Consider the following 144,179-nt stretch of genomic DNA (forward strand, 5'->3'; position numbering starts at 1 on the left):
TTCGAGCCCGGTTAAGGGAAGCCTGTGAAAAACTTTGTGCTAAAAGGATCTGAGCGCGGCAGAGGGGGATCCAGGGTGAATAGTGAATCACCTGATGTGAATACTGGTGAAAATCTAAAGAGGAAAATAACTTGTTGCTTATTTGGTTGCATCAGACCCTTTGAGTGAAGAGACTTTGAGAAGCAAGGAGACTTACACTCCAAAGGCCCTGATATTAATGATTGAATTGTGCCTCGTTCTAAAGAAGCCAGACACTGTGCTACGCTCAAGTGAACTGCCCTGTCCCGTTCTGAAAATATGGGGGAGGCCAATGGCCTGAACACCTGACATATCATTTTGAACACTTCTTTCTTTTTTCATAACATTGTTCCCTACACTATTTGTACTTAGAGGTAAGGATTGGCAATAGGTATTTTAGTATGGACCCTTTTATTTTGACAAGACAGCACTAGGACTGCGTTGTTATTATTTGATGGCTGTAGCTTGCTCCCATCTGTGGATTTAGCATTAGATAGGCGTTTATCATACCCTTTTTTGAAGTTCAAAAAACACCTTTGATCTGTTGTCATTTGTGTCTATCTTATTGTTGATGCCATGCCTTCCTTACAGGCGATACTGACTTATTAAGCTTTTGCCTTAGTGTTACTGAACATTATTAAATAATTATTTTACCTACCTTCTCCAATTTATTATTTGTTGTACTGCTATTCGCAGAAGTAAAAAATCAAGAAGACAGGGAAGAACAGGTGGCCAACCTTAAAAAAACATGTCTGATTTGAAGAGCAGGATAAAAACCAGGAGCTCTGACAGTGGTTACACAGCAGGATGCTTCAGCTGCAATGACGCTTGCCATGGAACTGCCATTACCTGTGTCTCCGACTGTGGTCTCATCCGGCTCGCCCTATGACTCTCCTTTGCCGCCCACCCTACTGCAGGCTAAGAAAGGGGGGTTAGATGGAGCTGTCCCGGAGGGGAAAAACATAGTCTCAGAATCAATTTCTTCCTATTTTATTGCAATGCAAAAGAATAAAGGGACAGATTTTCAACAGTGGTCCACGTCAGGTCTGAGGGTGGAGTCGAACCCCATGACCCCCGTTCAGTCCCATCAATCCCAGCCTTTGACTGATCACGATCTTATGGTTATAGAGGGGGTCGAGGAAGAGGAGTCAGGAATGCAAGACTTTTTCTTGCATACCCCTTCTATCTTTTCAGAAGCACCCGGTACGGACTCGGATTCCTACACAACTACTTATGGTTCAACTCTTGCTCCAGTACTATATAAAAGACACTCCTCAATGATTAAGAATATTGACCAAACAGTGATTGGGGCCACGGATCCTATTTTGTTAGAACTGAATCAGGCTCCGAGTGCACTATTGGCACTGTTTGAGAGCCTTCAGTATGAGTCCCAATCGCATGCTGCTCGGTTGGACTTAATTTGGGGGAAAAAGTGAAACATATGGGCAGAACGTTACAGAGTACTAGAGCTGATTCAGTAAAAAAAAAGATTGTATTGTGGGGTCGGAGTCAGTAATACAGAAAGTGTTAATTAACTTCTGATCAGGGAAGATACCCAAGGTGTAAGATTAGATGATGTTTTTATAGTGGAGGAGATGGAGGAGGTTGAGAGGGTTGAGCCCCCATGCCCTCTTCTAAATAGTCAGAAAAAACAAAGAGCAAACAGCAAAAATATCTAAACATGCCAAACAACCTAAGATACCCAATTGGAGCGCAAAGTCTTTCTTCAAATCTGTATCCATATGCACAGGAAATGTATAGGCTCCGAAGCGTATGGTGAAACAAGACATTGTGACGTCTCGAGTGAGGGAGGAGCAAGGTAAAGAGAGACTATTCTTGCCTGCGAAGGATGGTCATGTTGAGAATAGAGCTGGAATTAATGTAAATGTTACTAGGAAGGACTCAGCGGTCCAAGTCATTTTTACCTCTGAGAAACAAACACAGTGTGATATAGTCCCCCCAGCTTTTGTCAGGGGGGATGTGGGCAAAATAAATGTCTTGTGGGGAGATTGGGAGGGCCCTGTGGGGGTCACAAGAACTGTAAATTGGTGATTACATCTCAATAAGCTCCCCTTGGGTGAAGGTTAGCAAGGTGTGGGAAAGGGCAAAGAGAGGCAGTATAGTTTGCGGGCTGTGGCTTGGCAAAATATATAAACGAAGGAGTGTACCCTTACTGATTCTGTTTAGAACCAGAGACATTTTGGGTGGACAGATATTTATGTCTCTAGAGCTGTCCACTAACTTTGACTTTATAACAGGATTAGGTTTCCTTATTCTAGAAATCCTATGACTGAATCATCCGCTGTTTGCAGATTGCCACTCACTTAGTGAAATTGCTATGTGTTTCTAAGACATGTTTTTATATAATTATTACTAAGGGTGACAGGTAAGTGTCTGAACAAGAAAACAAAAGATCAAATTGTAGTTCTGAAAAAGTATAAATCATGTATTTTCAGCAAAGAGTATAACAGAAAGTCAGCATGGTTATAGTCTCAGCCAAAAACATAAAAAGGAATAAATAAATCAACATAGTACATGTAGTTAGGTAAAGAGCAATGCTGGTTAGTTAAATCACTAACAAAACATATATTAAAATGGAAGGGAGAAAAATCAGATGCATGGTGATGATTCAATAAGTTCATTGCATCATAGATCCCATGGAGGAAACTTTTAGTTGTCCCTAAAATTGTTTACACGGAGTAATACAATCATGCAGGGTCATTAAATACAAGATATCTTATCCTTGCCAACGTGACGGTTGTTGGATGGACCAAAAAATCAGAGGACAGGGCTATAGATGTTCAATTGTTCCCTGTGTTCTTCACGTTTCGGTGGTGGTGTGCTATAATAAGTCCGCCTTCATCAGGGCTCCTAATCGGGGACCCTGTAAGGAATACATGGATATCTAGTGAGTGGAATGGTGCTGCGGGTGCCTGTGATACTGGGGCACTAATTATATGGATTTATTCTCTCAGCACCAGTCGGGAGGCTTACCTGCCGGTGCTTCAAATCTCAAGTGCTCGGGTTCAAACCACACAGGTGGTGGTGCCAGGCAACAGGACCAATCATTTAAATAACCATGAGATGTGAAGATTGTCAGTTCAATTCACATATGGGTGTCTCTGTACAGATCTAAAGGGAATGGACCTGTATAAGATCAGTACCAGTATCTCATGTAGTGATATTTGTAGATTGGTGTAATACAGTATATAGCTGTGCAGCCATTGGTACATGAATTGAAAGAACATTAACAGAACATTAAACAGAGTATCGTATACCTGGTCTGGATGCAGTATCGTTATTTTTGTATGCTCCAGTCCTGTGGGCATCAGGTACAAGCTGTTGACCGGTATTGACTTGCGGTTGGCTCCTACAGAGAGAGAGCAAGGGCAAGGTACCGGGACCTTATGTAGGTCAATTTGGTAATGATGTACCGCAGCTAAATAGCTGTGAATGCTGCATCAATTTGTGATTGGTATTTAATTAATGTGTATATTTTGGAAAGAATGCTGGGTGTTGGAAAGGTTAAATACATGCATGAAGTATACACTGAGTAGACAGAATCTGGTGCAGTGCCTGGTTTCAGCACGGGGAACGAGAAAATGCCATGGCGTTATAGTACTCATTCAAATATATGCCAGGCACTTGTCTCCTACTGCTCTGCAAAGTGAAAATCGGCCGCACGAGGCAGCTGGAGACATGCCGGGAGAGACGGAGCAGGCTTTCAGGCCAGTGCGGTATAGATAGAGTGAAGGAGAGAGTGTGTGTGCGCGCTCAGCCTCAGCCAGAGGTAAGCCCATCCTCACCAGGATGGGCTTACCTCTTTCTCAGCGTGTTCACAGCCGCACGAGGCAGCTGGAGACATGCCGGGAGAGACGGAGCAGGCTTTCAGGCCAGTGCGGTATAGATAGAGTGAAGGAGAGAGTGTGTGTGCGCGCTCAGCGGAATTCACCAGGATGGGCTTACCTCTTTCTCAGCGTGTTCACAGCCGCACGAGGCAGCTGGAGACATGCCGGGAGAGACGGAGCAGGCTTTCAGGCCAGTGCGGTATAGATAGAGTGAAGGAGAGAGTGTGTGTGCGCGCTCAGCCTCAGCCAGAGGTAAGCCCATCCTCACCAGGATGGGCTTACCTCTTACTCAGCGTGTTCACAGCCGCACGAGGCAGCTGGAGACATGCCGGGAGAGACGGAGCAGGCTTTCAGGCCAGTGCGGTATAGCTAGAGTGAAGGAGAGAGTGTGTGTGCGCGCTCAGCGGAATTCACCAGGATGGGCTTACCTCTTTCTCAGCGTGTTCACAGCCGCACGAGGCAGCTGGAGACATGCCGGGAGAGACGGAGCAGGCTTTCAGGCCAGTGCGGTATAGATAGAGTGAAGGAGAGAGTGTGTGTGCGCGCTCAGCCTCAGCCAGAGGTAAGCCCATCCTCACCAGGATGGGCTTACCTCTTTCTCAGCGTGTTCACAGCCGCACGAGGCAGCTGGAGACATGCCGGGAGAGACGGAGCAGGCTTTCAGGCCAGTGCGGTATAGCTAGAGTGAAGGAGAGAGTGTGTGTGCGCGCTCAGCGGAATTCACCAGGATGGGCTTACCTCTTTCTCAGCGTGTTCACAGCCGCACGAGGCAGCTGGAGACATGCCGGGAGAGACGGAGCAGGCTTTCAGGCCAGTGCGGTATAGATAGAGTGAAGGAGAGAGTGTGTGTGCGCGCTCAGCCTCAGCCAGAGGTAAGCCCATCCTCACCAGGATGGGCTTACCTCTTTCTCAGCGTGTTCACAGCCGCACGAGGCAGCTGGAGACATGCCGGGAGAGACGGAGCAGGCTTTCAGGCCAGTGCGGTATAGATAGAGTGAAGGAGAGAGTGTGTGTGCGCGCTCAGCGGAATTCACCAGGATGGGCTTACCTCTTTCTCAGCGTGTTCACAGCCGCACGAGGCAGCTGGAGACATGCCGGGAGAGACGGAGCAGGCTTTCAGGCCAGTGCGGTATAGATAGAGTGAAGGAGAGAGTGTGTGTGCGCGCTCAGCCTCAGCCAGAGGTAAGCCCATCCTCACCAGGATGGGCTTACCTCTTTCTCAGCGTGTTCACAGCCGCACGAGGCAGCTGGAGACATGCCGGGAGAGACGGAGCAGGCTTTCAGGCCAGTGCGGTATAGCTAGAGTGAAGGAGAGAGTGTATGTGCGCGCTCAGCCTCAGCCAGAGGTAAGCCCATCCTCACCAGGATGGGCTTACCTCTTTCTCAGCGTGTTCACAGCCGCACGAGGCAGCTGGAGACATGCCGGGAGAGACGGAGCAGGCTTTCAGGCCAGTGCGGTATAGATAGAGTGAAGGAGAGAGTGTGTGTGCGCGCTCAGCCTCAGCCAGAGGTAAGCCCATCCTCACCAGGATGGGCTTACCTCTTTCTCAGCGTGTTCACAGCCGCACGAGGCAGCTGGAGACATGCCGGGAGAGACGGAGCAGGCTTTCAGGCCAGTGCGGTATAGATAGAGTGAAGGAGAGAGTGTGTGTGCGCGCTCAGCGGAATTCACCAGGATGGGCTTACCTCTTTCTCAGCGTGTTCACAGCCGCACGAGGCAGCTGGAGACATGCCGGGAGAGACGGAGCAGGCTTTCAGGCCAGTGCGGTATAGATAGAGTGAAGGAGAGAGTGTGTGTGCACGCTCAGCCTCAGCCAGAGGTAAGCCCATCCTCACCAGGATGGGCTTACCTCTTTCTCAGCGTGTTCACAGCCGCACGAGGCAGCTGGAGACATGCCGGGAGAGACGGAGCAGGCTTTCAGGCCAGTGCGGTATAGATAGAGTGAAGGAGAGAGTGTGTGTGCGCGCTCAGCCTCAGCCAGAGGTAAGCCCATCCTCACCAGGATGGGCTTACCTCTTTCTCAGCGTGTTCACAGCCGCACGAGGCAGCTGGAGACATGCCGGGAGAGACGGAGCAGGCTTTCAGGCCAGTGCGGTATAGATAGAGTGAAGGAGAGAGTGTGTGTGCGCGCTCAGCGGAATTCACCAGGATGGGCTTACCTCTTTCTCAGCGTGTTCACAGCCGCACGAGGCAGCTGGAGACATGCCGGGAGAGACGGAGCAGGCTTTCAGGCCAGTGCGGTATAGATAGAGTGAAGGAGAGAGTGTGTGTGCGCGCTCAGCCTCAGCCAGAGGTAAGCCCATCCTCACCAGGATGGGCTTACCTCTTTCTCAGCGTGTTCACAGCCGCACGAGGCAGCTGGAGACATGCCGGGAGAGACGGAGCAGGCTTTCAGGCCAGTGCGGTATAGATAGAGTGAAGGAGAGAGTGTGTGTGCGCGCTCAGCCTCAGCCAGAGGTAAGCCCATCCTCACCAGGATGGGCTTACCTCTTTCTCAGCGTGCTCACAGCCGCATGAGTCAGCTGGAACTGGTGCAGAGGAAAGCGGGTGGCGCGCCATCTCGTCCGTGCAGCCTAGACTGAAGGGTGTACGCGCGCAGCATCTACATTGTAATATGCCCGTAACCATGGATGTCGCGCATCCGCCATAGTCGGGTTGTCTTGTTTACTATTGTTGTCATGGGGATCGCGCACGCTTGCAGCTGAAGGCTTCAGATGGAGAGTCGAGCTGGAAAAATCAACGGCCACAGTGGTGTCAGTGCTCCCCATTGTCCACCCTTTTCAGAGGGGTCCATTCAGCGGCTGAATGCAAGGGTGGGCTTGATTAACTAAAGGCAGTAGTTATTTATTAGTAGAAGTGCATTTCCCTTGGTGTCAAAGGGACAAATTCAGTATGTGGGGATGCCACTCAAACTACGGTGCAGGGATGGCCGGAGGGGGAAGATTGGTGCCCAAAAATGGACAGTGAGTGCCACGGTCCGGGCACTCATGAAATAAGAGATAAAATTAAAAAATTAAAAAATAAAATGCACAGAACAGATAGTCATCATGAAGTATTGGGAAACAAGGCGTGTGGGGGCAAGCACGGCCTATCGCATGGTCTGCTTTCAAAGTGGGTAGATTTCAAACATGTGACTGTTAAATGTGTCCTGATAGTGTTTTAGTCAGAGGAATGTAGCTAAGTGTGGCTCAGGCTTGAGAGCAGCGCTTAGTGGAAAGGAAGCAGGGTTTGGTTTAGTTGGGTGGTATTGTATTGGTTTTGGTGAGGGGCTTAGCCTTAAATCAGAACACTCTGTTGACATAATCAAATGGAATCTTCAGGTTTTCGAGATTGTCATGTAGAGGTCTCTTCTTCTTGTTTTCCTGTGTCCTCTAGGGACTCGCCGTTTTGGGCTGGCAGAGGAAAGGGTATCCCCTGGTCCTGTATACTGATGAGTGCTAAAGGTTCAGAAGGAAGAGGGCAAGAGGACAGAGTAGCTCATTAATCTGCCCCTTCTTATAAATGGCAAGAACTAAAGAAAAAAAGTTTAAGTAGACGTACAAATAATCATTTGAAGGGCTAGAAGCTTAAAGTAGAATGTATACTATCAGCATTCCCAGAAGGGACTACTTTTCTGCTGCCAGGAAACAGGCCCACTGCCTACCCATCAAAGAATGCGTCCTCTTCAAAACACTGGCCATAACCCATAAATGCATCAATCACACAGCCCCTCAATACCTAACACAAAGAATAAACAGATCAGCATCTTCAAGACCTAGGAGTACGCCATATACCAACCTACTCACAGTGTCCGAAGTCAAACGGGCCAGAGCGGGTGGCGCTAGCTTCCCATTCATCGCTGCCATGCAATGGAACTCCCTTCCACCCCACCTTAGAGCTGAAACCTCTCACATAGCCTTCCACAAAGCTATTAAAACACTTCTATTTGCCTGAACTCAACATCTGTTTAGCCAACATACTCTAGGCCATGCAAAGTTCCACACGGTAATACCTAACTATATGTAATATGTATAATGTTTTTCACATGTAACACTTTTATGTATGCTCCATGTAAGTCATCTTCTTGTAACAGCGCCTCGATACCCCCGGGCTGTTTGTGCGCTCTATACATTTAAAAATACATTTTAAAAAATCATACGAAAATAGACGTATGGTGCTTAATCGATCTGGAATCCTGAGGTTGCTTTCATAGATTCCTTATTTAAGGGCAATATCCATGAAAGAAATCAAATGCTCCGACTTCCCTCATAGTGATAGAACAGAGATGTGGCAATGGTGGCTATTCCGTCTAAAATAGTTTTTGATCTTATGCTGAGGGAAACAACTTCTCTACGCCATTTGGGTTTTGTTTTTTCTCAAGTCGATTCCCAAGTGGGGCAGAATATTATTGGACGAGCGGCCGGTTGTCATGAAGTAGATGGTATGGAATTGAGAGCTCCATTTAGGATTGAGAATAAAGGTTCTCGCCCTGTTCAAGATCAGGGAGCGACTGGCACAATTAGAGTTAGTGAGATGAATGATTGGCCCTGGGTATCGTGTGTTATTAACGAATATCCACAAGTGAGGCATTGAGAAATAAGCTCGCAAACTAACCGTTTTAGCTTGGAATAGGTGTGGCCACACTCACCTATTCACAAATCCGACGCTACGAAAATCTTTACAACAATATGTCTTAATCTTTATTCACGAAATATGGCTAACGGAGGCATCTGCTGTGGTTGGGTATGTGACTATGTTTTCAGCGGCAGAAGAGGGTGCCAAGGGTAGACCCTGGGGGGGTTTGTTTGACATTCACCTGGGTAAGGGGACAGGTCGGACTCTTCCTGCAACCATAGTCAATCAAGGGGGTAAAGAATAACATGGAATCATCATAAAGCATCTCTTAAGAGGGCGGCTGGGCTACTGGCCTCCACTTCCTTGGATTGGAAGATTGATACATTTCATTTAAACCATTTTGACGCCTTTCTTGGGGACTTACTAATAATGGTGAAATCTAAATTTAAATCCGGCCTCATTAAACATTGTCAGCAGTTCGACATTATGGTGTGGGGGGAAAAAGGGGCTGGAGGAAAAAAGTAAGGTTATTTATTAAGTGCAATCATCATGATGATCTTCCGATCCAAGTGAAGGAGGTTAAGCTGACAAAACAAGTCTTCCGTAACTGGACTAGACTGTATAAGGGGCAGCTCCTCCAAAATTATGCCAAGTTAATGCTGGATTCTTTGTGCAAATCTGTTGCAACACATTTCTGGCGTCGTATTAATAATTTGGGGAGAAGCCAGGCAGATTTGCAATTGAACCCATGAAGGGAACAACTGTGGGTAACCTATTATGAGGCAAAATGAGGGCAGAAGCCGGCTTTGGATGACTCCTCTCCTATACTGTTGGACAAGATAGGAGATCTATGGTACTTGGCAATTGAATTTGAGGAAGTGCTGGGCATCATAAATTGAATTAGTAACTCCAGAGCCAAATGGGCTTGCAAATTAGGTATTTAAAGATGCCCCTGCAACCTGGACAATAATACTAACTACATACATCAGTTACATTTTAAAATAATTGTGTTTCCTGGATAGCTGGCAAACTGCTCATTTGATCCCAATTTTTAAGAGGGGGGATCGGAATGACCCTAGAAACTATACGCCGATTTCAGTCCTAGGTGCCATTTGGAGGCCTCGTCGACTCGAGTAGGTAGCAGTCAAAAATGGCAGACCGGATTCCGGAAGAGTTATAGCACAGTCTTAATGGGCCCCTTCTCAGGTGTGTCCAAAATCTAGCTCTCATTTGGAAAGTTAATGCTATCTATGTAGCAAGTATAGATCTGATGGCAGCTTTCAGCGTGGTCAATAGAAACCTTCTGTGGTGGAAGCTGGCCAGTTGGAACATTCCGGGTGGGCTGTTAAGACTAATAGTTGCCCTACACGATAAATCAAATGTAAGGGTAAAATTGAACATGTAGGGGGAAACAACAAAATCCCAACTTTCTCTGGAGTTAGACAGGGATGCGTATTGGCTCCCTGTCTTTTCAACTTCTGTATGTCAGATGTGGGTGAGGCATTGGAGAAATGTGAATTTGCATCACCTAGGCTAAATAATCAACGCCTAACGTGGATCTCCTATGCCAACAATTTCTTACTGTTCGAACTGAGCCACCAGCCTAATGAATAAAATTAAAAAGGTGGACAGGAAGTATGGTACATTTTCAACACTCCCGTCCCTGAAATTTTACGAATGTAAAATAATTCCCAAACTACTCTATGTTATAGAAATCTACGAATACTCAATTCTGAGCCTTCTCCCAAGTCTGGAGGCATTAATTTGGAAGAAGTTATTTAGGATCTCAAATTCTCTTCCGCGGTTGTTATCAGATACAAAATAGGAATCCAATCTGTTAGATTGACGGGGATGTGGAAGTAACTGAACCTAAACCGCAAAATGTTAATTGCAGAAGATGCTACTCTCTATGGGGATATATTGATGGCTATGAATGCCTTTACAGTGGAGGGCATGGCAAATGCCCCTTTTATATTTGGGAAAGAATATGAGAGCATTTTGCAAGATATATGTTCTAATCGGGAGGAGCTGCAATTAGGACCACAGCAAACGAAGAGACGCTCAAGAATATGGGATTGGATCAACACTATTGAAATCATGCATGGTTACCCTTCTTGGATTATAAGAAACAGGGAGTTTTAGCACCTTTTTATCCATTTATCGAAGTCAGTCAGCTAGAAATGAATTCCGGAGGTTCCGTTGGAATCTCAACCTGACAAAAGAAATTCTTTTTAGATACAAGATAATTGATTGAACAGAGATGAACTGTAGATATTACGTGGATGACAATAAGGTGGAAACAATTAGACATATTATGATTGAATGTCCTCCTCTGCAACTCTCTTGACGGAAATATTTTGGTCACTTTTCTCCTTGGGGGGACATAGTTGACGGGGAGTACTTTTGGAAGAGGTGCCTTGGAGGACATGTATCCTCCGACTTGATAGCAGTTCTGGGCTTCCTTAGGTCTGTTGATTTGTGTTAAGATGAACTAATATTGAAAGTTAGATAAGGGGAAGGAATATTATTTTAGATTTGTATACTTTTGAATCACTTTTAGAAGAATGATGTGAGGATCAAATTGACATGATTTTGAATGATTTTTAGGAATTATTAAATTAACTCAGCTGTTTAATCTGGTTTTAGTTTTATGAATTATGTATTTGAACTTTTAGGAAATAAGAAATGAATTGCGTTGGTTTAATCTGTTTATAGCTACTTGAAGTGAGTCTTTCTAAAATGTATTGCTCTTTTTATGTATGGTGTATTAATGTATTGTTAAAAGTTGCTTGGCAGCCAAATAACAAATAAATAAATAATAATAATAATTCTAAAATACTTTGAGAGCCGTGTGAGCTATACAAATCTCTATAACCCAGATAAGCAATCTGCTCCCAATTTAGGTAAAAGACATTTAGTAAAAGGATTTGTGTAGAAGGGTTCTAGTTTGCCAAAAGATTATACACCAAGAAATAACAAAAACCATATATAACCAAAATTGTTCTCTTCTGCAGATTTGCTGGGTCAGCGTCTTTACATCATCAGGCTCATTGCATGTTCCCCTTTAAGAACATGACAGCTTGCCACACGGATGTATGAGTGCTTCCCGATTTCTTTTGCTGAATGCAACTTTGTCAATTTTTTCTTCTGATTTTACCACTTTTCCCCCAAAAAAACAGGGGAGACCCCACGTATTCTCCCTTTACACTCCACCCCCTCTATATATTTATTTCTTTTATTTTATTTATTTTTGCATTTGTTAAGCACTCTAAGCCCGGAGGCATCAAGGCGATGGTTACATAGAATGGTAAAATATGTAATAGAAATGTAAATAGTAAGGTAATTGGTTCAGACAAGGAGCTTGCCTTCAGAAATAAATAGAGTCTTGAGGGGTTTCCCGGAAAGCCCGGTAGGATTGTTCAGATCTGAGTGGGAGCGGTAAGGAGTTCCAGTTTTTGGAGGCTATGACCGGGAAGCTGGTCCCCCTGATCTCTTTCACCTGAAACGCGGAATGGTGAGTTGGCAAGAATAAGAGGCTGAGATGCTTCAGATTTTGTGAGTTTTTGTGAACAATATTTCGGCGCCATATCAAACCCATACATATATATCAGACCCACAATTACCATTTACAGTTTTGAGGTAAAAAATAGAGGTACAAAATCAGCAAAAAATTTAATTCAGCAAAATTGCATTCGGCAAAAGTGTGGAATACCGGCTGCCTATAGGTACAGTAGCATCTATTTCCAAATGATGACGCTCTGACGCTTCCATTTCTTGGCCATCAGTTTCACACCACTCCATAATATAAATCCTTGTCGCTACGAATCAATTATGGGACCTTGCGTTGATCAATTTAGACCAGTGGCGATGCTCTAGAAAACTAGAAATGTTTTGTTTTGTATAAAGAATTGCATTAAAAATAGTTCATAATATGACTACATGTGTACTTTGTCAGAGCCATAATTTGCTTTGCCAACTTGATCTTGACGGCCAGGCCTAAGTGGTTATTGCCCAAATGGGATTACATAATATCCCTTTTGAGCTCTTCATGATCACCTTATTAGTTGCAGCTGTTTTCATGCCCTAGCGTATTTTACAGTTTACGAAAGCAAGCATAATTATTGAAATATGCACAAAAGCACATTTTGCATAATGACATGTGTTTTGTAAGTATGTGCTCAGGACACAGTTTGCTCAAGGGTAAGATCCTACATTTCCATATGCATAGCAATGAAGAATTGGCTTCTATACAAAGGTCAATTAATCCACGTTAATTGAATGGTTGAAGCTTACGCTACGTGCTAGGCTAGCTAATCGTATGCACACAAATGCATGCTATGGGGCTAACCTATCTGTCTAGTAGCAATATGCTATACTAGAAGTGGAAAGGGTTGGATGAAGGTGCAGTAGGAAGGAAGGGGCGGGTACAGAATGGGCCAGTCAATGTCCAACGAAGGTGAAGAGCGTGGTCTTCAGTTCCTTCCCGAAGTGCAGGAACGTGGGCTACCCCGATGTATTGAGATGGTATGCTCCAAGATTTGCTTTCTTGTGCTCTCTTTCTTGCATTTCTTGTAGCCCAGCCTGCCAATGTTGATGCTTGCTGGGGTGCATTGGCCTCCCGAGATTGTGAGTTTTTCAGCCAGGGATGAAGGTGCCAAGTGATGCAGACTGATTTAAAGATGTTGCTGGAGGGAAGGGTTAGCCAGGCCAGTTCCATGATGTTATGGGTGTTGCAGTGGATCTTTCCATGACCTTTGCTGTATCCTGTTTCACAGGTTTGATAGTGCAAAGGGAAGGGTGATGCAACTGACTGGAGGTCATCGCCGGCATCAAGGTGCAAGAGCACCACAGCTTGGAAGACAGTTCTGAAGTCAGAGGCTAGTATGACTGTATTTATTCCTTAGAGGAGTGATAGCTGCTGCCAGGAGGAACCTTGAAGGAAAGGTTGCAGTCAATGGTGAATCCCAGTGGCTTTGTGTCATTTAGAGTTTGGCAAGTTCCATTTCTGAACTAGACCTTGATCAGTGGAATTTCACAGCGGGATCATTAGGTGCATACGGTACTAGATGAGGGAAAGGCAGAGTCTCGGCTGAAGCAATGCTATTGACATAGTTGACCTTCCCATAGAGCTGTGTGTAATCTGTCTATTGGTGGCTTTTGAGTTGAGGTCAAAGCAGAGTTACCACAGTGATCTATATAGAAAATGACTGGGAAGAGGATGGATGCTTGTGGCATGCAATGGCACAGGGAAATTGTGTTGTTTATTTTTATTTACGCATTTGTATAAGTGCACCCAGCTCGCAGGCATCTGGTAGCTGGTTACCTTCAGGCAGAGGGGGTGGGGGTAGAGGGAGAAGGCACAAGAGACAAAGATGCAGACAGTCAGTTAAATAGGTACGTTTTCAGCTTTCTCCTGAAGATGTAAAATGGTTTGTCTCGCAGGTGAGAGGGAAGTTTGTTCCGGATAATGGGGGCACTGACTGGAAAGCTACAACCTCCCTCTCTCTTACGGTTGAACCTTGGGGTGGAGAGACAATGTCTGTAGACTGATCTCAGGTGCCTGGATGGAGAATGTCTTTGTATTTTGTTAGCCAGGTAGGACGGAGCATTGTTGGAGAGGCATTGATGCATGATGGACAGGATCTTAAAGTTAATCCTGTCCTTGACTGGGAACCAGTGAGCGGATCTTCTCGCCTCCGTGATGTGGTCGTGCTTTCCAATGTCAAGTGCGGCTCACAGCACATTGTTCTGTACTGCCTGGAGTTTGGTCAGATTTTTAGTGGTGGTACCACTAAACAGTGAGTTGCAGTAGTCCAGTTTTGAGCAGATGGGGCCACGTGCAACTTCGAGTCGGTTGTTGCTAGACAGGAAGGGCCTGCTGGCAGTGATGAGCTTTGTGGTGTAAACGAATGTTGATGCTATGTGATTGACCTGCCATGTCATGTTGAGCAAAGCGTCCAGGGAACTGCCTAGAGTCTCTACAGCGGTGGCAACAGGAGTAGAATGTCTATCAATGGTGAAGGTTTTGTGAGACTGATGAAGCTTGACTACGCTCAGTGAGGAGCCAACAAGGAGGAGCTCTGTTTTTTTATTGGTCAAGCACAGGCTATGCCTTGAAATCCAGTTCTGGATGGTTTCGTAAGTCGAGTTCATCTTGAGCGTGTCCTGAGTATAGATATCCGTGATAGGGTTCAGGATCTGTGTGTCATCAGCATAATTGGTGTACGATATGCCTAACAAGTCGAAGAGATCCAAGAGGGGTATGGTATATATTATGGAGGGTGGGGGAGAAACAGGATCCTTGTGGTACTCTGCAGGAGTTGGGTATGGGAATGGTGGCAGCCTCGCCGGTGAACACTCGTGAAGTTCTGTTGGCTAGGAAGGAAGCAATCCAGTGGGCTGCAGTAGTGAGGTGCCGGCAGAGCGTCAGGTGATCAACCAAGTCAAAGGCTTAAGAGAGGTCTAGGAGCATGAGAAACGTGAGGTTGCCCTGGTCGAGGAATGTGCCTAGCTGATTTTTTAGGTTCAGTAAGGCGGTCTCCATTCTGTGCATAGGGTAGGAATCGCGATTGCTGGTTGCCTAGAATTTGATGGAATTCTAGGTATCCCTGGATTTGCAGGTGAACGACTCTGTCGATGATTTTTAACAGGAATGGGATGGTGGTAATGGGACGGTAGTTGGTGGGGATGGCCGGGTCGAGGGAGGGTTATTTTAATAATGGGGAGATCCAAGATTCCTCGAGTGCTTGGGGAACAACACAAGAGGCGAAGGAGGAGTTGATGGTGGCGATGAGCGGGAGTAGTGGCTCAGCAAAATCTTTTATGATAGGGGTTGGGCAGTTGTCACCTTTACATCAGGAAGGTTTAAGGCTTTTGATGATGTTGCTGAGAGCGGTGATGCTGATGGATTGAAACTCAAATGGTGGGAAAGAATTGGCAAGGTTTTTTTTTTTAGACCTTACAGCTGTGGGATGGGTGACGTTGCAGAAGAGATGGTGGATCCTTTGGTGATGATCTTCTCTTTTAGACATGTGATCTTGTTAGTAGAGGTATCTTGGACGAGTTTGCACCAGGAGTTGTCTTTGAGGATGGTGGAGGGGGTTGGGGGAGATGGGGGCGATGGGAGTCTTGAGTTCCCTGAGGATGGCAAACAGCTTGCAGGAGCTGGAGTGTGCTTTGGAGATACTATCTTTGTAGGTGGCTGATTTGGAGGCGTGAATGGTATGTCTGTAGTCTCAGGAAGCATTAGCAAATCGATCTATGATTGTCATGGTTGGGGTTTTGTGGTAAGCGGCCTTCGACGGTCTTTTCGTAGCTCGGGAGGGTCTAAGCTCGGGAGTGAACCAGGTGTTCAGGTGTTTGTGATTCTTGAGCTTTCATGCTTTATGAGGGGCGAGGTAGTCTAAAGTCTTACTGAGCAGACTTGTATTGGTTGACCAGCGAGGAGAAGTCCTTGGTGAGTTGTATATGAAGCACAAGGATTGGAATGATGCAGGCGCTGGTAAGGTTCTGAGTGTTGCGCGCCATGAAAATGGTAGTCGTAGAGGGAGAGGTGGGTTGCGAGCAAGCTAGTCTGTGTAGGATGGGGGAGGGATGATGAAAGTGATAGAATTGTGGTCCGACCAGAGACTTTGGAGGTTGGAGAGGATGGCTGTGTTGCAGTTGTGGTCTAAGATCCAGTCTAATGTGCGGACAAGAGTGTGGGTAGGGTTGGTGACACATTGTGAGAAATCTAAAGTCGCTACACTGCTGGCCAGTGAGATGGACTCTGTATCCGAAGGGTCATTATATCCAAAGTTGAAATCACCTGGGTGCTGGGCTTGAGGTTGGCTGAGGCGAGATGGAGGATGTCATCTTCAAAAGGAAGCAGAATGACCGGGTGGCCCGTAGATGAGGTGGATGGTAAGTGAATTGTTAGGCGCAAGTTTGATTTTGGCACAAATTGATTCACAGTTGGTAATTTGGGAGGAGTTTATGGTGTAGACGGGGAAAGTCTCCTTGTAGATAATGACCACCCCACCCCCTTTTGACTACCATTTGAAATTGAGTTTCATTTTGGACCCACCCTTCTGCACATCCCAAATACATATTTGCTAATCATATTTCTGGTATGGTGTCCTTTGTGGGGATCACTTGATCTCATGACAGAGAACATCACTCAGATTAGGAAAGCATTTTAAGAGAGATTTAAAGCCAACTGGCATTTGGAACCAAGATATTTATTAGAATTTTGCCAATGAAACAGGGAAACTGACAAAAGCAGTTTGAGATCAAACGCCAGCCAGCATTCACTAAGCTACACATATGTCCTTTGCAACCGAATTACCCTAAGAAGGTCTCCAACAGAAGTGCATACATCCAGCAGTCTGTATAGCAATCACCAACATGAAATGGAATTCCTTCCTGTGATAGGTCAGAAATGTGAGACGGACACAGAGATATCATTTTCACACAAGTCGCCATTTTATTAAATAAAAAGGGGTGAGACAAATGTCTACCTTTCCCTAACAAGGATATCCCTACCTAACACACTAAGGCTAAAGGAAGATGACCTAATGTCCAAAAAGTATCTGGCCCTGACACAAATATATGCAACAAAATTATATAGGAATTGGCTGACAGATTTAAATCCCACAAAATAACATACAAATTCAAACTCAAGAATTATAACCATCAACCCATGTGACCAGGGTGAGATCACACCCCCTGGATCAATTCAGGATTCTCTGGATCACAGTTCAAGTAAGTTTGCTTTAATGATAAAGTTCCACTCAACGTAGGATGCAAAGGTCAATTTCCCTTCAATATATCCTTTTCTTGATAAAGCAACTTCCTCACTTCCAGAAAAGTTTCTTCACAGTTCAAAGCCAGTCAGTGAGCCAGTCAATACACTTTTATTCAAGTCAACACATACATGTATATTAGGAAACAAAAAGGATTAAAAACTTTATTTATACAATGATTAAAATTGGTAACATGAGAATTTCAATACTGCACGATTAAAAGTTAATATCATGACAATTCTTGAATCTTAATCATTAAGCACCTCACAACTCTTAAAACTTGCCCATTTATCAATGTAATATTCATCTCTAATGGGCAACTCCCTTTCATATCATAGCTCATAGGAGAGCACAGCTCGCAGCCTCTGATCTTAAAGTTGGCTACCTGCTTCCATTGCAATGTGATTTAACAACTTCTTTCTTAATAGGATCTGTGGGTGAATCTTGCAACCACAAACAATGTTGAGGAGCATTGTCTCAGGAATAACATTGCTGATGAGTTATGTCCCAACTCCCTGTTTCCCTTAGTATCGGTTTTAGGTAAAGGTGCCTCAGATTTTTAGTTTTTTCGCATAACAACATAAAGTGAGTCATCAATTCAGCAGCCTCCCCACATAATTGGCATTTATTAGTATTCACCTCTTATCTGTTACAAGAGAAAGCAACCAATTGCAGGGTCCCTAATCTCACTCTCATGTATAAGGGTTTTTCATAATGTGGCAAGATAAAGTCTTGGTATGGTTTTCTACCTTGGGTCATCACTTTAAGGTAGGCAGGACCTAATTTAAGTTTAAGTGCATCCATAACCAAGTGATCCCTTGCCCTTTGGGCCACCAAGACCCTTTGCGTTTTCCTTATTGCCAATGGCTGATCTTGGGGGTTTCCTATAAGTTACTACCCCCTAATTATGAAAGCGCCTTTATTACATGATGGACCCATTCTACAGATTTCCCACCATTTAAAGACATTGAGCCTCATTACAAGTTAGCCGGTTCCGGATTTAATGGTGCCGGTAAAACCGTACCGGCACTGTGTTCCGGACCGGCGAACTACGAGTTCTGTGGCCATGTGTTGTTACACCCGCCAGGTCTGACCTGTCGGGCGTAACACCACTGGCCACAGACGGACACAGAAACACTGGCACCATTACCGCATGGTGCCAGTGTTTCCGCAGCCCCCATTCCCATGGAGTCCTATGGGACTCCACAGAGATGGGGAGTAACGGAATGCAGGCGCCGGAATTACTGGATCACTGGGGTTGTAATGCCCCAGTGATTCCGGCATGTCTGGAGCCGGTAAATCCCCATGGGTCTGGTGGCAGCCTGCCAGTTTTACCGGCACGGCTGCGGCTGGACTCGTAATGAGGGCCATTATGTGGTTTAATGCGTCTCTGTTTCTCTAACCCTTCTTAGTCCCACAATTTCAACCAGAACAGTGCAGGGCTTATCCACGCTTTAGTGGCCACTGGAGTTACTTCTAATTCCAGGAGTAACAGGGCAGATGGAGTACTCTTAGGCAACGAAACCCATTTCATTAAACATTTGAGTTCAGTGGAGGTACATTTTCCCAAGTTGGCATAACCCCACAATTCTGCCCCATATAGTGCAGCCGTAACTGCCTGTTTTGCGTATAGGTCTGGTGCTGGTGAGATTGCACCTCAGCCACGGCTCGCATGCAACACCTGGATAGAACCCCATATTTCTCCAGGGTACAAACAGACCGTCTCACTTGGGCTACCCACACATCTGATTTTTGATATCGAACCCTAAGGTAGTCAAAGTTTGTAACTTGCTCAAGATGTTTTCCATTCACTTTTAACACAATGGGAATAGATTTTGAGAATCGTGGCTTGGACACCATCACCTTACATTTTCCAATATTTAGCTTCAGGTCCAACTCTTTACATTTAGTCGTGAAGGTTTCCAAGGATTTTTTCAATCCTTGCTGAGTTGTTGCTAATAAAACCATGTCATCTGCATAGAATAACGCGGCATACTTATCCATACGCAATTATGGACAATCCTAAAAATCTTTTAATAATTTATCAATTATTTATTGAATGTAAAGATTGAAAAGTTTCATTTCATTCAGTACTGTTATGTTATGTTATTTTGCATTTGTATAGCGCCTTATGTATCATTGTTATGATTTCAAGGTGCTAGTAGGTTGAACGCCCTCGGGAACCGCAGTTCAAGCCAGTTAAGAGAGAGCGAGAGTCGTAAAGTGTGCGTGGGCACACTAGGTATGTGTGCAGCTGGTGTGGTTGTTGCATGTTAGCTGCTTCTTAGCGGTAGGTGTGGTGTAAGGAGATCAGTTGAATGTATTCAGTCTGGAGGGTGGACATCCAGATTGAGTTCTGGCTGCGGTAGGCCTGAGGAGACGTGTAGGCTAGCCGGTATGTGCTAGCTAGCTGTGTTTTATTAGGATGATGGGTAGTTTGATGAGTCATGTTAGTATGAGAACAGCTTTACCGAATGTGTCATAGTACTGCTGTGTTCTAGTTGAATGGTAGTTTATAGGAGAGAGTAAGCGTAGTAGTGTGATATTGTGGTAATCAGTAAAGTGTATGCAACCAGGCACACTCAATGATGTTGGGTATACCTACTAAATTCAACTTTTAAGACAGTGATGCCCTCAAGGCACATTTAATGACGTTGGGAATACCATCTTAATTCAACTCTAATACAGTGACGCTATTGGGGCACACTTTTTAAGTTCAATTTTAACACAGTGGACCTCATTACGAGGTTGGCGGTAACGGGTTACCAGCACCGGTAAGGATGCTGGTGTCGGTAACCCCTTACCTCCATATTCCGAGGTCCTTTAGCGGGAGCGGCTAAGGGACCAGGCAGGTAATAACGGGCCTGCTATTAGCAGGCCCGTTATTAGCTCCATCCCCATTCCCATTAAGCCCTATGGGGGCTTGAATGGGAATGGGGAATGGTTCTCAGAATGGGGACTTACCGGGTCCTTCAAGGTTGGAATGACCCGGTAAATCCCTATTTCGAGAACCTGGACCCGGAATGCGGTAAGGGGGTAGCCATAGTGCTAATAGCACCATGGCTACCTTCTACCTCGTAATGAGGCCCAGTGACGCTATTAGGCACACTTTCTAAGTTCAACTTTAACACAGTGATGCTATTAGGGCACACTCAATGATGTTGGAATACCTTCTACAATTACGCTATTAGGGCACGCTTTTTAAGTTCAACTTTGACACATTGACGCTATTAGGACACACTTTTTAAGTTCAACTTTAACACAGTGACGCTATTAGGACACACTTTCTAAGCTCAACTTTAACACAGTGACGCTATTAGGGTACACTTTCTAAGTTCAACTTTGACACAGTGACGCTATTAGGACACACTTTCTAAGCTCAATTTTAACACAGTGACGCTATTAGGGTACACTCAATGATGTTGGAATACGTTCTACAATTACGCTATTAGGGCACAGTTTCTTAGCTCAACTTTAACACAGTGACGCTATTGGGGTGCGGATAATCGTTGGACCTTAATATGTGACTGTGTGATGTAACACAGTAGGATTTTGGGTAAGAGTGGTAGGGCTTTCAAGCATGTATAATACTGTATATTTCTGGAGCAGATTCCTTCTAAAACCTCCTTGTAGCTCGCTTATGATATTATTATTATGCACCTATTCTTGTAGGTAACATAAGATGGTCTTTCTGAAGTGTTTACCCATACTATCCAACAGGGATATTGGACAGTAGTTAGTTGGTTTCTCTCTTCCTCCTTTTTTGTACAATGGTAATATCGTCGCTTTGTGCCAGGATGCAGGGATTTCGCCAACTCTAGTTACTTCATTGAATATCCTGCAAAAAAATCGGGGACCAGATGGCCACCTCATCCTTGAACAAATCCCCTGGGATGAGGTCAGGGCCTTCTGCCTTACCACCCTTTTGAGAGGCAATTGCTTTTGCCACATCACCTACGGTTATACTCAGCCCAGCTCTGGTCTCCAGTAAGGTCTCATCTCGGGATGGGACTATAGACACACCTTCTTGCGTTTTTGCATACAATCTTTCAAAGGGAAGCCACCACTCTTCTGGGACTATTCAACAATCTAATATCTGGTACCCTTTTAATTCCTTTTCGGTTCCTAATTGCCAGAATAGTACATTATTCTTATTTAGTAGGGCCTCCGCCATACTTTGCCATTTTGGCTTAACAAAATCATTTTTCTTAAAGGCTACTATTTTTTTATAATGTGAGCGAGTTCGTTTTTATCTATATTCCCCTTAGACTTAATAAATGCTGTTTTCCTTTTTTGCCACCCCACATTCTTCATCATACCATTCATTCTTGCATAGAGTTTTCTTTTTAATTAAGCCCTTTGGGACTTGAATATGGGGAAGCAAATTTTTATTAAATTCTCAAAGGCTTCCAATACACACATGTCGCTCGACTCTGTGTTACAGATAAGTTGTAGGTTTGGGATGATTGAGTCATACAGCAATGGTTAACCCTGCTGATCTATCACTTTCCCCCCCATTTAACTTTTTTTTTGCATGTCTGCCAATAGATATCATTCGGTCTAACAGTTCTCCTTTAGGTCTAGCACTCTTTGACCCATGGCCTCTCAATTGTGCACTTGGGGGTAGTGGTCGCTCTCGGGTCTTATCTGGACTTTAAAAACAAACACCTGCGGCCAATCTACACCTGAAACACTTATATAATCGATAAGCGATGATCCATTATGGCCCTTCCAGGTTACTGAGGCGGGCTGATCTTTTGGGAATCGCCCATTACACATTCTGAAATTCGAATTGTAGAGCAGGCTGGCTGACTCAGCTAGCAATCGATGTAACCTCGCTGGGGGTGAAACTATTACATGCAGGATATCCCATGCTGTATCGAGGGCCTCCCATAACCCCTCCAATGATGCCACTGGTTCCAATTAAAGCTTAAAGTCACCCACTACCAATACCATGCTAGTCGCCCGTTTACCCTCCTGGATAGAACTTAATGTGTCTCTCAGTCAGTATAGGGTCTCCATTCCCATTTTAGACGATGGCCAATTGAATACATTAAATCAGTCAAACTGGTCCTTGTACCCTATAGAGATGTAGAGCCACTGTAGGTCCAAAAAGTTCAATTTTTGATTCTCCACCTTCCACCCAGGTTGAAATCCACCCAGATTATCAGACCCCCATAGGTCTACCCCTTGGGCCTTTTATGGCAGGTACACAGAATGTATGATAACCTTGAAAAAACACTGGTTCAGAGGAACAGGTCTCCTGTAACACTATTACATTAAAGGTTCTCATGAACGAGCACCAATTTGTATCTCCCAAAAGCCTATTTAATCCTGCTACATTCCAGAACACCAAGAAAAATTCACAAGTAATTTTATCCTGGAAACCTCCCCCTGCCCGTCAATCCACATCCTCCAGGTCACCTGGTTGCCTCATTTGCGATATTGGATGTGCCTTTTCCAAGGACACTTGTTTAGAAAATTCTTGGTGGTTTGTCAATTTTTCCAGGTGTTCTTGTTCGCCATTCCTAGAGGGTTCCCCTGTCTCTCTGGGCTGAAGATACTCCAGTGATCTTAAAACCACCACTGTTTTCCCTACTGTCAAGGTCCTGCGATACATACTTAACAGGCCCTCAGCATGTGCCCAGGATTTAAGAAACACCTGAATAAAATCAGAGTGAGCATCTTGTGTTCTACCCCTCACACAAAAAACTATGTCATCTCTGATTATAGACAAACACCCTTTTATGTGTCAAATCCAATATATGCACTTGTTTTTATTCCCTCCTGGTACTCAAACTTTCCCTCACCCTTACAGGGAATATTAGTCATTATGACCAAGGGGCGTGGATCTCTCCCTGGTGGCTTTGGGTTATTCCTTATTAGATCTCTCGCAGGTGTATTTGGACCATACCTCATTTGGCCCAGCAAATCTAGACTATTCCTCAGTGGGTCCCTTTCAGGGAAAATCGGACCATTCCTCGTTTGGCATGGCATAATTGGGCCATTCCTCACGGGGGCCCCGTTAGGTAGGTTTGGGACATTCCTCCTTGGTGTCCCATCTGGGTATCTACCCAAAGCTAATTTATTTGGGACTGTCAGGGGGAAGCCCTGTCAGCTTGATCTCTATTCTGGGTGCAGTCCCTAATATTGGAACCACCTAAGATGTTATAATTCCTCCCATTCCAGGGGTTGATCAGGCCCCCAGGGGACATCCTACGCAAGTCTTTCCCTTCAGGTTCTTTGTTTAGGGTTTGGGTTCTTCCCTTGGTACTGGAAACTACAATTTGACATGCCTTTGCCCATAACTTTCAGATCATCTAACACGTGTTTGATCTCTTCCCACTGACACCTCTTTCCTCCATTCTCCAATTTTAGTGGTAATGTTCTCTTCCACTATCTTTATTATGTCTTTCACCAATTGGCCCCGATTATTATAATTTGAGTTGTCCTTTACCCTCTCCGACGTACTTATATCCTCTGTCTGTGTGCCTACTCTATGGGGCTTGGGGTGCCCTGGGCTCCTCTGCTTCTTGTGTACCACTGGTTTCCCCCCTTGGTTGCTGGTATCATTTTACATCCTCCTCCCCTTTTACAACCCCTTTGACTTCTCGCTCCATTCACAGTTTTGGGGGAATTAGCTGGGGGGGATTTGTGCAGCGACCTAGGCACTGGTGCTACCAAAGACCCATATCAATCAGACAGCACTACCTGGTACACAACCGACTCCTCATTGTCCCCAAGATCTCCTCTGCCATAATGACTTTTGGGGTCACTCAGAGACTACGATTATGTAATTTACATCTTTTATCTGTTGCAATATTTTCAACATTTTGTTCTCAGAGGCCCCACGAGGGTCAATCTCGTCTGCCTTCCTTTTACCCATTTCCCCTGAACAATTGGGATTTGTCACCTATCCCTTACTTTCAATATTAATAACCCAGGACAAGGCAGAATCAAAAGTGCAATGTGCTAAGGTGCTCAGGATAATGAATACTACAGTGCTTAGCTTACAAAACTGTTATTAAGATTAAATTAAAAATGCAATACAGAACCACAATAATAATTTAAAGATTGAAAATCTGTTGGCCAGCAATTGTACACCAATCAAATCTGTTTATTCCAGTGATTTAAGTTCTCTAAAATGGTCTTCCCAAAGTGTTCGGGTGCTTTTAAAGAGAGCTAAAACCGGAAAAGCCAACATAAATTCAAATCTAGTGGAACCAAAGCAAGAACGAAATGAGGACCCTGCAATTACGGGACAAATAGGGCAATTAAAATATTTCCGTCTTCCACCACTGACCCCGCTGTGCAAAACCTTGGTTAGGGCTCGTTAGTACTGGCCAACTGCAAATAAAGTGTCCATTTGACGAGGTTACGGAAGCGGGGCACGCCTGATTGGCTAAGGGGACAACCATAGTCTAACTCCCCCTCCTCGCTCCCCTCAACCTTTCGCCTCTGGTTAACCTGGTTCAGGTTATAATTGACAGTCTGCGTGGCAACCTCAAGCTCAGCCTTAATCCTTTCCCAGTTGTTTGGTTACAAATAGACTCAACAAAGCATGGATCAGCAGTTGTTAAGTCATTGAACAAAAGGCAAGAAAATCAGCAGCTTTACTTCTTTTATGTTACAGTCAAGGGTCTGTAGTTAGTAGACTCAAGTCACTTGGGCAACCTGTGTTTCTTCAACAGCCTCTCCAGAATGTAGTAAGGCCACACCAACACGCCCACACTCGCTCAACTCCCCACGAGAGCTCATCTACCGCACCATTGCTTCTCACAGGCTTTCGGCCCTGCAGGGGAAATGCTCAGGTTTTGAACCAGTGGGGACGTGGTCTAGGACTCTGCTGTACTGTGGCCCTCCTGGGCTGAATGCATCTTCTCTGTTGTGCGCGACTCCCACGCCCTTGCTCCCGCAGGCTTTTGGCCCTTTGGGGGGAAACGATCAGGATTTGAAGAAGTGGGGGTGTGGCCTAGGACTCCGCTGTTTGGTGGCCCTCCTGGGCTGAATGTAGCTTTTCTGTTGTGCGCAATTCCTGTGCCCTTGCTCCCCGCAGGCTTTCCAGTTCAAAGCAACTATTAATGTTTCCACAATCTCCAACTTGGCGAAAAGTCTTGTTATCCAAACATAAAACAAATGCAAAGGTTATTTTCTCCACAGGCCAATAACTATTAGCACATTATTGTACGTCTTCTTCTTATTAGCACACTATACTTATGCTTTATTAGAAAAGACTTTAGTCAGGATGGCTCCTTCAAAAGAAACTCTTTCAATTATACAATAGTTCATCAAAGCAGGGTGGTGGAATTGACACTTCTTTCCACCATAACCATTTACCACAACCACAGTTATGAATCGTCTTTTTCTTCCTGATGCACTCGCCTGCCAGGACTAACTACCATTTGTCCCTTTACTGGTTTACTCACCTGCCAGGATAAAAGCTCCTACTACTACAATTTATATTCTGTGTTAACGCTTGTCCCAGCCTCCCCACACTTGCATCATCAATGGAGAGTTTTGAACCAACAACTGCTCCTCTGTTCAGTCTCTAAACCTTTAACGCAATTGGCTCACAACTGCTCTCAAATGAATATTTCATAAAATGGTTCTCTAGTTGATACGTTTTCGCTAGGCAATGCAAGTTACAGTTATCCCCCCCTTAATCCCTTATAAAAGGAGGGGTTTGGTCCTGCAGTCTTTGATTTCTATCTGTGCAACCTTTTGGCTGCTGCCAATGTGGGTTACAGTTCACTCCCCCTGAACCTCTTTTCCTAGAAGAGTTACTCTCAGTTTGTCTGCATTTCACTTTTCCTTGGTTTTGGCAATGCAGGTTACAATGTTCCCGTATTCGTAATCCCTCAGCAGGAGACTTGTGCCAAATTTGCCTTATTGCCTCTTTTCTTTGGCTTTGGCAATGCAGATTACTATAGTCAGCAGGAGAGTTGTGGCCAGTTTGCCTTAAATCAATAGTTCGGTATTCAAAAACACTTTAATTACCTAGCGGTCTCCATTGGAGCACCCGGGGTCACCTGTCCCATGCCAACTCACCGGTATGCCCTGGCCCTTTCGACCTACAGAAAATAATCTCATTAGTGCTTTGATATTGTAGTATTCTTTCTGATGTTCTTGGGTTCGGGCCATATTAGTTTGAACTATATTTCAAACTGCTGCCATATGTTTTTTCAATCGCTGAGCTGTTTCAGACAATGGTAGGGTAGCTCTCTCTCTCTCACTCTCACTCTCACTCTCATCACTGGCTCAAAAGGAGGCCATATATCTTCTTCCCATGTCTCGCACAGCATATTTAACACACCGCTTGGCTCTTTTCTGTATAAGAGTTCAATTGGGGAAACTCCAGTAGAAGACTGAGGTGTCTTCCTGATGGCAAATAGGGCCCAAGGTGTCATAATGCTCCAGTTCTTCCCATCTGCTTCTACTTATTTCTTTAGGATGTGTTTGGTTAAAACCTCCGATCATTTTGGGGATGATAAAAGGAGGTACATAAGATTTTAATCTGAAGAACCTCCTTAACTTCTGCCATAGGTTTACTCATAAACGTGGACCCTTGATCAGTCAAAATTTCTTTCGGGAATCCAAATCTAGAGAAGAAATGGAGTAAATGTCTCAAAATATGTTTTGAAGTATTATTTACTAAAGGAAAAGCCTTAGGGTAACGAGTCGCATAATCTAAGATTACCAGTAGATATCGGTTCCCTAGCTTTGAGGTTTCTAAAGAACCCACTATAGACATTCCTATCTGTGAAAAAGGGGTATCAATAATGGGCAAAGGTTGTAAGAGAGCTGGAGGAGGGATCTGATTACTGGTTTTCTGACACAATGCACAAGTATTAATAACATTCTTTATGTCATCTTAAATTCCATCCAAATAAAATCTGTTCACAATTTGTGCCCGAGTTTTCATGGTCCCTAAATGACCTCCTGTTAAATGTGAATACGATATTTCCAAGACAATATTTTTATTGCTTTTATGTACTACAATTTGTGACCAGAATATACCTGCTGGTCCCACATCTCTATCTAGGAATCCAGACTTTAGGAAAATAAATGGTCCAGTCTTTTCCTTGACTTAATCTTCTGATATTACGTGAATAAAGGGTTCTGCTAACAAGGGGTCATGTCTTTGATCAAAAGCTACATTCAGAATAACATCTTCCTCTTCTTCCTTATGGGGAATGGGTTACATCACTGGCTCCGAAAGAGACTCTATTTCTTCTTCCACAAAACCCTGATTTCCCCTTTCAGTTTTGTCACTGTGATTAATTTCTTTGGGCTATGGAAACAGAGTTTTTTCCAATATTCTTTGAGCTATGCTCCCCTCCGTTTTTCCTTGATAGGGATGTTTCCCATTATTTTGCAACAGTATTTTACATCTCCCCTATATCTGGTCATTGACTCCCGCCAGTACGTCTAAGCCGTAGCACCAGGTTATGCCTGACGTAGAGGTGAGTCTGTGTTACGCTCACCTGGTTCTCCTTTCTTTTCCTTTTGTCTAGGAGCTCCGGATTCGAGGCGGGCGTGGCAGAAGACTGGATGCTGACTTGCAGACACGGTGAGCGTTACGCTGCTGGATGCAGAATAACACGAAGCATGGGCTGCTGTTCGGGCGTGGTTTAAATAGCCTGCAAAGTAGTCCCAGGTAAGAAGTTCCCCAGAACCACACCTGAGTGAAAAATAGTACCTGTAATAAAATAGTCCCATCCAGGCCTCATGTTGGCTTGGACTCATTTGCAGCATGGTCTGCATGAGGTAAGTAAAGTCTATGAGCCTGGCGCCTATGGCGCCAGGACTGATTTCTATGATGAGCCTGGCGCCTAAGGCGCCAGGAGTGAATCCAAACAGCCCCCAGCCGGATCTGTTAGGGTTTTAATAAGTAACTGGATGCCTGCTCCCGGGGCTGATGGACTCGATCCGGATGCCCGGGGGTAGGCATCATGACAGCACTCCCCCCAAGGCCCCTCCTAAAGTTGTTCTTCCCCTTAGCCCTGGCTTGTCTGGGAAGTCCCGATGGAATTTTTTCACCAATCGAGGAGCATGAACACTAGGTTCCCATGACCTTTCTTGTGGTCCATAACCCTTCCAGTCGATTAAATAAAAAAGTCTTGATTTAACCATTTTAGAGTCCAGGATATTTTTTAACCTCGAATTCAGGTTCTCCATCTGTTAGTTATTGTTATTGTTATTGTTATTTTGCATTTATATAGCGCCTTATATACCATTGGTATGGTCAGAAGGAGCTGGTAGGTTGCACGCCCTTGGGAACCAAAGTTCGGATCAGTAGAGAGAGTCGAGAGAGTCCAAAGGTGCGAGTGCGCACCAGGTATATGTGCAGCTGATGCGGAATCCGAGTGGTAGCTGCTTCTTAGCGATAGGTGTGGTGGTTGAGAGATCAGGAGTATGTGTTCGCTCTGACCTGGTTCATCCAGACCGAGTGTGGCTGCGTTAGGCCTCAGGAGAACGCCTGGCTGGGGGGTGTGAAACCAGCAGTGTTTACTTAGAGTGATGGGGAGTAAGCGGGAGATGTTGATATGAGAACAGTTATACCGAATGGTGTCATAGTATCTCTGTGTTCTAGTTGAGTGGTGGTGTAAATGGAGAGAGTAAGCGTGGGTTGTGGTATGATGTATGCTCTTTCAAATGTTCCCTGTATTCCAAAGCATATTATGTACGTCACACAATTCTGTGCGGTCATGTCCGTTCTATGCATTTTTGTTCATTTCAGGTGTTAAAGATTGCCCTTCACACTCCTGTCTGCTCGACACACTCAAGCACTCTAGTTCACCTCGCGTGCTCTAGTCTATCCTTCATTCTCCAGTGTGCCCCACGCATGCTCTCATGTATTCCATACACATGCACTCCTGTCCTCCCCGCACATTCACTCCAGTCTACCCCGCGCATGTACTCCTGTCTGCCTACGCACTCATCCGCTCTGTATACTCGTACGCGCTGTATACACATCCGTTCTGTACGCTCATCCGCTCAGTACGCTCACCTGATCTACACACTCATCTGGTCCACACACTCATCAGGTCCACACACTCATCCGCTCAACATACTCATCCATTCAACGTACTACTCGTCCCCTCTATGTTCTATTCATCTGCTCTACGCACTCATCCGTTCAGCATCCTCATTCGTTCAGCACACTCATCCACTCTACATACCCATCCGCTCCATACACTCATTCGTTCCATGCTTTCATCTGCTCCACACACTCGTCCGCTCCGCACACTCATAGGTACCACATACACTCATCCGCTCCACATACACTCATTCGCTCCACATACACTCATTCTTTCCACACACTCGTCCGCTCCACATATACTCATCTGCTCCACACACTCGTCCGCTCCACACTCTCGTCCGCTCCACACACTCGTCCGCTCCACACACTCGTCCAATCTACACACTCGTCCAGTCTACACACTCATCCAATCTACATGCTCATCCGGTCCACAACACTCATCCGGTCCACCCACTCATCAGCACAACATACTACTCGTCCGCTTGACATACTACTTGTCTGCTCTACGTATTCATCCGTTCCACACACTCATCCGCTCTGTGTATTTATCCGCTCCACACACTCATCTGTTCCACACACTCATCCGCACCACACATTCATCCGCTTCACACACTCATCCGCTCCACACATTCATCCGCACCACAGACTCATCCTTTCCGCACAATCATCCGCTCCACCTACTCATCCGCTCCACACATTCGCCTGCTCCACATACTCGTCCGTTCTACGTACTTGTTCGCTCTACGTACTCGTCCGTTCCACACACTCATCCGCTCCACACACTCATCTGCTCTCCACACTCAGCTGCTCCCCACACTCACCCATTCTCCACGCTCATCCGCTCTCTACGCTTCTCCGCTCTCCACGCTACTCCACTCTGCACACTCCTCCACTCCCCACGCTCATCCGCTCCCCACACTCATCCGTTCCCCACCCTCAGTCATTCTCCACCCTCAGTCGCTCTCCACCCTCAGTTGCTCTCTACACTCAGCTGCTCCCCACACTCACCCACTCTCCATACTCAGTCGCTCCACACACTCATCCGCTCTCCACAGTCATCCGCTCTACACATTCATCCGTTCTCCACACTCGTCCACTCTCCACACTCGTCCGCTCTCCACACTCGTCCGCTCTCCACACTCATCCGCTCTCCACACTCATCTGCTCTCCACACTCATCCATTCTCCACACTCATCCGCTCTCCACACTCATTCGCTCACCACACTCTTCCGCTCACCACACTCTTCCACTCTCCACTCTCCTCTGCTCTCCACACTCCTCCGCTCTCCACGCTCATCCGCTCTACACGCTCATCCTCTCTACATGCTCATTCGCTCTTACACGTTCGTCTGGTCAAAAGTTCATCCAGTCGGTTAGTTCAGTATAGTCATCAGTTCTACGCCCTCCTGCGTTCTATTCGCTTCTCTGTATTTGCGTACTCGTCAACTCTACACGTACTCATCAAGTCTACACGCTCGTCCGCTCTACACACCCAACCACTCTACACACTCATTGGCTTTAGTATGTTCATCTATTTCATCCGATCTCCATACTCATTTGATCTTTCTAGTCGTCTGTTCTTCCACATATGCACTCTTCCACTTAGTGTATTCATCTGTTCTATGCGCTTCATCCATTCTAACTATTTCATCTGTCATTCACTACGTTCCCTCCTCATTCATAATGTCCATTTCATCAGTTTAGATCTCCTTACTTTCCCAATGATTTATTCCTATTACCCACTTCACTGTTTTGACCTACATTACTCGTTTAGTTCTGTTTGTCTTTCTCGTTTACATTCGAGTTTATTAGCTGTCCATTTCTTGCTTCAGGTAGTTTGTTGGGTCGGTGTTATTGTGATGATTCTAGTTTGGAAAATTGGTTGGTTTTAGGGGAAGAATCAGGTTTTCAGTAGTTTGCGGAAGGACGTTAAGTCCTCAGTTAGGTGGATGGATATGGGGTGGGAGCGAGTTCCACAGGGTTGGGGACAGGGCTGAGAATGATGATCCGCCTATCCTGACTGAGTTTGTCTTAGGAATTACTAGGAGGCCGGCTGAGCTTGATCTTAGGGTGCGAGTGGGATGATAAGGTATTAGCTTGTCTTGAAGATATTGAGGTCCAGTTTTATGCAGTGCTCGATGGGAGAGGCATAAGGTTTTGAAAGCCACCCTACGGGCTACTGGAAGCCAGTGCAGTGTCTTAAGCGCTGGGGATCCGTGGTCTCTTGGACCGAGTGCAAGTAGCATTTTGGCCGCCGCGTTTTGTGCTCTTTGGAGTTTATTCAGTTGGTAGGCATGAATTCCGAGGTATAGGAGGTTTCCGTAGTCCAGTCTTGATATAACGATTGATTGGACCACGGAGAGTCTGTTGGGGAATGAGAGGTATGGAAAGATGCGCCTAAGGGTTTTAAGATGGTAGTGGCAGGACTTTGAGACATTGTTGACTTGGCGCGAGAGTGTTAGGTCAGAGTCCAGGGTGCATCCAAGATTTTTCACTGTGTTGGAGGGTGTCGGTGAGTTGCCCAAGGCGGGTGGCCAGGGTAGTGGGTGCGGAAGATCATTGAGTTGCCGCAAACCATGATTTCTGTTTTGGAGGGGTTTAACACGAGGTGGCTTTGGGTCATCCAGAGTTCTATGTCAAGGAGGCAGGATGCCAGGTCAGGTCGGGAGTTGGGTTTCGAGTTCAGGAATTTTAGAATTAGTTGAGTGTTGTTGGCGTAGTTGTAACACAGGATGTTGTGTGAACGAATTATTGGTGGGAGGGTGATCAGGTAGAGATTGAACAGGAGGGTGGATAGACATGCTCCTTGAGGGACCCCCGTGTCGACTGGTCGGGCTTGGGAGGTAAAGCTGGAGAGTGTCGTTATTTGGTGCCTGTCTTTGAGGAATGAAGCTATCCATTTAAGTGCGGTTCCACGAATTCCTAGTGAGTGGAGGCGGTCTAGGAGGATTGAGTGATTGATCGTGTCAAAGGCAGCCGATAGGTTGAGAAGGATTAGTGCGGCGCATCCCGCAGAGTCTGCTGTCATTTTAAGGTCATCCCAGATCGAGGTTAGGGTGGTTTCAATTCCGTGACGTGTTCTGAAGCCTGATTGGGCGGGGTCTAGGAGATTGTTGGCTTCGACAAAGGCATTTAGTTGAGAGTAGACGGTTCGGTCAATGAGTTTTGCAAAGAACCTGGTGTTTGAGATTGGGCAGTAGTTTTTCGGCTCGAGAGGGTCGAGCGAAGGTTTTTTAATTAGAGGTTTGACGTGCACCATTTTGAATGCTTCGGGAAAGATACCGGAAGAAAGGGAGGCATTTATGATAGATCTTGCGTGTTCTCCTGCGCAGGTGGAAGCAAACATTTCTTTAAGGGTTGTGGCTGGGCAAGGGTCCAGTGGTAATCCAGATGGTTTGCGGGCAGATAGAAGTTTGAGAAATTGTTCTGGTGATATTGGACTAAAGGATTCGAACGTTGGTTGCGTAGAGGTCGCAGCTGATGGACTGGCCGGTACGGGCAGAGGATTGCCTGGTGGCTGTAAGAGAGCCAGTTTGGTGTTTAGAGTTTTTGTCCTTTCGATAGCCGTGGTGTAAAAGTGGAGGGAGAGTGAGTCGCACAGTGATTGTGAGGGGGTCGGGACGGTTGTATTAAAAGCCGGATTGGTGAATTCGGAAATGATTTTGTGAAGTTCTTTGCTTGGGTTTTTGCAGTTTAGGATTCGGGTGTTGTAGTGGGCTTTTTTTGCTTTCTGGATTTCGGCCTTGTACCGATACAAGTGTCGGGCCAAGGTGGTCCTGCTCTCGTGGGTTTTTTCTTTCTGCCATTTGCGTTCTAGGTATTTGTAATGTCGTTTAGTGGTCTTCAGCTCTGGAGTGAACCATCTGGGGAAAAGGCCAGGGCGGGTTGATGGTTTGCACGGGGGGGGGGTGAGTCACATCAGAGATGTGTTGAGCCATGAGTCAAAGGCCTCAGGATGGGGTCAGGTGGTTTGGTTAATCTTGTCCCGGGTTGAACTGGTTTTAGAAGTGAAACATGAAAGACAGGCTGAATCCGCATATTAGAGGGTAATTGAAGCAGAAGGTAATCCTTTTAAAGGGCCATCTTGGAAAAAAGATCCACAATAACTAGAATGGTGTTGAATCCATTACATGGCGGTAGATCTGTAATAAAGTCTAAAGACAAAGTGTGCCATGGTGTGGGTGGAATATCTAAAGGTTGTAAAAGACCAGCTGGTTTCTTCTTTTGACTTTTGTTCTGGGGGCAGATGCCACAAGACAGTACAAATGACTTTACATCTTTTCGCCAGGTGGGCCACCAGAATTGTCTTTTAATTTTAGCTTCAGTTTTTGCAATACCTGGGTGCCCTTCCATCAGAGCTTCATGGTAATTGGACATGACTTGTTCTTGTAGTTCCTTGTGTGGTAGAAATAGACGCCCTTGATAGTAAGGTAGGTCATTGACAACTGAATAATCTTGGCCCTTTTTAACCCAGTCCTGCAGGGCTGCTGAATCGAAAAGTTGTTGGATCTTTAAATGAATATCTTCTAAGGTCTGTAGAGTAATTATCCCAAGAATTCTTTGTTTAGGAATTATAGGCACCGTTTCCCGGTTCGAATATGCTTCTCCCATCCCAATTCGGGATAAAGTGTCTGCTTTACCATTCTTACAACCTGGTCGATAAGTGATCACGAAATCGAATTCGGCAAGGAATAAGGCCCATCAAAGTTGACGCGATGATTGGACCTTGGCTGTTTTTAAATACTGCAAGTTTCTGTGATCGGTGATTACAGTAATGGTATGCCTGGCACCGAGAAGATAATGCTGCCAAGCCTTGAAGGTGGATTTGATGGCTAACAACTCTTTATCGGTAACCTCATAGTTTAATTCTGGGGCCGAGAATTTTCTGGACCAAAATGCTACTGGGTGAAGTTGACCGGTTTCCGGATCCTTCTGGGACAGGACAGCCCCCATGGCTAAACTGGATGCATCAGTTTCAACTATGTATGGGAGCTAGGGGCGTGGATGCTTTAAGACAGGTGCCGACGTGAATTTCAATTTCAGTTCTTGGAAGGCTTTTTCAGCCTCTTCGGTCCACAAGAAGCGTTTGTTTTTTTGCAAAAGTGCTGTGATGGGGTGTACAACATATGAGAAGTCAGGAATAAATCTGTGGTAGAAATTAGCAAATCCCAGCATGCTTTGCACCCCTTTAACTAAACTGGGTGATGGCCACTTGAGGCTTGTGTCCACCTTTCGAGAGTCCATTCGGACTCCTTTTGGAGTCAGGATAAATCCAAGGAATTCAACTTCTGTAGCATGAAAAACACATTTTTCCAATTTTGCATATAACTTGTGCTGGCGTAGTTTCTCAAGGACTGCAGGAACGTGCTTAACATGGTCTGATTCTGAGGAGGAGTACACTAGAATATCGTCTATGTATACGACAACACAGACGTCAATGAGTTCACGAAGGACATCGTTCATAAAATACTGGAAGGCTGCTGGTGCATTGCACAACCCGAAGGGCATCACCTAATATTCGAATAATCCGTACTTGGTGCGAAAGCGGTTTTCCATTCGTCGCCCTTCTTTACATGTACCAGATGATATGCCCCTCAGAGATCTAATTTAGTGTAGATGCAACCATCCTTTACTTGGTCTAGTAGTTCGGGGATCAGAGGCAATGGATATCGGTTCTTCACCGTGATCTGGTTTAGTGCGCGGTAGTCTATGCACGTTCTGAGGGCACCTTCCTTTTTGGGCACGAAGAATAAATCTGAAGATGCGGGGGACTTAGATGGACGAATGAAGCCATTAGCACGGTATTGGTCCAAGTATTGTCGTAGGTGACGGTTTTCGGGTTCCGTAAGGGCATAGATCCTACTGCATGGAGGTTGTGCACCGGGTATGAGGTCGATTTGACAATCGTATGATCTATGAGGTGGTAAGGTGTTTGCCTGTTCTTTTTGGAAAACATCCTGGAATTCTTGATATTCCTGAGGTAACTGCATGACTAGATTAGCGACTGTGGCCAGGCTTTTGTTCAAGGTTTTTTCTGGGTAACAGGTGTGGGCACACTCCGGGAAGGTTACTCTCTTCTCTCGCCAATCAATACAAGGATTATGTGTTTCCAACCAAGGTATCCCCAGTATTATTTGGAACTGCAGGGCTTTGATTAAGTCAAACACAATAGTCTCTCGATGCCCATCTTGACCAACAGTGTCTTCTCTGTGGTGGAATGAGTTACAGGCCCAGAGGCAATTTCAGTTCCATCGACTGTGGTGATAACATCCGAAGTGGTCTTTTTGCAGAGAGGTAGATTTATCCTAGAAGCCAATTCGTGGTCCACATAGTTTCCTACAGCCCCGCTATCAATGTATGCCGCAACTGCGTGCATACGTGATGGCTGCCTTGGATCAATAAGGACCATTGGTATGATTAGGTGCAAGGTCTGAGTGTCCTTCTTTAAGCTCGGCAAGCAGACCTCTACGCTTGTCGGGCGTGGTCGTTTCCCGAATCATGCCCTGTTTGATTTCTATCAGCAACTCTGACTACTTTCTTGGATGGTTTTATAGGGCAATCCCGTAGAAAAATGTCCTGAGGCCCCACAGTACAGACACAACTGCAGCTGTCGTCTCCTATCTCTTTCTTTTTGAGTTAAGGGTCCCTTAATCCCCCCAATCTGCATTGGTTCTGATGCATCTGTTCCTTTGGGAGTAACATTGGGTTTAACCAATACCCGATTCTCGAACTTAGCTCGATCGGCTTTTCTATTCTGAAGTCGGTGGTCTAGCTGGACCACTAAGTCTATATATTCTGCGCAATCCTGAGGTGGGTTCACAACTTGGGCCAAAACATCTTTGAGTTCACCCCGAAGTCCACAATGAAATAATGTAATTCGCTTTACCTCTGGCCATCCGGTTTCCACCAGCAACCTATTGAAGGTTGCGATATAAGTTAGCAGGTCCTGGTTTCCTTGTCGTAGGGATAGAAGTTCGTTATCCAGGGCCTGTCCCTGTGAATGTCTGGCGAATAGTCTTTCCATGCTCAATTGAAAACCCTGAAAATCCCGAAGAAGAGGATCATCCTGGTTGATTAATGGAATTGACCAATCTGCTGCGCTGCCACTAAGGTATGACAGTACAACGGCTACTTTGGCTTGGTCGTTTGGAAAAGCTCCTGGCCTGCATAAAAAGTGCAAGCGGCATTGGTTCATGAACACGGCAAACCTTTTCGGGTCCCCAGCAAAGCGTTCGGGTGGAGCTAAAGGAATGCTCCCTGGTAGAACCACTTGCACAGAGCTGCTCGATGAAACGGGGGTTGAATTCCCCCCAAGTCCAGGTAGTGGTGTTTGCCCGGCTTGGTTTTGCAGCAGTTGTCTGGAAAGATCATCAGTGCGCTCCTTTGACACAATCAATTCTCTCCTGAGGGCGTTAGTTTCTTGGCGCGCGTAGTGCACGTCTGCCCTAAGTTCCCCTAACAATTGGGCTAGTTGGTCGGTTTCTGAGTTCTCTATTACGCCCGTGTGGGGATTTGTAGATAGGCTTTGTGTTCTGTTACGCTCACCTGGTTCTCACAGGGGCGTTGATCGGACCTGGACAGATGCGGTCTCCACCAACGTGATGCGTAGTGCAGAGATGACTGTTTGGACTGGCCCGCCCAATCTTGTCTGCTGGACTCGTAGAAGTCTTCTCCTGCAAGTGAAGAAAGGGATTTAGCCACCCGTGGACTTTAGTGATGGCCCCCCCAACTGTTCTCATTCTCCCCACTAATCACCTCTGATATCCCCTCTTGGTAACCTCACCTTATGTTTTTAAACGATGAGCTCTCCATCCTGCATGGCATGCAGGGGCGCGTAGATACCAGTTACTTCACTGGTTTGAAGGTACTGGAGGAGTTCCGGAGGAATATTGACTCCAGTGTCTATAAAGTTCAAAGAGTTAAATATGTCCGATGTTCACTCTTGTTCTATTCACTCGTTAGGTTGCAGCTGGCTCCAAAAGAATATTGCCTGGAGGCAGCTGATGGCGTTCAGGTAAGAGTCTGTATTACCAAACATTGTCCGGTAAAAGTTGCATGAATTTAACTTGCTGTTTTCTCTCCCTTTATAGGTGCGGCATAGGAAGATGCTGCGAATTAAAGGATAATACCACGGTGGTAAAGCAGGTAAGCCTATGGTGGCAAGAGATTGTCTTTGTCTGTTTTCTCGGCTCTCCTTGTTATTCTTTTTGTTTTCCCCCCAGGTGCTGGGTTTCGATGAAGAAAATGATGGAGGCAGCGCCGAGTCGAAAGATGCTGTGGACTGGTGAGTATAACGTGGCGTTGCTGCTGGCGAAGCGACGCGTGCTGAAATAATGTCCTTTCCAGACTCAAAGCTGTGTTGGGTCCGGAATCAGGTAAGGAATCAAATAATGTCCGTGATCTAACCTCTTCTCCTTTCTTTTCCTTTTGTCTAGGAGCTCCGGATTCGAGGCGGGCGTGGCAGAAGACTGGATGCTGACTTGCAGACACGGTGAGCGTTACGCTGCTGGATGCAGAATAACACGAAGCATGGGCTGCTGTTGGGGCGTGGTTTAAATAGCCTGCAAAGTAGTCCCAGGTAAGAAGTTCCCCAGAACCATACCCGAGTGAAACATAGTCCCTGTAATAAAATAGTCCCATCCAGGCCTCATGTTGGCTTGGACTCATTTGCAGCATGGTCTGCATAAGGTAAGTAAACTCTATGAGCCTGGTGCCTATGGCGCCAGGACTGAATCCAAACAGCCCCCAGACAGGGCTGTTGGGGTTTTAATAAGTATCTGGATGCCTGCTCCCGGGGCTGATGGACTCGGTCCGGATGCCCGGGGGTAGGCATCCTGACAGTCTGATGTACGTGCCAGGGGAAGGAAGTCGGTGGATATCAATGCTCTGCCTCCAGGTTGTATTAATTTTCCTCTTCGACTATAGATATCAAATCGTATGGTTTGTTCAGTAGCAATGGTGGTATTGGAGACTCTTTTAGTAAGTTTCTCAATTTTAAGGGTTCCCCAGCTTGTGTCAATTGATTCCGATCCCACTGCTGACAACATATGTGAGGAGTCAGAAATGCGAGACGGATACACAAGTATAGTTTTCTCACAAGTGGCCATTTTATTAAATCAGAAGAGATGAGAAAAATGACTATCTTTCCCTAATCGAACTACATAACAAACTAAGGCTAAAGGAAAATGGCGTAAAGTCCAAAAAGTATACAGCACTCACACTAATATATTCAACAAAATTATATAGGAATCGGCTGACAGTTTTAAACCCCATCAAGTAACATACAAATTCAAACTCAAGAATTATAACCATCAATCCTTGTGAGCAGGGTTCGAAGCCCGTCCCCTATGTCAATTGAGGATTCTCTAGATCACAGTTCAAGTTCAAGAAAGTTTGTTTCAGTGATAAAGTTACACTCAACTGTATGACAAGTCCCTTTTTGCATCAATAAAAATCGTCCAAAGAGCCAAAAAATGAGATGCACAAGACATGAGAAAAACAAAAATGAATTATACTGCTGGGGCAGGGAAACATCTTACATACATTTGAATTTCAGGAGAAAAAAAATGGCAGTTCTTATAGTGATTACAGACAAGATAAGACAATTGTTTCAAAAATTCTTCATTGTTCATTGGCTGGTGTGATCTACAATATAGGTTCTTCTATACATTTTATAACTTTATTGGATTATTCTGATCATGCGGTCAAGTGACATTTTTGCAAGTTAGCTCATGTACGGTGAAATCATTTCCATTCTCACGCATTTTCATTGAACAGTTCCTTTTGAAACATGTATCAGTCAGAAATGCTTAACTACTAGTTGGTCCAGGGGGAGTAGATGTGGAGTGAACAGTTACAGAAATCTCGACCAGTCAATATGTGAGATGTGACAGTGTGACACATAAGACTATAACATTTACGTTCCTTCCTAAATGACCTCAGCAGTTGGCACCATCTTACTGTTCCCATCTATGTGAACTGCTTACCATCAGCTCATGTTGCAACTAATTTGTTGGAAAGCATACTTGCATTCCCTTCTTGTTCTCATGATTATATCTGTCCGGTCTCTGACCTTACGAACTGTGATCTGGCTCCTTGCAAACTTTATTCTTTCACAATGGGGCATGTTCATACAATTGTACGTTATCATAAAACTGTCTTTATGTACTATAAGATTCACGCAGTGTGAATTAGGTGTGAGCTACTGAGCAGATCATTGGTTCCTAATTGATTCTATTGTGGGGAATGGTGTTTGTGTAAGGTGTGGTTTCTGGAGTTATCCCTATTATTATTGCATTCATGCAGTGTGAGTTGTGTGCAAACCTCTTTCTTTTTCACTAACTCCTAATTAGGGCTACATTGTGGATAATGGTGTTTTGCATAACAGTTTCTTTGACAGGGAGAGCTCTGCAAGTGCAGTTTACCCTACGGGGGCAGTGTTGTACTGTGATTAGTCTATCTCTACAACCATGCTTCCTCATGTCTTACTGCTCAACACCTGCCAATGTGTGACCTTCATTAAGTTACATTTGGTTGTTCTGCCTATGGACACACATTGGGACTCATTATAGGGTTGGCGGTAGCCGTGCCCTTATTAAGGGCACGGCTACCGCCAAAGCTGCTACCAGCCCCCTCACCCGCAAATGTGCCATTACCGGCCCATTACGAGATGAATGGGCCGGTAATTCCCCATTCGTGGGTGCCGGTATGGCCGGCCTCCCGATCCCCATTCTGCCCCATAGGGCAGAATGGGGGTCGGGAGCATGGTTGCACCGGCTCTGTTAATAACGGTGCCGGTGCAATCACGAGTTCTGCTCACGGGTGCCGGTCTACACGCGTGGTCAGACCACACGTGCTGTCCGGCACCGGCGAGTAGAACTCGTAATGTGGCGGAGAGGTCACAATGGCGCCGGTAGCACTACCGGCACCGTTGTTGCCTTTCCACCACATTCATAATGTGACCCATTGTTATAACTCTTTGGGACATGGCTATGGGAACTCGGCAGACCTGACCAATCAGGGTACAGCATCTTGTCCTTAAACTCTGGGGTCTGGTATCCTTTCTGTTACTCTTTTGTGACCTCACTACCACAAGCTAAATCCTCGGAAAGCATTTGCCCACTTGCTTTGACCAATCACTGCACAGCATTCAGTCAATAGCGGCGTGAATTGTCGCAACTTGGAATGTGTGTATGCCTTTCTGCAAGGGTCTGGCTAAGGTCCCCTTCTGTGTGTTGATGGGGAGTTTTCACGCTTTAGGCCAAGCAAACTCAATCCTGAGGCCTACTTGTATTGCGTTCAGCTAAAGTAAGACAACAACCATCATTTTATTCATCAAAAAACCTTCTATATTTCTCTAATTGATGTTAGATGCTACTGGGGTACATGGTTATGTTCTTCTACAAAAGGTGTGTTATGGCCTACCTAAAGCAGGGCTACTAATGCCTCATTGGGCCTATGCAGGAATCTTTTCAAAATGGGGCTGTTCACTTCTTCACAGCGTGCCTTTACATAATGGCTTTCACAGCTTAAATTTTATGCACGTTTGGGTCGTTGAATATATTTGCCCATATTTTCATACTCCCCTACACAATGTAGGATACAAATTTCAATATCCCTTCAATATATTATTTTCTTGAAAAGGCAACTTCCTCACTCCCAGAAAGGTTTCTTCCCAGTTCAAGGCAACTAATAATGTTTCCACAATTTCTGACTTGGTAAATCAAGAGTCTTTTTCTCCAGACATAAATCAAATGCAAAAGTAATTTTCTTCACAAGCCAATTACTTATTAGCAGATTATACTTCTGCTCTATAGGAAAATGCGTTAGTCCGGATGGCTCATTCAAAAGAAACAATTTCAGTTTTACAATAGTTCATCAAACCTGGATGGTGGAATTGACACTTCTTTTCCACCATTACCTTTTAGCACAACCACAGTTTTTAACTTTGTTCTTCTTTCTGGTACACTTGTCTGCCAGTTCCAACTACCATTTGTACCTTTCCCGGTTTACTTGCCTGCCAGGATAAAGGTTCCTACTACTACAACTTACCTTCTGTGGTAAAGCTTGTTCCAGACTCTCTGCACTCGCATCATCATGGGAGAATTTTGACCCACCAACTGCTTCTCTACTCAGTCTCTTAACTTTTAATAGAATTGGCTCAAATCTGCTTTCAAATGAATATTTCATAAAATTAATTTCTTGTTGATCTATTTGCCTTAGGCAATGCAGGTTACCATTCTCTCCCCATGATCCCTTTTACAAGGAGGGCTTTGCTCCTGCAGTCCTTGATTTCCATCTGTTTAACCTTTTTGGCTGCTGCTAATGTGGGTTACAATTATCTCCCCCTGAACATATTTTCCTAGGAGAGATACACCCAGTTTGTCTGCATTTCACTCTCCTTGGCTATGGCAATGCAGGTTACAATATTCCCCTAGTCGGAATCCCTCAGAGGGAGAGTTGCACTCAATTTGCCGTATTGTCTCTTTTCTTTGGCTTTGGAAATGTGTGTTACTATATTCTCTATTCAGAATCCCTCAGCAGGAGAGTTGTGCCCAGTTCCCTTAAATCAATAGTTCAGAATTCAAAAACACTTTGATTACCTAGCGGCCTCCTTCAGAGCGCCCCAGGGTCACATGTCCCAGGCCTACTCACAGGTATGCCCCGACATCTCCTTCTGACTCATTGGCATCATGGCTTTGTTCGCGTGGGCCTCCTCTGTGTCTAACAGCTCCTGTCAGTCTGTCGCCTCTCATGTTGAACTTCCAGGGAGCTTTCGCACCTCTGGGCACTCTCTGGAGAAAACCCGCTACCGAAGCAGTTCACCGAGTGTTGAGAGCTTTTCTCACTAATTGGGTAGCTGGCTTCAATACCGCTTCCCGCTGCGCGACCTCCGCTTCACTCAGGAGTACCCACTTCTGCCACATTTTCTGCACAGCGTCCTGCTGCCGCGACAGCAGCAGGTTCAACTTCTGCTACTCCCTGCTGCTCTTCCTTGCTCCGCAACTGAAAGGCCTTTAAATGTTTAACGGTCCCCGCTCAGGCATGGGTCATTACAACAACTAGACTGCTCATCACAGTTTAGCAGCTCTGGGCCCCTCTTCTTCGGCTCAGTACTAAGAGCATTATGGGACTTGAAGTCCATAATGTTCCGATTTATTTTTGATCAAAATCAGCAATCTTACAGTAGTCCATTAAGACGGTATGATCATTAGGAAAGTTGTCTAGAGGAGTCTTCCATTGCCTCGACCTGAATCCCCCCCATGGGATCCTCCCATATATTACCAACTGCAGATCAGGATCAAGTAGCAGTTGCCTTTCCATGGCCACATGAGAAGAGGCCCAGGTCAGGGTTTCTGGGATGATCAGCTCACATTAACCACATTCCCCAATCACTTTCAGCATCATCTCGTAGCTTTGACTGGTGCAACATAAGTAACACATAACTGGGATACATAGTAAATGGGTCAAGATGGGTTAACTGCAAATTCTACAAGAGCCTGCCTAAGGACCAACGTTTTGTTCAATGAGTCTAGTAGACTGTTCCCTGAATGTATCACCCTGCTCACTGCTTGGCTCAAGCTTCCAATCCTAGGAATATAGAGCCCAGCTTACTTCTTGGCTCAAGCCAGCAGAGCCAGGAATTTAGCACCAAGCTCACTCCTTGGCTCAAGCTTATAGTCCCAAGAATGTAATGTCCAGCTTGCTTCTTGGCTCCACAATGTCTTGGTTTCAGTCTCTGAGATATTGAAATCGGACAGCTTCTTGGATTTCTACATCCCTATTCATGGGTCACCCTCTAGGTTGGATGGTAATTCCTTTCACACACTAACCTGCAAGCATTTCTACTCCGGTGCCTAGGGATTTACCCAGGCTGTGTTTTTGTCATCCACCAGCTATGGGTCACGCCCATGGAGCAAGCTCTTCTCTGGTTTCTCCCTGCGGATGATTTCTTCACAGTGCCGTGGCCGAGGCCTCAGTGGGCTGTCTGGTTTCTCCTTGTTTGGGTCTAACTACTGCCTTTGTCTGAGATGAAGCCCTCAGACACTCAGCTTTCACTCCTTCTCCAGATCTGGTCTCTAATATTGTCTGAGCTATAGCTTTAAGCATGCTCTTCTAGTTCTCTGGCTCTGCCCTTCTGGTTCCTTCTCTCATCCCTCTGTAACTTGATCTATGTCCTTCCCTGCAGAGGACTCTGGGATTTTGATTAGTCTGGTTAGCTACTAAGGTCTCAGATTGATGTTTCTCTAGCTTCCAGTTACTCCTTAGTCATGATTGGCCATGCCCTGTTACTATGTTTGCCTTCCTAGGTGTATCATTCCCCCAACTGAGGTCTATTAGTTGGTTATACGTATCCCCTCCCTCTTTGTAATTGTCTCCGATGATCTGCCTAGCAGCAGCTGATGGTCCTGAAACCTCATATGCTCTTTCGAAAGTCGAAAGTCAAGGAGAAGTGATGGTTCAACTGTGTGACTCTGTGGCGGGAACAAGGTCTCTGTGCAGTTCCCTACTGGAGCACACTAAGGTTTAAGACATGCACGCATCTTGTTTTTTTACACGTGTGATCTAGGTCCATAGGCAGCAACAGGCCCGTCAGCGGTTTGCTGATCATCCCTGAGAGCACTGGTGGTTGGCAGGACTGCACCTGTTTAACTGGGATACATATACATTGGAGCAGGGATAAATGTGTTTGATCCACTGGCCGAAAAGGAGGCTCCTTTCACTGTTCTATAGATGTGTGAAGCTGTGTTCTTGTGGGCACTCTCCAAGATGTAGAGGGCATTGAGTGAAGCTGAGTCAAGGAGAACGCCAGTGTACAAGATAGGGATTGTTGTGTTCTAGGGAGCAATAGATAACCAGAAGACAAGGTCTTGGTCTAAAAGATCTTTATTAAAACCCAGAAAAGCCAAGAGATTAGGTTTAAGTTCAGTCACACAGTGGGCCTTCAATAAACATGAACAAATCAAGCTTTCTCTATGGGACATGGTCTTCAGTCCTCCTCTCTCTTCCTTAGACTCCACCCACCTGGCTAGTAAACAGTTACTCTGTCTTTCGTAGTGTAAATGCCCCATCTCTACTTTCTTGCTTCTTGAAGTTGGTTGCTTGGCTTTTGCAGAAGTTATCATGATGTCACTCTCACTTGTAGAAAAACTGATACAAACACTGTGTCATCCAAACACGGGTCATGTCAGACATCAGACTGTATAGGGTACTAGAAAAGATTATGGTGGAGCCTGGTTTTATCAGGCTTAATCCACTTTTCAGTGCTCACAAACATTCACACACGTGTGCCTCAGCAACCCTTCCATTTTACTTCACTGTGACTAGGACATGCTCCTCATATCTTCTCGCTTCCTCTTTGCTTGTATTTCCTTCTCTTTCCTCCTGTTTTTCTGTTCTTTTCTCCTCCTCAATGATCCACCATGCAACGTACACTGTTCCTACCTAACTCTGGTCGTCGTCTTCTTTTAGCACCCGGGTTTGCAGGAAGGGGGTATCCAATCAGGTTCCTTGGATCCCAGGCTGAATCTACCCATCCAAGCACGCGTTCCATGGAACCTGATGGCTACATCCCTTCCCCTGCTCTGACATCTTCCCCCATTTTCCCCTTTCGTTTCAATGTTTCCGTCCCTCCCACTCCCAGCACCACTTACCTAATTTCTTCTGCGGCAACAGTGCCTGCCGTCGCGCTGCTGCTGCTGCTCCGTATCCACTGTGGTAATAAAAGAGGGGTTCTGTATGGAGCTCCGCCTCCCCGATCCATAGCGGGCATCTTAAGACAGTACAAGGCATCCCGTTCATTGAATCAAAATACAATGCTCTTAGCACCAGATTGGTAACCAGGGGTGCTAATAGCAAAAACCGCCGGTTGAACGGGTGGTAAAATCCTGGGGACCCTCGTTAAACACCCTCACCACGCTTGGGCCTTTGACTCGGGCCCCGGGTGTTACCACCCATTCCAGCCCTTGGAATGGGTGGTTATTTCTGCAGTATGTTCCTCGTTCCTTCTTCCTCTCTTAATGGCCCCCGTTCTCGCTCATGGAATTCCTTACCTTCTCTTCAGCACTTTGCCTTACTACCTTTCTACCACTCCTCTGTTCCTCTTCAGGGTTCTTGTGTTCCCCTCCTTATTACTCTTTCTAACTTCTTTCAATTCTGCTCCTCCCTCCTACCATGTTGTTCTCTCTGCCTCCTACTTACAGCGCCCATCAGCCTACTTTGCCACCGTCCACTCCTCCTTCTTTCGTTGATCTATCCTCTGTCTCTTTGTTGCTCCTCTTACACGCATCATCCTTGCTACACCTCACAGTCTCCAACACCTCCTCACTTCTCTCTGTCTCTTTCGCCTTCTCACTGCTCCTGTCTCACTCTTCCTTTCAGCCTCCACCTCCTATCTGTCTCTCCCTCTATTCTCCCACACTTCTTCTTGCCATCTGCCCCCCCTTCATAAGCTTTCATAAGCTAGCTCCTGCAGTGTATAATTGACATCAGCTGGCTGTACTCAGAAACCAAGTGCTGCTGTTGGAGCATTTTTTGGGAAACAATACACTCGCCAGCTGAGGTGGTTTGACGTCCATGTCTTTGTGTAGCTCTACGGCCTAAGCATTTAATTTCGCGGGTCGCCATTTTGACTTCCCATTCCGCTGCTGAAAAAGCCTTCAGTGCTCTGCAGTGTTCCAAGTGCTCTATGACATGTGTGAACGAGGTAACATTCTCACATGTGCAAGTGTCAGGAGAACAAGGAGAAATATCTTGCTGCAGTTTCTAAAGAGAATGTCAAACATGGAATTCGCTCATCTAAATTAGCCTTATTAAAATTAATGTAATAGATTTTATCTGCATATACATTTTTGTGATTGCATTAAACGTGTTTAATACCTATTTTGTCGTGTACGTCGAATTGAATTAAAGTTGTATGAATGTGTATGAATAAACATGCTTGACTGAATGACAGTCACAGAAACTTGCCGTTCAGATGGAGTAGATAGACTTGTGCAGAGAGAAATGTGAACTCATGGTTTCCGTCTGCGAGGCCACTACCTCACGTTCCTGCTAAACAAATATAGCAAGCTTGTCAGAGCGGTTTAATCAGAGGGCGCGTTTATCGGCAGTGCTTGATTGCACAGGCCGCCATTAGATTGCTCACACCATGTCAGGAAGGACTTTAAACGCTGCGACCCAACTGCAGCCATTTTATGTGCGACAGGCCGGAAACATGTTTGGGGATGCTTATGGTCTCGTGCAGAAAGGATGTGACCAAGCAGGTTGGCTGTCCTGTGCCTTTTGTGGTGGGACCAAGTCTGATTTGCATATGGTCTTTCCCTTTTGGAATGGTTTACAAAAGCAGGTGAAGAACGATGGTCTGGAGGGTTGCCCAGAGCAATGCCAGTGGTTAAGATTAATTCTAAGCCTTCCAGCCATCACCTCTTTGTTTTTGTTTTGTCACCCCGAGTGGGATGGATATGCCCAGACGTGGGTCCCGTGCCTGCTGGGCCTAGAGACCCAAACTGCTCCTCACGGATGAGGCCCAACAAAGCCAAACCATTTTTGGGGATGCTTGCGGTCTTGCGCAGAAGAGATGCAACCAAGCACTTTGGGTGGTACCAAGCCTGATTTGTATATGGTCTTTCCCCTTTTGTAACGGCTTGGCAGGCGAAGAACAGTGGCATGTAAGGTTTCCAAGAGCAATGCTAGAGGTTAAGATTAATTCTAACCCTTCCAGCCATCACCTCTTTTGTTTTGCTATAGTCACCCCGAGTGGGATGGGTATGCCCAGACGTGGGTCCGTGCCCGCTGGGCCCTGAGACCCAAGCTACTCCTCACTGATGAGCCCCAACAAGGCCAAAACAAGTTTGGGGAGTCATGTGGTCTCATGCAGAAGGGGTGTGAGCAAGCTGTTTGGGAGGGCCTTCCCCTTTTGGGGTGGGACCAAGCATAATTTGCATATGGTCTTTCCCCTTTGTAATGGCTTGGCAGGCAAAGAACGATGGTCTGGAGTATTTCCAAGAGCAATGCCAGAGGTTAAGATTAATTCTAACCCTTCCAGCCATCACCTATTTTGTTTTGCTATAGTCACCCCGAGTGGGATGGGTATGCCAAGACTTTGGTCCGTGCCCGCTGAGCCCTGAGACCAAAGTTCCTCACTGATGAGCCCCAACAAGGCCAAAACAAGTTTGGGGAGTCATGTGGTCTCATGCAGAAGGGGTGTGAGCAAGCCGTTTGGGATGGCCGTCCCCTTTTGGGGTGGGACCAAGCATAATTTGCATATGGTCTTTCCCCTTTTGTTTTTTAAATTCTTTATTTACATTTTAACAAACAGTACATGAAACAGGCAACAGTACACAAATCAGCAAAGTACATCCCAGAAAGAAAAAAATAAATGAAAAAAGGGGGGTAAAATTATTAATTACAACATCAAACCAGAGCTAGTACATATTCAAGAAAGTACCCCAGACCTTTGAATGTCAATTCATTTTTCCCATTTTCCTGTAAATAACCCTCTCAATGTTCGCCATGCAGTTCATTTCTGCAACCCAATCCTCCAATACTGGTGACATTTGGGATTTCCAAGTTCTCAAAATCATTCTTTTGCAAATTGAAGCACCCCTGAACAAAAATTTATTTTCTGACAATGAAAGGTCCTCAAGTAAAGCACTACAACCTACAACCATTGTTTTTAAATCCAAATTAACATTTTGATGCAAAACCCTGAGACACACATTGCACACCCCATGCCAAAAGCCACGAACCCGTACACAATACCACAATAGATGTTCCATACTACCTATCTCGCTCCTGCAACACCAGCATACATCAGAGTCCGATATATCCCTTTTTTAAGCCTTTCCGGGCTCCAATAACCCTATTGAGAATTTTAATTTGTCTCGAATGTTCACTCAAACTTATCGAGCAAAGTTTCACATTTGCACACATTCCAAGCCATAGATCTGAAGTGATTTCACATCCCAATCTCCTACTCCATTCATTCATTCATCAAACCAGTATTCTCATTGTAGTTTGCAACAATTTGATGATAGACCTTACTAGCAAGTGATTGATTACCACTAGTGAACAGTCCCAAGTTTGCATTCCCCCACATTGAACCTCACCAATACATCTCTTCAATTTCCTGAAATACGAGTTAGAGAAATTGTCTACAGTAAAGCTTGCACAGAATTCCTCAAAATCAATCCATTTCCCATTCTTATAAACATCACCAATCCATTGAATCCCCCCAAGAAACCATTCTGCCCAGAATAACACTTTGCCATTGTCCGTAATTGCTTTATTCAACCAAATAGAGGCATCAGGTGACTTCAGTGCCACCGAACCACACATATCATAGATAGTCTTCCATACGTCTCTAAGAAACTCAGTCAAGGGACACCTCTTACCGTGTTTTCTGACAGTCGTGAAAACCGCTCTTGGGGCAAGAGGGCCAGTCAGAGAGGGTGTTCGGTCTTTTACAGGATATGTTTATTGAATCTAAAGAGGCTGGCTTCCTCCTGGCGTCTACAAACCATGCTGCTACTTCAATCTTTTTGAAGAAAGGTAAACACAGTAACTTACCAGCTAGCTATCGGCCGATAAGTCTGATAAATACTGACAATAAGATATTGGCTAAAGTACTCGCATGACGCATTGAACTATTGATGTATAAACTTGTTCACACTGATAAATCGGGTTTTGTTAAGGGTCGTAGAACTTCTAGTAACATCAGGAATTTACTACTGACCTTGTCACATGCACGGAATTTGGATGATGATGTAGCTGTAGTCTCCCTAGATGTGGAAAAAGCTTTTGATCGTGTTAACTGGCAATATTTGTTTACGATCTTGCGGGCAATGAATTTGGGAGAAGACTATATCGCGTGGGTTGCCCTTTTGTATGCTCATCCCACGGCGGATGTTTGTTGTCTGAGTCTTTTGATCTGCAGAGGGGAACGAGGCAAGGCTGCCCGCTGTCACCACTGTTGTTTGTCCTGGCCATTGAACCTCTTGCTATTGCTTTAAGGTGGGATCTGGATTTGAGAGGTGTTTCCTTTAACGGTGTTGTACAAACAATTTGGTTCTACGCGGACAATCTTTTATTAATTTTACGGGATTTGGAATTGTCATTACATTCGCTGATGAACACACTTGATTGGTTTCATGAGGTGGCCGGGTACAAAATTAACTGGTCTAAGTCAGAGGTGATGCCGGTAACAGCATGGTGTGATAAGTCTATGGTAATGAGTTATGGATTTCAATGGTGCGAGGACAAAATGAAATACTTGGGAGTTTGGTTGACTGCGGTTATAAGTGATCTGATTGACATGAATATGGGGGAGATCGGCAGGGAATTGAAATTGAGTATCCACAGGTGGTCGGCTTTACATCTCTCTACGTGGGGTAAGGTGAATGCTCTAAAGATGAATGCTGCGCCAAAAATCAATTATATTCTGAGTTGCTTCCCCTGAAAATTGGTCAGTACTATTGGAAATTGATTGATGGCATTATCCAGTCATTCATTTGGGATGGGAAGCCTCCTAGACTTGGGCTTTGGAAACTCCAGGTTCCTGTTTAGAAGGGGGGGCTTGGGGTTCCAAATTTTAAGGCGTATCATTTGGCGTTTGCATGCCAATTTTTTTCTTCCATTTCTGGGGGAGTCTCCTAGTGAATGGGCGATGGCGGAGTCTTTCCCCTTTTGTAATGGCTTGGCAGGCGAAGAACGGTGGTCTGGAGGATTTCCAAGAGCAATGCCAGATGTTAAGATTAATTCTAAACCGTCCAGCCGTCACCTCTTTTGACTTGCCATGTTATGTGTGAGGTATTAGTTAAGAGATTGAATTATGATCTTATGATAATGATACCATGCAATATGCATCTATAATATCCCCTCCACCCAGTAGAGTTATTCCACCAATACAGATTACTATCTGCCTCTGCTTTAAAGCCTCTAGTTACCTGTTGAACATATGAAAATCAGAATGGGCCCTTTTGGCCCATTTCGATATATAGTCGGGTGAGTGTGCCAATATGAATTTAAGGGTATACTTTGAAAATAACATGATGGAAACAGTTGAAGTTAAAACCAACAGTATTATCAATGCAGTTGAACCCCCTCTTTCAAAATGGCCAGCTAAGCTTTTACCCATGTGTGGAAGATACAAAGCCCTCAAGATGACGATCTCCACACATCTCTACCTAGGCTCTACTTCCAGTTTAATGTATTTATCAGTGATTTGGGTTACATTTAAACCTTTCCACTATACATACAATTAAAAACACACATTTCTACTTTCAATCATATATTTAAAAAAATGTAATTTTAAATAATTTCCTTAGCAAATGGAAAAAAGGTAAAACATATCCTATTTGCAATGGAACATTCAACATGTTAAACACATCTAAAATCATCCAACATAAGTGGAGCAGTTTAACTATACTATTTCCCAGCATTAAGTCTGCCCAAAGGATATGGTCACTTTCCGAGGTATGAAAGTCTGGAGCACAGGTGAAATGGAATTGCCTCAGGTGGCTTATTGCTTCACAAGACAACACAAGATGTTTAATAGTCTTGTGGTTAGATTTTTACACAGTCTACACATTCTATTCTGTTAATTTAGCGATAACCTAGGCCCCATACATTCCAAGGTAGGAAGTACATTGAATTTAAATCTTATAAAGGTTGATCACGCTATATAGCAAGGAAACAAGGATATGTATTTGGATCGAGTCCTTCTCCTCGAAAAACAGCCATACTCCATATGCAAGGAATAAACCCCCAAACCATTAACGGTCAAGCACCATTCTAAGGATATAAAGGATGGTGAGCACCTCAGACTCATCATAGAACCCTATGGAACTTGTGGGGAAGCCCAGGCGGCCAGTCCATAGTGTATGCTCTTTGGCTTGTCTTTCTATTATCCATCCCTGACCGCTGCCATTGCCTAGCTTAATATGCAGGTGCTCAGAGAGCCCCCAGACTCAGGTGAGGAGTCTGTCACAAAGCCAGGTGGAACTCAATGGGCAGCACGTTACAGAAGAGGGGGGTTACAAACAGATATGGGTTGATTTGGATTTACATCGGATTGAATCAATTGAACAAAATAGCTGGATAGCTTCTCCATGGTTTCAATAAGGTAACAAGTCTTTAGGTGTCCCCACACTTCTTTTTTAGCTCACTTTGCCGTCTTATTCTTCTCCTCTCTATGCCTTGAGTTCGTAAAAGGCGCACTTTAAAATTAAAAGTTGCCCCAGGCTGCTGCATTTGAGGCTTTGGCAATGACTGGGACGAAGTTGGGAGCCACCAAGCACAGGCCCCAAAGCTTCCACCAAGGAAAAGGTCATTTGGTCTGATTCAGTTGGTGCCTTCCCACTCCTGACCTAGGGGGCATGACAGTGTTTCACAACCTAATCTGCTCCTCTTTCCTCCTTGACAGTTTTCAGTGGACTAATTCCTGGGAAGAACCCTTCCACTTCTCCAAATCCTCTAGTCCGAATGGTCTTCTCTTGACACCCCCTCAAAGCTTTGTCATGTGCTTGCTCCTCCTCCCCTCTGATCCACGAGGCATATGACATTGGCTGTCTCTTAACTCCTCTGATGTTTCTCTATCCTCCTCACTTTATCTCATCACCTCTTGCCATCTCCCTCCACCTCCTACCTGTTGCATTTGTCTCCTCTCTTGTTCCTGCCATTCCTTCTCAACCTCCTCTATCTCATTACTTCCTCCCTACTCCTCCCACTTGTTATCTTTTCAGAATTTACCACCACATCCCCGTCTTCCTTTACCTTCATGTCCAAACTCCTTTGCCCAGTCTCCTCCAACTTCACCTCCTCCTGAGTCACCACCTTCTGCGTGTCACTTTTCGCTCGCCTCAATCTCCTTTCTTTAATACCCTTTCCTCCAAAATCACATCTAGCACTCTGTAGCCTTTCCCACACAAGCCTCTGCCTCCTCTCCTCGCCAGTGCCTTCTGTCTCCAAACTGCTCCTGCTCTGCACCTAAACACTCTCCACATTCCTCACCTTTCTGATCCTGCAGATTCCTTATTCAAGGGCCTGCCACTTCCACAGGGAACTGCCCTCCCCACTGACTGAGTCTTTCTGAAGGGTGGCCTACATCTTGGATCCACACAGAGGCGTTGCTAGGGGGGTGCTGAGGGGGCTATGGCCCCAGATCGTTTGGTTGCAGCCCAGGATAGAAGCTCAGGAGCTACAACCAAAAGACTAGCTAGCCCTGAGTCTCGACAGTCCCGACACTAGTGTAGCCCCAGATCTTTTCCAGACCTAGCAACACCCCTGGATCCACAAAGTGTGCATGCCCTGAAACAAGGCGGCCTCACTAGAGCCAAGCGCTCCATGACTTCTCCTCACATTCTCATGCATGTGGTGGCTTGCACATGTTTGTCCTCGCTCTTTTTCACCACTGCCACGAGGGTTCTCAATGCGGCCGAGTTTCAGCCATCATTTTGTTCATTGTCTGAGGGCTAGTCTCCCTTCTTTACTCAGTGCTTTCTGGACACCACACTTCATCTGGGCGACACCTGAACACAGAAGAGTAGTAAATATAGTGGCTACTTTAGGAGCATCATCAACTATTAAAGTGACAGTGACACACTTTGCGGTATCCAAACCCGCATTGTTACCCCAATAGCCAGGCAGGGGACTTTGTCACAGATTCTCCAAGAGTGAAGGACAAGACGCAGAGGGCCTGAATCAACAGAACAGATGCTGTGGGTGACTGTGATTGGCCCGCAAACCCCTGCAGGAGATCCAGGAAAAGTGTTCCTAACCTAGTAAACCGACTTTTTAAACCCAAAGGAGAAGACATCCTGTTGTGCTGCCTTTTCCTTTAGTTGACCTGCTTGCGAAAATTATCTCTAACAAACCTTTATCTTTTTAAAGCCTCAACTTCTATTTCACCCTCAGATTGCTCCGACTTGGCTGTGCATAAACACACTGCTTATAACAACTGATACTCCTTCATGTTCAATTCTGTGTATCTCCTCTCTTGATTTCCCATATTATGGGTTCATGTTGATATTGATATTCATAGTTTATTTGTATAGTGCCTATACAAAATGTGTTTCAAAGGGCTTCAAGGCAGGGGAGGGAGCAAGGGAATAATAAAATACATTCTTACAGGCCTTGAGACAACAAGAATGGGTAATTTTACTATTGTACTAGGCCTGACGACATTTCAAATAGTTCAAGTGCATTGAATATGGTGAAATGAGGGGGAGGGCAGAGGTTACAAGCAGAGGAGGGAAGAGAGGACTAAGAAACAGTGAGTGAGGAGAAAAGGAAGCAACGAAGGGGAAAAACTGTGATGAGGAGCACACAGACACATGGAATGAACACTGCCAATATGCAAAGGTTAATACTGAACAACAAATGTTGCAAGAGTCCAGCTTGTACATGTTACAATTTTATCTTACCTCTCCAGTTCTCATTGTTTCTCTTTCTTCTGTAGATGCCTTGTCTTTCAATATCACTTCTTTATTGTTGTCTCCCTACCCCTTTTCCTCGTTATTTCTTGTTTTAAGTTTGGCCTTTTAGGTGGAACTTTAGCGCCACCTAAAAGCTGAAACTATTGCATTAGAGTACAGATATAGAGAAATGGCATCTGCGGAACACAAAGCTTGTAGGTGTCGTTTGGTTATATGGTGACCCATTGCCTACCCATGGCCATTCCCACCCAATTCCTGCCCCTCCCCGCCGAAACACCTCATCAGTGGGCCTCTTTGAGCTCACTTTAATCAAGTGTTACCATCCAACTTTGTGCTCTACGTGCTTGGCAGTGTTTTTCCAAAGCAGTTTTCGGACTTGATTGGAGCTGAATAATTCACTATTGTTGCAATACAAATGTCTTAACCAGGGCTGCCTTCACCCACTCGATTTATAAGCACAATACGTGTCCTTCACTAAGTCCTATTAAAACAAGCATTGGCAAAGCCAATAGTGTTGGCTTGTGTATAAGTATTAGGCATTTGGCGGGCACTGCTATAAGAGGCCCAGGTACTCGCACCATTTTGCTCCTGGTACCATCAGTACCCAGTTAGTGCACTACCATTCCCATGCCTAGACAAAAGCCCAAATTGTTGGCCTTGCCAATGCTTGTTATATCACTTGCTGGCATTCACCATATCGCTTTCTCTCGCAGGTTGAACCGCACAAAGAGGCCTTTCTCCCTTCACCGAGATTCCTTCCCTCCCTCCCCCTTCCACTGTCTCTTTTTTTGATCTTTCGTAGAGAGTAGGGCAAAACGCCAGTTGTTTTTTTTTTATTTCGTTTTTTCTGTACCGCAGCCTTTCTTACACATCCATAAACATGCAAGTTGGCTGCTGTCCTTGCACGAGCAGAAAGCGCCGAGATGTTTGCTTAAAGATATGGTAACTCTAGACGGAAGGGAAAGGCTCAATTAGTCGGGAATACGCCAAGAGGAATTGAATGAGTCTAGCTTTGCAGAATTCTTATTCTGCTGAAACCTTTTGTCACCTGATAACCACCACCCCCTCATCCCACACACACTTCACACACAGGCGAGGAGAAATCGTGGTCAAAGGTATCATTTGCAAAGCCCAGATTATACAGTATTTTCAGTGTTGCCGTTATCAGATTTGGGCCAGGGGACAAAAGATTGACTTGTTGCTTTGAAGAAGGGAACAACAAGGCTCCAGTGTTCCCTACACAGGGCCTGGAACGCTGAAATGCCCGTAAGATGCTGTGCTGAGAAAAAAGAAGGATTCCTGTGCGGAGAAGTCATGGGCTGTTGTTCTCGTAGGGAGGGTGTTAAATTCGAAAACAAAAGTTTAAAAGAGCACAGTGAGTTAAAGTTTGAAAAAAACCATACATTTGAAAAGAGAAGTAATTAGTAAAATGAATCTGGAGGTGAAAGTGTTCCAGGGGTGAGATACAAAAGCAGGTACATCTAATGAAAAAACACTTTTTGGAAAACAATGGGCGAAAGCGCAGAGTGGTTTGGGGATAGGTTGTGAAAGAGTCAGCAGGTTAAATGGGAGGAAAAGGGATTATGCACCCACTGTAAATGTTAAAGAAAAAAGCTTGACTACAGGGTGAGTAACATGAACTAGAAGACAGGGAGGACAGGGCAGGGGTGTCAGCAGAAGAAAAAGCACTGTAGGTATCAAGAAACTGAGTAATTCAATTTACATTACATTTGCAAAGTATGCAAAGAGGGGCATGTGTGTACCTTACGATTCAAGATTTAATTATCAAACTTTCCAGTTTTTAACTTAGCATGTTAAAACTAATTGCCATGAATCTTCATATATCAAAAGGCAGGCTCCTGGTTGAGACCCTATTCTGCCCAGGAGGGCTAAACAGTCACCAGACACAAGCAAACAGAGTCGATGGAACCAAAACCGCCAGATCCTTGAGAACAATTAGCACATTTAGACTACACATCTCAATTAATTCAAAGATGTTATCTTAGTTAGAACAAGACAAGTGTCTGATTTAGACACAACACAGAAGACTCATTACATACAAATATAAAGCCGTAAATGATGCAGTAAGCGTGGCCCCAAGGTGGTTATCTCGGGACGTAATTCATACACTATAAACAATACATATCCTACTGTCAAGCGAAACGAATGCCAGGGGTCATGACAATGAACAAAGACAATACAAAGTGCTGTGTTGCACGATCAAAAAACTGTTAATTTCCTAAACACTGTGACTTGAAGTCAGAAGTCTACAAGTAGGTGTTTCGGCCTTAGGGGGCTGAAGTATGAGCCAATCTTGAACGGGCCTTCATCAGGACTGGAAGACTGTGGCATCTGAGTGTTCTGTGTGTACGTGTCTATATGATTAGGTTCACAGGAAGGATTAGAGGATGGACCAGAACTGATCGAGTATCCGTAGAAAGGTACGTCAATGGTCAGTAAAGTGTCCAATCTTCACAGCAGCTGTGTGATGGTGGCCGAGACTCACAGGACAGTCGGTGCATTCAGAGGGTGGCACCTGCACACTGCTGGGTCTTGAGGTGCTTCCAGAACCAAAGGTGGTTCTCCTCAAGTTTTAGAGTGGCAGGGAGGCTGTTCCAGAGGGGGGCCCCAGCCAAAGAGAGAGATCTACCCCCAGCTTGTTTCTTAGAAAAACAGCTGACCATGAGGGTGTCAGAGGTGGAGGAGAAATCCAGCCATTTTTTCAAGTGTGGCTTTAATCAACTCCTTTACTTGATTCTTGCAATCAAAATAGATCCTGATATAGGTTTCGTGTCCTGGAGTTGTGATTGTATTTCAGTGATATAGTCATCAGTATCTTATATAACAATGGTGCCGCCTTGGTCTGATGATTTTGTCACTATGTTATTATTCTATCTAAATTGATTAAGTTCACAATGCTCTTGTGTGGACAAGTTGTCACCACTTTTGTTTCTCATATAGTTAATTTTGCAAATGTCATTCAGTGTAGTTCTATAGAAATATCCCAAAACTGAATCCTGAACATCCGGATTAAAAATACTTGTCGGAGAAAACTCCTTGTAGCCTGGTGATTGCATTTTTAAATTCTCTTCTTGTTCAGGTTTTTAAAAAATACTTTCAATTCCATTTTACGGAATAACCGATGCAGGTCAATTTCTTCCTGATACAAGGTGCTGGAATAGTTAGGCACAAATGCTGGTCCTTTTTCTCAAACTCTATGTTGAATAGAAGTCAAGCAAACTTTAGATAGATTAAGTACTAAGTTCTCTGACTGTCTAGAATCCCTTTGCTTGACGTACACCACCTTCTGACTACTCCTGATGGCTTTCTTGGCTCTAAAAAGTCACTTGTTTGTATGTTGGAGCCTTTGAATGACCTCCTGAACTAGTCTGAGTTCATAATGTCGTGTCAGTTGGCATAATATCTATTGGTTCATCACCTAATTCATCTTGATCAATACTAGATATGTCAAAAGACGTACTGCTCGATTCTTGAGATAATTGAGTTTGTCCTTTATATGGCTGCAAAAATGTGCAGCATCTAAATTGATAGTATTCCTTCCATGTATAGACTATGTCTGATTTGTAGTCTGCAGTGTCTTAATTTACTGATGTTTTGTCTTCCATGTCCTTTACTTCATTTAATAGTTTTCGATGAATTACTCCTAGTATTGTGTCTATCTCATGTTTGCTCAATAGGTTAGTTACAAGTTACATGTTGTTTCAATGATATCATTTCTGTGTCAAGTCTTATAAAGTATTAGCTAATTCTTCAATGGTCAATATTATCAAGTCCAGTGAGCATTTATTCAATATCCGTCATCAACCTTTAATAAAAGTAGAGTTGTGTTTACATAATGTTGGTTGAAGTGCAATCCTGAACCCCTGCGGAATCTGTTGTGTTTTATGGTAATGTGTTAACAGTGAAAATTGTAATTGTTGATTTATTTCCTTTGAAATCAATGTCTCAAGGCATTTCACTACCAATTCAATTTTATGTACATATGGATCTTTGTGTAGATTTGATAAAATTTAATATTCAAATTGCTTGTTCATCTGAGAAGCCCAAAACCTCTGCTATATTACGTGTGATGCAGTCAATTTTAAGAAAAGACATTTTGGCGGTGGTGCACCATGAAAAAAAGCTAGACAATCAGAAATATGAAGGATTACAGGGGCACACAAATATACATTTCTGATACTAATTTTAAATAATTACTAAGAATATGTAAAATATATTCTTGATAGTTCTTGGTGCTAGAGAATCAGAAGATATCCCTGCTGAAAGACCATTTTAAGCAAACAAACTGTGTAATCACAATAGACATCCTGCGGTATACCCTCTGCATTCATATCTTGTGCTCTGCACTTGTTTTGTTAATAATCTCACAATCAACACACAGATGTCACACATCCTACAATAATAGGAACACATAGCCAGTATAAAAGTGTCAGAGGTAGGAGAAGGATTGTCATGGAGAGAGTCAATTAGTATAATATGAAGAGGGAAAATTGATGAATGTGATGTTGAAGTCTTTGTTACCCTATTGTTTGTATTGACAAAGTTTTGTAATACGCCAAATGTCAAAAAATAAAAATGAATAAAACAGTGTAATATGAAGTAAATTCTGGTGAAAGAGGAATGGAAAGACTGAGAAAACGAGAAGGAGCAGTTACAGCAAGCAAGGGAGCAGGAGAGAGAGAGATAGAATGTGTGAGAGGGAAAGAAAGCACATCAAAAGAGGAAAGTGGAAGGAGAACAGTTGGAAGGATGGATGGAGGGAAAAAGACAAATAATGAATGTGGAAAAGTAGAGACAGAGATTTACAGGTTTGTGAGACATCTGAGGAAGGAGGAAAGGGCCTATTTTCAGCCAAGGGCAAGCAATGCCTTCAAGATATGGGCCTGAGGGAAATCACAAACTGGGGAAAAGGAGACAGACTGAGAGCTTACTTCAGAGTAGAGAAGAGAGCCTCAGAGAAAGCACACTTGAAATAAAAAAGGAGGGACAATTGAATACCCTGAGGCAGATCCACTAGGGCTAGAACTGATGATAGTCATTAAACCGTCTATGTGAACTAGGTAGAGCCACCTCAAGTCTGAGATCTTGGGGGCCAACACAAGAGTTGGATAGAAAGACAAAGACCAACGAAAGAAGTGCTTGGAACACTATGAAACCAAAACTATATGAGTGATCGTTTTAAACTGCTTAAAAAGCACTCTTGACCCACAAACTAGAAGGACTGAGGATCATGGTCCTAGATAAAATTAAGAACCTTATTGATTTTTGCACGTCTTCCAATGTTCCCATGATCAGTCAACACTCACCCCTTTGTGTGATACTAACAATCCCAGTATAGAATATCAAGGTGGTTTCAGCTGCCTGTTGATCCCTCAGCCATGTCATTTATTAAAAGGAATCAAATTGCCCATTATCCATTCTAATCAACATCAGCGTCTTTACATTTTTTTAGCTTAGATGGGAATTTAAATTTCCATAACTAATTCAGGAAAATATCTTTGGTGCATATATATTTTGTTTAAAAGGGATTTATCATTTTCATATGTATTATTGTTATGGTACAGATCCAGTCCCTATCGAAAAGTGATATTAATAAAATAAGAATATTGTTATTTTGCCTAAAGGTAGAGTCCTTTTATTATTTTAGAAGGCCAAGTCTCCCACATATGTTATGTTATACAGTATTTTTACATCGTCAATCACCACCGTCATGCTCTTAGGGCACCTGGTCTTGTCCGAAAAATTGCATATTGTGACTCCGTCAGGTGTCACAGACCTTAGTCTGTGGAAAGGAGGAGTATGGTTTGGGGGCAGTTGATTGGATGTAGGAATTAGACAGCAAAAAGAGAAAATAGAAGGTGCAAAACAGTTGGTAAGAGGGGGATAGGATATGATTGTGGTAGTAAGGATGAGTGTGTCTCACTGCGGTTAATTGTCTATGTGAAAGAAGGGTCACAGGAATGTGCAGTTCGATTATGGGTAAATATAGGTTTATTCTATGTCTGGCTGACTTATTCTTTCAAAGTATAATCATTCACCTCTTTGCAACTTATGTGATAGTGCCGGTCATTATTTGGTTTCTCACTGGATTTGCAAGTCTTTCACATGTCTTAATCCATCTTAGGTTCCTTACTGTCAGGTTCCTTACTTCTCTCCATTCAACGTTTTTTCTCAGGATCCCGCACTATCAGGATCAATGGATTTTTTTAACTTCATGGCACACCTTTGTCTCAGGTGCCTCTTTACAAGTCTTTACAGAATGTTAAGATGCTTCTTAGGCTTTGCAGTGTCCTGCTCAGGGTGTAGATACTTGGTTTAGCATCTGATCACAACTCACTCAATTTCTAAACATATTTCAGACTTCTAAGACTCAAGGTACTTTTGTCATGCTTTGCATTGTCTGTCAGGCAGCGGGCATTTTATAAATATTTCTAACTCCTTTCTCAGGTACTAGCAATCTTTTATACTTTTCGGTGCCCTTCTCAAGCTCTAAGCATGTTCTAAAAGTTCACAGTGCCTTTGTCAGTTCTGGATATCTTTCAGACTTCCAGCACCCCTCGCAGGCATGAGGCAGTTTCTTAAACCCCATAGAGCCTATAGGTATCTTTCAGACTTCTCAATACCCTTCTCAGTCTCTAGATGCTTTCTAAAACTTCTCAATGCTCCTCTCGTGCTCTCAGATACTTCTCAGGCCTATCATGAGCTTTTTTCTAGGATCAGCCACCCCCACTTGGCAGCTAGGTACCGGGAGTCGGAGGCTGTCTCCATCAGCCTCCCGGTGTAGTAGTTTCATGGGCCATCCTCCAGCTCCAGATGACAACTCATTGCCTTCAATTAATCTTGCTCTTCTTATACTCATCCTCTAAAGCCCTGATTGGGAGGTAGCTTCCTTCCATTTTCATTTCAGTTCTATACACGCTGGGCATTTCACTTTTGCCACTTTTCCAATCATATTGTGCATTCTGGTCCATGTCACACAAACATTTTATCCAAAATATGGCACTGCAGCAAAGACAGGTAGGTCAATTAAGGGTCCCTAAGCGTAGCAGCAATTTCCTCTATAAATTTCTTCCAACCACTGTTCCTGCTTTTACAACCCCCTCGCAGCAGAGACAGTGCCAGCAAGGGGGTGTTTGGGGAGGCTAATTTTCACTGGACCATTGACATGTTGCTAATGGCTCGTCTAGTGTTGCAGGTCTCTAGACAGAAGGTAATACATATCCCTGAGAATGACTGGCCAGCCACAGTCAAGGGGTGGTGGACAGGTGCATCTGTATATAACAAAAAGGAGGCAAGTGAAATATAAGTATTAATAAAGGGAAAAAAGGGAAATCAAGTGTGGGAAAAAAAAATCTACAAACATCACAATGATTCTAGAGCGAAGATACCCCAGGGGAAAACCCTCTTACAACAGCATGACTTCTGTTGTATTCAGGAAAAACTCACCCCACACCCAATTTTACAGAATTTATATTGCATGAACCGGACCCAAATGTACACTGAGCATTGTGGCAAAATAACAGTCAAATCAAAAAGTATTCACAATAAAAAATGCAGGAGGACAGACAACTAGGAAAAAACAGCTGGAAATATAGTCATGCAATTTCATTTTCCAGGTTATCAGAGAACAACTGGGGGAGAAGTTAACTCAGTTTTAAACTTCCATACTTCTGACAGAAGGTTTCTAGTACTCTGGAGAAATTCGGGTAAGCTGGTGTTCCCACAGCCTATAAGGATACAGTATGAGGTAGGAACACTTTCTGGAATATAAAACATTCTCAACAAATTAAATCCCCAAAACAAATGTACTGATGCACCAATAGTCCCTCTTAAGCAACCAAGAGTCTTATTTAAAAAGAACTCCCAAGTGGCATGTCCACATTATCGAGGTTCATTGGTGAGGATGATAGTACTCCAATTATTAATACCCGACGGGGGTGTGGCTTTGGCATACCAGTCAAAGGGAAGGCTTGGAGCGGGGTCATTGCCATGAGGTAATCCCCCCACTCGGAGCCTCCTAATGACTGGAGGCCACCATCTCCCTCACCGGGGAACAAGATAAGTGCCCCCCTCTTTCACCACCTCTCTTTGCCTCAGATTCCCCTACTTACCATCTCATTCTGGTCCTTATCAGGAGGGGGCACAGCAGGAACACTTCTGCCCCCGGATCATCTGCTCCCGATTTGCAACATGCCACCATGGAAAGGGAGAAGGGACTGCGTGTAATCCCTTTTCCTGTTCCATGGCAGCCATTTATTTGTTTAATTTTTCCAATTTTTTAAATAGCCGCCATGGAAATGGAGAAGGGACCACATGTAGTCCCTTCTCCCTTTTCCCGTTCCATGTCCGCTATCTTCTTTGTTTACTTTGTTAAACCTTTTTAAATGGTAGTGATGAAAAGGGAGAACAGACTTTGTTTGTGGTGGGCATTTTAAAAAAAATAATTATTTTTATGTTTGCGAAACACCTAAGCGTCTCGCAAGTGAAAAAGAAAACTATGGAAACAAAACTATTAGTAGCCCGGTATAACAGCTAGGTTACTAATAGTAATAAGGCCCTCGACAGTGGGGCCTTCCTGCATCAGGCAATGCCCCCGGGGCCTTCATTAAGGCTCTTACTTCGGTCAGGGATCTAATTATGGGCCCATGGAATTACCCGACACAGTAATGAACCCCTATCTCGGGGCTTATTGCTTAATTAATGATATTTGCTAACTCAACATCCTTTAATTTAGGCATTCCCTTTTGTCTTAGTATTTATTCAGACTGATTTGCAGCAGTAGTAATAGGAAAGGGTAAAGACCCAGCATTCAGTACACCAGATGTTTCCGATTTGTGTTTTGAAAAGTATAATGAACCAGAGGCTGCAGCTTCAGTTTTAAGGCCTAGTGTATTTATGAAACCGAGGTATTGCCCAATTTGTTGGAATTAAATTGATTGCATGGTAGATTTGGCAGAATGCGGCGAGTACCATTTGATCGATTTAATTCGAACAAATGTGGCAATCAATACCGAACATGTGGAGCGGGGGTTGTGGGGGTGTCCCCCGTTCCCCATGTTGGGTAGTGATTACCTTGAGGGTAGTAGGGGTGTCCCCGCTTCGTGAGGACTGTAGGCGGGGGATGGGAAAAAAACAAAAAAGAAAAGCAGTCCCTGCGGAGTAAGATCTGAACCATGTACCAGGGACGGAACAGACGCTGCAGGGTCAGAAGCAAAAGGGAAGTGGGGAGAGCATTGGGGAGTATTGTGGGGTCAAAGTTTTGCCAGAATTGGCCATGGCAAAATGGTATTTGCAGCAAAATTGACCATGGACAATTTCACCGTGAACAATCCCGCCACGGTCAAATCACGTATATCCGAAACAGACTAGTATTTATGCCAGAAGACACAGGAGTGTCAACACGTTGTTTGATGGTGAGCAGTACCAATAAAGTGTGGGATGACTAGCTTCTATACCTTTCTAAACCCTTTGTCAATGCTTGATGGAGCACATTTTTTAATCTTCCAATCTCTATTTTCTGTTCTTAAATTAATGCCTACAGGTCAGAATAAATGGAGTTGGTCAGATTTGAGGCAATTGAGTTCATGTGCAACCACCACAAGAACTGTGGATATTGGAGATGGAGTCACTTCTAGTTCTAACTCATTACTGGGGAATTCCACTGAAAGGGTGGAGCACTTAAGAATTAAACCTGCATCGCCCAGTTTAGGGCTAGAACTCCCATCACCACGACTAGCTTGTGGGAGAGGTTAGTCTAGTGAGGGGTTAAATAGTAAGTGTTGCTGTCCCCAGCCTCTTGAACATTTCCTTTCCTCACCTTGCATTCTACTTTTATCCAGCACGGATTGTATTTATGTTCACTACTCAAGAACTCTCAAGAACACAGAAGAGAGGGATTCTGGTATTCCCCAAGTGTTTGTTCAGGTTGCTTCCGGCCTGATGGTTGCTGTAAATCTTTTGTGCCACCATCGTTATGCCAATTTTCAGGTCGTTTCCTTTGGAAGTCTTGCCCTGAACACTTGGGACATCTTAGGCTGAAGAGGTGATGCTAGTGACGTTAAGAGACAATTCAACTTCCTCACAAACTGAGGACACAGAAGTAAGTACCAGTTTGGGCTTTTTGCTAAAGGCATAGTTGCCTGAAAGAGTATAAAACACTTTGTTCCTTCTCCTTCAGGCCTCCTGCTGGCTTTGGAAGTGTAAGGCTCAATAACAGGCTTAAAAAATAGGGGGCTACAGGGAACAGTAGAGACATGGCTTTTCAAAGCACTTTTGGTTACTGTCTTAATTCCAATTGATTGAAAGAAAACAGCCAGCTCGAACAAATGGAAGGAAACAAAGATGATACCTAAAAAAGGTAAAAGCAGTGGATCATACTCCACAGCTGTAAATACCCCCAGCCAACTGTGCCTCTCTGGTCCCAAGCCTAAGTAGAGCCGAGAGCTCAAAGTGACCTGATTTAACCTCACACTAATGGCCATGCATCGACTGAACATTCCTACCATTTATCGCTCTGCCCAAGAGTACAACTATACTCATATCAGTACCACCAATCTCCTATTGCCCATCAACATAAACAAGATTCATTCCCCGTAGAACAGGACATCTATGCACTGTGACTGACCAGAAAACACAGATGACTGTGAAATGAGCAAGGCTGATATACAGAAGTTTTCCTCAAATACAGAACAAAAATATCTATGGAACCATAGTCTTGTGTTCAGAATTCTGGATGGGTCTGGGGGTTTAACACTTAATACAACAGACAGGCCTGGAATGTGCCATCATGCCAGCCACCGGCCAGAGGATGAAAAAGTGGAAAGTGATAATGAAAAATAATTACAAAATGAGAAGAGAAAATTGAGGCAAATGGGGTCAAATGGGGTCATAAGAAAGAGGTTGGAAGAGAGAAACAGAAGCGAAAGAGTGAGATTGAAAGAAGATGATTGAAAATGTAAAAAGACAGGGACGGGCAGTGTTTAACGAAAAGGAAACAAAAAAAAGAAAGACAATGGAAGGCAAAACAAAGGGGGAAACGAAGAGATAAAGAAAGACAGCTACTAAAGAGGCAAATAAATGGAGAGTGAAAGAGTAAAAAAGTTATGGAAAGTAATAGAATCACTGAGACATCTGCACGCTCCCCATCACCTCCTGCGTGTACAGTGTTTGAAAATGTTGATTAGAGCAATACTTGCTAGATGCATTGATCCATCAAGTTGTAATGGCTAGCCCTGTGTCATTTGGAAGAATAGACCATCAATTGTGTGCCTGAATGGAAAATACCATTTGATGGCTAGTGTACACTTAAATGAGGTCTCTAAATATGAACCGAACACATGGCTTGACCTCCTAGAATCCATAAGAAGACTTGAGAAGTCTCTGCATCAGAAATAACTTGTTGATATGTTATTTTCACATAGTCAAGAATCCAAAGATACAGTTTTCATGGAATCCTGGTGCTACACAGATGGATCTTGGTAATTATTTAATATATAAACCGAATATTTGTGTTCAGTCCACATGGACTTGGATGCCACAGTAGTCACGTAATCAATATAATACATAAACAAATCCTGGTCCTTATTCAATGTATCGGACAGATGTTTAAAATCACACTACCTCGACTTAAGAATCATTAGAGGCCATTATGTATGTAAAGTAACCTATCAACACGTTATTTCTGATGCAGATCTTAAAACATTGTGGTGACAAATGTGTTACACCCTAAGCTTGCTCACTTACTTGATGTCTTATTCACCAGTGGCATCACATTTTTGGATTTCCAATATTTTCATGTTGTTTGGGGGCACTGACTGGCCATTTGGTCACATATACGACAGAGGTTTAAGAACACTACATTCAATATTCCTGACAGCATTTGAAGATTTGTATTATTATAGAAATCGGCTCACAGCAAGGAGCGGATGACAACCAGGACTCCCCCAGAAATTGGAAGGTCACCTTTAATATAAGTGACTGCCCTACAAACACATTATTCCATTAATTGTATACAACTAATTCTACTATCTTACATTATGGGGGAATATAGACTTTCTTTATAGGCCACGCTTACAACTAGCATCCAGTATTACCATGATTAGGGGCACGCACACTTATCAAGGATTATTTACGGCATAATAATGTATTTTTGTTAAATGGGAATAGCGGTTGTGGCAATGAGCGCGATGATATCATAATGTCTCACACACACGAATATTAATGGTGGCCATATAAGCAGATTTTTTTCCGCGTTTTTTAGTATGCCGGTCATTAAAACATGAGGTTTGCTGTCTGCACAGTAAAATTGGTAGATAACGTGCACAATTCTAATGAATCTTGGGACTAGTGCCCTTACAATTTACATCAGTCAGCGTTCATAGGGTGATGGTGGGTGACTTGCATCCCATTTTACATGTCTTCTAGGAGCTTGGTGCCCACATTTTACACCATAAAGGAGTGCCTACGACCGATATAATTCCTACATTATACCTCGCCGGGCTAACAATAAGGTGAGGTGTTAGATTTTGTGTCATGCAAGATACTTGTTAGATGTTCCCCAATTTTTGACACTGGCAATTTATTAGATATTTATCAACAATACTATTTTGTTTAATTCTTCAGAAACTAAGATTCCTTTTTGATGAGGATCTTACTAAACAATGTAAGGTTCCTACCTACTTCAGACTCTACGATTGCAGAAGTTGTAAGGATATGTTTCATTCATTGGCTGACAGAAACTCTTTACTAATTTTGATTAGTAAATGTACAACTTGGGACAATTTTGACCCATCTGATAATCATCAAATACCATATTATACTTATATTTTTAGATATGGAGTTTCTTTTCAATCGAGGATCTTAAAAACAATGTTACACCTATCAACCTCCATTTGATTCCACATATTTTGTGGTGGGAAGGATACATCTTTACCATTTATTTATATAATACAGTCACTAGTTATACTTAGTACTTACATTTGAATGAGCATTGACATTAGTTTTGTTATTAAATTGCAGCATTTCACAAAGAACTGTACCCCTGATGAAGAGATCTTAATCTCGAAATGTGTTGGGTTTTATATTAAAACACATCGGATTGTGACAACAAGAATGTATTTGAAATTTCATTCAAGAATATTACATGAATCATCATTAACTCTATATGTATAATTTGTATCAAAAATGCATGTTTGAATCTATATAAGAATCTTTTGTCTTATTGTGGCCTAGGATAGTGTGCAGGGGACAAGAGTTCCCACATCTTTAGGGATGTATTTCTTGTTCTTCATGTGTGTACAGTCCATGTGCCAGGAATGCATTTTCTCCCCTGCATCTTGAATTGTGTAAATTCCTATGGTTTGCATTTCTGACATTTGGCTGTGACGTGGCTCTGCAGGTTCAAACCATTCTGTCTACTGCTATAATGAAAGAGGACATAAATACCGGGAGCAGCTCCAGATCTCTTAGCTCTCACTTCTCTGCCTTTCAGTGAGGCAAAAGCAGCCATTAGAAATTATAAACACTGCTTTTCTGTCCAATACCACTTGTATCTTTTTTAACACGTTCTTTTCTCTCTGCAGTCAGCATTTGAAAAGCACAAATTAAACCCTAAAGTATCTCTTCTTAAAAGATATTCTAATGTACATTCACAGGATTAGTTTCATTTTATACAACCCACTTAAAAGTTGAACTACCCTGACTGTGTATATGGTGTTAAGGAGCTGTAGCTCAATACATTTATATGTCTCGTTGTCTTGGACAAAGTACTTGGAAATACAGTGAGCATCCGCAGGCGGTATGATTTCTACTTGGTTAACATTGCAGAATTTGAAATCACAATGTAACTAAAGTGTTTTCAGTGAATTCTTCTTATCACACATTCTAGGAGAATAAATGCAATAGATTATTATATATTATTCTGAATTCTAACAGGGAAGTGGTGCCTAGAGCACGTTCACTACCTAAAAATTATCTGTAAACCAAAATATATGTCAAGACCGACTGATGTTCTCATATTAGTTCCTGTACATTTGTTGATTATTAACAGTTTAATTTGCACTTTCTTCATCATACACTTTATATTTTCATGTACGTTATCTTCCTTCAATAGAGAAATGTACCATACAGCAATGTTTATGCAAAATGTTTTCATTACAATCTTACCCTTTTAATATTTTTATAGGATGTTTGCCTGCAATACATTTAATAAGAAATCCTATCATCTCAAATATAGTAGATACATTTCTTTAAATATACTTCACTGCATAAACTTTCTGGCTGGTTAAGGCTCACAATGCAATATTACAAAACCCCTGTTTAATTTAATGCAAGCAGGCATTGACAGCTAGATGGTCTAACCATTTTGTAGTATCATTACATTGTATATAAAGCGGTGGGCCACGATTATGTCAGTCTCTAGAGAAAGAACTTGTTTAAGACTATCCCATGATCTATTAGATGCTAATCTTCTGTCACACTGTCCTCTTCGTTTCTTTTTAATTTAGGAGTGAACAAGTTAGTTGCCACCTCCCAATCAGTGAAACACACATTTATGATGACCTAGTGCCACTTAGAGCAGAATTATCTCTGGTACTCTGAATATCTGAGAAGTCAGAAGTGGAGATCAGGAAAATGGAGCGATAATTTCACTCTGTGTGGAAAAAAACAAGAGACATAGATACTGCCTAAATATAAAGTGAGAGGTGCTGGGATAATGCCTTAATGCAATTATGATGAATGATTCTCACCAGTCACCATGAAAAGGTTTCACCTGTGATGTTAGTTAGTTGCTTCCCTGAGTGACAGCACCCGACACATGGTGCACAGTTTGCCACACATCCGGAATATCGTGGAACTGCAAACTAAGCCCACAGCCAGAAGGACTGAAAACCTAAGAAAAGAAAAACTGTTTGGAGTCATTTAAAATGTTGCTTTGCCATACTGGAATATTGCACTGAATCTCAAAGAAAACTTGCACCAGTTTCTATATCAGCAGGGAAATATTATTAATGATGAAAACTACACCCGCCTAGGTATTCATCTGTCATTTTATAAATCAAAATATTTCTATGTGTTTCAAAACAGAACATCACAGTGTAGAATATTTTAATTGTATTGACAGCATTTAAATTGCATTATGATTCTTATTCAGGGTATGCTTAACACAATGGAGGGATATCATTGTAAGGTACATATAAAGAATGGCTTCCCCCATGTCACTACAATAGAAGTGAGTAGGCTTTTTACGTATACACAATCATATGATGCTCTGAGTTGGCTTGGGCAATGCTGTGTTCTTGCTGAGTTGAACACCACCAGTTAAACTCCACTTCAGCCCTGCTTACATGGTCAGGGGGGTAAGTGACCCATGAGATTTGGCTGGGCCATCTGGATCGAAAAAGGTGCGTTTGTCTTTCATCCCTAGTATGTGCCCAGAACAAGGGCCATCTGCACCAAGACCCCTGAGTTACTGTGGTGACCTCACCCTTCTGAGCTCCTTTCAAGAGAATTATCTTTTATAACTACATCTTGAAATTCCACCAAGGCTGAATGCACAGGGTCGTAAGCTAATAAGAATCTGAATTGTTCACATGACAACCAAGCCTGAGAGAATCGAAAGTCAGATGTCAAAAGCTGGAATACAGTTAAGATTTCACTTTTGACATCAGTTAAGGCAATAAAGCCAACCAGATGTCCAGTAATGGAAAATAGACAAAGGGCCTCTGGGAGCTGTGTGCATGACTCATTATGCTGAACACTGGGTTTCACAATTCTAAGAAATGAAACTTAAGGGTACAACTCTTGCAGAAATATAATGGGCCATTGGAATCAACAATATTCATGCATCCAACAATGTTTTTGTTAATATAAATCTACAACCACATGAGCAATAAACAAATAGAAAAGTGCAATATGACCATAGCATACTCCTCTATCATATGAGTTCAAATCCAAATTGTCTACTTTTTAAATCATTTTTAAAATTATTAATATTAATAGCTTCATGAAAAATGGATCATACATACCAATGCCATTTGTTCCTATGTTCTTCTAGGCCGAAGATCCTAGAACTCGATATTTCATCAATATGCAATGTTGCAATGACAAGATAAGAAATACAAATGATTTACATTCGAAAGTATGAAAGCAGGCAACCCCCAGTGTGTTCACATAGTTAAAAATATGATCAATCTATGAAGATTGAAAGTGTGTATTTTCTGTCAGTGATGACTATTAAGCAAGCCAATTGAAAGATTTTACCTGCAACAAAGAATGATACCATCATGACAAAGTGTGTGAATATCACCCATTATAAAAAGTAGAAACACAGTGAATAGAGATCTCGCTCTGAAATTAGAAGCTTCATAGAAGGATAACATCTGCTCCAAATGGATGAGAGCAGAGCCTGGATATTACGTGGAGGATTGGATCTGTTCCATGAGGGTGCCAAACCAGATTAACGTGAAGCCGATCTGCTTTCCTGAAAAAAGGGAAGATAGAACCAGGAGAGACCAGCTGACTGATAATTCCATGAAAAGACTTGAGTGTCTGCTGGCTCTGGGCCTTAAAGAATTATTCCAAAGTGAGTATGAAAATTCCACCAAATGTAATTAAATAAGTCCCCTGAAATCACTGCCCTGCTAAGTAACTGAAATGAGAGGCAACAGGGATGTGATGCCACTAGGCAGGCATCCATTTCCAGTAGAATTCTCTAATATCATATTGGGGAAATGTGCCGTGCTTTCTCACTGTATTTAAAGTCATGTGAGATTTCCATTTCAATGAAGACCAATAGCATGTTATATGCTGTGTGTGCAGCATAGAACTGTTAACATTTCTGTGCAGATAAAGTGTGTTTTTTTTGTAAATTAATTCCAATCAAATTTAACCCAGAGTGTTTTTACACGGGTAGTCAATCAACTAGGCTCTGATTCGAATGGCTATGTTATGTAGCCTAATGGAGATAGTTTGTGACCTGTAAAAGCCATAGGGCCTCATTACAGGTTTGCCGGTCCGTTAACTATGGTACCGGCAAGCTTGCTGGTACCGTAGTTACCGGACCAGTAAACTACGAGTTCTGCTCACGGGTGCCTTGGCGCCCACCAGATATGACCTGGCGGGCGTACTGGCACCTGCGAGCACAGCATGCCACATGCACATCACCATTCACAAATGGTGCCAGTGCATCTGGCTTCCCCATTTCCATTGAGCCCTATGGGGCTTGAATGGGAATGGGGAAGAATATTTTCCATCCCCTGGCAATGGGGAAATACAGGGTCCACCAGGGTTGTAATGGCTCTGTATTTCACTATTCCCAGGGGTCGGAAAAATGTGCAGGTTTGGCGGCAGCCGGCCTGTTTTACTGGCAAGGCTACTGCCAAACTTGTAATGAGGCCCATAGATATTTAAAAAGGGAATGGGGAGTGGAAAGGAAGTTTACCTATGCCAATTCCATTCCCATTGAAAATGATACAAATATAAATTACATCCTTTCCTCTCCGTTGACATTGTACAGTAGGGAAATGGCACCTATGCGAACTGATTCCTGAAGTGAAGTGTGAGGAGTACTCATCCTTGTTTCAGAAAAGCATAAAATCAATTTCCTATATTGGGTGTGTGAACCAATATCCTATGCCTTCTAAATTGACATCACTGATTTCCTAACCCAAACCTGCATAATTAGCCAGAAATCATTATAGTCTGCATTCAAACAGCATGCACAAACTAGCAACCCTTAGCACCATGTTCACATAGGAGGGTTGATTCCTATTGAATGATAATGGTATTGACATTTATGTAACCTTTCTCTGGCACCACAACCTGTTTCTGATATCAAAGAAAATTGAATATTCTAAAATTGAGGATTGATTATAAGGAAAGCAAATTAATGTATAAACTACTCAGATCATTTGGATGAACTGACTGGTAAACAGCGATGTTATTATGGACTAACATTGGGCCTCATTCCGAGTACGGCGCTAACCAATGGCGCTATTAACGCCTTGGTTGACGCCGTACCCGGACCGGCAGCGCCTTGGTGGATGGCGGAATCACCGCCCCATTCCAAGGTTGGCGGGGCGGTAATTCCCCATTCACCAAGGCTCTTCCCCATTCCCGAATGAGCCCCCATAGGGCTCAATGGGAATGGGGAAGATGCAAATAACGGTGACCGTTCATTACGGTCACCGTTATTGGCTTGGAGGCCCCTTTGCGCCCTCGACTTTAACACCTGCTCAAAGCAGGCGTTAAGGGCGAGGGCGCAGAGGGAACTCGGAGTATGGCGGTAAGGGATTACCGCCACTGGTCTCGTTACCGGTGGCCGCTATCCCTTACCGCCATACTCGGAATGAGGCCCATTGTGTTTAGAAGTTAGATCCGCTTATTAGAAATAGAATCATAAATATAATTAATCATTTTGTTGTATCACTAAATGTGTTTATTTCAGTTAGTGAGACTATCACAGACAGGCAGACTCTAATTGTGTGCACAAGCTATGGACATTTGTGTATCTTATTGTGGTGACTTCCACTGCATAAAGTAAAGGGGCCACCTTTTGATTTTCTATACCTAAATACATTTGAGTGTTAATTATAAATAATGCATGTTTCCAGTCCCAGAACTGTGGAGGTGGGGATTGTATACCAGGGAGCATGATATCAGAGATTGCCACTTAGTGAAAAGAATGACACATCAACAAATATCTCAACAGCTCACCTAATGATTTGCCCATTAACCTTTCTTTGAAATCCCTTAGGGCAACATATATTTGTAATATTCAAGAAGATAAAGAGATTGAAGTAGGGTCTAGAGGGGGGTTGGAGTAGAATGGGGAGGGTGGCAAGAATTAGAATGGTGCAGGGGAATTGATGAGGGGAAAAGGAAGTGTGATGGGATCGGATCAGATTGACCCTTGATTGCATGTCCACATTTCTCCCTGAAAACAGGGCCATCAGGTCAATCTAGCCCTTTGCAGCCTTAATATTGGCAGAAGGTTGCCCTCCCCCTAAATTAAGGTTAAACGCATGATATCCCATAGGACATTTTATTCTTACCCAGATATGTTGCACATGGAGATACCAATTCATATGATAGGCTTAGAGTTTGACTTTCTATGTCAATGATTTCACATGTTCATATTTGTAATCCTCCAAAAACCTTTATGTATTATGCCTAGTCAAAAGAAAACTGGTTTTGATGAAATTGCAGAGATGATTCATGTAGAGGCATTGAGTTGGGAGTTAGTAGAGTTTGGGATTGGCTAAACTGCACTAGGGGATCAGGGATTGGAATATTGAGGATACGTAAAATTAGGAAAAGAGGGAGGGCAGTTGTAGTAGAGGTGTGGCTTTGTAGCAGGATTAAAGGGGCAGTGAGAATTGTGTTAGGGTTTGAAGCGGTCACAGAGAATGGAAGTTGAGGTGGCATGGGATTTCTGAAGTGGTGCACAATGGAGTTCTGGGTGAGGTTAGGAGGGGTGATGGGGAGACTGGTGGTGTAATATTGGCTGGGGATGAAAATGTCGAAGAGGGCAGATTGGCTTATCAAAGTGCTAAGGATTTGGATAAGGACTGAGAGAGGAAACAGGCCAAATGTAGAATTGTATGTATTAGGAATGGTTCAAGTGTGAGGCTTAGAAGACTGCAAGTTGTAGAGTCTGGCAGATTGAGAGAAGGTTTTCGGTTGGAAGATTCTGAGGCTTGGGTGAGGAGCAGGTTCCAGTATTGGACTGTTGGTGCAATTGAAGCTTGTTTTCACTTTACTATAAATTTTATTTCAATGTGCAGTTTCTTCATTTGGTTTATTTACTCACCTCCTCTGCCCTCCACACCCACCCCTTACCTTCTTCAATTCAGGGGTCCTGTTCACTCTTCTGCAGTGTCTGTCTATTTTGTCTTCTCACTGCAGCAGTGATCTACCCTCACCAAGGTGCTGGTCTCCAATGCTGCAACTTTATGGTGACCAGCCTTTTATACCAGGGACGTGTCACAGTGGGCAGATCATTGCATTGTAACATGACATCACAACATTGCATGGGATGCCATGTGCTTATTAATGGAAGGCGGTATGAGGCCAACACCAGAGGAAGAATTACCTTCTAAATCTACTGACATAATTCTGCAATCATTGAACTGGAATGTATTGTCCACTTCTTCATGAGATCCTCCACCTCAAAAGCGTTTCCCAGCCACAGGTGAGGCCTCATTACAGCAGAGGCCTTCCCTACGCAGGCTCTGTTGTGCTTGTGTCTTTGAGGCCGTGTGACGTCACAGAGCTGAAACAGTGACATCGTCCGGGTTCTACCCAAAGCTCCTCTGATGCAGCAGTTGAGAAGGTAAAGAGTGTAATGTCTTCTCAGACTTCATTTGAAAGGAATTCCCCTGTGCATTCAGTCACCTCGCTAACAATTGGGATCTTATTAAATTCCGATTCAGCAGCAAATGGCAATTTTCTTCCAGATATAAAGTGTATTTTCTTCACAAGTAATATTTGACAATATCTCACCTGACCAAGCTTCTTATTCACAACTTTGCAAAAGGCTGTTTTAGGATATGTTGTGGGGCCGGAAGTATTGCATTTGTAAATGGCTTCTAGATCATTTTATCTCTCCCTTGAACGTAAAAATAAAACATTGGTTGGTGGCGCTTTCTCAGTAAGAGGGAATACATTATGCATCTGCAGAGCCAGAAGGATGTCAAATCACGCTCAGCTCTGTTCCGATATTCCCTGACCCAGGGCTGTCATTGGGCTTGATCTTATAGAAAAAAGGCCCAGTCTATGAGCTCTCCGGTCCCCTGCACAACGTAATGCCAGATCACTGGCTAAATGAGATTATCTCAACAGTAATCTAATGAATATATATACTCTTTGATACACTTAAACAAACATGTATCTTTATTGTTCTTCTTAATGATTAAAACAGCGGTATGTAATTCATACAATTCTGTAGAAGCTGCTCCACGCGTTTTGGCGAATATATCCGCTTCTTCAGGAGCCAAATTAAATGTGAAGAGAAAAAGACTTCACTTATCGATTATATACTTCACAAAAACTTCAATAGCCCACAATTTGTGAATAAGTAGGGCAACATGCCAAGGGATCACAATATGGTCTGCCTTCACCAGAGTCACTAACCAGTTCACCAAATAACTGCATCTCAATAAGCGGTTTATCACAGGTTCCCCGCAATATCATAAGGGTGCTTACCAGTGACACCATGTATTGGTCATCCCTGATCTGGCAAACCGGCTCCCCAATCCTGGGGAATTCATGTGCATTTTACATGTATTCGTGAATTCTGCAGTGTGTTCGTGTTGGGGCCAGGGTTTGAACCATGGTTGTGAGGTTGAGAGGCAAGACAGTTCCACACAAGACCACTCGAGGGTCTGAGCCGGAGTGCTCTGAAATCCCATGTCAATGTTGCACTCTACAGGAAATATTGATGTGCATTTTTGGGGGTTGGAGGGTTTAAAAGGTGTGCACATTTTGTGACTTGGCTGACATAAGAAACTCGGCTACTTTCCAGGTGTTCATAATTCATCTTCGGAGGGGCTGAGAGGCAAATGTGTAGGAGGGTGACTAAAATACCCCACTCTGCACTGATCCCGCCCCCCCCCTGACTCCCACGCTATGAGGGATCCCACAGGGATCCCACAGTAAAAAAAAAAGTCAATTTCCACCACTGTCCTGAACAACATTTGAAGTGTTATTATGGGGATGGAGCTTTAACAGCAGGTGCGTGCATGTTTTCTGTTACTTTTTCAACTTCATGAACCCCAGATTCAAGCCCGTGATGTCATGTGTGATCGGAAAAAAGAGAATTCATTGCTATCTCAAAGCCGCTGTTTTTTTGCAGATGAAAATAATTATTTGTTGTATTGTATAGTGCTTTATGCTGGATTTCTCCCACTTCTAAGCACTGCCTTAACAGGTGTCATTATCCAATTTAACAGTACTCAAATTAGCACCTCAGGGGAATGATCACAGGTCAGATGCTGGGGCACAGTCTGCCAGGCCTCCCACACTGTCGCCAAGCAAGTCCTGAAGCGCGGTAGCCTTTCACATCAGTCCTCATACGAGTGAACGCCAGTCTTCGTTCTGTACACTCCAAGAACGGGAGACAGTGCAGGCTATCACTTTTGCGAGAGTTTCCAACACAGATTTTGTTTTGACAAAGGACTTCCTTGTGCATCGACATAAGGGGCGAGGGATAGTCATCTACCCCCCGCCCCACCCTTTCTATAAGAAGGCAATCGGTGCGTGGGCAAAAGCAATGACTGAGTGACAGCTGTGGAAACCTCGGTTCCAGTCAAGCGCACGCCCTCACCGGGCTCCGTTTATCCCAGGAGACGTCACTAGGAAGGAACTAGTTATTTTAATGTCCTTACTATCAAATCCTTCAAAAGATGTTAAGAGTGAAATGATGCAGGATACAACTTTGGAGGCAACTTATTTATTGGAGTTTACCCAAGAGCCCACCGGCTCCACAGTTCAAGCCTTGAAACACTTTCTTTATAGGCGCGTTATAAATGCCTTATCATATCATATGCGTTCAACTGCCTTTCACGTCTGCATCTTTTCTCCCCGTATTCCATACTCCACATTCCACGCTTACCTCAGCATGGAATGTGATGTGTGGAGCATGAAATACTACACATCTCCCTTTCTTACTCTAAACAATGCAAAATATAGCAACCAAGTAAAACATTAACAAACATGTAAAACATGTGATAACAGCTAGTTTGACATCGCTGATGCCGGTATAGTAGGGTAGAGCCAGGCTACTTTTGCCAGACTACTGAAAGACTCACTTCAGTTATTCCATTAACAGTATTACTTCTAAGGATGATCGATTAACAGTCCAATGGAAAAAATGATATTTACATATGTGCATCCTTTGATGGTTATATACCATTCCCTTGAGGCCCATCTTCTATCTAACTCACATAGTCTCTCAGGTATGAAGGTCTACCACACACACGTTTGGCACAGTTAAATAACTCCCTTCTCTACCTCTCCCTTCCTCCCCAGAATCGAGACATTTCTGTTCCCTGTCAATGTTTTGTCCTGTGGTGCCCACGCTATTATGTTTACCATTCACACACCTGAATACTCTGTTAACATTCAACACTCTGCTGTCTGAGACTCTAACCATTCCATGAAACTTTTCCAGAACTTCCATGGGTTCAGACCAATCTACACCTCTTCCTGCTCCTGTGTGTGGAAGTCATATCCTTACCCAGTCACCTTCCTTAACACAGCATTGTTTTGCTGCTTTTCTAATGTCAAAGCGAATTTTATTACTTACTTGTCTCTTGATAATATTCTCCTTGACCATATTAATGGACTGCAATACACGTTTGCCGGTCCGGAAATAAGGGGGACGCTAATCTTACCCTTGTTTCCGGACCGGCAAGCTGCGGGTTTGCCTGCAGGAGCCACTGTTCCTGTCAGGTCTGACCCTGCCGGGTACAGCTTTCAAGGCAGGCAAAACATTCATGAAAGCACCGGCACCGTTAACAACGGTACCGGTGCGTCTGTGTCCCCACTCCCATAGAGTCTTATGAGACTCTATAGGAATGGGAATTAATGAAATTACTGGCGCCCGAGTTCCTGGCCACCTGACTTGGAATAGCCCAGTGGCACCGGGAAATCAGGCGACAGTGATTTTTTATGGGTACAGCGGCAACCCGGCAGCAACACCAGCAGGATTACTGCCGGACCCGTGATAAGGCCCAATGTCTTTCTGGCATGCTCTGCCCAACCACGGAGGACAAACTCTGGTATTGGGTTTTCTTCTCCTCAAGACTTCAAAAGGAGAAACTCCAGTAGTGGCATGGGGTGTAAACCTATGTGCCACTATTGTGTCCTCCGCTGCTCTCCTCCAATCTCCATTCTCTGAAATGGCACCCTTGATATTATTCTTAATAACTCTATTGAATCTATCAACAATCCCGTTGGTCTCAGGATGATACGTTGATCTGGCTTTATGCCCTATGCCATTTTCCTTAAGATTAAGAAATGTCTCAATTTCTTCAGAAACAAGTTGTGTAATAATGGTCATGGGATAACCCTCTCTCTTGAAAATGTCTTCCAAGAATGCAATACTATCTTTGGAAGAAACATTCAGTACCCATGCAATCACCACCCATCTAGACAGCATATATATCAACACAATACAGAAGCGTAAAGTCCCTCAACTCCTCACAGGTCCGATAATGTCTAAACCTAACACTCCCAAGGTACGGACATTTTGCCTCTCATTTCATCGGGATTTTTATTCTGTTTGCTGCCTAGTATACCTGACTCCTTGCTCCTCCTTTCTATCCACTAAAATTCGATTAATACGGGTTTGAGGGAAAATGGCAGGGGGAAATCCTAACTCGGGTGCATCATTGTACTGTGTAATTATCACCCCACTGGTGATTGCTGCTCAATATTAAATGTGTGATTTTCCTCGAATTTAAAATAAATATTGTATTACCACCCACCGGTCCGGTTCATGGTCTATTGTGACCCGGGGTATTTGTAAAAGGGGGTGTGAGACGGGTTGGGTGCCAGCTCAATCCGAAATAAAGAAAAAGTATTTTAATTGTGCACTACCTTTTAGGCTAAAGGTAAGAGTACTGGTGTGTGACACCCGATTGGAATCCTTAACAATGATTACTTTATTTCAGCAATAAGGCCATAAAAGTACTTGGAAATACGAACAAAATACAATATTAACACTAATAGCAGATTACATAATCCACCCATCATCAGTTACAATGATTTAGCTCAGGGAGAGTTACCCATCACCCTTTCCCCCAAAGCGACTGAGTTTGTACCCGTAAGTACAAACTGGCAGGGTCTTTCTTCCAGATGGAAGCTCATTTTACCCCCTATGTGGGCTCTAACTTCAATTACCGAATTGTTGGGGTGGGTGACATCTCCTGATAAAACCGAGTATATTTTCACCCAAATTTGGGTCCCGAAAATCAATCTGCACATAATCATAAGCGCTTTCCCCCTTGACGGGAAACCTGGTGCACCTTAAAATCTTCTCACGTGTGACAAAGAGACAACCTCGCACCACCCCAGAGCCAGTGAGTGCACTTGTTCACCAGCACCTCCTTGGATTCATAACTGTTAGCGGACAATCTGGAGACCAGATGAAGGTATATAGACCCTCCCCTGTGAGTCACACCCCCCTTGGTCAAATTAGAGGCGTAATTGGGAGCCAGGTTTAGTAAGACTTGGCCTGCTCAACTAAGCAACTTACCCCTAGTGGCATGGGTTCTCAACCTGCCTTCTTTCTTCTTGGTAGAGATGGACATAGGAGAACATGAGATGGGCTTTTGTGGGTTTTGGATGAGTTCCCGCCCTCTTTGGATGAATGGCACGCTATCAGAGATGGCACTTCCCATTGTACAATTTCCAGTACCAATGCTAGTTCCCCCCAGGCTACCAAGTTTAAGATGACTGTGAAAGAGAGCCCCCCCATGGTTCCCCATTTCCCACACACTTCCAGTAGTTGTACTCGTAGATTTTTAATTGACACCAACTCAAGCCGGACAAGGTTGCCTTTACAAACATGGCCCCCTGGCCAACCCCCCGACCCCCACCCGGTCATTAGTAATTGTCGGTACCAACCCGCAGTGGGGGGGAAGCCAGGGGATGGGGGAATATGACAGGGGGGAGGAATCATAAACAGAAGAGACACCAATAACCCTGACAAGTTCCCCTGACATTGACGTATTCACAGAGCCCATGGTCGTCAACACACAAGATCCCCTGCCTTCTTCACCCCTCTGGGATACATCAGCTTGAGGTCCAGTTACAGAACATATGTTCCTGTCTACTTCCATCAACGTTTGCAGACCTCTCACCGGACTGGATGCAACAAATGTTATAATTTTAATAATGCCACTAGCATCAATATTGTTCCTCGGAAGTTGGGGAGTAGTCGGACTGGCGGGATTTTGCTGGACAAGGAGATATCCATGATGGAAACCGTAGTGGCCCCTGGAGTGCCGTTATTGCAGGAGTTAAAGTTCTCTACGGTCACAAGTGCCAAAGACTCTCGTAGGCCAGAACCGGGAGCCCTTTACTGTTCTGCTCATCGGGCTGTGGGTGTCTAGATGCAGACTTAATGGATCCCTTAGCCCTAAATCCTTACCACTGCTGCCAGAACCTGAGACTCTGTTACTGGCTTTTGTGATTTTGTGACCTGCATGGCATCCATGTTGTTTCCCCAGGAGTCAAACCTCACAGGAATACTGGTTGGGCCAAGAAATGGTTGAATTTCATTAATGAGGCTATGGCGCTCCCCTGCTGTTTAAGTAATTATCAGTCCTGGGGTTGGCCGCGTATGAAAACCAAAATAAGCAGGGAACTGCAGGCATTCTCTTCTTAGCAGTAAGAAACTTTAGTTTGGGCAAGGGCGAAGGCATGGTATATAAGGATGCAAGGGTACAAACACTACAGATAGGATCACTAATTGTTGGGAGGAAGCTGAGATAGGACTGATGAAAACATTAAAGACAACAGCCACCATTGAGCGTTTTTAAAGTCTTAAATTGAGTTAGATAAAACAATTCCAAACATGCTGACAGAGTGTTGCTATATCATGGGATATAATGGAACCCCCCTCTGCCAATCTCACCTGATCAGGTGAACAGGGATCGAATGGTAATCTATTGGTAGACAGACGGGGCTTCACATCCTGTCACTCGTATTACTCCCAGATGGTAGACTCATTCCACATGCTATACAGAGCCCATTTACAGCTGCGGGGAACAATCACCCTGCAGGAACAATCACTCGCACCCTTGACCCCCGCAGGCTTCACCCACTTGGGGGCTATCAGGGTCTTTTGTCTACAGAAAATGCAGGAAAACTGTTGGGCGAGCCTGGCGATGTCAGCTGAAGTGCTGCTTCTCTCTTCCTCTCCCCCTGTGGGAACAATCACTGCACCCTTGACCCCGGCAGGCTTCACCCTCGCGGGGGCTGCTAGGGCCTTTTGTCTGCAGGAAAGCAGGTGGACGGGGTCTGGTGACAGGAGCTGCAGGGCTGCTTCTCTCCCCATCTCCCCCTGCGGGAAAAATTACCCGCACCCTTGACCACAGCAGAAGTTAAATGGCATGAAACACTCTGAATAAAATAAAGTAGAATCAAGAATGAGAAACTAGTTCTGTGCTAAAGTTGTGAAGCTGTAAGAAACTGCTTTTTTGGCTGAGTATTGAACTTTGCAAGGAGACCTGGAAGTTCCTGGTTGCGTGACCTGTAATGGGTGGACCATGTGGTCTGAAACTGACCCAAGACCAGAGAACTGCTACATGTGAAACAAAGAACTGTGGAAAAGTGAATGATAGGTTCCTGGTTGTGTGACCTGTAATGGGTGGACCGTGTAGTCTAAAACTGCGCCAAGACCAGAATAACCATGTATGCCAACAAGAAGAATTGTGGAAATCCAATGAACAGACAAAGCTTCAAGATATTTCTTTTTGTGTTGATATTGAACTTGGGGAAGAGAACCCTGAAACGTATTACCGTGGAATTGTGTTGCCCTGGAACTGGGTTAAACTTGGGAAAAGGGCATCCTGACTTTCACAAAAGTGTGGAGCTGTATTGCTACACAGCCCAAAGTAAATTGAACATTGTGGTGAACTTATTGACATTGGGGAAAAGAAGTTGAAGAATAGGCTTGAGTTGGAACTAGCTCTGAACTTTTACTTTTGGCACACTGGCAAGCATATGTTTTGGACACAGACAGACATTTCAGTTGAACATATTAACAAAGACTTTCCTTTCTTTAGGTAGGTAAATCCCAATTTAGCATAGGGCAAGTTAGGCCTTACTCCATCCTGATGTTTTCATTAATAAAAGCTTTTGTTATACTTTGAATCTGTTGTCTGTGTCTCGTTCCATGATGCCAGTTCCACAACAGAAAAATAAAATACAAAAACTGAAGGTCCCACACAATACTGCATCTTCGCCAGTCATTGATGTACTGAGAAGGGGCAAATCTCTCACACACTTTAGGTTACACTGACTGCCCAGCAGAGCTAGAGATATGTTTTAGGTTCTAATCTTGAGTCAGTTCCTTTGTGGAGTACCCCCTTCTCTCGCATTACAGCAGATTATTAATCCTTTTGAGCGGAAGACCCCTGCAGAGGCCATGCAGGCTCTGATACAGGGAACCTTTTATGTCTCATAGCGTGATATGTTCTTGGGCAATATAAGTCAGAAGGGTTCCACAGAGGTGGACTGGGAACCAAAAGAGGCCCTGGGAATCATTTTCAAATGGTCCTATATTACACATTTTCAGCAAGCCCAACCCTTCTATCAGAAAAAGTGGAAATAAAATAGGTTACCACACAAAAGAGGCCCAGGGTGCAGTGGCCTAATGGGAAATCTCCAGAGTTCACTAAAGGGCAGTCTCACCCCCGGGGTTCCACCAAAGGAGGTGTCTAGAGACTCCATGTTGGTGGGGACTTGGGAAGGCTCTGTGGATCCTGGGAATCCTCCCTTTATGACTTCCAGGGGACTCATCATTTAGCTGGTCACAAGTCACAAGTGCCACTGTTATCAGTCATTTAACCATACAGGAATAGCCCATTCAGCATGTTAAAATGTTGGTTATCATATGTCACCTTCTTTGTGTGTATTCACACTGAAAAGTGATGTTAATGAGTGAAGAGGGATACAACTCTACAGCTATTTCTAGGAAAAACAATTCTGCATATAGTGGCAAAGCTATAACCCTACCTTCTGGGCCACTATTTGGGGCTACCTCAAAAGACGTTACGGCAGCTTTTTGCTTTGCCTGCATGCTTCCATAGCTGCTCATTGGCTGGGGAACCATTGGGAACACATGTTCCCCCATATCCATGGTCCAAGTCTATAAGAGTGGCAGCCTTGTACCCATGTTTATTTATGTCGACAATATCAGCCAATGGGTTCTCACCTTACTTTTGCTATACCAAGTAACTTTCATTGTGTTTCAGTAATTTCTTAATGATGCCTTTAAATGGTGTCACATCATTATTGGGCCTCATTACAAGTTCGGCAGTGTGGGAACAAAGTGGTGGTAATTCTGTTACCGCCACATGTTATTGTGGTAACAGAATTTCCTGTATTTGGACCGCACTGGCGAACCAAAGGTTTGAACTTAGAGTGTAGGATTTTCCACCAGCATCTCGCTGGAGATAAATCCGCCACTTAAAGGTCCACAAAGTGGCGGAATTGCTGCTCGCTCTAATTCCGTGGAAATCCCCACAGAGTCTTATGGACTCCAGAAATGGGGGTTAACACTGCTCTACCACCACTTGTAATCCCATAGTTAACCCACGGGACCAAGTGGCAGTGACAGTAAGCGAGTTTGGTGGCAATTCAGCAGACGTACCACCAAATTCATAATGAGGCCCACTGTCTTTAGCTGCTTTGAGACATTTGGTGCAGTTGGCTGTTGATGGGGATCTTCTCAATTTGAAGTGAACATGTCTACAATTATACATGAGCTTGCTGTGCAAACTCAGTTTTGCACCCAGTGTGGCTCTTGTAATGTCTAAATGGACAACCAGTGCATTTATTTGTCTGGATCCCGGGTTGCCCATTGCCGAGAAGAGCAAATACGAGGCGATGCAGACTGTTCTCAGTGACATTTTCATTTATCATTCTTGCAAGACCAATTCCATCAACTGCTTAGGCCAACACATTTATGGAAGGGTATGTCTTTGCATCCAGGTCATTCTTAATTAAGCAGTCAAGCCCTCAAAGGCTGGCAGCACAGGCAATTATGGGCCAAGAAACCCAACTTATTGGCAGATTGAAATGTTTTGATATTTTATTCTAGGTACACATAGTGAACGCTATGGCAAAAAGTAGTCAGATATTTTGAAAATCCCATGCAACTAGAACTACCATGTGAAGCGCAGACCATCAGTCGATCAGTGTGCAAAATAAGTCTCTTCCCACCGTTGCTTAAATTTTAATTTTCCTTTTACTGCCAAATAAATGCATGTAAGGGCCATGTATGCAATCTACAGAGTTATTTGGCAAATTAAAGCCTTTAAAAAACCGCCAATTAACAACAACAGCCTCTGTGAACTCGGCATAATTGTATTGTAAAAGTTAGGCTAGTTAGCACTTGCGGCCCCTCAGACCTTGTGTCTACTTTCTTAATGGATGCAGTGAAACCCTGTGTTATTGTTATGATCAGTGTCATCATTAATATTTTTGGCCTTGTTTTAATTACTGTTGGTTTTATCATAATTGAATATTTCACTAGCGCAGTATCTTGCACTCATTGATATTACACTTGCCACAATCCGGTTCAATTACATCGCCAGGTATTTTTTCGCTCCGTTTTCGGCTGAGCATTTTGAGCCAAAAAAAAACACAAGGAATCTTATTCAAATATATTTGGTGGGGGTCCCCCCGTAAGCCCTTAGCTATTATCTAGTACCTATTCTCCACACCCTACTGTTCATATGTGTTTTTACACCAGCAGGACAGGGTACAAAACACTTAAGAACAACATGACGACACTGTGGTAATTTTCTGCCACAGCACCGCAGAGGAGCTTGATGGTGGGCAGTGGGATCTGCACAGGTCATGCATCAGAAGGGAGGCAACCACATTTAAAAATGTGACATGCCAAATCATTAAGAAACACAATACCAGAGAAGCTACTGAAACACGGCTGAACCTCTGGCCACCAATATTAATATGTTATTTGTTTCGATGGTTCTATGAAAATCTGAGGAGACTTTTCTTATTATTTCCTCTGCTCTAGTGAAGGGGTCTTCAGCCATTAGCTCTCCTGATGTTTTGGGCAATGACTCATGATTTCTCACAATTGACAATGCTGGCTGGGGTTACCGCAGTTATAGTCCAAAACATCTGAGGGTGCTAAAGATTGTGGACCCATGCTCTAGAGAAATATTTGGTCAGGGTATTACAGCAATCTTCCTAGTGCTCTGCCGAAGTGGACCCTTGGTCATTTACCTTTTCTGAGCATTTTCTATCATGGAGTACAATTCCTTCCTAATTGTACTCCTTTTACAATGTTTATATTTATTTAATTTTTTCCTTAATAATGTATGTTTTTGGTACTCAACAAATATCAGTGTTTAACTTTTACCTCAAACCTTGCATCTCAAAAATGGCATTTCAACATTTGTATTATATTCATCTTTCAGACTGATTGACTTCCCCAGCTTAGTCTACAACACTCTCCTCATACTTCTCCAGTTTCTGCCTTCCTGTGTCAAGCTACTGACCACAGACATTTGGTCTTTGAAGTTCTTGTACTATTCCATAACTTCATTATATCCGATTGTGCTAATATCAGGACGTAAAATACTATTGGTTAGGATTGAGGTTACATTGTGAGTCACAAAGGATCTAATAACCCTGTTTGAACAAAGGTTTAATCAGTTCCGGAGAGATTAGATTTATTGTATCAGTGACAGATTCCCAATACTCAATGTATGCCATTCACAAATCAAATTTTAAATATCATCTTTCATGTAATGCACTTTATCCATAGTATCCTCTCTACGCTATTATTTATGTAAGGTGTGTAATGAGCAATGACATTAAAATTGCCTACATTTTGATTATATTGTAAATATGAGAATCCTATACATCCTTAATATAAATGTTTCAAGAACAATTTCACACTTTAACATCCCAAATTACAGATATTTAGTTATCATGTTATATGTACATTCTGCTGGTTTTATGCAGAGGAATAATGTTGACCATAAAAGATCATCGATCGCATTTGTTTACACAGAAATGTATGCTGTAAAAGTCAAGGCACTGCACAGAGCATAATTAAACATATACCTAAAACGCAATTCTACAGAGATATGTAAATCCTTTAATTAAAACATGTTTAAAGTTTCATCCAGTCCTAAAAAGGAAAAGCATGTTTAATAGCAAGTGCACTCACTATTCCAAGATGGCTGTCAAGATAAATTTATATTATGGCCCTTGTCAACTGATAAGAAATAAAAGGTAAAGTAAAATTGGCAGTAGCCTTGAAGGAGTGGATATTTACTTAGGAAAAGTTGGAGAGGTACAAACTCTATAATCATCTATGCCAAACATAGAAGAGGGTGGGGGTCTGGGAACCTTATGTGATATGATTCCCGTATAGGAAACGGCAAAATTATTTTATGTGGTTTTGTTTTAACATATTAGAAACAAATGAGATGTTATGTTTATGCAGTGGCTTATCTCAACAATTATTTTTTCAGACACTGTAAAAATCTGAAGTGAAAGAAAACCTGAAGCATTTACTGTTGGTGTGTCCAGCCCTTTTGTCACAAAGAATTACAATATTTGTGAAGTTTGTACACAGATTGGCCTGGATCGATGTAGAGACCCTCTGGCTATTTTTGTTTGGAGGGAGCTGTATCTCTGATACTTGCACTCATTAAATTTTTAAAGTTGTGTGACATATGTTAATTTGTTGACGTTCCTTTTCCCCCTCGGCCCCCCCTTTGTTGTTGTGTTTACTCATTGTTATATAGTTACGAAATTCATGACATGCTATGCTTTGGACATTTTGTGGAATTTTTGTTCTTTATGGAATTTTTCCAATTGAATTTTGTATGCATTTTAATGTGTTTAGTATTATAAAGGTTTGCTTTCAAACCGTATTCAATTAAGATTTAAAGTTGACAAGATACATGTATATTATGGCCCTTGTCAAATGATAAGAAATAAAAGGAGGGCTTGACAAAATTATGAGGTATTGAAAGGAATGCCTGTGAATGTATCTGACTGCTCCGCCGAAGATCTATACGTTTTGCATTCAGCACATGATAGGACTAGCTTGGGGATGAAAGTTAATCAACAGAGGTTTTTAAATAAACAACTGTTACCATTGGACTAAATAGTGATACAATTCACTGGAAACAAAAGTACAATGGTGTTTCAGCCTGACAATTTGAAACCCTCTTGTTGGTGCCCTATAATTTGCCCAAGTGAGTACAGCCGAATCAGACCACCTTTCAGCATTTCAAGGTAAATTGCAGTTTTTTGTTTTTTCCATAGAGAACAGTCAGTGAAATTAAAGTTGCAGATAAACCAACAAATATGAAGTATCTGCATTGGGGTAACTCTTGATATTCAGGTTTTGCTATGATTTCAAATAAACATACTAATCACAACGTTAACCTGTGGAAAATAATTTGTGGGGCTATTATGTAAAGTAGATTGAAGCAAATATAAGAAGCATGCCAACATTTACATTTTTATATAATTAATGTTTCCATTAAGAGAAAATCAGAGATTATATTCAAGAATTTATGTGCCTCATCCAATATATTTTAATACAATAAATATTTGAGTGTATTTCTCATCAACTTATAGGCACACTTCTAGTACCAATTTCAAAAATACCACCTTCTACTAGATTTTGTAGGTATCCAAAGCTCTTAGAAAATGAGAAAAAATGATTCCATTTGTGACATAAGAGTTCTGTATATTCATTAAAAGATCATCTACATACAGTGCCAAATTTGGCTTCCACTGTCTCAAATATTTTCTAATCCATTGTCATTCCTAACTATCCCTAATTATTGTATCTAGTACTTCTATATATACCACAAAGAGCAGAAGGTTAGGCATCCCTCCAATATCACTCTCTCTATGTAGAACTTTCTAGTGAATTATTTGTCAATTATCAGTCCTGCTTTTGGCTTATGATACAAGATCTGTATATGATTGAGTGTTTTGTCAAAAAAGCAGATCATTTCCAAAGATATTGCCAGTACCCCCGATCAAATGCCTTTCCCCCATCTATAGCTATTACTGATAATGGAACATTAGCTGTACTGGCTACATCGATATCAATACTTGAATTAAGTACATAATTGTGTTTGTTTTCTAATTGAGTACACATAACTCTGCTCCAGAATGTTTAATATTTCACAGAGTCCGTTTGTTATGATCCATGAGTCTATCTTAAAGTTGGAGTTGATCAGGGAAACTGAGTGATGTAATCCACTGCTCATTGATTTCCCTGGATTTCCTAAAAGTACAGGTATGTTCGTCTTTCCATTATTGAGTAGCCGTATCAGTTGTTTTTATGTAAAGGATGAATAAATGCATTATTGTTGCTAGAACCTTGCAAATGTATTGTAGAACATTATCGCTTAATCCATCAGGCCCACCTGCCTTGTTTCCTATTAGGTATAGCAGTGATTACTTGAGAAGAGCTGTGTCAGGCATATCATTAGCTTCATCATCAATCTTCTTGTGGAGAATCCAGCTAAACAGATGTTCGATATGAAAAAGTAAAACATTTTCCTTTTCTTCTGCATACAGATCTTGATGATACTCCTAAAAAAAAGTGTTGAATCTCCTTATATCCTTACAGTCTGAGCCCCTTTATTGAGTATCTTCTTGATTTTGTTTTAGCATTCTCTTTGTTTGCATTAAAAAGCCAGCCAGATGCCTATTTCATTATTGCATTCATAAAGGTTCTGTCTCAATGTAACTAATGTTAACACATTTTCTTTCATACTCCTCCCCATACATAATTTTCACTTGTTTCTCTGTAACCTTCTTCAGTAGGTTGAATGTATAACTCTTTTCGCACATTATTACATATTAGCTCCCTGAAAGTGTCTTGAAAAGTTGGCATTAGTGGCCGTGTGCCGGCTGCATTCTGAGACAGCCACTGCTCACCACAATTCCAGGTTCTATATCTTATTTTTGCTTTTTGTAGGTCGCCTAACAAAAAGATTTCTTCCAGCTGATTTTAGGTGACATTGACTCTCCCCTCTCCCAAGCCCTCCCACACCCACCATCGCCGACAGGATTTGTGTGAAATCGGGGGGTTTCACCCACCAAACCACCCTCCCTCAGCACCCGCCTCTCCCCCCCCACCCACGACTTCCCCTAAACAAAACACACACACACACGCACACATACACTCAGACGTTCTCCCCTGACGCTGCTTATGGGTCTTGGTCAGCCTGTCAGCCCCTGTGCTCGTGTGCAGCAGGGGGATGAAAGTTTTATTTAGAAAGACCGCTCTGTGCAGGCACAGAGCGGTCTATCTAAATCGTTATTTTTTCAATCTTTTTTTAAAAAACGATTTTATAACTTAGGACCCAAATTTAGCCTGGAGCCTTTCAGTCATGTCCCTCTGCTCTCTCCTCTTTTGCTTCTGTGCTGACAGGCAACACTCTTCCACTCTCCTCTGGCATGTGGTCTGCATGCCTCCCATAATTTCTGGGCCTACGATCCACCTCCATTTCGGGTGTTTTTTGGGGTACTTTTCCCGCACTTGCCCACTATCGCTAGTCATCCTTGCATGCACAATGCTGCCACATGATTGCTCCAGTAGCATGCACAAGGATATATATATTATATTATTTTTTTTAGCTTTAAGCAGCCGGTGGTCAAGGCATATATGTCCACGAACGGAGACAATACCTTGTGGTAACATCCCACCCTCCACAGAGATAATAACCTTGCTTCACTTGGGTTCTTAGCTTGGGACTCCAGGCCATTACTCAAGTACATTAGTACCTAAATCATTCTTTTTTTTTTGTTTATTTCATTGTGAAGATTGTTTTTCTTCCTCCAACCCGCCCTATAGTTAGCCCATCCATAACTGCTAATCTGTCCCCACAGAATGGTTTTAATCGTATCCCATTATATATTTGCATCTAAAGTGTTTTATTACACCACATGAATTCATGAATTTACACTTATTTAATCTGTAAATGTTTCTATATTGAGTAAATGCCGATCTATCGTGAATTTCGGTTATTTTTTGGGTTGGTCTTGGAATGGGATTGGTACATTAATACTTGCATGATCAGGCAGACTTTGGATATCTTTCCAGGCTTTAGTACAGGTTAGCATGTTTTAACAAATAAAAACGTTTACACTTAAATACGCTGGGTGTCTTGAATAGTAAAAAGTATATGGTTCCTTTGTTGTGTTTCTGCACCTAATATTGTACACATTAAAATGTTCTATTAGTTGTATAATTTGCTTTTGGGATTTGTGTAGATATTATTTTATCTATCCTGCGCTTGATTTGTCAAGCTTGGGCTCGAACACACAGTTATAATCACTGCTTGTTGTATAAGGTCTGGTGCAATTTGCTTGTTCTACCCTACATTTTATTCTCACTAACAAGATGCATTTTGTTATTTTTATATGCATGTAGCGAGAATTACACATTTCCTTCTAACTGTCCTCCCAATGATGTTTCTTCTTTTTTTGATAGGATACAACAAGTCATGGGTATATACCCTTTTTGCTGTCAGGAGTCACTCCAAGATGGGCGCCAGTCATAGCACACCTACCACCATACTTCGAGGTATTTGTAGTCCCTCAACAGTGGGCTCAACCTCTCAATAATAGAAACTCATAAGTTAACAAGGGTGAAAACATACTGGAGGCAGCTAATACTGTATCAATTGAAACAGAGACTAGTGAATGTCCCATAACACATATCCAAACCTGTGCTCAATGCTGTAGGAGCACATGTTTGTTTCCCTCATCTTATCTTATCTTACCCATGTTCAGACTTAATACCGTCCTTCTTATAGGTGCAATAAGATTGTGTCAGACAACAACATACCTATAAAAAACATGGGTACGAAAAAAAGACACTCACTCACTTACTGTAATGTAATCTATGCGCCATTTTCAATGCAGCGGAACTCACACCAATCTCAACTGAACCTCTATAATGTATACATTTTCCATACAAAAAAATGAACAATAAAGAGCAATAATCACACTACATTTTTTTCTATCAGTATTTAATTTAATTCTCAGTTATCATTGGACAGATACATGCCAGGTTGTCATTTCTCAACACACAGCGATCTGAAGCAAAATTGAATAACACCGTCTCAGGTTTGTTTCAATTTAAAGATGAGAGAAACATTTGCAATCAGATATTGTCATTTTTCAACATGTCTCAATATGGAATAATGAAAATAGCACAGTATCGGTTATACATAATGTGAGAAAAACACAGCCTTATTTCAAAATAAAATGAGAGAAACATTTGCAACATTTCCTTTGACAATAGTTAGCTTATCAGGCACCCAATGTCATAGCCAGATAAACGAATGATGTTTGAGGAAGGGAAATCCTTTTTAACAACTTAAGACAGCAAATGTACCCACCAACAGCATGAGGAAGCTGCATTAATGTCAAAATGGCAGTATTTGCCTATCAGGTATGTTATGAGGATAACTATAACTTGCAAAAACAACTTACCATTCACAAAAAGACTGGATGCTTTTCTGTTCCAGTGTCACCGCAGTGGCTCAGGTTGGCCTCCCCCTTTTGCATCCCATCAGGACACAATCACGGGTTCCCTAGGTCCATGCAGTAATGCAGATTCTCTTTCACTGCCAGCAATGCACTGGAAAGTTCCAAATATCAATAGAAGAGCCATCAGGACCTGGGACTGGAACCGATGCGGTAGTGCGGCAGGCCTCAGTCCTTCCACATTAGTTCACCAGCTCCAGTCCAAGTCCACTCGAATAGCAAGGCTGCCCAAAAGCGAAAAGCCCCAAAAGCCAACAAAAATATCCTTCTTCTCTGCAGTGGTAGTTACCCCTGTTTCTCTTGTCACACTCCTAAACAAATATTTCCCATATCATATCTTCTGCTCATAACACTTAGATCAGCTGCACCCATCATGGCTTTTTTGTAATGTTTCTTCTCCCCTCGAGCCTTGTCCTGTCCTTTGACCAAATTCCGCAGATGGCAACAAACCCCTTCGGACCTTCACACACGGTAGGCCTGGATACAGTCTGCTGATTTTTCCTCTGCTTATTCTGCACGTTTAATTCAGAAGAAAGCAGAGATCTCTTGTGTGGGAATGCCTCCTGCCCTTCGAATGCTCGCTGGTTTCAGTAATAAATTTAAAAGAACTGATTATTCTCCATTCTGTCATGCTACAGTTTAACAACTTCTTTTGATTTGTCCGTAAAAGTGTTGCTTGTGTTTCATTGCAGCTTGAATTACAGCAACCCTCTTATGGGGTTATGCACCTGCTGCTGAGAACACATGTTAGTTTTTTAAACAATATGCATAAACTTCTTTTGGCAAAACTCGATTTCATATTCCTATTTTCTACCTTTGGTTAAGACACCTTCAATGTCAAATCTGTATCCAAATAGAACTCTCCAAAACCACAGAAGTCATGTACGACAGTTCCTCGCTCCAGTTCACAGTTACTTCAAAACCATTGGAGACTGAATGATACCATCCAAAGCAGGATCTTTCCGCAGCTGGGTGAGACTAATGAATCCTACTTTTTCTGCTTCAACAACCTTGCAAACAAATTGGCTGTACGTTTTGCAATTCTTGGAATGCTATAATCACCTGAAGAATATTAGAAGATCGCTCTCCTATATGCTTACAAGTGCTTGTATCATTTCACCTAAGCCATCCGTTCTGCTTCAGCCTCCCTGTCTATAATGGCACAAATGCAATAAAGCAAAGAGAATAATGCAGCAGCATATCGACTGCATTGTGTCCACTTACTCACAGGAGTAAATCGGAATTTAAGATCCACATCTCACTAAATGATAGATACCTCATTGTGGTTTCTTAATTGGATAGAATGTGTGGGCAAGTGTTACCTAGGAGACTCAATGAGAATATTCAGCAGTGTTTGTGATGATAGATGTGGGTGTGGTTTGGAGTTCTATCAAAAGGTGAGCCCATGTCCAGGATCAGTCAGGCCTGGCACAATTTGAAGAGAGCAAGGTGGTGGCTTGCAGTCGTTAGAGCCAGATAGGAAGACATGTCATTTCTCGGCTATTTGAACACTGTAAGATTAAGTAGCTGGTAGTGCTGCGACTCGGACAGCCTGCTGGTAGACATTTTTTCTATGTTGATTAGATTGGTGGAAAATATGTTGTTCTCAAAACTGTTTAGGTTGCAGATGACTTTGAGGAAGCTTTGGGTTTATATTGTTACCTAGAACCACAGTTGTGCTGCTGGTGTGTAGCTATTGATTAGGATTGTTCTGTTAAAGTTGGGATTGCATCCATTTTCAGGGGTCCTTGGATGGTTGACCATTCATAGTTTCAGAGGGCTCGAAGAGATGCCCTTTTCCAAGTCTTGAGGTTATGTAAAAGAAAAGGGACCTTTGTTGTTGATGTGTCTGGCATTATACTGTAGTAAATGGTTTCAATCAAGTGCTTTAAATTGGTTTCCTTGTTCTTGGTGGTGTAACGGCACCTGTGTAAATTACACAGAGGCCGATAGGTCTTGTTGTACAGAGGAGGTTGTACACTGTCCTGTTGGCAGTCGAGGTACTGCATGTCCGTAGAGCTGCCTGATTAAGAGGTAAGTAAGCCCTCCTTTTGGTAGGGTGGACAGGTCTCATTGCTTCTTCTTTTCCAGAGTCATATATGGATGGACAGCAGCAGCGTGGCAATAAGATTGACATGCCAGTCAGGATGGGTGATATTTGGAGAAGTGATGGCATGTAGGGGAGATGAATTGAGAATTGACTTATAACACATTAGTTGGGTGAGTGTTTGGGAGCGGGACTCATCAACAGGAAGAGAGGCTGTACGTGGTGCAGATGAGCCATGGAGCAGTGGGGGAGTTGGGTAGAGGTTGCATTCTTGTGCCTCTCTGGGTTCCTTCTTTGATTAGTTGGCACTTTCGGGTTACGGAGGTTCTGCTTGGGCATTCCACTTTGGGCGGTCAGAGGGGGGCCCTTTAAGCAATGCCAACCGCAAATGTATTACATGGGGTACATTTAATTGCACATTGTAAGCACATATGCCCTTGGTAGATGCTATGTTACTGGGATTTATACTGCCTACCACTGCCCTTTGCATGGTCTCCAGGTGATCTGGCAGGTCTGAAAGATTGGACGGCAAACTAGGTTAGTGGGCAGAGAGGAGAAATGCAAGATGGCTTTGCTGCTGTGTGGATGCACTCGGGTACTGTGTGTGTGGGGCGGTTTCTAGGTGGTCTCCGTCGAGGCCATAGAGCAGTAGTGTGCAAGCCGTGCCAGTAAAACATAATATTGCGCATGGCATAAAACCTGATAAGGACATAAATGTATGGCTGTGTTCCCAGAAATCTGAATAAACTGAACTGCTATAGCAAAAACATTTTAAACCAATTGATAAGGTAAGAAATAAAGTGAATGCAACAATGTCACAACAGTTGTAATCAAAATTGATGTAGACATGCAGTGCCCTACCATCTCAAATGAGATCCCCAGGAGTGCATACCATCATTACTTTGTGCCTAATACAGTATATTTTCCATTTTATTTTTTAAGTGAGCAACACACAGTAAGAAATAATGACATTGCAGGTGATGGCAACAAATGGCCTAGTTCTTGGTATGGGCAAAACAGAAAGGTGATGATCACCTCTTTGTTTTTGCTTTGTCACCCCGAGTGGGACGGGTATGCCCAGACGTGGGTCCCGTGCCTGCTGGGCCTAGAGACCCAAGCTACTCCTCACTGATGAGCCCCAACAAGGGCGAAACATGTTTGGGGATGCTTGTGGTCTCGTGCAGAAGGGATGTGGCCTAGCAGTTCGGGCTGGACTGCCCCTTTTGGGGTGGGGCCCAGCCTGATTTGCATATGGTCTTTCCCCTTCTGTAATAGCTTGGCAGGCGAAGAACGGTGGTCTGGAGGGTTGCCCAGAGCAATGCCAGTGGTTAAGAGTCATTCTTAACCTTCCAGCCATCACCTCTCTGTTTTTGCTTTGTCACCCCGAGTGGGACGGGTATGCCCAGACGCGGGTCCCGTGCCTGCTGGGCCTAGAGACCCAAGCTACTCCTCACTGATGAGCCCCAACAAGGGCGAAACATGTTTGGGGATGCTTGTGTTCTCGTGCAGACGGGATGTGGCCTAGCAGTTCGGGCTGGACTGCCCCTTTTGGGGTGGGGCCAAGTCTGATTTGCATATGGTCTTTCCCCTTCTATAATGGCTTGGCAGGGGAAGAACGGTGGTATGGAGGGTTGCCCAGAGCAATGCCAGTGGTTAAGAGTCATTGTTAACCTTCCAGCCATAACCTCTTTGTTTTTGCTAGTTCTTGGTATGCCTGATGTTACCTATCCAGCCCAAACATCAAACGTCTGTCATTCTGCCTTAATATTAATTGTGGCCTGGATAGACAGACAGAATGGCAGATGGACTCCTCGGATATAAATGTTCTGTACATTATATACCATATAATAGAGAAATCATAACATCATGTTTAATGGTATTGCATGACATCAGTCTTAAATAATGCAGAGTATAATTTCCACCAATGATCTGGTGTCAAATCTGCGGCTTTCTGTAAAGAAACTCTCTCACGTGATGGCATGTTTCTTACAATGGGTATTAGCGGCTGCCCTATTTTTTATGTCCATGGCTCTGCACCCTCTCCAGATGTTTTAGCCCCTGACTCCCATGGTCCTTCACCACTTACTATGCTGGCTAGGGCAGATGGGAGTTGTAGTGAAAAACACCCGAAGTTGCATTAGGAGCTTTGTTGTCAGTAAATTTCAGAACACTGCTGTCCATATCTTAGGGCCTCATTACACGGTAGGAGGTAACCATGGCACTATTAGCGCCATGGCTACCCCTTACCGCCTTCTGGGTCCTGGTAGGCGGTATGGGGACTTACCGGGACATTCCGACCCTGGAGGACCCGGTAAGTCCCCATTCCAATTACCATTCCCCATTCCCATTCGAGCCCCCATAGGGTTCAATGGGAATGGGGAAGGAGCTAATAACGGTACCGTTATTACCTCTGAAGTCCCTCAGCGGGCCCCGTCCTTAACGTGTGGTCCGACCACACGTTAAGAACCGGACCCGCTGAGGGACCTCGTAGTAGGGCGGTAAGGGATTACCTGCACCGGTGCCCTTACCGGCGCCGGTAATCCCTTACCGCCTACCGTGTAATGAGGCCCTTAGGGTCGAAACTCAACAAAGTCAGTTACAAATGAGGACCAGGTGGAGCATTCCGCTACACAACTGTATCAACATTATGGATGTGCCTCATTAGATCACTCTGGGGGGGAGCAAACTAGCAATTAACAATGCTGCAGAAGGGGCGTTTCTTATAGGCTTACTCTCAGTCTTAACTGATGACAGGATGTTTGTTTCGCTTTGGATTAAGCAATCATGAACTTTAAAGAATTTTGAGAAAAAAATGTGACACCATGCATTTGTTTAACAGGCATGATTCAGAATCTGCAAATTAACAAGGGGGGTCCAGGGAGTCCCTCTGCCAGACATTAGTCCTGGTTACGGGAGACTTACCCAGAGTGTTTCGCTCACTATCTTTCACAGAGAAGAAATATCCCAAACATATCAGTCTCTGTACTGCCCTGGGGCAGTCCAGCACCGAAATGCTAGGCAATTCTCCTCTGAACAAGAGTACCAACAGCATCCCCAGACACGTGTTTCGGTCTGGTTGGACCTCATCAGTAGGGAGGAGCTGTGCCTCTTTAAGAGTAGTGAGCAAGGGGTCCACGTCTGGATTCCCCGAGTAACTTATGGTGAAACCCAAAGTTACTTAAATATGCAAATTAACAAGGAGGGGTCCTGGGAGTCCCTCTGCCAGACATTAGTCCTGGTTACGAGAGACTTACCCAGAGTCTTGAGCTCACTATCTTTCACAGAGAAGAAATATCCCAAATCTGCAATAAATTAGCACTGTCAAAAGTAGGGAGTGATGCATTCATGGCTATTTGCTGTCCTGTCACTGATACGTGGTGCAAACAATCTACATTTGTATAGTTGAAACTACCAGACTCCATGCATTGCAATGCAGACAGTGTGACCCCAGTGGGTTGAGAGACGCGACTATTGCATACATCTGGCATTTGATGAAGCCTACACATTTGCATTTTCTGTCATGCCCGTGAACTGCAAATAATTGTACTTCTTGGAAATTCGTACACATTGTGTCTGGGTAAGTAGTTTACGACACTATTGGTGTATTATCCGCCTCGGGGTGCGAGTGACCGAGCATTAAAATATAAATGCCCTGAATGGAGGCATCACATGGGGCGATTGCATTCCATTGTGGAACTCGCGAGAACTACATTTCCCAGAAGTCCTGGTGTGTGAGTGCGTGCGTGATGTAACCGCGTCAGTATCCGGAAATGCCTGTGAGCTCTGGCTACAGACAACTCTGCGGTTCTAGTTACTTTTCACAGTCGATTACTCTCTCCAGCATTACTTGTTCTTCCTTTTTCACTTTAACGCACTTGTTTTCGTCCTGGCACACCACCGCCTTGATTCCTCTTTCCTTCTCCCCCTATGCAGACTCTGCCTTAGACTATACAACCCTGTCCTTCCTCTCAATTATTGTGTGGGTGACCTGCGTATTATTATTATTTTATACTGTGCCAGCTCACCAGAGCATTGGTCTCAAAGCGCGTAAAACTTGTCCGCGTTAAGGGGCAGTACGTACCGCTCCGCCAGAGCAGGCAGGGGTGGACTGGCCTATAGAGAACTATGGAGATTTCCCAGTAGGCCTCTGTATCCTGGGCCTCTTTTGTGGGGTATTTCCACATTTTCCCATAGGAAAATGGTTGGGCTTGGTGAAAATGTGCCATATGGGCCACTTTGAAAATGTATTCCATGGCCTCTTTTGGTTCCCCATCCACCCCTGACAGCAGGACAACCATTCATCAGCCGAATTAGACGGCTTTAGACTCATACTCTGTTGTGTTATCTCAAGCCTTTGCTGTGGATCATGACGCTGACCATCGATTGAATTTGGATTGTATTTTGTACTCCTGCTTCTTTGTGCTCTGTGTAAGTGGCATTTTTCCTCTCCTGTGTTGGTGGACTTTGGGATATGATGCTGCATAGTCAAGCAGTCATGGGGTAGCTGGTCTGCATTCTGTTGAGTGGTGTTCAGTTGTTTTGTGGATCTATACCCGGGGTCTGCAATTTGTGGCTCGCCAGATGTTTTGGACTATGAATCCCATGATCCCCACCATTGACTATGATGCGTAGGACTGATAGGAGTAGCAGCACCAATCAACTGGAGAGGCAACGGTGTGAGACCCCTGATCTATTCACAAGGCAGTGGAGCCCTGCTTACAATGGACATTATTATTCATAAGGAACCAGAAGTGGTTTGGGAACCTCCTAAAGCCAAAAGAACCAGTGGACCTCATAACGAGTTGGGCGGTAGCCCAACTGAGATACTGCCCAACTGTATTTGGATTACCACCCACCCGTCTGGCAGTGTTACCGCCGGATCACGGGTTGAGAAGTAAACGTAATTGCAATTACCACTGGCGGTATTACTGTGTGGTAATTGCACCGAAAATTTCATTTCCTGAGGAGTGTGAAAAGAGGGAGTTAAAGTACTTTATTTTTGAGGATATTATATGAACTCTTATGCTTTGAATCTTGAACTGTGAAGTGAACTTTCGTTGGTGACTTTTATAGAAATACTTTGTTTTCCTGTGACGAAGAATTATTTCCGAGAAGTTCGCTGAAGCACTTGCAACATCAATTGGAAAAAGAACACAGGCAGCAGGAAGAACACCAATCAGCACACATTTTCCCCAACTACACTGGGAATGTCAAGCTCAAGAAGATTGACAGAATCAACTGGTAGTAAGTACATCACAAAAACCTGTTGAAAGGTTTATCAGCAGTGCGGTCGCAGCCTATGGGTACGAGATATAGTGGCACATCCTCCTGACCTATCTATTGCCCCCTTCACCTGTGGGAGGGAATGATGACCCAGTAGAGTACAGGTATAGCCAACAGTCAGTCTGACCAGGGGCACTTGTGTGAGTAGCTGTTTGAATCGATAAGCTGCACCCCCAAGTGTGCAGACCTAAAGAGTATTTAGTGCAGTTGGGCCTATTGTCTCTAACCGCAAGAGAAGCCCAGCAGTGTTGCATGTTGAACCATTGGTGTCCAGTCAAAGGATCGAAAAAAAAAGGATCAAATGCCCTTTTTTTCGAAACCAAAAGAACCGAAAAAAAAAAAAATTCAAATGCTTTTTTATATATTTTTTAGTTTAGTATGCATAAAAAAAGAAATTTTAAAAAAGAAACAGGGGGTTGGGGTGTGAACCCCCATTAAAAAAAACAAAAATAAAAGCATTCGAATTTTTTTTTTCCGGCACTTTTGGCCTCGAAAAAAAGGCATTCGAGCCTTTTGTTTTAGATCCTGAACCGTTGACATTTATATGAATGAAGGGGCTAGATTGCGGATAACTACGGGATGATATCTACTCGTAGCCAGAATCCTAGCTTGAAATATGACAATGTTTTGTGATCTTGTACACGTCAGGCATTGTAATGTGGAGGAGGGTAATTTTGTGCCACATGTGGCTGGGCAAAAGGTAGCTGTAGTAGTTACAGAGAGGTCACGGACCAGTTGCTACTTACACACGGCATTTACCCACTTTTGCACATTTAGCTAGCCATTGTACAATAACAATGTTTTGAATATTGGCCGAGCCTTGTCGAAAAGCCGGTCTGAAAAGGATGTAAACAGACATATAAATATATAGCTAGTACCTCTTTGAATATGTTCACACATTGAAAAAGTGCAGAATCTGTAAATATATTCTAAGGTCTTCCGCACTTTGTCGAGTGGATGTCGTTAAGACAAACCGAGCAGGATGTTTTTAAAAGGGTTCAATTTCTTTAAATAAGTCAACGCCATTATTATCTCTTACCATTGGTGTAATCAGATAGAGTATGTATTTTGTTCAGGGAGCAATATCCCCCCCCCCTTTGATATGATAGGTTATTTATAATGCGCTTAATACCCAGAGGTTTCCCAGCACAGACCTGGGGATCAACCTGTGTTGCTCCATGTCGTCTTGCTTCCAAGGCCAGCACGTTGCCCCTGAGCTATCCTGCTTTGAGTTTTTAGTGTATGCCTTTCCCCTTTATGAATTTCCTGTTCTTATTCCCTGGGGGGAAACATGCTCCAATGCCGATGCTTTTACAATTAAGACAATCTTCAATGGCTTTACAGCATTTCTGGAACCTTTCATATGCCTTGTTCTTTTCTTTGTTGGTGACATCGGAGACATTACTTTCAGTTTTTACCGCGATTTGTTCTGAACACCCGCATTCCTTCTTAGGATTGGCAATCTTTCAGAGGCTTGGCCATCAAGCTAAGCATCCCGTGTAAGGATCGGCAGTCGGATGTGCAAGCAATGTTTGGGAATCCTACTTTTATCTCACAATCACAAGCACCACTCGTCATATGTTGTCAGGTTCTCTCTGAGGGGGCAGCCACCCACTTAAGTTCTTGGACAGTCAAAGGTTGAGGCAATCCCGTATGGTTCTCTCTCACAGTGCCCAGTGGCCCACTAAAGTTCTTGAGCTCTCATCCAGGGTGCAGCCACCCACTAAAGTTAGCGGGCTCTCCCAAAGACCGCTGCCAGTGTCACCCACTGACGTTCACAAACTCTTGCACAGTCTGTTGCTTCCCCCCGCACAGCACACTATGGAACACCATTGCTCAACACCCAAAAGCGCATATTTCCCTAATGGTTTCACTTCAAAAGCAGTAACCCTAACTCCCAATACCAGGGACGGCCCTTGTCTTTCTAGCCCCACTTCACCCTCTTTCCGCAGCTCACTGCCTTGCATAAGACTTTAGTTTCCTCCTCCTTATGGTTTTGCCCGATGGCAGGGTAAATATATACCCACACCCAGGAGAATGTCGTTGGTATGGGGGGTAGCAGGATTCAATGCCAGGGGTTCTATGTGAAATTACCTTTTTTTAAAGGTCAAGAGACAATGACCGATTTACTTTCTTTGGATCAGAAAACCGGCATTGTAAAGGTCTTTTTCTCAGGAGACCTTTAAAATGCGATTTTCCCTTTTTTTAATATTAAGGGAGGTTTCACCCCCTGAGCCCACAATTTTTCCAGCTCCTGCACTGACCTGACTCCATGATGGCATCCACAAGAGGTCCAGCTTCCGCTGCCTTTGTGGGAGCTTCCACAGGAGACCAGGCCCCTGTTCCCTCTGTACCCATCTGGGACCTCCTCCAACAGCCCTGGTCCAGCCCCCTGCCCTACTCCTTTTCCAGAGGCCTCCTCCAATACCTTGTCAGCCTGCCAAATTTGAAGAGCTCCATGGCCTGGGCCTGTGAAGCAGCACCAAAGAACAGCACAAGGTTCCCTTGTCCTGATCCTTTATGAGGGAATTACCTCTCCTCCTCCTGCAAGAAGAAACGTACCTCCCCACCTCTCCTCCCACAATCTTCCACCTCCTGTTATCACAGGTGCGCCAAAAGAGAAATAGAGAACTGCAAACTTAGAGAAACGGGGGAAAGCCACCCTCCTGACAGCCCAAAACTGGCAAAACATGTGAGAACCAAGAACACTGAGAACAAATGAACCTGCAGTCCCTACTAGCAACTATGACGACTCCATAGATATCGTCACTTCTCCCCAAGGGGCGACCTTCCCCTGAGGCCGGGGAGGTAAGGCTGCTACCTGAAGTACCCTTGGGGGTGGTACTCAGCGGGTGGAAGCCCCCTGTGGGATTAGTGATGATCTGGGGAGAACATGGTATAGCCCACCTAACCCTAACACACCTTCCTACCCCCACCAACACTTTCCCTATATGTTTTTTCCATACTGCCAATATAGGAAGTAAAGGGACGAGGAAGAGTGTGGACTCTTCAGGGGACAAGTATCCCTTATGTACTGAGAGGTGGGGGAGACCAATTGACTCTCTGAAAGACCTGAAGATCAGTACTGGGACGACGAAGAAGTGCAGAAACATAGAGAGCACTCATGAGAACATGAATGAACAGTCTAGTTTTTCCCGAAACCTGATTGGGTAGAGCCCATTCAAAACTGAAGAGGGAAACCAGGAAGGAAAGAGAGGCTCTGGAGGAAACGCAAGCGTGGGGAACGCTCAGCTCGGGGGAGAAACGAAGCAGCTACAGGAAAGCTTACCAGGCAGGCAGAGAGGTTCTTTCCTGGTCAGACATGAAAGGACCATCCGGTGAAGCAGAGCAGCAAACGTCCAGGCAAGACAAGCAGAAGAGCTACGCGGTCACAAGAAGACAACGCGCCTGCTGAGAAACTTCAAGTGCAGCGGAGCACACCGGAAGAGTGGAGAAGCCTGACACATAGGGCAGTGAACCCCGAAACCGACCAGGCCATGATGGTAGAGACCTTAAAGGTACCAGGGCTATTGGGGTGGTTGGAAGGGTTACCAGAGGGCACTGGCAGACACTGGAGCCCCGATACTTGGGCATAAGAGAAGACCATGGGGGAAAAGCTAAGACCCATAGCTAAAAGGAACTGCACCAAGAGAAATGAATCCCATAGTTCTGAGACACAAATCCTTCTATCAAGAGTAACCCAAGTCATCTGCATATTCACAATACCTGGCAGAATAGGGAACTAATTCTTGAAGAACCAAGAGGAAAGAATCCTATGGGTCTGGGACCTGTACCCTTTTATATAGAATAACCTAAGTCATCTTCATACTCTTAGTTCCAGACAGGATAGTGAACCAGGACTACTGCACCAAGTCAAGAGGCATGCACAGGTCTTTAACCCGCACCCATAAGATTGGGAGCTCATGTGAATTGTGAACTTTTGAAGTGCAAAGCAAGCCAGGGGAAGGGAAGCATTCCCCCTGGTAACATTGAACTGTGATTTGTGAAAGTCTGAGAAGGGCTTGGCGGAAGGGAGTCATTCCACTCAGCCTTTGTGAACCGTTGCCAACTGCATACGAAGTCTAAGAAGGGCCCATGGGAAGGGACCCATTCAACCCAGCCCCTGTGAACTGTGAAGCCAAGAGACCTCCTGCTTCCTTCCCGAAGACTGTGAATCGTGAAACCAATCAGAAGAAGGCCTGGGAAAGGGAGTCATTCCCCGGGCACTGTGGGAACATTGAGAACCAAATAGCTGGAGAAGGGATATATTCTCCCGGAACCCAATAGTGAAGCGAAACTATGGTCAATAAGGAAGGATCTTTGAGTGGGAACCTTTTTTTGCATTGGAACTGGACCCTGGAGCACCACAAGCTGGAACTTTGTTTCCTCGGAAAGGAACTGAGAACTGGAGAAAGGAGTCATTCTCACTGGCAGAATTCCCTCTATGACTGCACATGTGGCACATTGTCCAGAAGTGAGTCATTCTTCTGGAGCAAGAAGATCCACTACCCTTTTCTTATTAGTTGCAAGGGTGAGGGATAAAACTGGACTCTTTATTCACTTAGACATTCTGACCAATTCCTTAGTTCCGTATTAGAGGAAAAGAAACCCCTCTTAGAGTCAGGTAGAGATAGGTTTTTCCTTTTTATTTTGACCTGAATAAAAGTCTTTGCCAATCACTATGCCACCATTGTGTCAGACTCGTACTTCTGCACCCTTACACAACACTGCAAAACACTACACGAAAAACCAACAGAACAGCACGTGGGAGACAAAGTGACAAGAGCAGCAAACACGGAGGGGGAAAGTGGGAAAGGGTAACAAATATTTGGTGTTTTATTTTATAGGGTGGGATCAGAACCAGAAAGGGGTTATTATGCCTTTTTTAAGCAATATTATGGGAAACTAAAGGGACAAGAGGAAAGGACAAATATGTTTTTTTTCTTTTTATATGGGGGAAATTAAAAACACATTAACACCACCCTGATCAAACAATACAACAAATGGGGCAGAACAATATGCAACCAAAACATACCAGAACTAAGATACTAGATAAAAAACAACACCTAACTCCTAAGACTCTTCCAAACTCCTCAAAACACTGTTCAAAGCACTGTCAATTCCTCCAAACAACCTCCAAGTGTGAGCATGCCCTTGGTACAACTTTCCTCACAGCCTAGTATAACCCACAAAGGAACAGGAAATGAGCTGGAACATTTATTGAAGGGCTTAATTCTTTAGTAGGTTTCTGGGGTCCGATTGGCTGAATGAACCCAATAAATAAGCCTGAGATTGAGCCCGAGATCCAACGCTCCTGACTGGACGACAAATCATTGTGACCCAGAAGCCCACCACAAATTTCAACCAGGATTCAACGGCACCAAAAAACCCTTCTACACTCGGGATATAAAACAAACAGTGCCAAAATGATTTGAGGTGCCGGAGGGTTACTTTTAGTGAAGCCCGTGCAGTCATAGCGCGGGGGGGGGGGATGAGGAATGATGGTAACCTGCACCTGTTATCAGGCGCAAAACCCTATGAATCCAGGAAGATGGTGCTTGGAACCATACCTGGAAACAGTAATGCCCTTTGCAGTGACTTCTTTAAAACAACACATTGGTGAAATGGCTTTGCCTCCTCACCCCATTAAAGACATCTACCTGCCTGCCCGTCCACAGAAAGCCAGTCGCTGCGTGTGCTTTCTGTGGCACGGTAGGTGGGCAGTGTCCTGTGCTCTGTTCCGAACCTATATTTTGCTTGAGGTAGTCACAGAGAAATTACTACTGTGCCCCATGGTGGCTGGCACCTTTCAGCGTGTTGCTTTTAAACTCCCACCAAAATTGATTTGAAACATGAAAGTGGCCTGGTGAAAGGCTTCCCAGGTGTTGTAGGTGTAAATAAGGCTCACAATTAACATTAGAACTGGGAACGAGATGTATGTTGTGCTTTTCGTGTGAATTCCTCAGATCAACTAGCGTTAATAAGTCAGTAAGGGCCTCATTCCAAGTTTGCCGGTCTGGAAACAACGGTGCCGGTAAGCTTGCTGGCACTGTTGTTTCTGGAGTGACAAACTACGTGTTTGCCTGCTGGAGCCGTCGTGCCCGACAGGTCTGACCCCGGGCACAGCAGCGACAGTAGGCAGACCAGTCACGGAAGCACCGGCACCGTTAACAATGGTGCCAATGCTTCTGTGGTCCCCATTCCCATAGAGTCCAATAGGACTCTATGGGAATGGGGACGTACAATTTGCTGTCGCCAGACTTTCCGGGCCGCCGGGGTTGTAATCTCCCGGTGGCACCGGGAAGTCAGACACTGGTAAATAATTACGGGTCCGGCGGCAACCTACCGGTAGCACCGGCATCGTTACCGCCGGACCCGTCTTGCTTGAGTATTTCTTTTTTCATGAGCACTCGATAGTATAATACAATTTTATTAAAATGCAACCTTCATTATGCAATGTACTGAACACCGAAGTTGCACCCAGGTACCAATAATAATAATAATGATAATAATAATAATAAATGTTGTGTTATTTTATAGTGCTTCCTACTGGACGTACAGATTCTAATGTTTTAATGCACTTCATTTATGGACCTCGGAAAGTTGAAAGGCTAAGTCAGGCTGCTGCGGAATACGAACATGGAAGTGGAGGCTGTCTTCATGTTAGGGGGCAGCGCTTTACTCGTGCCGTGTCCACCCAGATCCTAATAATATTTGGTTTTAGAAAATCCAGACAGACAATTGTTAGGAAGATATTCAAATATATTTTCCTGAATTGCGGAATATCTCAAGATCGATCGACCTCAGCAAAAAAAAATTGCTTGCCACAGTGGTGCCCGTTTAATATTTTCCCAGCCATTTTTGTCTGAGGTCTTCAAAGGACATCTGATTGCAACTGCGGTGACGCTTTCTCCCAAAGCTCCCATTCAATTCGCTACAGTGTGGTCTTAGGGGGACTACATTTATTACAGCATTGGCTGCAAAATTCTGTATTTAAATTGATAAAACCTCTTTGGGTGTGGCTCGTAGGCTTCTTGCGTTCTTTGACTTATGAGGGGTTCTCACAAAGTTTAGGAATGGTTTTCCGCGCCATCTGCCCAGTCTACATCTCTCTGCAGTCTCTGACATCTGTTTAATTTGCTCAGTGTCTACAAAAGAATGTGTATTCAACGTGTTTCTGTGCCAAACCCTTGCTAACTATTTTCAGATAAATGTATAAAGAATGATCTTTCCCTCTAAGGGAATTAAAGTCTTCTTGAAAGCCTTGCATAGCTGTGGGTTGTAGCAGCCACTTGCAAAGCAAATAGCCAGTGCCAGATCCATTCTGTATGCTGTCAAATTAATCCCAGTGTCTGGTCTAATTACAGTGGCTGACAGATGTGTTGGAATCCCCTTGTGCTTCAGGACATACTCAAAATTGGCCTTTTTTAAAGATCCTACATCTTTGTAAATACCCAAATCCAAGAGACCGGCGCCATCTCTGTGAAGAGCTTCTAAGTATACTGAGAAGGAATGCAAAATTGATGTCTGATTTTTGAGAGACTGCAATCCTGTGAAGGAATACATAGATGGCCAAGTCTCTGAGAGAAGACCAGTCATGTGTAGGGGTGCATAGAGTGATGACCAATTCTTTGAGCATCTACCAATCTTGTGGAGGGATACTTTGATGACCAATTCTTTGAGAGACTTCCAATAATGGAGAGTACTGCAAATATTGATGACCAAGACTCTACGAGACTGCTAATCATGAGTAGCAATCGAGAAGTTGATGCCAGATCTCTGAGAGACTGTCAATCCTGAAGTGGGATACCAAGATGGATGGCCAAACCCCTGAGCGGGGATTCAAGGGTTAATGGCCAAACCTCTGAGAGACTTCCCATTCGCAGCCAGGATGCAGAGGTTGATGGCCAAGCCTCTGAGAGATTGCCAATCTTGAGACGGATTCAGAGGTTGATGGCAAAGCCTCTGAGAGATTGCCAATTTTGAGACGGATTCAGAGGTTGATGGCAAAGCCTCTGAGAGACTACCGATCCTGAGATGGAATACAGAAGTTGATGGCAAATTGCTGGAAAAACTGAAAGTAATTGATTTATCCGACGTCATCAATAGAGAAAAACAACAACACAGCACAAAGGTTTTAGCAATGATGTAAGACATTGAAGATTATCATCACTGTAAAAGCAACGGGCTTGGAGCATGCCAACCCCCGCCACCCCTCCCCTTGGGAGTAAGAAAAGTAAATTCATAAAATGGAAAGATATATATGCTAAACGCGGAAAGGGGGGGATTGTTCCCTGAAACAATATATACTCGAGCTGATTACACCAATGGTAAGACAAACCAATGGTTTTGACGTATGAAAAGACATGGAACCCTTTTTTTTAAAAAAACTTGTACATTTGTCTTATTGACATCAACTCGACACAGTGCAGAACATCTTAGAATATATTTACAGATTCTGCAATTTTTGAATGTGTCAATATATTCAATGAGCTACTAGCTGTATAGCGATAGGTCTGTGTACATCCTTTTCAGACTGGCTTTCGACAATCCTCGGACACTATTCATAACATCATTATTGTACAATGGGTAACTAAAGGTACGACATCAGGTACATCTCCACCAATCTATGCTGCATTAGTGGATGGTAGTGCAGCATTTGATTGTGCCGAATGCAAATTGTTGTGAAATAAACTTTCCAAATGGGGTGTACCAGCTGGTTTCCTAAATATGTAAAAAGTCTTTACTCAGATAATGTTTAAATCTGTTTAAATAGTTCAGACACTTATTCTACAGAGCAAAGCACATCAGTTGGATTAAAACAAGGATGTGTTTTAGCTATAACGCCTTTTATTTTATGCCGGACGCATTGACACGGCAAAACATATATTAGGTACTTTATATGTTCCTTAGATTGCTTATACAGACAATACATGTATTATGGATAAAACGTCTCATGGCTGCATGCAATCTCTTTATGCCCGGAAGGCATATTCCTCAGAGGATTTCGTCAAAATCAAATTGGATAAAACAAAGATTAAGCAGCAGATACCGGTGCGATCACCACATGGAGGGTGGAGAGGCAGAGGGGACAACGGACAGAACAGCTGGTAAGGGCTTACGTGCGTCGGCGACATACTGTGAGAGCCCCCCCTACACACCTCCTCCCCCCTCCAAGCTGTGCAAGAGAGGGTCCATCGGCAGCCCAGCTCCCCCCGCCTCCCAACAACAACTTGCGAACAGCAGAGGGTGGCCCGCAGACCGAGAGGAGAGTGCCCTCCACGCAGGCACATACAGCTTACCAGGGTCCTAAACATCACAAAAGCAAGGGGGAGAAAAATCTAAAGGAGAAAAGGGACGGACGCAGCTGCAAGCCGTGCCTGCCACAGACTTGGTCTACAATTTGACCACCCCCACATCCTGAGCCCCGGGTCTCCCACACACAGACAAGAAGAACGAACAACCACCCCCAGCAACAGGGATTAGCCATTCGACTCCTCGCAACTCACGGCCGCAGTATAAACGAGAGTACCTGACTGCGAGGACGCGCTCCTCAATCCGAAGCGCACTGAATTCTTTGGAATCCTCCAGCAAATCCGAAGAGGAATCTATGAACCACTCGAAAGTGAGACGCCTTGTGAAAAGAGAAAAATAATATGAGGCCAGGAAACCCAAAGGAAACACACCAAACACTGGTTACAAAGGAACATACAAAGTACTTTATTTTAAGGTCAAGCAATGACAAAGTCAATGACTAATCGGATAGCTATCAGCTCCCAATACAACACAACGAACTTCAACGGGGTTCGATGTATTCAGTGAGAGACTGTACATTGGGACATTCAGGCTTTTATACATTTCTCCAGCCTGTTGTCCAACCCCTTCGTGGGTTAACCATTCCATGAATGTATTACCGGTCTAGGGTCTCTGCCAGGTCAATTCTAATTCATTCATCAGTATGTGCATAGATCAGTTCCGTTGATACAGGTAATACATTTACATGCAGGTCAACAGAAGGACAAGGTCTCAGTTCATGATCCTAACAAGTGGCCTGTAGGCAAGTTATACATTAGCTGTACGGAGGTCATGTCGACCAGATTCTGTTCGGAATGGCATTGTCCACCATTTTGATGTACAGGGTGACTTTTACACAGCAAGAGAACCTAAAATGGCGGTTTGATTCAAGATGGCGGCCTAGATCAATTTCTAAGGTCAAGACCTTGCCGTAGAGAGTTATTCGTGTACAGTTTTAAGCAACTTGGCGTAGGCCAATATACATACAATAGTTTACAATAGGAGGCATAATTTAATATCCAGTTTGACAAACCCTCCTTTTGGCCTATGCCAAGTGCTAAGACTACTTCTGATCTCCTTGCAAGTAATTCCATACGTCATCGTCCGTACACCCTGAATCGCCGTCAGAGATATCTATGGCCATCAGGTCGTTCACTAAGATCTCTTTTAACACATACTCCTTGGAAGTTTTATCCGGGGCATATACTTTTTGTCCTATCGTACCTATCGCCTGAGCACGACATCCCCCTAGCATCAAACATATACTAGGCAGACATTGGATACAACAACAAAGGAATAGCAGAACTCCCAAAATGATCAACAAAACTGAAAGTACCTTCCAACCCTAAGATCGCAAGAAATCCAAAAACCAAGCACTAAGATTCCAGTTTCCCTCGGGAACATGCACTTCTGGGCTAAGGACGTGCAGATTCTGAATTGCTTTGAAAATGGTTGGGGTGGAGTCTGGTACGAAAACACAGCAAGCGGACCCCACTAATTTACATACTCCACCATGTTCAGCCAGAATGACATCTAATGCCATCCGGTTCTGGAGTGCTACTAATCTTATCGCTTTCTGTTCTAATGTCATGTTATAGAGTATATCTGTGGTCCGGTTTATGGTTCTCTCCAGTACTCTCGCTAGTCTCCTGATGTCTTCGGAATTTGCTATCTGCCCCCAAAGTGGCACAACTGATTTCGCTATATCTCCCATCACTTGTGCGAGGGTATCACCATTCTCGTCCCGTCGTGGACGAGCCTTTGAAACTTCCAAAGTGCTTGCTATGAATACCCCAGGTAACAGGATCCCTAAATAACAGGTTCCCTGCCAATCCCTGGGCAACCATGGAAATGCTACATTACCGCAAACGAAATAGACAGGTTCGCCCACATACAAAGGTCTGTCTTCCCCAGTCAAATTTGCAACGTTGGCACAGCCTTTAAAATCTCCCATTGACCGGGTACCATTCCTCTGTATGCAGAAAGAAACTGAATCAGGGCTATGGTTAACAGAGTAAGGAGGAGGCACGGCATCCTTATTGCCTATCGAAGCCATTTTAAAGGAAACCAAAGATTGGAAAGGACGAGATAGTCTATCAGAAGGCCTAATTGAAGCAACGTCGAGTTTGCTCCTATTTGCGAAAAGCGAGCATCCCAGGGGAGTCAGAACACGTTTCTCAAAGCTATTCAAATTAGTTCCATCGAAATTGCCCGAGATGCTATCATTCCATCGGCCAAAGAACAGTGCTCTAAGAGAGGCATGACAAGCAGTTGTCAAAGGTAAGGGATGAATATACCAACCTAGCCCCTTATCCCCATGTTGGGGTAAATGCGAGCAGACCCGGCAATTGGTTTTGTTAAAAATGTCATGTGTCGAATTCATAATCAGCATCATAGTATTATTGTGATACTTCTGTCTATACTGAGAGTCCCTAGATGACAAAGTATGCAAATGTACAAAAGGAGTAAAAACAGTAGGTACAATTTCAGTTGGCAAAAGAGGCTCTAGAGGATAAATCTCCTCGACGTACCAGAATCCTAAAGCAGTTACTATAAAAACCCCAATTATTATCATCAAAACACAGCAATATGTTTTCGGGGCCCAGGCACATTGTTCATTTTCCAAGTTGGTCACCCCCTTATTTACAAGTCCAATACGGGCAGTAGCGGTGGCAGGCATCGTAGTCTTCGGATGGAAACCCCAATGTTCGTTGCTGGTGACCCCCCCCTGGTCGCGCGGCTTCTTAGTCCTTCCCCAACCCTAGCCGACAGAACCCTCTTTCTCAAAATCTGGGCAAAAGCAAGCCCTTGATGATGCTTTCCTTCTTTTGAATGCACAGTCGAACCGTGCCGTAGGTCTATTTTCTCTGCCGAAGATTATATCTGGTGCTTCCCGGCACTGTTTGATCCGGAAATAAGGTAACGTCACTTCCTGAGGGAAGCAACGTATCAGAGGCAACGGAAGTTGCAGAATTCAAAGCAATGGTTTCCGGAAATGACTTTTCCAAAGAGTGTGGAGACAAAATAGACGGTTCCCCAAGCCCCACGGTCTCAGAAAGATTCTCTGACTCACTCACAGTGCTATTTTCTGCTTCAGGATCATCTATTGCAGCGTTAGTGAGGAATTCTGTTTCTTCTGTAACGTGCAGCGTTGGGATAGGAAGTTTCTTGACATGCGTCGCATGTATCCAGTTCTTCTTTCCTGCCACCCACACTGCCGTTTGGGGGACCAACAAGACCTGGAATGGTCCCCGCAAGCGAGGCGCGAGGCAAGAAGACCGGTCGTATGCTCTCACCAGGACCCAGCTTCCAGGCCGGATGTTGTGTCCTGGGCCCTCATAGCGTACAGGTAAAGCTGATTGTACCTGATGATAAATGAAATACAGATTTTTAGTCAACTGGTTACAGTAGTCTGAAAGTAACACATTCTCAACACTTCTCAGTGCTTTAGGTTTCGGAAGACCCCAAATTTTGGCAGGCCTCCCATCACCACCTCAAATGGAGAGAGCCTAGTCTTAGTTTGAGGGGTAGTGCGCATGGCTAGTAACACGATCGGTAAGGCGTCCGGCCATTTTAGTTTGGTACCGGCACACGTCTTAGCAAGTTTGTTCTTTAGGATACCGTTATGTCTCTCTACCAACCCGGCACTTTGAGGATGTCTAGCCGAATGAAATCGCTTATCAATATGTAGTGCCGTACATATATGTAAAATTACAGCAGCAACAAAATGTGGACCATTGTCCGACCAAATGACTCTTGGAGTACTTCCCGCGGTTTAGGTTGCCTTTATCATAATTTTCGCAGTGGTCATGGCTGTAGCATCTTTGACAGGGAAAGCCTCAACCCATTTACTAAAGGCACAAATGACCACAAGGACATATTTTAAAGTATTGCACCGCTCCATCTCAATAAAATCAAAATGAATCACTTCAAACGGGACAGAAGGAGGCCCAAAGCTACCCCTTGGAGTTACCGTCCCCTTCCCCACATTGTGCTGTAGGCAAATCATGCAATTTTGGACATAATGCTGAGCAATTTTCAAAATCTTATCATTTACCCAGACTTTCTCTAACATTTTCGTAATCTGTTGAGCCAAACATGTGTGGGACCGTGTGCCAAAGTAACCATCATGACTATGTAGGCATTAGGAAGTAACCATTTCCCTTCAACTGTGTCCACCCAACACCCATCATCATCTAATTTCCCCAAGCCTTCAGCCCATTTCTTAGATTCTTCCATTGTGGCATCAGCTTGGATATCCCGCACAGACCCAATATCCTCATCCATTACATAGACATCCCTAGTTTCTCTTAGAGCATACATTTCTGTGCAAAGATCTGTGGCAGTTTTTCTAGCTATCTGATCAGCGAAAGCATTCCCTTTTCCTACATCGTCTGTGATCTTGCGATGCGCTGTGCATTAAATGATCGCTAACTGACCAGGGAGCGCGAGCGCTGAGAGCAATTGTACTATCAGGGGGCAATGCTGAATCTTGGTCCCATGTGAAGTTAGAAACCCTCTCTCTGACCAAAGTCTCCCAAAGTTGTGAGCCACCCCAAAAGCATACTGACTATCAGTATATACATTCACTGTTAGCCCTTCGGAAAGCTCACAAGCTCGGGTTAACGCTATAATCTCTGCGGTCTGCGCAGAGTTATGTGTAATTCGCTTGGTCTCTACAACCGTGCTCAATGTAGTGACTGCATAAGCAGCTGTGGATGTACCATCCGGAAGTTTGAAATAGGAGCCATCACAAAATAGCTCCCCTTGCGCATTATCCAAAGGAGTGTCCTTAAGATCAATTCTGCCCTTTGTTTCTTGTTCAGTAGTATACAGGCAGTCATGTGACTCATCATCACCGCGAACAGTATTTTGCGGGGAAGGTAGGAGTTCAGCTGGATTAAGAATACAACACCTCCTAATTTGTAGATGGGGAGCAAGCAAAATCAATTCATATCTCGTCAATCGTGCGGAAGTGAGGTGTTGCGTTTGAGTTTTGTTCAATAGAACATCTACAGAGTGAGGCACCATCAGGGTTAGATCATGGCCTAGGACCATTCCCTCACTCTGTTTTACAGACACGGCAGCAGCAGCGACAGCTCGCAAACATCTTGGCAAAGCGCATGCGACAGGATCAAGGGCAGAAGAGTAGTAACCGCATGGTCTATTCTTCCCTCCATGTTCCTGCGTTAATACAGCCAAAGCACATCCATCACATTCATGCACAAACAATACAAAGGCCTTGTTGTAATTTGGTGTACCCAAAACCGGTGCAGAGCATAATGCAGTCTTCAGAAGCTCAAATGATTGTTGATGTTTCGATTTCCATGGCAATGGCGAAGAAATGCCCTTTTTTGTCAAAGCCAACATCGGTTTTATCACTAGTGAAAAGTTCAGGATCCATAACCTACAGTAAGAAGCCATACCTATTAAGGCACTGACTTCCTTCTGTGTACTTGGGACAGACATGCCAGAAATGTGTTTTATTCTTTCAGGTGTGAATCTTCTTCCCTCCTTTGACAGGAGGTATCCTAAATAGGCAACCTCCTGGCAACAATATTGAAACTTTTTAAGCGAAGCTTTGTAACCATGCTTAGCTAGATGGATGAGCAACAATACAGTGCCCTCTTTACAAGACCTCTCAGAATCTGCTGCTAAAAGCAAGTCATCAACGTACTGAAGCAGCGTAGAAGTAGGGGGTAATTCAAGAGTATCAAGCTGTTCTTTCAAGGCCCTACTATAAATGCTAGGACTCTCGGTGTAACCTTGAGGCGCACGAGTAAATGTGAACAAGCATCCCCCTAAGTTGAACGCAAACAAATATCTACTGTCCTTGTGTATAGGAATACTGAAGAAAGCATTCTTCAGGTCCACAACACTGAAGTAAGTAGCCGTAGCTGGAATCATAGTTAATATCGTCGTCATATCAGGCACAATTGGAAATTGTGGAGCGACAACTCTATTGATGGCACGCAAATCAATTATAAAAGGAAACGGAATAGCATTATCGCCTTTTTTGTACATGGGTAGGAGACTATTGCACAAACTTCCTGTAATCTCCTCAATCACTCCACGATGCACAAAATCGCAAACAATGCTCTTCAAAGCTCGCTCACCTTCAACCGAGATTTTATACTGCCGAATACGTGGCAGCTTAATACCATGTTTCAAGACTATTCTAACAGGCTCAATCTGTAGAACACCGACATCATTGTCGTCAGCCGCCCACAAACACTCCGGGACATTACTGAATTCTGGTGGCAAAGGTCTAGTCAAAAATTGCTGTGGTGAAATCGTCAAACGCACTCCATCAGATGAACAATGAATTACCGCATTTAATTCCTTCAACATATTCAACCCCAACAAATTCTCTCCACAATTCGAAGTCAAGAGAAATGGACAATGGTCCGTAAAGGGACCCAAAGAAATAGGTACCGGCAAAGAAACCGGACAAATGACTGGTGTGCTAGAAAACCCTACAGAGACATTGGTGTGCCCTGACAGTGGAATGTTTGGAACCTGAGAATGATCAATGGAGCACTTCTGTGCTCCAGTGTTTATCAAGAACTGATGTTTCCTATTTCCCACTACCATTTCAACGTAGGGACCTTTCTGACTAACGGGAATAGGTGTAGGTTCCAAACCCTGCTCCGGGCAATCCTAACAAAACAGAATATCATCAGAAGGAAGCTCCTCAGAGAGGTAAGCAGCAGAAGGGTGATCGAATATGTTTCTAGTATCCACATTCGAAGTCTGATTGTCCTGTGAAAAAGGTTGCTGAGGATCCTGTGAAAACTGACCTCTACCAGAGCCCCCCACCCCGAGGCGACCTCTGGGTCGTCTACCCATACTCCCAAATGTGTTATTCGACCTCTGTCGAAGGACGGGGCATTGTGCACGCCAACGACCCTCCTGGCGACAATAGGCACACTGGTTAATGTTCACAGGACCCAAGGACACATTCCCTTGTGGAACATACTGACCTCTAATCTGCGAACTACCCCCTCTGGGGCCTCTAACAATTTGTTGTAACAATACTTTAGTCTTTAAGTCTCCTTTTCTCTTTTCTACTCTATCTTTTTCCTTATTGACATGATTCTCGTAGTACTGAGCCATGTGCAGTACTTCTGATTGGGATTTCGGTTGTCAAGCTCTCTCGGAAGATATAATCTGTGACTGGATGTCAGGCAGCAATCCGCGCACAAACTTGTATACAAATAACCTTTTCCCAGATTCTGTGCCTAAATCCTGTCCACTGAAGTCCGAGAATACTTGTTCGAACCAATTAAAGAACTCAGTGGCACCCTCAGATTTTCCTTGGACACAGGCCGTAAGCTTGTCCCAAATCATTCTTTTTTCGGGAATTATAGTTTTTAATTTCGCAATGATTCTGTCAGGCAAAGTGAGTATCACCTGAGGCAGTCTCTCACCTGCTGCCCTTTCCCCGTCAAGCCTAGTTATATTAGCCGACGTATCTCCCAACCCAGGTGCATCATCTATTGTTCTAACCTGCTCCCACAAATCTACGGGCAGGAGTACAGGGAATAACAAGTCAATATCTGGGTGAACACTGAGGACTGCAAGACAGACTATCTCTTTATAAAATCCTGTCGGATTTTTCCTAATGTCGGGAATAGATTGCCTAATAGTGTTCACTTCCTGTCGTGAAAACGGGACGTGAACAAACTGTGATACATAATGTGCAGGAATGTCCACAGCAGCTATACCTGCTGCAGCATTAGCGGCAATCTCAACCTTTGGGACAAATGTCGGAGGTACCTCTCTCATAGGTAACTGGGATATAGGCAACTCCGAACGCTTATTAAGCAAAAGAGGTAAGTCGAGCGCTAAAGCAGTCGAAGAAGTGTCAAGTGAAAAAGCTCTCTTATAAATACCCAGCAACTCTGTGAGACAACTAACCTTCTTCCTCACACATTCATCCTGCAGGTACTCTACCATTACCTGAATCACCTTCCTCTGCATTTCTAGTGTATATTGACTATATGTGTCATATACCTTAACCGGAGTTATCGATAAATCCAAAATCCATCTAATCGCATCTCTTGTACAAATTTGTGCTTCCTCAGATGCCCATTTACAACACGGAAGAAATCGTTTCTGTACATACATACTCTCTTCTTCGTCATCCTCATTCCCTAACTTCTCCAAATCTCTCCTATACTCAAACAACCTCTCGACATGCTCATGTACTTTCTCCACAGTATCTCTTGATAGTCCTTAAGTATTCAGATCCCTCAGCCCTTGTGGGAGATCAACATTATTTAATTTACTCCGCATTACCCATAAATGAATCCCTAAACCTTCAATGAAAACATTTTTCTCAGGAAAATTATCCATATTAGACAGTGTGGCAAAAACATTAGCTCGATCATCTCTCTACATACAATGCTTAGCCCATGCAAACAATCCCGCTTTTTATCTGTAGGGACAGTATTATGAGTAGCAACCCAATCAACTAAAGTCGGTACAGAACCACTCGGGAGTGGAGGTGCAGGTAAATTCAATGGAGGTGTTATCACTGGTGCAATGGGAAGAAGTAGTAGAGCAGGCGGAGGAACAACAGACGGAAGAATAGGAACAACAGTTGAGCAGGGAGAGCAGGAACAACAGCAGGAAGAGGCAAAGCAACAGGAAGAGGATCATACGGAGGTGGTGCAGAGGCACCAGGCCTTCGCTCGTTTAACAATTTGTCGAGAAACTCGTCAGAAACATGAAAATCTTTAGAAGGATAGACTTTCTGAATAGCGAGTGAGAAAACCCTATCCATATTCCTAAATGACTCAGACTGTTTGTCCTGATCATATAACAATGCCTTTTCAGAATTCGTTTTATGACGGCGCGCATGTTTTTCCCTAGTCTTAAGCTGCTGCAACGCTTTTTTTTCCAATTCTGTAGAACATCAAATGCTGCGGGTCTGGCCTTTTTTCTTTAACAAGACCGACTCTAAGTATTCAATACGAGGGATCTCAAAACTACCATTGATTGGCCACTGAAGTTCGGAGGCATGTCTGGTTTGTCTGTGCCAAATATCATTAAATACTAAACTTCCAATGCCATGTTTACAATACACAGTAAACGCCGGCGACCCCTCCTGTGGTGCCGGGTGGCTAAATTCCAAAGATTGTCGATCGCTGCGGAATAATGCCCTAAAGCAGCCAGGCATTTCTCAAAAACTTGGTGTTACCTGGTCAATAATTGTGTCTGCAGATACAATGCACCAAATTCAAATCGTCAGGGTTAAATTAAGAATCGGGTCACGACTCACCTGACCAAACCTAAGGAGGACCGTACAGTTTATCAAAGAACTTACCTAACGAATTTTACCTTGTGTTTGGTGATTTCGGCAAATCTGCCCGCCTCAAAGGTGGACCCTCGTCAATATGCCGTCTCAGACCGCACGGCTATCGTCCAAGGATCGGATCGTGCAGCGCTGTAGAGGTGACGCGTCTCGTTCAGTCGGGCCCCTAGTATCACACCGTCCGATCCCGGTCCGATAGCATGCGTCAACCTTCAATGGTCCGGCATCAATCTTGAGGGTCCCTATTCGGGCGCCAACTGTGAAAAGAGAAAAATAATATGAGGCCGGGAAACCCAAAGGAAACACACCAAACACCGGTTACAAAGGAACATACAAAGTACTTTATTTTAAGGTCAAGCAATGACAAAGTCAAATAATAGATCGGATATCTATCGGCCCTCAGTACAACACAACGGGGTTCGATGTATTCAGTGAGAGACTGTACATTGGGACATTCAGGCTTTTATACATTTCTCCAGCCTGTTGCCCAACCCCTTCACGGGTTAACCATTCCATGAATGTATTACTGGTCTAGGGTCTCTGCCAGGTCAATTCTAATGTATTCATCAGTATGTGCATAGATCAGTTCCGTTGATACAGGTAATACATTTACATGCAGGTCAACAGAAGGACAAGGTCTCAGTTCACGACCCTAACAAGTGGCCTGTAAGCAAGTTCTACATTAGCTGTACGGAGGTCATGTCGACCAGATTCTGTTCGGAATGGCACCGTCCACCATTTTGATGTACAGGGTGACTTTTACACAGCAAGAGAACCTACAATGGCGGTTTGATTCAAGATGGCGGCCTACATCAATTTCTAAGGTCAAGACCTTGCCGTAGAGAGTTATTCGCGTACAGTTTTAAGCAACTTGGTGTAGGCCAATATACATACAATTGTTTACAATAGGAGGCATAATTTAATATCCAGTTTGACAGCCCTACTCCGCACGGCCTCCAGCAGTGGCAGCGAGCAATAAAACGAGAGACACGTACCCAGCCTAGTATCGCTGTCCACCATGGAGATAGTGTCCATCTGCCAGAAACTCCAGATACAGAGGCGACAACCACTGAACTCCACAGTGAGTACCTCCACGAGACCCTACAAAATATCAACCCACTCACCCTCAGACTAAACCGAGGGGGACTCGGAATTGAACTGGAACTGGGGAACGACGCCCTGTTGTGTGTATTTTATCATGGATGCGTAACACAGGGATCAATTTTACAACACCTGCTGCACACGGTCACGTACCCATCACTTCCATATATCCCCAAAGTAGCACATGGAGAGACCATATCGGAAGCAATCCGCCACCCCACTACCTCAACGATACAGTCTTTGATGCCCAGCTGACACCCTGCGCCCCCGAGGAATAAACATTTACTCCAGCACATACAGACCTACTAAAGTGGAAAGGTCTCATCTGTACTGCCGAACACTCCACTGGAAATCCAGAACCTACCAACTCTGACCAACCAAATATCCTATTCTACCGCACGCCGCCACACCTCCAACACCTACCGAAGTCCGGACTCACAAGTCTCATCATTAGAAAAGCCGACAAATCTCAACGCAAACTAAATGTTGAGCCTGGAGCTGCAGCTAGGACACCTGGCCCCGCCAGCAGACCGGGGTCACCCACGCAAGAAGAAATACGGGAAGTTGAACCCCCCCTAAGCACTGGATATTAAAGAGATCCTCCTCGACCTGAAAGCCGGTATCGGACGCCTTGACTACAAGATGGATGCAGTGTCCTCCAAAGTGGATCAATTACAGCATCGTCTTGATAAACATGCAGACAGGGTTGATACAGTTGAACAAAGAGTCTCAGACCTGGATGACATCACGACAACGCTAATGGCCAAGGTGTCGACCCTGGAGAACCAAATGAAAACAACAATTGCAAAGAATGAAGACCTAGACGGACGCTCCAGGAGAAACAACATACGGTTGGTCGGGATAAGAGAACAGCAACTACAGATGCAGATGGAAGACCACGTCGAGAAAATATGTATAGAACTCTTCAGAGCTGAAGCGATGTCCAAACTGTTTGTCGTGGAGAGAGCTCACAGGATTCCAACTACTCGACCGATCCCGGGGGCAACTCTGTGCCCCATAATAGCCAAATTGCTTAATTATAAGGACCGGGACACCATCCTGAGACTTTCCAGAGACAAAGGGGAACTTCAATTTGATGGGGATTGCATCCAATTCTACCCAGATTTCTCACCATCCGTCAGGTGCCAAGGAGATCCTTCGCAGGTGTCAAACGCCGCTTACAAGACAATCAGTTGACATATTCATTGCTATTTCCTGCTAAACTATGGGTCCAACGCGTAGGAAGGTTCAATTCTTCTAGTCACCTGAGGAGGCGAACTCCTTCCTCGACCGAGTTGGCTGGAGGCCCCTCAACAACAACAACCCAAGAACACCTCGAAGAGGCCGGGCGGGGAGGAACCCGCCATGAGACAACACGCAGGCATGTAATCGGACGTAGCAAAGCCCAACGACACCATCAGAAAATCACACTCCTGTATCAATAATGGAGCCTCTCACCTTGGAAGGCTACTAGCGCCCCAGGCGCAGCAATGTTAATGGTTTCACTATATGGGAGGGACACTAGCCTCGGGCAAGTTGGGGGTTGCCCGCGCAAGAGACTGAGTTCAGAGACTGTTGGGGACCTCAGCTCCCGTCACCTTACCCCGCAATCCTCTTCAATCTCACCTCCTGGACACACCACGGAAAAAACACCAAGGGTTATTGTCACTCTACCTTTGCACCATCGCCGTTCTCCGCAATAGACACTATCAAGCGCCTAACATCTCAATGCCTAAGTGTCAAATTCAAGGTAATCACCTGGAACATTAGAGGAGGCAACCTCCCAGTGAAGACTCAGACAATCCTTCACTATCTCAGGAGTCATAAAGCCGATGTGGCCATGTTACAAGAGACGCATCTCCTCCCAGACTCCGAACACTGGCAGGCTCACGAGTGGGGCTGCCACAGGTACTTTTCATCGTATTCGTCGTACGCCAGGGGGGTGGCCATCCTCATTGACAAGAAAGCCAATTTTAGCTCGATAAAATCAGAGAAGGACACGGAGGGCAGAACACTATTGGTGAGAGGGATCCTGGCAGGAAAGGAGGCGATTCTCGTGAACTCCTGTGCCCCCAATGTAGACGGAGCGAACAACTTCACTGGGTTTTATTCCAACTCGAGGGCTCCAGCTCCGCAACAATCATCTGGGGAGGTGACATGAACATGCTGATTGACCCTCTGAAAGACAAATCACACAATACATCCGCTCGTCCATCCAAAGCGAGCCTTCAAATCCAAGAAATTTGCTGAGCATTTGACCTGGTGGACATATGGAGACACACTAACTGGGAGGCCAGGGAATTCAACTTTGTCCCTGGGCGAAACATGCATTTGCCATCAGAAGATTGTTTGGATTTATAGCAGCACTTGAATGGCCCTTTCTCTTTGCGGTACTCAAACAGATGGGCCTGGGGAAATACTTTATCAAGCTGATCTCCCTTTTATACAATAGCCCCCAATCATCCATTATTCTGGGTAATGTGAAATCCTCACCCATAGATTTGCAGCAGGCGACCAGACAGGGTTGTCCGCTTTCAGCTTTAATATTCACTTAAATAATGGAACACTTAGCGTTGGGCTTTGTTCCTGTCAACTTCATAGATGCCTCACTCTCGGACAACATAAATTGATAATTTCTCTCTATGCGGATGATGTAGCTCTCTTCATCTGAGACCCAAATATAAACCTAAATCCCATGTGTGAAGTCATCAGATTTGGCAGCGTATCTGGCTTGAAAATCAATCATACCAAATCAGTAATATTCCCCCTGACACCGGGTACCCAAAAATGTATAGACGACTATGGGTTTGCATGGGAAGATGCCCAGGTTCGCTATCTGGGGATCTCAATGTTTCTCAACCACCATGACGTTTTCAAGGATAATTACCAGAAGGTACTAGGGCCCCTCCAAACACAAATACACAGATGGAAAGCGCTCCGCTAACACTGTTGGGTAGAGCCTCGCTGGTTAAAATGCTTGTGCTCCCTAAATTTCTCTACTTGTTTGCTAACATACCCCTATTACTATCACAGTCCATTCTGCAGAGATTTAGGAGTCTAATCCTTGAATTGTTGTGGCCGGGTAAACCAGCAAGGGTGGCCTACACAACGCTCATACTACCAATGCCCCACGGAGGCCCGGCGCTCCCTGATCTAGAGAGATACTATTGGGCAGCCCAGGCACAATTCCTCAGCTATTGGTACGTTACTCATTTTATTAGACCACACGTGCAAGTAGAACGGGCCCTGGCATCTCCCAATCTGCTCAGAGCAGTTATTTTAGGCCATCTCCCAGTGCCCGAAGCCACGATGAATGTGGTTTTTTCCACATATGCGATTTGGAAAAGGTTGGCGCAGAAATACGACGTCTACACTAGATTTTCCCCTCTGTTGCCATTCAAGTTTATACCCGGAGTCCCCCTGACAGCACAGAAGGTCTTCCACCAATGAGCGGACAAACTAGAGGTACGGACCATGGGCAACGTTTTTGTTGAAGGATCATTTATAACGCCTCAGGCAGCCAAAGAGAAGGGAAGCAGTACATCCCTTGACACATTTGTCTATTTTAGACTCCGGTACACGCTGCAAACACTTTTTCCGACCTTCCCACAACAACCTCCCACCTGGCAGCTTTTACACAATGCAATTCAAGTTCAGGGCGAAGGTAGACTTGTTTCAATGATATACAGATCCCTCTTGGCAGACACGGAACCCGAAAACACTCGCACAAAGGCAAGGTGGGAAAATCTCTACAAACTACTATACCAGATGAGGACTGGTCATATATCCTCCGACAAACTTAATCAGTGGCATTGAATACACGCTTCAAACAGATACACTTTAACTACCTCCATCAAACGTACTACACGCCAGCCAAAAAATGTGTACAACGTCCTGAATCAGAGGCTTCCTGCGAGAGATGTGGCACCCCGGCCGCAAACTTTCTTCACCTAGCCTGGGACTGCCCCACTATGTGCCGCTTCTGGACCCAGGTTTTACAGAAAACAGCTGCAATTATTGGGGAGGACCCGACGCCTATCCCTACCATGGCCCTCCTTGGGCTAATGAGACACCTCTCTCCCACAGCGAGAAAACTCGCAGACACCCTGTTGATACTTGCACGCAGAAGAGTGGCCTTGTCACGGGGGAGGGGACCCGCCCCCACCCTGGCAAACTGGTTAAAGGACGTCATGCACTGCCAAGATGTAGAAACCGAGTTCATCAGAACACTACCCTTGCATGCAAGTCCCCCCAACATTTGGGGACAATACATCCTTTATCTACTTTCCTTGCCCGACGACGACGCCTCGCCAACCCAATCCCAAGAATCATCCTAAATGGTCTCGCCAAGCGGTTCATTCGCAGATTAACCAAACTTTGAGTGACTACCCGAGGACACAATATCCTTTATATGCAATTGTTGTGGGGGTAAGAGGGGGTGGGGAGGGGGGTGGGGAGGAGAGGGCTCGGGGCGCAACTGTTGATGCACCCACTTGGTTGCTGTTCTGTTTTTACTGGTTGAAAATCGAAAAATAAAATTTAAAAAAAAGTACATCTATGCAGTTGAGTAGCAGTGTACTTTTCATAAAAATGTACAACTGTCAAGATGTCTCAATATCGGGTGTAATGGGTCGGATAAGTCATTTTCAAATTGTATGAAGGCATGTCAGGTATTCATGACAAGATAGACACTATCCAGTATGGTATTTAAATAGTGTGATGCTGTTAGCTGAATAAAAAGCAAAGATATGGCACTGGAACTAAAACATAGCAAATGTAGCAAAAAAGAACTCAGTTTCTGAACATTATGGCCCACAAATTACTTCCCCTGGCATCCAGGAAACTACGCAGATTCCTCATGTACTTACATTTTAACCTATTATCTTCTCTGGTTATGGGTGCAAGGCAGGGCCAAACCTTAAGAGGAGAGACTGCGCAAAGTCTGTAAAAGTAAGCGGATTTTAGAAAAAACTCGACATTTGCTTACCCAATGTCCTGGTCTTGTGAATAGTTATAAAATATATTTAGAGAGATTTGTCCACGATCATAACATGTAGTGCACTGATATGTTTAGGTCTTATTGTTTGGCAGGTAAATCAGCTACATTGATAATTGCACTGGTGTATATTTGTCTTATTAGGGAATTAAAAAATTCCATATATTTTACATGGAACTGTAATGGTTATACTTTTGTTTTAATTATTGAAATTAGGTTTTTGTTTTTTCTACGCATTTGGTTATTTTTATTAAATCACATAAAATATAAGTCTGTTTAACAATAACGGTAGCTACAGAACATATATTTTGCATTGTAGGAGCATGTTAAAAGTTGAAAGAACATATTTAACATTAGTTGGAAATATACGAATTGAATATGTTTGAGTAAAATGGAGGTTGAAACTCTCCTTAAGTTTGCACTGAAGTTGGTAGCTCATTTTGCACGGGAAAATATTGGATTTTGATGGGATATAGTGCTGGGGTGACAAACATAAGGCTCTTTGGCCTGACAAGGCAGCTGCAACCCCTTCACCAACCCTCCATATGGACAAAGCGCATTGCTGAGCAATTTGCTTTGAAAGGGGATAGCAAGGAAAAGACTGCTCTGCTGGAGGTGCTTGACTGTATGCAAACAGGAGTAAAAGGATGAGTTATAAGGACGAGTACGCTCGTCCTTTTTGCATAGACTTGCATAATAGCCTGGCACTTAAAGGGTTAAAGCAAGGTAAACAATGTAATGACGGTCGAAAATGTAATCAACCGAATAAATACAAACACAGTCACCTTATCAACATCTCTTTCTTTTGAGCATAATCCCAGTGGTATTTGTTTCTCGAGCCACCTCATAAGAATTTGGTACTGTATATAAAGGGAGAAAGCAATTCTTCTGCGGCAAACAAAAATAACGACAAATGCCCTATAAAAGATAGCTGTTGCCTGCTACATAACCATTACAAAGATGTCCCTCCTGATACTTATTCAATATCCGAAAGAAAGATAAACCTACAAAAATGATTAAACTCCCAATTTCGTGCCTTCAGAAGCCTAATGCAACTTTGCTGTTACAGAGTCATTTGCACCCTTCCAAAAAAACTTGCATAAAAAGTTCAAATCATGAAAACCAACATGACATTAAATTAAGGTTTAAAATACATCGCTTACAACCCCTGCAATATTTTAAAGATGGTGTCATTTCTACTGACATCTTCCACTGTGTGGCAGTGGCAACTGTATCGCTTGCTTCAGTCAGCGATGATCTGACACAAGTATAGATTTGTCTAAAGTGCATCCATTGCTTTTATGAGGCACACAACTTCCTTATTCCTGATTTGCTTCTGTGAAATGGTCCCGTCTACTGTTGTTAATCTTGCACCTGAAGTATTATGTGGATACATTTTTTTTATATCCAAAGTCTTGCAAGCCAGTTTCTCCTGAGATTTGTGCGGCAAAATGCACATTTTCTACTGATTATTTTGCAAAATTTCCCAGTAGAGAAATCCATTCTGAGCCCTGCAGAGTGGTGTACTCTGAGACCCCCGGTCGGCCCATAGAGGCGAGGTTTGCTCAGAAGTACTTTAAGACAAGATAGCTGCACCCGTGAGATGGATGGGGGTGCAGATTTATTACTCCAACACCAATCAATAAGGACAACTCAATGGTTTGGCAAAGGGAGTCCGTTTAATGACAAGTACACAAAACGGGGAGTTATGGATATCAGCAGTGATGCAATCTTCCTGCTCGCTTCAACTCCAACAATCTTCATACAAATTGTAACATTTATACTCAAAACTCGTCATCATTGACGTGTAACACTCAAAAGTTAACATGCAATTCTATTGGTCACGAAAAGGTAACTTTACTATAGGTACTATATCTGTATATGGTAACGGAGTGAGGGGATAGGATAAACACTGGCAGGTGGGGCATCTAAGCCCTTCCTTAAAAATGGCTACTGTAGATGTCACTAAATGTATGACGTCTCATTGGTTCTACTAACTATAGGACCCTAGATTACTTGGTCCATTGTGATTGGGTTGGCACCAACCCCATGCATACTTTTCCGCTTCGCTTAGCAGCACGCAGAATGATCGACCAGGTGCAAGGTGCCCCTTAGTTACCCGGCTGTCCTCCGATTATGGTTACAATCAATCATCACTTTTGTAGCCATGTGTCAATTAGTTCACTGTGGTTGGCCTCGAGACTGCATCTTCTGTCTGGAAATGTTCTGATATCTGTGCGGTCAGGTGCCAAGCGTAGGTGTGAGCCCTCACTTCTTGTTCGGCTGCTCACATGATTCCTACACCGTGAATTTGTCTCTTTTCCCCCAATTTGTGTATTTGATTCTCGTTTCACCCGCCACCTGCCTTCGTCTTCTTATCTCGACCTTTCAGAGGCAGAATCTTCGGTTCTTAGTTTCAAATAGATGTAGCTACTGTTCACCTCTTCTATTGGTATGACCTTAGCTTTCCTGGCACGAGTTGCCTCTACTGAGTTTCGTTTCAGCCGTTTCTTCTCGTTTTGCTAAATATGAATCTTTTCTCGTTTGGCCTTTAGTAACCTACGTGGATTCTGATTCTTGTGCACAGTAGAAATTTACTTATGATAATGTGCTTCATTCGAGGTAGATTATGTATAATGGCGCCTGCCGCTCTACTCTTCTACTACGCATAGCAAGCTGCACTGTTTTCTTAGCTTTATTGCAGTTCCAAGCATATTTACAGGTGTAAACTCGTTGACTGTCTTCATTTTACTTACAGCTCAAATTTCATACATTTGGACATCGTTCTTTTACCTTAAGTTCACAACATCCTTACTCATGGCGTTTCGTCTCTTTGTGTCATTTTCGGGTCATTATTTCTTCTATCTGTGAGTCTGTCCAGGCCCTCGTGACGTCACCATTCGTCTTCCATTAAGACCTTTTTCGTTTCTTCCGGGACTGTACTTAGGCAATGTTCATTTTGTTTCATTTGTTGGTAGGGTTTCCTTAATGAATACCTTACTGTCCATGGTTTTCTGGGTATCGGTAGTTTAATAGGTGCTGTTCTCCTGATAGGCACTAGGCAGAGCCCTACTGCGGCTCTCTGTTGGTTTATTTGCTCATCATACATCACATATCTTGGTGTGAATGTTCCTGGTACTTCAAAATGGGCGACTGGAGTGCAGGTTTTATTTGGGACCCCCCTCTACAGTGGTTTCAGACTTGCTGACATTGTTTGCACTTTATTTGCAAGCGGTTGCACTAACCAATTTAAAAATCCGCCAGCTGACACCGTATCATTAGGATTTTAATTGTCATAGATCCAATGGTGTGTCCCACAAGAGGTGCTTTTGTATCCAAACCGGTCTATTGTCAGGTTCAGTTGTGTGCTGCTGTTTTTTTCATATTATTTGGAGTGACTTAATAGCTAAATCAGACATCTCTTCAATAAATTACTGATCAAGTAGCACCTCTCCTGGATTTTACACAATATTAAGATATCGGGTCCCATACAGGTAAAACTAACTTTGAGTCTGAGCTAATCTATAACTCTTAGCCAATGAACTTCCACGCAAAAGAGAAAATATTGCCAACTGTCAACTTCAAGTTTGAAGTTATACTTTCTTTACAAATTGCTATTAGTCATTAAAAGACCAAGAAGCTTGAACATTAAAAGGTAGACATGCAAAATAATGGAAGGCTGTGTTGTGATGAATGACTCTGATGGCTGTTGCAACTCTGATGGCTTAACCTTTCATTTGGCTATTTCTCCGATATATTACTAGAAACACTCCTGAAATGGTTGGAATATATTGCTGTCATATTACACAAAGAACAGTGCATGCTGGGTTTGCAATTTCTAGCAGGAGCACATCATTCCCAAATTAAAGGTCCTCAGAGAAGCAAGAGCTGGAAATATTGCCCTCCATCGGTGCAAAGGCTTTTATTTTTTTTTTTTAATCAAAAACTTTATTTGGTTTTGAAAACATGCATATAACATTACAAGTATCCCATCATAACAAAGAAGGGGGAGGGGGGGGGAGGAGAGGGGCTAAATAGCTCCAGGGAAAGGGAAAAGGAAAAGAAAGCAAAGAAAACAAAGAATGGGGCTTTAATTCTCGGGGTCATCAGTTCTGCGGTGAGGAGGCTCGTGAGGCAGTTTGTGCGTTCCAGGTTCGCTAGCCTGGCGTCGCCCGCCGATATGTCTCGTTACACTCGTTACACTCGTTACATCTCGTCTGGGACTCAGTCATCCTCTTCCCATCTCTGCCATATCTTGTCTGCTTTCTGCGGGCACCCCCTTGCAGCATACACCCTGCGTTCCATTATCACGCAAATGTCCACATCTGTGACCCACTGGTCATAACAGGGTGTTCTCTCGGATCCCCATAGCTGCGCAATGTTCCTTCTGAGGACTGCTGTTGCGGTCGACCAGAGCAATTTCTCGTAGCGGGTCAGATCACTTTCGTCGGAGATCCCTAACAGGAGTTGTTTTGGTCCCCTTTGCACTGGTTTGCCCATGGCTCTGGATAGCTTGTCACAGCATTTCCTCCAAAATTGCTGTATTTTGTCACATTCCCATATAATGTGGAAGAAGGTGCCCTCTTCCCGTTTACAGCGTAGGCAACGCGCGTCCGGGATTCTGCCCCAGCGGAAAAGTGCCACTCTGGGATAGTAGATGCGGTGTAGGATTTTAAGTTGCACCAGCCGGAGTCTCGATGAGATGGCCACTTCCCGGGGATACATCAGTGCTTCTGTCCAGTCCTCAGGTTGGAGCGAGCCCACGTCGCGCTCCCATCTGGCTTTCAGGCTGAGCAATTCAGGCGTAGCAAAGGATGTGATCACGTTGTACATGGTTGAGGTGACTTTGCGCTGTATACGGTCTTGGACAATGTTTCGTTCTATCGGGGTGCATTCCGGGATATCGCTGATGGTGTGACGGTGGACGTGCAGTGCGTGTTTCAGTTGGGTATAGTGGTATTCCTCAGAAGGAGGGAGGGCGAATTCAGAACATAGTGTTTCAAATGTGACCAGTGTCTCCTCCCTTATTACGTCTCCAATTTTGGTGATACCTCTACTGGCCCATGCGTGCCATTTGGGGAGTTTTAACATTTCGGGGAGAAATTTGTTGTGCCACAGAGGTTGGGCTAGAGTCAGTTTCGCGTCCCATCCTATGTGGCGATGCGCTTCCGACCAGATGCTTGTGATGCTAGTGTCCATATCTAGAGCTGGTCTGCGGCCCCGGCCGCGATACAGAAGTTCCAAGGGGGCAGCTCCACTCTGGGAGTTGATCCTTTTGATGTGCGGCAAATTCCTGTCCCCATGGAGCACGTCGTTCACCACCGCCATCTGGCTGGCCCAGTAATAAGTTTGCAGTCTGGGCAGCCCAATCCCCCCTTCCCAGATGGACCTTTGCAGGGTAGAGAGGGCAATCCGCGGATGACCCCCGCTCCACAACAGCTTTCTGAGGATGCGGTCTATCTTCAGGAATTCCTGGTGTGGGATGTGTAGTGGAGCGTTTTGCAAGATGTACAGAAACTTTGGGAGTGCAATCATCTTGAATAGGGCTGCTCTGCCCATCAGCGTTAGTGGCAGGGAAGACCAGTGGCGAGTGTCCTCCGCAAACCTTGTCACAACCGGGTGTAGGTTCAGCGATGTGTAGTCCATCAGGTTCTTCGTGATGATTACCCCCAGGTATTTAATCTGATCTGTCACGACCTGGTAAGGGCAATCCGCGGGGCTAGCAGCTGCCACGTTGCTGATGGGAAAAAGGGTGGATTTTGACCAGTTTACCCGCAAGCCACTGAAGTCTCCGTATTCCTTCAACATCTGTGTGACGCGGTGGCAGGAGTTGCACGGGTCTTTCAAATATATCAGCAGGTCATCCGCATAGAGAGATACTCTGTCTTCCCATGTCTCCGACCAGCGGAACCCTTCCCAGAGCAGCGTTTCACGTAGGAGGATAGCCAAGGGTTCTATGGCTATTGCGAAGATCATTGCTGACAGGGGGCAGCCCTGTCTTGTGCCTCTGCCCAGACTAAACGGATCAGATTGCCAACCGTTAACCTTAGTCCTGGCCACCGGCCCGCTGTACAGCAACTGCACCCAGCTCATGAAGTTTTCTCCAAACCCCATGCGTCTCATTATGTCCCAGATGGCCTCCCATCTCACTGAATCGAAGGCCTTCTCAAAGTCGATTGATAGTAAGGCCAGCGGCCCTTGAATGCTGTCAGTTTTTTCCAGTGCCGCATGCAGTCTGTGGAGGTTCATGCGCGTCGATCTCTGGGGCATGAACCCACACTGGTCCGGATGGATCAGCGCTGTTATCACCTGCTGTAAACGGTCCGCTAGCAGCTTAGCTAGAATTTTCGCTTCGCTGTTTATGAGTGAAATTGGCCGGTACGAATTGCAGCTGTCCGGGGGCTTGTCCGGTTTGGGCAATACTATTATCGTGGCTTCTCTCAGGTCTGGGGATAGGGTACCCCGTTCTTTTGCATGCTGGTACATTCTCAGGAGATGTGGGGCAATTACGTTGGTCCCCACCTTCCGCCATAGTTCGATCGGAAAGCCATTTGGGCCTGGGGATTTGCCAGATTGGAGGGCGGACATCGCACAAGCCACTTCCTCTTCCGTTATATCCCTGTCCAATAGTTCTTGTTGGGTCTCGTCCAAAGTGGGAAGGTTAATTTCATCTATTATTGACGTGTTCATGCAGGTTGTGGGCTCTTTGTAGAGATCAGCGTAGTAGTCAGCGAACCCTTGTGAAATGGCTTGATCCGATAATAGTGGCCCTGCACTCCCCCCCTGTAACTGATGCACGTGCCTGCTCCCCTGCTCCTTACGCTCCAGCCACGCTAGCAATTTGCCAGCTTTATCGCCTGTTTCATAAACACGTGCCCTCATTGCTGTGTGTGCTTGTTTGGCGTTGTCAAGTGCTGTGTTCTGGAGCAGCTTCTGTGCTCGGAGTAGGGCTCGGTTCGTCTCAGGCGTGTCCTGGGCAATGTGGGCTTCCTCTGCCAATTTAACTTGTTGTTCTGCCTCGTGTACTTTGAGGAGGTGTTTCTTCTTATGTGCGGAAGTCCATGAAATGAGTTCCCCCCTTAGAACTACTTTATATGCCTCCCACAGTAACCCTGGATCTGCTGCAGACTCCGTGTTTAGCTCAAAATACGTTTCGGTCGCCCCTTGGAGTTTTTCTACCAGGTCTGGGTTTCCCAAATAATAATTATTCAGGCGCCAACTTGGCGGGGGTGTCGGTCTAGAGGTCATAATTTTCAGCACCACTGGGGAGTGGTCAGAGATTCCCCTGGGTAATAGGTAAGCTTCTTGTGCTCTATGAAGGTCTGTTGAAGGAATGAAGAAATAATCCAGTCTGGAGAGCGAGGCATGCGCCCCAGAGTGGAAGGAATATTCCCTGGAGTCGGGGTGGAGCTCTCTCCACACGTCACACAAGCCTAGGGCGTTCGTGAACGTGGCGAGTTTGGTACGTGTCTCAGGGTTTCTATTGCGTAAGTGTGAGCGGTCTAGGGTTGGGTTCATGACTTCATTAAAGTCACCTCCAAGTATCGTGATGTCGGAGTTATCCTCCGTAATCATGGGGGAAATGTCGGTGAGTAGTGGTGTTAGCAAAGTTGGTGGTGCGTAGGCAGCGAGCAATGTGATGGAGTTTCCCCAGAGCGTGCCTGTCGTGTGTATGTACCTGCCTCCGGTGTCTTGAGTCACCGTATTCAGATGGAAGGGGAGGTTTTTATGTATCAGGATCAGGACACCTCGTGAACCCATTGTGAAGCCCGCATGGAGTGCAAGTCTGTAGTTAGTGCGTTTGAAAAAAGAGCATTCTGTGCCTGCGAGGTGTGTTTCTACCAGAAAAACTATATCTGGCGTGTGCCTTTTCAAGTATTGCCCTACCAGTCGGCGTTTGATTACATTGCCGAGTCCGTTGACGTTCCAGGTCATGAGGTTAAGTGACTTGGTCTTGCTGGTCCCAAAGCTATTGGAGGCCATGACTATTTGTAGACGAGAAGGTATATGCCACTGGTGGCGACGCCTGGCGCCGGGATTCCGTGTGTTTGTTTAGTGCTGCCCCTATCTTGAACTTTCGTATCTCCCCTGCTTGTCTGGCCCCATTCATAACTAAACATAACAAACCCATAACTACCCACCCTATACTCCTCCCAACTAGAAGCATCTGTCGCCCGAACATGAGAAACCAAGTTGTCAACTGGACAACTCACATGAAACAAACTACCTTAACGGTACAGGTGTCTACCTGTAACGCGGGTGTGGCTTGACTTTAAGTTTAAGAGAAACTCCAAGAAGGGACCTACCCAGGGGGGCTCTCCTTCTTGTGCCGTATGTTGGTGTTTTGTATGGTGGGGTGTCTCCCGTGGCTCAGTCGTATGCTGCGTTTGAACGCTCTTTCTCTTCGCTGCCGGCTTTGAGCGTTTTCAGTGTGCGTCCTGCTCTGCTTGTTGCTCCGGAGCTTCCTGCTCCCCTCGTTCCGGAGCTCTCCTCGGGGAGATTTGCCGTGACCCGGGTCGGACCCTGCCCCTCTGTCGTCGTGGTCTCGTGGACCAATCCCCTTCAATGTGTGCCTCGGCCCATTTCCAGGCTTCCTGTGGGTCTGTAAAATGCACTGTCGTCCCCTTATGGTGAATCTTTAGTTGGGCCGGAAAGAGAAGGCCGTATTTCACCTTCAACTGCGCCAACTGTCTTTTGAGAGGCTCGAAGGATTGCCTTGCGCGTTGCACCTCTCGGGTGTAGTCTGGGAAAAAGGCTATTCGCGACCCATTATGTGTAATCGACCCTTGGGAGCGGGACAATTGCAGGAGTGCATCTCTGTCACGATAGTTCAGCAGCCTGGCAATTATTGTTCGGGGCGGAGTGCCCGGTATCGGTCTGCCCGAGGGCATTCTGTGTGCCCTCTCTACCGAGAAAAACTTTGAGAAAGAGTAGGGTTCGAAAATGTCAGTGAGCCATTGTTCTAGAAACAGTTCCATGCACTGCCCCTCTTCCCCCTCGGGGAGGCCGAGGATGCGAACATTATTGCGACGAGACCTTCCCTCCCCCTCATCGACCTTGGCCTCTAGGGACTTCAGGCGGGCCAGTGCCTGGGACATCTGCCTGTTGATCCCAGTGACGTTATCTTCTACTGTTGAGATACGGTGCTCGGCCTCACTCGTTCTGGAAGTTAACTTTTGTAGGTCGTGCCGCAGGAAGGAGACATCTGCTGCTATACTATCCATCTTAATCTCCATGGAGGAGCGCGAGCTAGCAATAGCCGCCATAATGTCCCGCAGTGAGAGAGGTTCATCCTCTGGTTGAGGGAGCGCTCGTGTTGTTGACGCCGCGGGAGCCGGGGCCGTGGCTATCGCAAACTGATCCATACTGCTTTGGGTAGATGCTTTTCTCTGCCTGTCCTTCCCCATCGTGCCGTGCGTCGAAGACGGCGTCTCCCACTAGGCCCAACGGCGAAAACCTGGCGGGGCAGGGCGCCGGCGGTGTGCTTCACCTCGGTGATTCTTACCCCAGTTATGCTCTGTTCCGTGGCTCCGCAGGGAAGGGCCAGTGCCCCGGGGGTCCGGCGGAGAGTACTCGGTGTAGTCCCTTCCCCTTTGTTGGCTTGCGAGACCCCAGGCGCTCCCCGGGATAGATGGGGTGGTTGGGGTGGGAAAGTCCCACTTACTTGCTTGCTGCTCCAGAGGGCGCTTTCCGATGCAGGCACACTCCTCACGCGGGGTCCCCTACGTACGGCGTCACCGGGCACCGCAGGCCATCCTGGACCAGGGCCGCCAATTGTCCGCAGTGATTAGCCCTCCAAGTTACGTAAGCACCGGTTGCTGGGGTGCCTGTGTGCAGGAGACCAGCCAGAAGGTGTCTGTTCTAGCTTCTCGTGTGATCTAGCCCCGTGGGTCTTCCTCGCCGGTGCGTGCGGACAGCCCGACCTCCGTCAGTCGAGCGTCCTTCCCGCTCACAAGGCGCCACCGGGCCCCCTCGCTCTCGGGGACAGCTCCGACAGTCTCACAACTCTCCTTTTCCCAGCGACCGGGTGTCGGGACACAGCATGGCACACCGCTCCGGGCTAGGCAGCCGAGGGTTCCTCCCCCTTCAGGAGTTCGGTCTAACACAGGGATCGGGCCGCGGCGGCCATTTTGAAGTCAGCTATTCGCGCCCTGCGCGCCGAATCTTCTCTGCCGTTCTCCTTCGCCCAGAGCAGGGTTCTTAGGGTGAGAATGCACACGGCGCTTCTTCTGGCATTCATGCAGCTAATCCTGAAGTTGCAAATCGTATCGCCCCACCAAACAGGATAATTTCCTCAGGATGTTGTCGGCGGCAAGAGGAGCTCACGGAGCTCACGTCCTCTGCGCTTGCATGTTGGCCACGCCCCCGCAAAGGCTTTTATGATGATATGATATGATCTGATATGATATGGCATTTGTAACGCGCCTATACACAAGTGTTTCAAGAACCCGTTATGCAGGGGGCTGGCCACAGCTTCCCAGAAAGGATCTAAAGAAAACGTTTATTGTGGTATGCCGCATCCCTGCAGAGGAGGGTTGTTATGGCAACCTGACAGTGCTGAGAAACACTGTGAAGAGCAGATGGAGTGTGCAACCACATGGGCTAGGCCGGCATACGTATCACACGCAGGACAGCATGCGACTGGGGTGAGCCAGAGAGACGGAGCACCCGGTCAACCCCATGAAACAAAGGAGGAAGGAGGACCGCTGTGAGGGGAGAGCACCAGAGCGTTGGCACACCAGTAAGGAGCAGGGGCCAGAAGAAAGGTTGGTTGCGAAGAGCCACAAGCAAGCAAGAATTCTGGGCACTTATCAGGCAATAGTGCCTGAAAACTCTGCTTTATGATTGGCTGAAGGACAGGCACAGTTCTGTAAAGTGTGCTCATACAAGCTGTAGCTATAGATATTTTAGCCCTGATCATCATTTATGAAGTCTGTTGCCCATAGTATAAGTTCTTGTAAGGGAAGCAAACCTTTTATTCCATTAATCCTCAATAGGGACACAAAGCAAATAATTGTTCCAAAATGTTTGATTTTGCACTGCATAGTCTACTATTATGAATCAATTTGAAAAAATGCTTTAGGTCACATTACAATTTAGGCGGTGTCCTGGAAAATGGATAGTAGATCTTTTCCAGTCAACTTTTTTTGGCAGTAACGGATTTTCAGCCACTTTTTCTGCACCGTCAAATTCTGAGTTTGGAGGTTAAGTGGATGAGTTACCGCCTGCATATAGTCAGAGTTATTTCCTCTACTTCACCTGCAAAAAAGGGAGAATTCACCACAGGCAGAATTACTGCCTATGGTATTTCCCCCCTAAAGCTCCATGGAGTGCTAGAGAGTCCAAAAATGGAGATTGACATCGCCATTCTCTTACTTGTATGAGGATGCATTTTGCCCAATTATAATAGATAGTAACAGTAATCGGGTTTGGTGGTAGTGGTAATTCCTCATTAATTACCGCCTAATATGCAATGTGTCCCTTATCCCTACCATTAGCTTTCTCCAATATGCCATATCCCACTAGAACATGCCTTGTTATAGCAGCCGTAATTTGACGATAAATGTTACACTGGTAAATCATATATCCATACGTACTGTGAAGGCATCATGAAGCAAGACACAGACAACAGACTTAAGGTTCCAACAAAAGATATGTATTAACTTAAATGTCTGGATTGTAGAAGGCCAAAATTTCCCTATGCTAAGGTGGGAGTTCCCTACTTGAATGAAACTAAGGAAAGTCTGAGTCAAAGAGTTCAACTTGAAAGTCTGTCGATGTCCAACACCTACGCTTGCCCTCACAACTAAAGCTAAACAGTGTCAATAATCAAAGAAATGGTGATTAACACAAAGTTCTGAGCTGCTTTCAGCTCTCAGCTTCTTCTTCAGATCCCTTTCCCCAAGTTAAAGAAAGTTACAAAAAGTCTTAAAATGGACTCTCTTTCACTCAAGGTAATACAGTTCCAAGCAATCCTCAGGGTTCCCTTCCCCAAGTTCCAAGCAGTATAGTTCAAAGAAAAATGGTCTTGAAGTTTTGCCCTCAAGACAACAGGTGTAATCTCTCACGCCTCAGGACTCTGTTCCCCAAGACTTCAGCTCCACCAGTTATATAGTTATTTCAATCTTTCAAACAAAAGGTTTTAACACAACTTAAGGTCATCTTGACCATGTTCCTGGATTGCAACATCGATTCACTAGCAGTGCCCCTTTTTGGGTATATTTCACATTATGTTTTGGTTCTCGCAGTTCAGGGCTCACTGGTCTAGGTGCAGTCGTCGGACCACACGGTCCACGCAAAACAGGTTGCGCAACCAGGATTCCTCTCTTTGTGGCCTCTTGCTTCATATACTATATTTATTCTTCTCTGGCTTCTCCTTGGAGCCTCCTGGATCTGCCAGTGTATGTCACACACCTCTTGCCAGTCTTTGGCCTTGCCACACTACAATTGTTCATAAAGTTCACTTTGTGGTGGTCTTACTTCTGTCCCACCTCTTATGGCACTCTTTCATACTGGTGTAGATCCCTATATGTTGTTATTATATGGGTACTGTCCCTTTGGTCATCTCTTATCACTTGCTTTGCCCATAAAGCTTCACTTAGTTTTACATTCCACAGGCTCGATTGTGTGATTTCATTCTGCTAAGTATTTACCAGATATGCAATTTGCTCATTGGTTAGGTTTCATTCAGTAAATTGCTTAATAAATGCTCAATATGCTTAATTTCAAAATCCCATTTGGTTCAGTATTCAATGTGCATCTAGCATCTTTAGTTTTCCTTCATTTCGGTAATGTATTACCTCTTTGCCACCCACTAGGAATGCCCCCGGCTGCCGAGTGCTTCTCCTGACACTCATCAGTCTTCGGCGAGGATCCCCGGTGACTCCCGCTCTCTCTTCCAGCCTCGCAGGTCGGCTGCTTGTCTTTGCCCTACTGACTGCTCCGCTGCCTCCAACTGGACGCGGACAGCGACCGGCTTCCTTCAATGCCTCCCAACTCCGGCTGCACATTTCTTACTGCAGAAGCTCCTGCACACGCCTAATGGCTCAACAGGCCTTGGGTTTAATAGGCTTTCTGGGCTTCAGGCCGGCGTCCTGGCTATTCCACAGGTCCCACCACGGCTATCTCTTCCAAACACGGGTCTCCTGCTGGTCTCCTTCCCACAGGTCTCCCTGTCTTCCTCTTTGCTGCACATGTTGCCTCCCTTTATGCACCTGCACCCCTTTGACAAGTTGCAGGTGTGGATTCCCAATTGGATTTGCCTGACCATGATTAAGAGGACATGCCTGACCTTCACTTCACTTTGCAGACTTCTTCCTCTTCCCAGTCCTGAAGTGGTGACATGGCCTAGTGTGCATTACTCACATTCTCCTCTGCCTCGTCTCAGTACTGTCAAGTGTCACATGAGGGGAAATGAGGGGAGATGGCTTATAATAACCCACAAAGGTCGGGGGAGTGTTAGGTTGGTCGTCAATGGGAAAAGGGGGATACCATATCTTGCCCGGGAGCACCTCACTCCCAATCTTCACTCTCCTTTTTACGTCTTCGAGACTTATCATTCCTCCTGATGTTACTCTGACCAAAGGAGAGGGGGAACAATAACCTACAAAGATTTCTGGGACTATGGGTTTATTATGGAATGGAAAGGGGAAATATCGCATCTCCTTCAGTGTCGCCCTCTCCCCAATATCCAGGGACCCTCCACCCAGGTGACCCTCCCTTGCTTCTCCACCCCAAGAGTCGGGATACAAGAGCGATGGCCTTTCCCTGGCCACCTGCGCAGAGGATCCAAGGGGAGCAGGAGTGATAATACCATCAGGTTTCTCACAGTACTCACAATAACATTAACTGGAACACAAACTCCTTTTAAAAATACCCGATTGTACTTTTCAAATTCAGGGAATACGAATATCCATACCCTCCTCCATTCTCCTTTGTTTTGGTTTACACCGGTTACTCTGAGGTGTTATTTTTTAGTAGGAAGTTTGTAGGTCCCTGTGTCACATTTTGGATACCATCTAGTGAGGATGGATGATATGATAGTTTATTTATATAGCGAAATCTAGGAGCTGGAAACCCTCATCATTTTGAACCTTAATATAATGAAAGGGTATTATCAGATACCATTAAGCCTCAACGACAAGGGGAAGACCACCTCTGCCACCCCAGAAAGGTTATTTCAATTCACAGTACTCCCCCCGTTGGTCTAGATAGGGCTCCAACAACCTTCCAATGACCTTCTAAGACCATGCGGGAGTTTGATAGGGCTATGTGGAGGGAATTGTTGTTGATAACTATCCCTGTGAAGCACACTTCATAAATTTCTGTTTGCACTGTGAAACTATGTGTAAACCCGGAGTTACTGCAAACTCTGTAAAGTGTCACTCAACCCAGTCCATGGTGAAATACCTGGGATTTTATGTGGTGAGTGGAATCGTGAACTCTCAAGACAAGATGGTGGAAGCCGTCCAACAAGAAGGAGTTCTGAGGCTTTTTAGGACTTGTGGAGTACTACCAGTAGTTTATATCCATCTTTTCCACCATCACTGCACCATTAATGGACAAGCTAAAAGCCAAGCAACTTATGGAGTTTAGATGGAGCGCCTAAAATGTGATTGCATTTCAGGCACTGAAATCCGCCCTGTGTAGGCCACCCTGCTCATTATGCTAGATTTACCAAGCCGTTCATTCAGAATTGAGAACGAAACGTTGAACGTTGGCCTTCGAGCACTATTTTATTTCGATGAACAACAGGGCTTTAAGCATAACAAGGATCAAAGGTAGCTTACTGCTTCAGGTGGGCTGTGAATAGTCGCTGTTATTCAGCCTCTTTTAGTACATTTTGTTTCATCCACTGAAGAAAATGGCATGAGATGCTGACTGTACATTTTCATAAGGGCAGCGGGCACACATAGGAAGATTACAAACAGCGGCAAGGGAAAATCCACTACTGGGTGGGCTTTTCCTTATATACACGACTAGGTCTGAGAACTTCTGGGGCCTGCAGGCATTGAACACTGATGACACCAAGCAGAGTTGCTTACCAGCGAGTCCACAGACCATCGATGGGATTGATGGCAGGACATGGAGCCACGCATTGCCATTTGCATTCCCACCAGACCTCAAAATGGCGGACCAGGGCTTTATGCACTCAGTCCCTGTTAGGCCAGGCAGTCAGCCCATCCGGGAAGGCGTAGTGGAGAAACAAATGCCTCACCTGGGAAGGCTAATAGAAAGGCCCACTCTGTACGTGGGAGATCTAAGAGATGGTATTTTTAGTAAATCAGGAGGGCCCCAGAAAGGAAGGGGGTTGCTCCATCCGTGCTTTGCTGCTTATTAGACAATTTAGGTGATGAAAAGTCTTATAGAAATTGAACAGAGAGAACGCATTTTGGCATGCTGCAGGAGGAAGAGCTACGTGCAGAGAGCCAGAGGAGGAGCTACACGCAGAGAGGCAGAGGAAAGGAGACCGCCTGCTGAGGGCTACTACTCATCTGCTTGGAAGAACAAATTCCCCATAAAGTGGAAAGAGGGAAAACCTGCTAGGTGCTATTTCAAACACGTTGGGAAAGTTCAGGAAGCAAGGAGCAGATGTTGCCAAGATTGTGCTGAAGGTGTCAATAACGATGCGATCTGGAACACAAACCCCCATCCCGATTTTCCGAATAAATGAAAGTGGCTGCAACTCTCGCTGGCTTTCCAAGGTCAGAAAGTGAAATCAAAACCCAAAATCAAGGCTAAGAACAAATAGTAACATGAAAATGACACTCTATCCTTTAATGGTATCTAGATTATACATTTATCCTGAGACTTTTAATTTTTGTATTTACATATTTATTGAAATATATTTAGATTGCATTCAAAAACCTGACATAGCTTTTAAAAATACACAAACAGTCCCACCCCACCCCCCTACACAGATGTAGTGAACAAAACAATCATTACCACACTAAGATAACTCCTTCAATTTCGCCATACTGCATAACTCTGAATATTAAAGACATTGAATGCATTGATTCCAATTTTTGAAATTTGTAATTTATCCTGAGACTTGAACGGTCATTTCTGATTGAATCGGTACCCATATGCATGCTTGACATATAATTGCTTAATTGTGACCCACATTCGTTTCTATTCAACAGATTCTCATTGTTTTGAAACCTCCTTTGTCAGGCCAGTATGTTATTCATCTAATTTCCTATGCCTGGACAGTTTGTTGCTTGTCCTTCAGTTTTCTAGAGCTGCTTATGATGTTAGTTGCTGTTGGGTTAAGCCCTGAGTTTACCCAAGAAACCACAATGTGAACCAGGGGGCCCTTAGGAATTCTTTTGCTACATCAATGTACTTGTGAATAAATGCCAAAGGGTGCTGTGGGTGGTAGGCTATGGCACCTTTAACCATCACGCTTACCTTATACGTAGAACCACTTTGAAAGCACTTATCTCCCAGTGGAATTCAGAATTAAATGCACAGTCCTTTTCGTTGGCCAGAAAGCCTTCTGGGGCAAAGGCTTAGGCTACCCACAGAAGTTAGCCCCGCACTACTGAAGCCCAAAGGAGCTTCTGAAACAGCAGATTAGTAACGTAATCAAACAATGTTCAGTAGGCTTTTATTCGACATGATCATCTCGCCTTAATCTTACAAAATACATACAGAAAAATCAATCCACACATGTAAAATATAACATTAAAACAAAATTACATTGAAAATGCCTGTAAACGGTACCCAATTGCACGATTAGTGCAGTTCATTCATACACAAATAGGCTTCATGACGTTGGTCTGCTCTCTTTGATTTTTTTGGCTCTTATCTACCATGCACGTGTGAGGAATGCGGACACACAAAAAAACACTTTAATCGCAACACATTGTTTGAGAAACCTCGGTGCCTCATCTATTGTTCTGATTCCACTTTCACGCCTTGAAACACTAGTGTTTAGGCGCGTTATAAATGCCATATATCGCTAGCATTCAATAGTGGGACTAATAATCTACGCCTGGGCGCACAATAGCCTTTGCAGAAGAACAAGAAATGTGTCAACGACACCTCTGCTATCGGGCATACTGGGCAAGAGCCTTTACCATTTGGGGACCACTTCTTAGTAACACACGCCAGGTGTAGATCAGAAACTCCAAACTTGCCATGTAAATTGCGTGACACTGGGGGCCTTATCATATCGAGATATGGTTCAAAACCCCATCCTGTATTACTTTCGGTGTATGAAATTCCCCCTTCTGTACTACTACAGACAACAACTAATTCTGTTTTGATAAGAGATCTTACTTTGCTCTTTGCAAAGGCTCTAGCTCCCTCTGTGGTACACTGCGGCCTGTACCATAAGTTCAACAGGCCCAAGCTGCCCAACGATTGTTTTACTTGCCAGGCCCAAGGAAGAGATGTTCCTCCCTCTAATTCAAGTATATGAGATATGGCTTTTTGGTAGATATGGAGCTCCGGGACTGACAAGATCCTCAGCCAAAAGAGCTGGTCTAAAGTTGACCTCTCGCTATATCGGACTAAGCCTGAATTCCAAATAAATTTGATTAGTAGGCCCAATAATTTCTTTAGGACTGCTCCTTCTGCTAAGCCCAATTTATTACAGTCTGCTTGTCCCCATAGTTCAGCTCCATAGGTCCCTGCTGCCTTCGCCTGGGTAGTTAGCATTTTAATTGCTGGTGAGATCGAACCTTGACAATCCAAGTAAAAAAAAATATCTTGTTATGCCCCCTCCATATTTTTCCATTTACAAGTTTGCTTTACTTAATTGTGGCGGCCAGTTCCCCTGATCATTAAAGCGTATGCCCAGATAATCATATTTTTGCACTTGTTCTAACGCAATGTTCTTAAGATGAAATATCATTTTAGTGTGTTTACTGAATTTGGGGCAGAATATCAGAGTCTTGCACTTAGACATATTCATTTCTAGGAACAGCTTGGAGCATTTGTCCTGGAACGCCTCCAAGGTGGTCCTGAGCCCTTTGGGGGAAGTGGCCAGTGTAAGAGCGTCATCGGCAAACAAGAGTAACAGGCATTTCTCTTCTCCCAGTTTAGGGGGATCCAAGCAATTCCCCCTGACATGAGTCACTACCTCATCCATGTGTATCAGGAATAGTTGGGGGGGGCAGCATGCAGCCCTGTCTAACCTCTCTTTGAACTGCAAACTGCTCAGTCAGTTCTCCCCAGTCTGCACCTAACAACCGCCTTGTTGTCTGTGTACAACTGTACAATTATCTTATGTAGCCCGGGGGGAATTCCCCTTTTGACCAGGATTTACCAGAGAACTGCCCTTAACTCGGAGCCAAATGTGGTCCTCAGATCGACAAAGGCGGAATACACCTTCATCCTCTTTAGTACTACATACTTCTGAGTTACAAGATGGAGGTGGAAGGCCTGGTCTAGGGTACTCATTCTTTGTTGGAATCCCGCTTGCAGGTGATCAATAATGTCATTTTGCAATACCCATTCCTGCAAGTGTACACAGAATCACTTGGGAAAACCTTTTCCCACCCGATCCAATAGCGATATAGGCCTGAAATTGAGTGGGTCATTCGTAACTCCCTTTTTGTAGATTGGAATTATTATCGCCAAGTGCCATGATGCGGGAACCCAATTCAACCTCAGACAAGCATTGCAGGGGAGCCATAGCAAAGGTCCCCATATCATGGCATCATCCTTAAATAAGTCTGTGGGGATGAGATCAATTATCCCTATTTCTGATTATTAATTGCCTCACAGACTTCTTTCAATTCTAAATGGAAGGGCCTACTAGTAGCCTCATCCTACACCTGTGTGGCCTGCCAGAATATCTGCCCATCCATGCCTTTTTTCCCACATATAACCCCTCAAAATGGCTGGTCCATACATTCAGACTTATTTCTGAGACCACTCCCTTAACCCGTCCATCGTCTAGGCCATTCACTAGCCTCCAGAATGTTCGAATATCGCCCCTGGATCCTGCCTCCTGCAAGGTGTCCCATTTAGCACGGGCAAAGGCATCTTTTTTACTTTCCGTTATTGCTTTATATTTGGCCTTAAGTGCTCTAAGCTCTAATTTATCCTTCGATTGTTGGCTTTTCAAACATTTAAGGATGGCAGTCTTCGCATTTCTGCATTCCCTATCAAACCAAGGTCAACGTAACATTGCATGACTTTTTATACTTCTGGTTGGCTTTGATACAAGGGGGCGAACGTTCTCTAACTTTACAGAAAGTAGCTACAAGGTCTACATCGCTTATAATTTGTCTGTGCCAAATCATTGCTTAGTGACACTATTGCCTCATAAATCTGTGGTTTGGCTTGCATGAGATCAAGATCTGTCCATTTAATCTGTTTGGCAGAGCCCATACACATATCGGGACACTATTTAATTGACAAATGTTAGTCTTATTATTAAGGGCCCTCCTCCACTCATTCATTTTTACACATAATGGTTTATGATCACTCCCCTCCGTATCTAGGACTTCGAAATCCTTTATCCTGCCCCATTGCTCCACATATACTAATATATAATCAAGGTGAGAGGAGCGACCATGCCCCTCAAATGTTGGCTTAGGTGGCTGATCTTTGGGGAATCAGCCATTACATGGTCTCCTGCCTAACCCCAATAGAGCGGCAGCACTTTTGAGTGCTGTAGGGCGAGTTCTCCTCTGTGGAGGGGAGCCAAATATGGTATGTCCCACGCCTCATCTAGGTCGTCCCACATCCCCTCTAGATCATTAAGAGGCTCTATTTGAAAATGTATGTCCCCTACAAAGATAATTTGATGGTTTGCTTGGCCCAAATTAGTTGTTACTACGTCCCTTGTTAGGGTAATGGAATTTGGCTGGTCATTTGGGGTAACTCTATATATATATTACATAAAGAGGCAGAGTTCGCTTCATTGGCCCTCAAGATCAGGTACTGGAAATCCAGAGAGCCTGTGTTTATGCAATCAATTCTTAGGTCTAGGGCTGCGTTGATCCAGTTTGCTGGACCACCATATAGCCTACCCATTGTTCCCTGCAAGGCCAATACCTGAAATGTCTCATAACCCTGAAAGGTGGTGGGCTCTAAGTCCCATGTCTCCTGCCAGCATATCATATCATGGCCCCTTACCCAATCGCACCACTCCCGATCCACAAGGTACTTCTTAAGGCCTGCTATAATCCAGGACAATAAAGATATCACCTCCTCTCTAGCCTGTTCCCCTTTGGTGGGGTCAATTTCATGTCAATCATTATCCTCCATATCCCCGAACATGAACCTTGCTGGACCCCTCAAACCCCTTGTATCCATCTGCTGGTAGCAGGGAATGGCTTGGTTTTTAGGATGATTCTCGTCTGCCAATCAGTATGGTGCCCTAGATGGTCTTATAGAAATTCTAGATCTCAGGGGTGGATATGTGCCTACTTCAATGGACAAAAGGTTGTCCCTCAGCCAGCCATTTTTTAAGGTAACCCAAACCCTATTGTCCTCGTTCGAGGTGCCTCTCTCCATTATGCACTCTACAATAGCATGCCTGATAATAGATTTGCAGCCTCTTGTCTCCCTCAGATAATGGATCACCTTGTTAGTCAAAGCTTCCGGATTCTCGTGAGACCCCAGCCCCAATGTTCCCACATTGTGCAGGGTCACAGAGCATCCTTCCTGTCTGAGCCTTTTGGCATGAAACAAGTCCATAGCCATCCCCCTTCCATGATGGTGGCCATCCCTCTGTTTGGAACCCAGTGGTAAAGAGGTGGGCTCAGATAAACGTGGGTGGCCCACCATCTGCGGCCCCACGGGCCGGGCTCGGGATGGGCCCCCTTCCAAGACCCACTCCCCATACCCGGAAACACTGGACCCTGGACGTTATTCTCATATGGCTTCCCTTTAACCACCTGGGAGGCGCCCTCCCCCGTTCTCACCTTGCCCCCAGCCCCCCTCGGGTGCCCCTGGTTACCTTGATTGCCTCGTTCCATCCCGTTATGAATTCTGGAGCTCGAGTATTTTGGCATACCTGGGGTACTGGGCATAACCCTATTCTGGTGCTGGTCCTTGCACATTGGTTCGCCACAACCATGTACCGGGGACAATATAATCTTTATGGTAGTGACTGTGATCTGGGCTAGATAGGTTTTAATCAGCCTCTCCACCCTTGTGCATAAAAAGACC

Source organism: Ambystoma mexicanum, chromosome 11 (genome assembly GCF_040938575.1).
Source record: "Ambystoma mexicanum isolate Mex_15411 chromosome 11, UKY_AmexF1_1, whole genome shotgun sequence".
Classification (NCBI taxonomy): Eukaryota; Metazoa; Chordata; class Amphibia; order Caudata; family Ambystomatidae; genus Ambystoma; species Ambystoma mexicanum.